General features: G+C 35.4%; 9 protein-coding genes and 2 pseudogenes across 14 annotated transcripts; 5 read left to right on the forward strand and 6 right to left on the reverse strand.

Annotated features, from left to right (window-relative positions):
• The first annotated feature begins 15654 nt into the window (after nucleotides 1–15654).
• LOC141823592 (IQ domain-containing protein IQM2-like) lies at nucleotides 15655–17952 on the forward strand (annotated as a pseudogene).
• A 6163-nt stretch (nucleotides 17953–24115) lies between these two features.
• On the forward strand, nucleotides 24116–27281 carry LOC141822375 (vacuolar cation/proton exchanger 1a-like). The gene is given in 13 exon segments (XM_074709824.1): nucleotides 24116–24255; nucleotides 24257–24476; nucleotides 24664–24731; nucleotides 24843–24871; nucleotides 24972–25168; nucleotides 25249–25476; nucleotides 25622–25759; nucleotides 25974–26090; nucleotides 26167–26220; nucleotides 26313–26429; nucleotides 26551–26642; nucleotides 26756–26827; nucleotides 26908–27281. Coding segments are annotated over 12 exon segments (1383 nt in total). The 5' UTR covers nucleotides 24116–24184; the 3' UTR covers nucleotides 26808–26827; nucleotides 26908–27281.
• Nucleotides 27282–28850: 1569 nt separating this feature from the next.
• Nucleotides 28851–37312, reverse strand: LOC141840108 (BEL1-like homeodomain protein 7). 2 transcript variants are annotated; one of them, XM_074728010.1, is made up of 5 exons: nucleotides 36690–37312; nucleotides 34701–35627; nucleotides 30552–30928; nucleotides 30407–30467; nucleotides 28851–29779 (listed from the first exon to the last, which is right to left on the reverse strand). In XM_074728010.1, the coding sequence occupies exons 1-5, from the start codon at nucleotides 36702–36704 to the stop codon at nucleotides 29150–29152; spliced, it is 2010 nt and encodes a 669-aa protein (XP_074584111.1). In that variant the 5' UTR covers nucleotides 36705–37312; the 3' UTR covers nucleotides 28851–29149. The 2 variants fall into 2 exon arrangements, with proteins under 2 accessions (XP_074584111.1, XP_074584117.1); XM_074728016.1 differs by lacking the exon at nucleotides 36690–37312 and adding an exon at nucleotides 36102–36242.
• A 9832-nt stretch (nucleotides 37313–47144) lies between these two features.
• On the reverse strand, nucleotides 47145–51713 carry LOC141823600 (pentatricopeptide repeat-containing protein At5g08510-like). The gene is made up of 2 exons (XM_074710892.1): nucleotides 51635–51713; nucleotides 47145–49198 (listed from the first exon to the last, which is right to left on the reverse strand). Exons 1-2 carry the CDS (start codon nucleotides 51711–51713, stop codon nucleotides 47541–47543), a joined length of 1737 nt encoding a protein of 578 aa, XP_074566993.1. The 3' UTR covers nucleotides 47145–47540.
• A 1637-nt stretch (nucleotides 51714–53350) lies between these two features.
• LOC141841663 (uncharacterized) lies at nucleotides 53351–60488 on the forward strand. Its single transcript, XM_074729844.1, has 9 exons — nucleotides 53351–53696; nucleotides 54202–54248; nucleotides 54318–54420; nucleotides 55067–55153; nucleotides 55419–55502; nucleotides 55966–56019; nucleotides 59899–59979; nucleotides 60126–60171; nucleotides 60263–60488. Exons 1-9 carry the CDS (start codon nucleotides 53430–53432, stop codon nucleotides 60337–60339), a joined length of 846 nt encoding a protein of 281 aa, XP_074585945.1. The 5' UTR covers nucleotides 53351–53429; the 3' UTR covers nucleotides 60340–60488.
• Nucleotides 60489–61219: 731 nt separating this feature from the next.
• Nucleotides 61220–77125, forward strand: LOC141832141 (uncharacterized). 2 transcript variants are annotated; one of them, XM_074719631.1, is made up of 12 exons: nucleotides 61220–61350; nucleotides 61493–61591; nucleotides 63109–63193; nucleotides 64253–64322; nucleotides 65092–65152; nucleotides 65231–65284; nucleotides 68029–68185; nucleotides 68270–68366; nucleotides 72694–72803; nucleotides 74640–74746; nucleotides 76195–76305; nucleotides 76822–77125. In XM_074719631.1, the coding sequence occupies exons 1-12, from the start codon at nucleotides 61261–61263 to the stop codon at nucleotides 76936–76938; spliced, it is 1158 nt and encodes a 385-aa protein (XP_074575732.1). In that variant the 5' UTR covers nucleotides 61220–61260; the 3' UTR covers nucleotides 76939–77125. The 2 variants fall into 2 exon arrangements, with proteins under 2 accessions (XP_074575732.1, XP_074575739.1); XM_074719638.1 differs by having other exon boundaries at nucleotides 68029–68182.
• Nucleotides 77126–78521: 1396 nt separating this feature from the next.
• Nucleotides 78522–83222, reverse strand: LOC141822412 (AP-3 complex subunit delta). Its single transcript, XM_074709892.1, has 2 exons — nucleotides 80232–83222; nucleotides 78522–78698 (listed from the first exon to the last, which is right to left on the reverse strand). The coding sequence occupies exon 1, from the start codon at nucleotides 83148–83150 to the stop codon at nucleotides 80277–80279; it is 2874 nt and encodes a 957-aa protein (XP_074565993.1). The 5' UTR covers nucleotides 83151–83222; the 3' UTR covers nucleotides 78522–78698; nucleotides 80232–80276.
• A 4105-nt stretch (nucleotides 83223–87327) lies between these two features.
• Nucleotides 87328–88547, reverse strand: LOC141811631 (adenylate isopentenyltransferase-like; annotated as a pseudogene).
• Nucleotides 88548–101440: 12893 nt separating this feature from the next.
• LOC141840996 (E3 ubiquitin-protein ligase BIG BROTHER-like) lies at nucleotides 101441–110406 on the reverse strand. Of its 2 annotated transcripts, XM_074729115.1 has the most exons (9): nucleotides 110168–110406; nucleotides 109843–109923; nucleotides 109254–109416; nucleotides 108444–108675; nucleotides 107965–107999; nucleotides 104292–104336; nucleotides 103906–104033; nucleotides 101777–101885; nucleotides 101441–101690 (listed from the first exon to the last, which is right to left on the reverse strand). In XM_074729115.1, the coding sequence occupies exons 3-9, from the start codon at nucleotides 109395–109397 to the stop codon at nucleotides 101658–101660; spliced, it is 726 nt and encodes a 241-aa protein (XP_074585216.1). In that variant the 5' UTR covers nucleotides 109398–109416; nucleotides 109843–109923; nucleotides 110168–110406; the 3' UTR covers nucleotides 101441–101657. The 2 variants fall into 2 exon arrangements, with proteins under 2 accessions (XP_074585216.1, XP_074585222.1); XM_074729121.1 differs by lacking the exon at nucleotides 109843–109923 and having other exon boundaries at nucleotides 109254–109414.
• A 4580-nt stretch (nucleotides 110407–114986) lies between these two features.
• Nucleotides 114987–131799, forward strand: LOC141847596 (WRKY transcription factor SUSIBA2-like). The gene is made up of 6 exons (XM_074735655.1): nucleotides 114987–115369; nucleotides 117067–117261; nucleotides 120542–121016; nucleotides 121095–121260; nucleotides 121330–121488; nucleotides 131080–131799. Exons 1-6 carry the CDS (start codon nucleotides 115052–115054, stop codon nucleotides 131624–131626), a joined length of 1860 nt encoding a protein of 619 aa, XP_074591756.1. The 5' UTR covers nucleotides 114987–115051; the 3' UTR covers nucleotides 131627–131799.
• A 1501-nt stretch (nucleotides 131800–133300) lies between these two features.
• On the reverse strand, nucleotides 133301–136567 carry LOC141834775 (scarecrow-like protein 21). 3 transcript variants are annotated; one of them, XM_074722155.1, is made up of 3 exons: nucleotides 136463–136567; nucleotides 135178–135245; nucleotides 133301–135111 (listed from the first exon to the last, which is right to left on the reverse strand). In XM_074722155.1, the coding sequence occupies exons 2-3, from the start codon at nucleotides 135187–135189 to the stop codon at nucleotides 133531–133533; spliced, it is 1593 nt and encodes a 530-aa protein (XP_074578256.1). In that variant the 5' UTR covers nucleotides 135190–135245; nucleotides 136463–136567; the 3' UTR covers nucleotides 133301–133530. The 3 variants fall into 3 exon arrangements, with proteins under 3 accessions (XP_074578256.1, XP_074578248.1, XP_074578241.1); XM_074722147.1 differs by lacking the exon at nucleotides 135178–135245 and having other exon boundaries at nucleotides 133301–135177; nucleotides 136463–136566; XM_074722140.1 differs by having other exon boundaries at nucleotides 133301–135245; nucleotides 136463–136566.
• Nucleotides 136568–144179: the final 7612 nt, after the last annotated feature.

The following is a 144179-nucleotide window of genomic DNA, read 5'->3' on the forward strand; positions in this document are numbered from 1 at the left end:
AGATACACTTTACACTTAACACGCATGTGTCATCATGAGAAACTTAGGGAGCCTTTCTTATTGCATAAATTGGTTTGGTGTGGATGGCGACATGGCACGATCTGAAAATCAAGCGGGCTTGGTCTGAATCAATTACATGACTTAATCTAAATTGTCAGATTAAGATGGATAAATCAAGATCATTCAAATGGAAAGGCATAAATACCTCTTTGGATGGTTCAATTTTAGTCATTGAATTCAAAATGATAAACTCAGATGCATCCAAGTAAAAAGACAAAGTGCTCTTTTAGATGAAACTCTATCTAAGTCATTAATTTCAAATGAATGAATCCAAATGAAGGGATATTGCATTTCTTAGGAAGGGTTGCGATTTGGATTGTCCAATTCAGATTGGATGGATCAGATCTGATTGAATCAAGAGGTTCTTCTAACCTTTCATGTAGTATAAATAAAACTCATACTTTATCATTTCATTCATTCAAATCGGAATACAAGCATTACATTCTATACTTGCATTTTGAAGAGTTCGAGAAACTTCTTCGGTTCGAAACCTTGTGATTTACAATGCCACTATTGCAAGATAAAATCATATCTTGTATGAGGTAAATTCATCTTAAAGAAATAGAGTCCAATTTTAATCTCAACCTCACCTAAACGATGCTATACTATTATTCTATCCCCGTTTAGATTGCACCATCTTCGTCAACTCCAACTTCATCAACCTTCATCCTTGTCAACTTGTTTAATATGGATGAGGATGATAAAAGCTAATTAGCGAAAGGATTCAACGAGAGCAGCAATTAGAGCTCCTCCCAATTTTGTTATGGAGCAGCAATTAGAGCTCCTCCCAACCTTCTATCCCACGATTCACCTTAAAGCATCTTGATACCTCATTTTAACAAAAGATAGAATCTGTCACCCCAGCAGTTTCACATGATCAACATCTGAAATATAGTTAAGTTGGTTATGACAATATAGAATTATTAAAGTGGACAAGAATTGAATTTTAACGAAATTGAAATAATATTTTTTTGATCATGATCAACTATAATTTACTGTTGAGTTCTCCTAACGGCACATGCATACGCTTGACAACTAGGCAAATACGACAGTAGAGGAAGACATTGATAATTTTTTATTTTTCTATTATTTCTATCTGTTTTCTTTCTTCTCTTTCTCTCCTCTATTTCTTGCTCTGGGTAATCAAAAATTTTCCTTTCGAGGATTTCATTTCTTTCAACCCCGGCCCCTCCCCAAATTCCATGTGGAGTCAGTCAATAGAGTGTTACCCTTTTGTATTTTTTTAATAATTTTAAAAAATGCGCTTTAAATTGCTGTCCCTTAATTTACATTCTCATCCGTTTTAGCCGGATTCAATTATAACGCATTAGCTTAAAAACCCAAACCGGAAGACTGGACCGGTCGCTGCCGACCGCTTCCGAGTCGGCAGGGGTCCTGCGAGTCAGCGACGCGTATCCAACGCTAGATCCCTCTTCCCTCGACGGCCGCTGGATTTCCGTGAGGATCTTCCGTCAAAATAAATAAATAAATAAATCCAAATAAAATCTATGTCACTGTAGCAAAGCAGGAAATAAGGGTACAGATGAACAGTATATTAAATGCCTGCTTTTGTTTATCTATTTCCCTGTCACAGAGCTGTCTCCATCACTTGTCTTTTACTTTCATTTTTCTCTTTCTTCGTCCCACTGCACGGTGCGCCCAGCCACTCATGGCACCCCCACCCATGTCTCTGCTGCACACTTCCGGCCCAATTTCCAATATATTCTGCTTCCATTAATATACGGATTTATGCTCCTATCAATTGATCTAAGCACCGGCTTAATCAATTCCCACCATCAAATCATTCCAGAACTTACCATAATTGTCAAAACACGCCTAAGATATTGAAAAGAAAAAAACATACTTTTCTCTCTCATTGATTTGCTTTGTATTTTATTCTTTCAATCGTTTTCTCTAGTATTGAAATTTATATGTGATTAGGTAAACCTTGTTTGTTAGGTTCCCACTCTCTCGGCTTTTGTTTGTTTATTTGGAGGGATAGACATTGGGCGTGGTAACTGGTAAACATAGAGGTAAAAAACAAGCACAGCTACAGGAGAAAGTTTGGCAGCATGTGAAGGTGAAGGGTCGACTGTTCATCTCGTTTCCCAAGGCTCTCCCCCATCTCTCCAAATGAGCCTGCTGCTAGTATTATTAAAGAGCCTGGCAGGGCCACACAAACTCCTCCCTCATTTATTACTCCCCTCCTCTCCTCCTTCTTCTTCTGTTTTTAACCTTCTCATCAGCTCCTTCACTTTGGTTTATGTTCTTGTGGCTGTTTATCAGTTGTTGAATTTTGGTTGTAGGTGGAGCTCCTTTAGGTTCAAAGGAGGGCTTCTGGATGGATAGATTGAGCTGCTGGTTTATGGATCCCACTCCCCTATTCCATGTTGGTTTTCTTGGTTTTGTTGGGATAGGGTTGTGGCTTGCATAACTCAGGAGCTGCATCTTCCCACCACGGCCCTTGTTTGGATTGAAGGGAGCTCTACGTCTTCTTAGATTTAACTGCTTTCTGCTGTTTAATTATCTCACGGAAAATCTTTTCCAAGTATTTTGTCTTGCATATTTCTTTATCTTTCAATTTTCCCATGCGGCTTTTTTACATATTTGTTGGTCATGAAGTTGGATCTTCTTTATCGTCGTTTTTCCTCAGTTCAGAACTATATATGACATGCTTCTTTGTTTTGCTGAAGCTTGAACGGAATCTCTTTCTAAAGAAACCCTAGAATCATAAACACCTGAAGAATAACCGAGTAATATTGCTAATTAATCCAGCCTTTTTATCATTGATGATCGCGAAATTCTAAATAACATATTTTCCATTATATTCTACGTTTTTCTTGCAGCAGAGATCCTCTTCTCATTAACAAGTCATTGAAGGTAAGAATAAGCCTTAAGGCAGGTGTTTACAACTGCAGAAAAGAAATACATATCTGATTGCTTGCTGCTGTCTGCTTGTTGGTTTGTATTTTTTCCACTGTGGATGAATGGTATCGTTCCATTCACAATGAGGTCTGACATATATTGTTTATTTTCTCGGGTTTTAAAATATATACATACAGGTGGAATCCTTGTGAGAACTAGTTTTTATTCTGTTTATCTTGAAGAAGACGATGATGTAGAGTTGGTGGGTCATTGCTTTCATTATTGCTTAGCTTGCTCGTAGCCGTGAATAATTGAATCTGAAATTAGGTTTAATTATTGGCAGATATGTGGTAAAGTAAAAAATATATATACTTGCATATCGTACGAAGATTGGATTGTGGAGCCAAAAAAGTGATTATTCTCTCTAAACTTTGTTCATCTTTATCATTGCTTTTGTTTTTGTTTCTATGTATCACAACTATCTATGCTTTATGGTGATAATGGAGCCATCGGAAATCCATGGTCGTGGTAATTATAATTGTTTTGGTATGTAATTTTTAGAAAATAAAGTAAAATTATTAAAAATAAATGTATTATATCATTCATCTAAAAATTATATATTGTGAGAATTGACATGTGGGGATGCACATCCAACGAGGGGAGCATTTCATGGTCGTCGTCTCGCTCGATATAAAAACTAAAAGATTGTGTACGAACGTAGGTTTATGCACGATATCTCGCTCTTCACAAGGAAATAAAAGAAGTGATGTATGTTCAATTTCGTATAGTGTGCATTACTGCGTTAGGATTCTTTAAGGGGTTTAAGAAACTCTTTCTAATTTTTGTGTTTTTAACTTTCACTAAAGTAAAACAGGATCATTATACCGTGGGAAGAGGAAGATATTTTAATTTATATTTTCGATGGATTACTAGGTGATAATAATTAATTGCTTATAAATAGTAATTTTGAGGTTCATAAGCACACAGGTGATCATAACGAGGTCTTGATCGAAAGAAATAGTTAAAAAAATGGCTGGAAAAATCCCAATTTTTGCTACGTGATTTTTGTCGATTTGGGACAATTTCTAGCCATTCAAGAACAATGGTTAGAATTGAATGTGTATGTGGTCGCGTCTATATGAGTGTGACTTGCATTATTAAAAAGAAAATGCCAATTTTTTATTGTTCGTGGCTTCAAAATTGTGGTGGCCAACCATTGTCAACTACCCTTGGGCGGTGGTCGTATGACGATTGGTTTATAAAATTAGGGTTAGTGTTTTGATTGAGTTAAATTTGAAAAACATTTAGATAAGGGCTTGTTTGGTTGGTGTTACTTGTGGAAATCTTGAACGTTCTTAATTCTAATTTTTAGAAAGATTGACTCTTCAAAATTATGAATATGTACTTGTTTAGAATTTATTTTGCATGTAATATATTGTGTCAAACATTATGTATATAAATTATTAATTTTTATACATGCAATTTTGATATTATATTTGCATTTATTTGTATAATCTTAGATGCAATTTCAATATTTTGTCATTATCTTTTTCTATATGAATAAATTAATACTTAAGTTGCTTAAGGAAAATTATGAGGTGTCATAAAAAAAATATATGAACAAAGAGATTTTTAATATTTGATTAATATGCTAAGTTAGAAGTCAAGTAAGTTAATATTGATCGAATATTTAATGGTGAAGAAGAATCCAAGTAGGTCATAGTTGATTGAACATTTAGCATGAGATGAAAAGTCCAAGTGGATCATGGAGGAACAGACACTGTTGGTGCAATCGACTCTTGGTCAAGGTTAAGCACGTTGACCAAACTCGAGTTAACCCGGTTTAGAGTTTCGATATTTGATTAATATGTTAGTTAGATGTTAAGTAGATTAAAATTGACCGAATACTCGAGTTAACTCGGTTTGGAGTTTCGACTCTTGGTCCAAGTGCCTCACGGTTGACTGGACGCTTAGTAATGCAAGACGAAATCCAAGTGGATCACATGTGATTGGATGTTTGACATGTAGAGGAAGTTCAAATGGGTCACGATTGATCAAACATCTGACATGAAAGAGGAAGTCTAAGTGAGTAATGGAGGATCGGACACTTAATATGCAATAGAAAATCCAAGTGGATAACGGAGGACCGAACACTTGGCACGAGATGAAAAGTCCAAGCAAGTCGTGGTTGATCGGACACTTGACATGTGATAGAAAGTCCAAGTGGATAATAGAGGACCAGATTCTTGACACGAGACAGGAAGTCCATGTATCATGGTTGATTGGACACTTGATTATAAGAGTCTTAATAGGTCAATGTTGATCGGATGTCAAGCAACGAGGAAGTCCCGGTAGGTCAAGGTTGACCGAGGAAGTCTTGATAAGTCAAAGTTCACTGGATGCAACAAGAAATCTCGACAAAGCAAACTTTCGAAGGTCGTAACTTTTGACTCAGATATTAAAACAACGTAATTTTTTATACAAAACGGAGCTCGTTCAGAGATATATCATGTTATTCGATATCAATTACTGATCATGGCTATTAGTCAACTAATTTCAATCAGGATTGAACAGAAGCAAATTGATCCGACTAATCAAGGCCATCATTCAATTGATTTTGTTTCAGAAGCGAACAGAAGATAATTGATTCGACTGATTATGACCATCAGTTGATTGATGTCATTTTAGAAGTAAATAGAAGATAATCGATTTGATTGATCGTTCGATTAGCTTAATCAGTCAACTGATTCATAAATCAATACTCATAGTACAATTCATAAGTACTCATGTTTGAGTCTCAACTGCGACACATTGTAGGAGAGAAGTGGGTCTAAGTATGGTAGCGATGTGGATGGGCCCCCCGATCACAATTTATCACAATCACTTTTTGATTGAGACAGCTCTAAGATATTCAACTCCTTTCAACCCTTGCACGACACACGTTGAAGAATCACTTTTCAAACCGAGTAATTTCACTCCAATTTAATGAATTTTGTTCTCTATCTCCAACTGATTATCAACCACACAATTATAATATCGATTTTGCCTTTCATTAACCTAAATTTTATTAATCTTTAAGGGATGTTTGATTTCTTACTCAAAATCAGATCAACATCAATTGCTCCCCAACCAAATCAGAATTGGCCGATTCTAGCAACCATGACTCTTAACATAAAACATTAAATAATTGCTTTATAATCCAAATTTAATTATATAAAATTATGAATGCTAGCATTGTAAGCCATATGATAAAACTAACCCCAATTCTCTACAAATCTTTCAATTCTCGTAGTTTAACTAGCTTTGCTTCCACATCTAATCCATGAATTAATCTCATCTAGAAAAAAACTGTGTTATCTTCTTAAAAAATGGGACTGGTTCAAGCTGAACTCGACCGGTTTAAGAATTCAGGTTTTCAGATTGTTGTTTAAAAAACCAAAGAAGAAGAAGAATCTAAGTGTAGGTTTAGAGGCTCTATGTTGAATCTAGGGTATTCAGTAACTCCTAGAATATCTAGGTCCACCACAACTTTGCTATCAATGAGGAAACAGTAGGCCTAATCTTCAGTTCTAGAATTTTAGAATTTTGTTGCCACGCACACACACAATTTCATGGCCTAAGGCTTCATGATAAGAACTGGGAGTCGGTTCCTTGAGTATTCACGCTATGTTGCCAGAAAGCAAGACAAGACGTGGATAAGCAACTAAAGAGGAAAAAGAGAGAGCAAAATAGAGATCAATTACCTGGCTTTGTGCCCTTGTGCCCTGCTCTGCCAACTAATGGTGTTGTGATCAAGGTCCAGTTTTCTTCAGGAATTTCAAGTACTGGAGGTCGAGTCCTGCTCCCTTCAGCCGTTTTTGCACGGTCGAGGCCAAATTTTGATGCAGAACTAGTCCAATAAAGGTAGGAAGAGCTCTTGTGTAAGTAGTGGCTTCTCCGCCAGGTATGGTACAGTACAAGAAAAGGAGAGCAGGGACAAAGTTGGTAGTGAGTATCCACCTTCAAGACATTCTGCCAACAATGGAGTGAATGCTTAAGATGATGATGATGTTGTGTCATGGATCAGTTATCCGATCGAGGAAATTTTGCCAAGTGAGACTCTCCAGAATGATTATTGCGCTGAGTTCTTGGATGAGTTCTCGGCATTTGATGTGAATCCTCTTTCAACGCACAGGAGTAATTTTGCTGGAACCAGTTGATCTGCCGGGTTAAGGCAAGAAGCTTGAAGGTCCAACAATGTGGAACAGAATCAGGGCCTGCCATCTGCAGCAATGTCAAGCTTCAGCTCTTAATTCAAAGCTGACAATAGTTGACATCAGAAGCAGCTCAAGAACCACAATGCCAGGATGTGATGGACAGAGTTTCAGAATGAAGAACTAGCAAGTTCCAAGCAGATGCAGCAACAAGGTAGTATGGGAACTCTGAAAGCTTATATATCATCTGAAAATCAGATCGAAGACATTCACCAAAACCATCCTAAAATATTCTGAAAGTAATAAAGAGCAAATCAATTGGTTAACCGTAGAAATGTATAAAATGCTTTAAAAGTAATTTTAATATTGTCCTATTGACTAAGTTTTCATGGAACTATGTGACTTCATTTACACCAAGTGCGTGACCATTTTAGAGCTCATGCAATTCTAAATGTCCTAATAATACTATCCCATAGTATTCTAAAAAACTTAATGATTTGAGTTGCTTAGAATGTGATGAATGTTATCTCATTGAACATTTTGTATGCAAAAAAAAAAAAAAAAATCATACAAAGGATTTTAACTCATAACACTGTAGGTCAGCAGGGTATGCATATGTAGTCTTGCTCTGGGTTAGATCGAACTCCTGAGTTCTTCCTACAACTCGACATCCTGAATTCCACACACAACTTGGCACCTCAAGTCCTGAGTTGTTCTCCAATTTCCCATAAAGCTGGGTTTCTAAGATTCCTCATATGACTTGTCTCCCTGATTTTTCTATACAGTTCAACCTTTAAAAAACCTCAGGTGATTCGGTACTCGACACATCTAGTCTACTCTCCCATCTAAACACTCTAAACTCTTCTGGATTTCATCTTTCTGATCGATCATGTGCTGATCTATAGATATTAATACAGTAAAAAAATAAAAAATAAATAAATATAAAATAAAATAAGCACAGAGACATCTCGATTTTACATAGTTCCAAACTTTCCAATTCCTATTTTACCATTCAGTATCCTAGCGACAATATCATTATTTTTTCTCTTTCTTGGATACCTTTCAAAGATATTTCAGAGGCAGCAAAGTTCTAAAAATCATAAGCAACATAAAATAAAGATAAAGATACAAGTGAAAATGAATAAATGGAAACAAATAAGTTTATACTAATGGAATTTTTCATTAAATGCTTTGGATTGCTTTTGTAGGTCTAAAATGCAACAGCACTTCCTCTTAAAACCTTCAAAAATCGGCATTCAAAATCCTCCACAAAATTCTCTTTTATAAGTTTCAAATCATGATGAAAATCGCCTAACAATTGACTACTAACTTTCATTAGTCGATAACTCTGTTCAAAATCAAACATTACTCTACCAATGGCTTCATCCAACTCAATATCAACAACAACAGTCGACTGATCATTTTCATCAATTGATTGATGATGATTAGTTGAGTTGATCAGTCAAGTTTTAGATATTCTATTTGCTCAATAATGTCATCAGTCGACTGAATGTAGAGATCAATTGATTACATGTGGAGATCAATTGACTGATGATGATTAATCGAATTAACCAGCAAAGTTCCATACATTTTGTTTACTCTAGCAATACCATTAGTTGACTATTGAATCAAAGCAGTTGATTTATCACACTGTAAATCCTTAAATTCTAAATTCATGATTTATGGGTTCATCAATCGATTGATTTTTTTATATCAGTCGACTAATATTTTTGTTTCAGCTTTACCAATATTGAATTCTCATTTTACTTAATATCCGATTGATCTCAACCTATCAAGATTTTTGTTGACTAATATCCGATTAACTTTAACCTATTTGAACTTCCTTTGCCTAGCATTTAGTCAATCTTAACATATAGAGACTTCACCATTGCGTCAACCTTGACTTGCCGGATACTTCACCAATGCCTATGATTCGATCAACTTTGATCTGTCGGGACTTCATTATTACTTACCATCTGGTCACTTTTGATCTGCTAGGACTTCTCATCTCATGCCTAACATCTGATCAACCTTGAGCTGCTAGGACTTTACCATTGCCAATTGTTTGATCAACTTTGATCCACTTGGATTTCAAGTCTTATATAAAGTGTTTGATCTTTCGTGATTCACTTGGACTTTACCTTTGTTAACTCTATTGGATTTTCAACCGCTTAGTGTCCGATCAACCGTGACTCACTTGAACTTCTCCACTATCAAGTATCCAGTCAAATTTGACCTACTTGGACTTCACGTCTTATGCCAAGTATTTGGTTCTTTCACGATCCACTTGGATTTTGCTTCTCATATCAAGTGTCTGGTTCTTCATAACTCACTTGGACTTCGTTCTTGCCAACTATCTGTTGTATTTTCAATTACTAAATATACAGTCAACTGTAATCCATTTGGACTTCATCCGATTAATTTTGACTTACTTGACTTTTTGCTCAACTAACAAACATCAACATACAAAACAATCTTGATCAACTTTGATTCAATATCAATTGCACTAATAATTTTTCTCTCTAATAATCTCTCTTTTGTTTAATATCAAAGTCTCACGTCAAATATATTAATCAAATATTAAAATCTAACTCAAATCAAATTGACCTTAGTCAGTTTTAACTTAAAAGTCAATTGCATCAATACTAATCAGGTATGAATTAAAGTTTTGGATACATGATTTTTTATAATTAAATATTAAATCTGACAATGATGCAAACATCTAAACTCTAAGACCTAAGTCTAAATGTTTAACTCTAATCTCTCTCGTTAGTGCATGATTCTTTCTCCATTATCATTTTATTATGTTTATGACATCATGATTTATTATGTTTATGACATCATGATGACTCCATCCAAAGGCATCTATATACTAAAAACAATGAGCGTGATCCAATAAACGCCACATATAATTATTTACTGATACAATAATAAATCAGTTGTCGTACGTACGTGGTCCTCAATTCAATCGCTTTTCCACGTTGCCTCGTATTGTAAATGTCAACAGATCCACAGACATGACCCATCTAACAGATCTAGGAAGACGCGACTCCACTTTTTAAAATCTGTCACAATGGGATTATTATATATAATGGATATGATTAACCAAGAAGCCAATTATAAGGAAGCAGTACGCGACGCTACAAGGCCCATCTCATCAGCGTGTACTCTACCAGACAAAAAAACTAAGCAGTTAATCAGATATTAGAACAGCTAGATAGATATGTAGCTAGCTGCTGCAGTACCACTGTCGACGACTTGCGTGCTGTGGTTGCCAGCAGGCAACAGCTCGAGCAATGCATGGTACCTGCATGGAAGACCGTACGTACTTACGGATCATCCTCTCCATCTAACCCTTAGAGCATCTCCAATGGATGCCCTATTCCACCATTTTGGTGTAAAAAAAGCACCAAATAAGCTCCAATGCATACCCTAAATTTGGCACCATTTTGGTGCAAGTGAACAGTGCAGCACCATCCTAGTGTTGTACTGTTCACTTGCACCAAAATGGTGCAAGTGATTATTTATTTTAAATAAATATATTATAATATTTAATCTATATTTCAAATATTCTTAAATATTATAAATTAATATTATTTAATTAAATTAAATTTCTTTTGTAAATTTTATATATTAGTTATTAACGAGTAATATTTAAAATATTTATTATATTATTAAGATTATAAATATTTTAAAATTTATAATATTGATAATTTCATAACAAACACACAATTAAATATTTAACAAGTTAATATATATGTTGAAATTAATATATATGTTAAATAATAAATTATAAGATGGAAAAATAGAATATTCTAAGGAATATTCCTTTTAGTGTAGGAAATGGTGTGTATTGGTTGGAGATGAAAAAAAATTTGGTGTTGCAATGACACCAAATTGGTGTTGAAAATGCACCAAAATGGGTTTTGTGGTTGGAGATGGTCTTAAGCCTTCTGTCTTCTGCTCGATCGGTGTTAATTTTTGTAATGAGAACTGGAGTTTTGGTTCATCCGGACACAATTAACTAGCGGTCACCGGTGATATATTTATTAGAATGCCCTTTGGTGTGTCCCACACTTCCTCTGCCCCCACAGTACTTGTTTTGTTAATATAAATGACTAGAGAGACAAGGTGCAGGTTATAATTGAGGATGATCCCACTAAATCAATGAAATCGCATATAATATGAATTAACTGTCAGAAATTAAACGGAGGAACGTACCGAGTGCACTTATTGGCGTCGGTGAATTGACAGAGAGATTCTGGAGAATCAATAATATGCGACAATATAATTTTTTTTAAAAAAGGCAGCAGCTCCTTCTTTTTGTTTATTTATATTATCATTAAAATAAAAGTATTCTATTTTTAATTAAAATCATTATAATCTTAGTTTAAAATGCTTTAATTTTGATTAAAACTGTTATATATTTTTTTATAATTTTGAGAAGACTAGTATACCTTCTAGAACAAAATATTTTTAAGATGAACAATAAAAAAATAAGGTGCATTTTAATGTTTTTTGAAGTCCAGTATTGTTTTATGATAATGAAAAATACGAGAAGCGGTTTTAATTTTTTACTTACTATTTGGATTTGATTTGAAGTGAATTTAATAGATTTGATAGTGAGCCCTTAGTTTTTAGCTGAGCACATATATCCGTATTTTGCAAGATTTTTTACTTTGAAATCTCCTATTTGAAATATTCATTTGAGGGTCCCCTCTAGATTTCATTGTATTAGAATAGTCTTCATGTGAGCGCCTCCTTTAGTTTTCATTGTATTAGAATGCTCTTGATGTACCTCTCGTAGTCCCCGCTTTGATAGAAATTGTAGGCTTGCCCGTGTGGGTACTAGCAAGATCACTAGAGATTGCGTATATCCCTGAAAAGATTCAAGTCTCCGTGACTTGAGAAATATCGCAGTTTGGGAACAACCTCTTTGGATACATTCTTGGAAAGACTCAAGTCTTCATGACTTGGGAAATACCACAGTTTAGGAACAACCTTTTGGGTACATTCTCGGAAAAACTCAAGTCTTTGTGACTTGGAAAGTGTCACAGCTTGGGAATAACCCCTTTGGGTACATCCCAAAAAGACTCAAGTCTCCGTGATTTGTAAAATATCGCAGCTTGGGAACAACCCTTTGGTACATCCCCGAAAAGACTCAAGTCTTGACGAAATGACTTGGGAAATGTGAAAATACATAGCCTCAAAAGTTCATTGCCTTGAAAGTTTATGGCCTTAGAAGTCCATGGTCCATGACCCCAGAAGTCCATGGCCTCAAAAGTGCTTGGCTCGGGTACCTTATCGGATAAACCCCCTAAGTTTCTTCTTTTTCATAGCCAACTAACTATGCAAGAGTATCCCCACCACATGATCACCCTCAACATCTTGTCCAAGCCGCGAGAATACTCCCCCTTGTGGATACCTCCCTTGAACTCTGATCCCTTCGACTACTTTACTAATCATGAAGGAGCATTCCTGCCATGAGAACGTCCTCAACGTGTTGTCTAGGCCGCGAGAATACTCCCCCTCGTGGTTATCTCCCGTGAACTTCGATCTCTGTTGCTACTTTATTTAATACTTGCTGCTAATCTCAAAATATCCCATAAACTTCTTTGGGCCTAAACCCTCATGGCTTTGTTCTTTGGCTCTCCCCAAAAGATCTCATACCTCTCCATCTTTTTAATCCCATGATCTTTTCCATGTACTTTAGATGTGGGACTATGTTTGCACCCTTGCAACCCAACACTAACTTCTCTGAGTGCAAGAGTCTGATAGCAAGCGGTAGTCAAGGCATGGGCAAAATAAGGGTTGACCAAGGGAGGTGGTGGTAATAGTGTTAGTAGTGGACTATGTAAACAGAAAGCCTTGACTTATGGGGGGGGGGGGGGGGGGGGGGGTCACTCATGGACCCTCACTAGTACTTGTAGGAAATGTTCGAGAGTGTCTCAGACACAGGGCCCATGCATAGGGTTGAAATTATAGTGTAGCAATCGATTGTCAGAGGTTGACAATCGATTGTTAGGGGAAAATCAGCCTGACAACAATCTTATAAAAGAGAGTTTCATGAAGATTTGAAGGTGTCGATGTTTGAGAGTTGAGGATGAAGTGTTGTTGCATTTTCAAACTAACAAGAGGCAATTCCATACAATAAGAAAGCGTCCAAAGTGAGATTTGTGTAAAGTTGTTTGCTTTTTTTTTATTTATATTTTGTATTCTTGTTGTATTATTATCAAAATAGATCGTAAGAGATTTCTCTATCTCTGAAAGGTGTATGAGAAAGAAAAGAATAATGGTGATATATAATTTGCTGGAATTAGACTTTAGATGTAGTTACTTTGGGAGACAATGAATCAAGTAAAATTGATGAGTTATGCTTTTGGCTTGCTCAAGTCCTAACAATTTGGGTTAGCAAAAAATTTATAAGATAGCATAAAAATAAGTATATATAAAGGATAGGATAAACTATTGATACAAAGATTATTAATTTCTAAAATAAAATATTTTTTATAAATGGGTTAACTCGTATCAACTCATCTAGACATTTACGTACGTTATCATTTTTAAAATTTTATGTGGATGTGGTTTCTCCATTATTCTGCTGATTGTTCTAATTAATTATCACATCCGGAGTGCTTCACTTCACCAGCACCTTTAGTTTTCAATCATGTTGCTAGCTGTCAGTTTTTATCTTCATTTCTAGAAGCCTGGCAGACAACGCGCTGGCTAATTTTATATGAGTTGATCTTAATTATAATTTGTAGTCTCACTTAGCTTGCAATCTAATTATATATATATATATATATAAGTGATTGCTGCGTTCTCACGTGGCAGCGTTGACAGCTGACTGCCACGTGGGTGTGCTCCCTCAAGCGCGAACTGGCTCTTCCAGAAGGTCAGATGCACACCTAGACGATCGAATCGACTTTAATTGGGTTGGCTTTTATCGGATTCGGCATATATCAGGTTAGCAACACTCGGATCGGCTTCAATCAGGCAGAGCGACATAAGGACTTTGATGAAGACCTCCAGCACCCATGACTAAAAAGACGGAGAATAGGTTAGAAAGAGGTCAAGACATAATAATAGGTAACATGAAAATTGTAGTATGAATGTAGTATGACACATTCAATACATGGATGTTCAAGAGATATATTAATGTTCAAGTTAAATTAGAAAAGAAAGAATATTGAAGACTAAAGAGAAATAGGAAAATGAAAATCAGTAATATGTGGCCTCCCCTCTCTTGCTCTTTGTTATTGCCGTTACCTTATATCGGGGTGAAAGTGTAGGCAGGACTCCAAAGAACATGTCTATGTAATTGGCGCACACCTTCCTTTAACGGGTGTCATAAGCTCTAAATAAATTCAATGTTTGTTCAATTTGATAAAATTTTCTATATTCATTCAAATATAATAAATAAATATATAAAATAAATCAATATTAATAAATTTAGTTCGTTAATATATATATATATATATAATAATTTATAAATTTTCTAATATCAGATTACTCATATTAATATAGTAAAAATAATACAAATTTTATATATTAGATTTTTGATAAATAAATTTGAACAATGCTCAAATAAACAAATAAAAAAACAGTTAACTTCGATTCGTCTTAGCTCGTTTACATTTAAATATAGCTTAAAACAATCACAGTGTCAATGGGCAAATGGCTTGGAGCTCAAGGAAAGAAAAGGAAAGGTGGTCAGGTCATGTGTGTGAAAATGGTTACTAACTCATAAAGGATTCATGAAAAATTTAGTATTTCTTGGACGACGTACTGCATGACACAATGCATGTAGTTGTTGAGGTCTGAGGGATATTTACACGGGAGCTATTAGATCAGATCAACCTGCTGAATGGAAAACATACCATGTAGATGATATGAAATGGTTCTTTCAAATCAAGCTGAGAGAACTGGAGAGACGCCGTATACCCTCCTGTTAAGTCGTCGAGAATCGATGCAGATATCTTAACTACCTACTGTTTATATATAGTCTTATAGGCCAGAACTACGCACAGGACATTGAACTCCGACGATCGACATGTGTTGAACCTGCTGGATTCACGCGCTTACTCTGTCAGTATTTGGATTAGATTTGGTGAAACTTGTAGTACTTGAAGCACGTGGTTAGACGATGTTGAACGTTGGCCACCGTGCGTCAGGTCGTCTCCCACGGGTTCTCCGATCAGCGCTTCCTTAATTAGTTCTTCACACCGTCGTCCTTTGTGGCTTACCAGCCTATTAGGTGTTCTTCAGAGCTTCATATATAGGACAAGGTGTGATTATGTGATTTTGCTGCCTTGATCCTTTTTTTCTGTTCTGTTTTGTCTTTCTTTTAGGTTCCTGATCTTGTTTTTATTTTAAAGATGAAAAAAAGTGTTCTTATTGCGGCTGAAACATAAAATTCAGATTTTTTTTTTGTTAAACAAAAACTAACTGAATCAAGACTGTTCTTGATCTGTGGAATTTTAAATGGACCAAGTAACTCCCTTTTTCTTCATTTTTGCAGTAGTTTGATAACTAAATGGGAATGGCATTCTCTTTCCCTGTTGTTGGCTATGACGCCGGGATTGGTGGCTTGGAAGCTCTGCACGGTTTAGGCGACAGCGTGAGATCATTTCTGCGCGTCATCAGCTGCAATGGCGGAGACTCCGAGCCTGCGGCTTCTGCTCATGGCAAGTTACTATTCCAAGGATCCATGAGCCTTAGTGGAGGGGAAATTAATTCTTCCCTTGAGCCAGACAAATCCAAAGAGCCTGATCATGATTCCAAAAGTAGGAGGTTTAGTCATTTGAAGAAGAGGTCCCTGGACTCCATCTTGATTCAGCCTGACTGTCCTGAGAATGAGGCTGCTGTGAAGTTACAGAAGGTCTATAAAAGCTTCCGGACAAGGAGACAACTTGCAGACAGCGCCGTTCTTGTGGAGCAACGCTGGTATGACCTTTGCTAATTGCTAGCTACGTCTCATCAACTTATTTCAGATATCTGACATGGGAGATCTTGTACATTTAATTAGGTGGAAGTTGTTAGATTTCGCGCTGCTCAGACGGAGCTCAGTGTCGTTTTTCGACATCGAGAAGCAAGAATCAGTTGTTTCGCGATGGTCTAGGGCGAAATCCAGAGCTGCTAAGGTATTTGTTTCCGACATTACTGATTCTGATCGTCGTATGATAGTGATACTGTAAGCAGTAGACGTTAAGGTTTCAGCTCTTGGTTTCCAGGTAGGAAAGGGTTTGTCGAAGGATGATAAAGCTCAGAAACTTGCTTTGCAGCACTGGCTTGAGGCAGTAGGTGTCAACCATCGCAAGATGCATGTTTTCCTGCATGTTTTCTTCATTCGAAACTTTTCGATCGCTTATGCATTGTAGCAACGAATGGGCAGATCGATCCTCGACACCGTTACGGTCACAATCTCCAATTCTACTACGATCGCTGGCTTCAGTGCGAGAGCATGCAACCCTTCTTCTACTGGTCAGTTTGTCAGATCCTAATCGTTCCAATGGATAATCTCAGAGAATATTTTCCTTACACATCATTCGGACTGTTAGGCTTGATGTTGGAGAAGGAAAGGAAGTCAACCTCGAACAGCAATGCGCTCGATCAAAGCTTCAACAACAGTGCATCAAGTATCTTGGCCCTGTAAGCAACGTTTTCTACAAACATATATACATATAACGTACGTGAGCATCATTGCTGAGATTTGGCGTATCCATTTCTGCAATTATCTCTTCGATTCTGCAGCAAGAAAGGAAAGCATATGAAGTAATAATCGAAGAAGGAAAATTCATGTACAGGCAGAGCAGGGAAGTCTTAGATACACGTGATGGTCCAAAAGGTTCCAAGTGGATTTTTGTCTTGAGCACATTAAAGAAATTGTATGTTGGTCAGGTGAGTGATCTCTTTAACCTAGAAAAGTTTGCAACTTGTGAAAGTGTTTTTGTCTGTGGAGTGACTGAAATCATGTAGCAAACACTGCAGAAGAAAAAAGGAACATTTCAGCACTCTAGTTTTTTGGCTGGAGGAGCAACCTCTGCTGCTGGCCAATTGGTAGTAGAAAATGGTGTTCTGACGGTAATGATTTTTGTAGGTTAATTTTGGTTTCTCAGCAACTATTTAGAGTTTTATTTATTGTAGGAATATTGATTTGGCAGGCTGTGTGGCCTCACAGCGGGCATTACCGCCCGACCCAAAAGAACTTCGAGGAGTTCATGAGCTTTCTTCAGGATAACAATGTGGATACCAGGGATGTCAAGGTGAGCAAGTCAACGAACCTTATTCATGCTATGAACAACAATCATAACTTTTTTGTTTTACTTTTTGGTTCATACAGAAGAATCCAACTGAGGATATATGGCGCAGACTGCAGAACTAAACTTGTCCGAATTAAATGCCTTTGTCAATCTGGAAACCAGAACTGATTCTTCTCATGCAAATAAAAACCTGATACATTTGGGCTGTTGAACACCAGTCCTTAGCTTCTCGAGCTGATCCTGACTTGGGGACTGCGGAAAAACTAGAAGAATCACTGAATGAAGAGAGCGAGCAAGTGGTGGTTGAGAGCAAAGGTAGCGCCACAGAACCAAATAGAATCAGTTCAGACGAGGAGAACGAAATGCTGAGCAACTCTTCTCGTACAAACAAACTTTACATAAGAGGTGGTGAAGAAAAGGCCATACCGTCAGAAATGATTCTAAGAAGGATAAATTCGAAAAGGAAAATCCAATCTATCGCCTACAAGTCTGTTGGATGTCTTAGATTTGATTCACCAAGGCTTGCAAAGTGCCATTGTCGGATAACAGATGCAGCATCTACTGAGAGATAGATCTCAAAAGAAATAGGTAGTTCAGCTGTTTTGTATGCATACATAAACTAGAGTAGTACTGTTTATTTTATTCTTTTTTCCGCGCTCTTACAGGAATCATCTCACTGCAATTGCATTAAATATATGCCAGCCGACAGAAATTAATGCCATTTTTTCCCTTCATGTTGATGTGTTCAATATTATTTTGATATGCTAGCCGAGTTTTCTTTGCAAATCTATCTTATTCTTGCGTACATTCATCTCATCAAACGAGGTATATATGCCCACTCGTACACTTCATTGCCTCATTCTTACAAACTATTGGATCGTCTACTGCCAGTGCTTCTGAATTTATCATGAAAAACTTCTGTAGAGTCAGATTGATTATCTACAAGATTAGTCGATTCTACGAACTGGATGTCTAGTGTTAAATAAAAATATAATAGAAAATATAAAGATATTAATGTTAATTTTCTTTTCTTCCGTGAGACTAAATGTGCCATTTCGAAGGACAAGGAGGTGAATAGTGAAGTTGCAAACAAAGATTTCTTTTCGCTTGCTAATTACTTACCAAGGATACATACATAATTAATTAAGATAAATAAAAATATAATAAAGGGGATATAATCATTTATTTGGTTCATAACCTCCAAGTTGTTACGTTCAAGACCTATGCAGAGAAGCGTCTGTCCACTATCCTTCTCCTCTTCAGTATGTGCTAGAGGTGGAGAAATCTCTTACAGTATATAGAGCTTTTAAATACTGAAAAACAGAAGGTATTCAGTATGTGTATTCTGAACAAGAGTTCCTCGTCTTCCTTTTATAAAATTTGATCATGGCACTTCTGGTGATCGGAAAGCCTTGTTTAGTCGATCAAGAATCGTTGACGTGGCAGGTTGATTTGATCCATGAGATAATCTTTGCTCATCCTGCTATTGGTGTCACATCCTTTGGTGGCCCGAATATCATACCAGTCGACTAGAACTCGACCAACTTTGGACAACTACTCTATATCTTTTATCACGTATCATCAGGTCGCCTGATCCCACACTCCAGTTGCCTGATCCGGCTTACATTCAATTCACGTTGTTGGATCAGCTTCTACATGGCATCCAGTCACGCAAACTCCATATCCGGTCACTTGATCTGACTCCAGCAATAACCTACCAATCTGATTAGGATTATCCTGTGCATAGGTCTCTCAAACTTGATATCTGATCAACCAAAACTTGTGTTTTGATCTCTCGAACCTTCTAATTCAGCCAACTAGGTCTAAGTCCGTCTATGGTTGAATCTACCCTTGTACTAAATATAAGTCACTCGATTCATTTCACCAGCTCACCTTACACAGGTTTCCTTGCGCCTGCTCGTTTCTCGAATACTCACTCCTCGTGCCATCCTTATCACTCCATGCACCAAAGTACTATTCAGTAGCTTCTCGTACCTCGGATGCACTAAGCTCATCAGCTTCCTTCCCGTACCATCCTTCTTGCTTGTGTCTTCTGCCTCACTGTCTTCGATACTTCTCATCCTTTCTAGTCCCTCGGGTGTCTCATACCATCTTTCATTGTATTCTACTAGATCTTGAGTCATATGGTCCTATGTATTTTATAAATTCCTGCACACTTAGACACTACCAGTAATAACAGCAAGGTTTAATTTAAACTAATTTGATAACACATAAAAACAACAATGGTTCAAACCACTTGGGGTTACAGAGATCCCCTTTAACCACTCCGGAGTACTATAACAAAAACCTTATCCCAACCACAATTGATGAATTCAAAATGTGTGACACAATTGATGAGGTAAACAAGAGTCGAGATTAGTGGAGTCAAAGACTTTAGACATGAAACTTTAGGGAATAAAATTCTCTGGCATGAGGTAAATAAGAGTCGAGGTTAGTGGAGTCTAGACGATCTCAACCATTAAAATGGATGAGGATGGTGCAACAATCAACTGATCAAGATGATCTAAATCAGCTTGTGATTATTTGTATCAATTTTTTAGGTGCAACTTGACTTATTAATGAATTTGTACCTTCACTATCTGTTATAAAATTTTGGACAACTTAAATAGAAAATAAGTAAAAAGGCTTATTTTGATAAAAAAAAATTGATAAGAGTTTTTTATATAAAAAAATTAATAAGAAAATATGATAAAAAATTATGTAAAAGTATTTTATATGATACTTTTAAAAAATAAAAAGTATTTTTAAAATAAAAAAACTAAGTGTTGTTGTAAAGGATGTCCTTTTTATCTGTAGCCTTTTATATATTTTATTAAAAAAACTGTAATAGACAGCTTAAAATCGTTGGAAAAGAACAAATCGAGTAGTGCCGTGCCGTGCCGTGCCGTGCCGTGCCGTGCCGTAGCACTACTATACCATTCCCACGATTAACATAACAAAATTTTAAAAATAATAATAATGCAAAATATCTCAATTATAATAAATAATTAATATTAACTTGTGTGCACCACGATAATCTGTACATCTCAATCACGTTGGACGGTCAGACCACCTTCGAAATCAATTGCTTCTGTGTTTCTATCTGATAAAGACGAAGTGCCTTCACATGTGTGAGTGTGTGTATATACACGTGTGCATGCCAGGGACCTCACACTCCATCCTTATCGCCGGGAAATTTCCTCCGACCTTCCAACGTCTCCATCGTCTACTCCACCATGTTTCTTCTCTAGCTAGGGCGTTTAATGGGTGCGTTTATGTGTTTAACTTATAAATGAATGACGTCACAAGAGTTAGTGATAAATGTGCATACTGATAAAAAAAAATGATAATCCCAGTAGTCACATCTCTGGGGAGTCCCACGGAAATTTCCCACCGACCACCAGGGTAAATCGGGAAGCGCATGATAAATGTGCACACTGATAAATATGGTGGAGAGTCTGAATCACTATGATAATTTTTAAAAGATATTCTTGATGATCAAAATTTATATTGATAATTTACTTATATTATAATAGTCAATAAGTAATTGATAGAGTCATCTGTGTAATAGTAAATCTAAGATATCATTAAACAATTACTCTCAAAATAGGAGATATCACTGTTGTCTATGTAAAATCAAAGAATAATCTAATGGACTCATTAATCAAAGGGTTAAATAGAGAATTAATTGCAAGCTTAGATTGTTGCCATCCCAAGAACTAAGTCTAAGTTAAGTGGAATTAAGGGTAATTTATAATCACAATTGTGAAAGTTGTGAACGTACACACACTTATAGAAGAGGTGCAAATCCAGAGCCTGAATTGCACTATACCCAGATGGCTCTTGTATGAGTGCTACTTGCACCTATCAAATGAAGGATCGATCGGGGCAAAATAATTGTCCAAAGCGGATCAGGTAATATTTTATCATATTGATCAATTTTTTACCGCTTGCTCATATATGTAACGGATGTATTAATATGTTGATCTGAAACAGTCAAACGATTAATCGTTAATCCATAACCACTCAAGTGAAATAGATGACCATTAATGGTCAACAGTTGGTGTTTCAATCCAGGCCAGTAAAGGTGATAAATGTCTTTTATTTGGCGATTTAATATTGCTAAGGGTCTGAGCTCGTATATAGGTTGCGACTAAAAGTATAAGATAGAGATGAACAAATATGCTGAGCAGAACTCCATCCAACTTTATTCCCTCTCATTTTTCTCTGTTGCGCATTTTGCTCGATAGATTTCCCACTCAAGTACCTATTCAGTTCTCCACGAACAACCTGCGCTAGGTTGCAATCATGGTATCATCGTTGTATCATAGGAAATAAATATCCAGTGTGATTCGAAGCACCGCCAAAGGAGATGAATATATTTTAAGAAAACTACATTCAACGCAAGCGACATCTCAATTTCCCACTCGAATTCAGCAGCCAAGCACACGCCTTCCCGACTTGGCATTCGACTTCCCTCGAAAAGCTCTCAGGACTCAATCTCTCAGACTCAGGGTTACTTTCCAAGTACGCATCCTCACTTCCTGACCAACCGGACTTCGATACCAAGTACTCAGCGCTCAAGCAACAACAACTCACTTAGACTTGACTGATTCAACAGTCAGCATTCCAGCAATGCAACTCACTTGAGAAGCACTCAGGTTTCTCAGACCACACAGTACTTGCTCCGGAGCACTCGACATTTAGCCAACGATGTCCCACTTGAACTCGGTGAAGGCCACTTGGTAGTCTGGCGTATGGATACATGATCAACTTGAGCGCTCAGTAGCTCAGACCACCCAACAATTCATCCTTTCCTTTCATGTTCGATAATTTGAGATTATCAATTTAAGTCATCTTGACAGATAAATTAAATTTATTATTTCAATTAATAATTGAAATTCAGACTATTTCTTATTATCATCCGCAAATATCTCCAACACTAACTAAGGAGGTTTAGTGAAATTTCTATCTTTTGTTTAGCAATATTTATCGTTTTAGTGTCAATGTTTTATTTGTCATCTTTGGCTTTATGAATGATGTTCATGCGACCACCAACATTGGACGAGAGCTTGTGATTCATAATTAACAAAGTAGTGCTATACTTTACAAATTATTAGTATATATATATATATATATATATAGCTTTCTAATTTGTTCACGTTTTCAAACTACTTTTGTGTTCGCTCAAACTTTGTTAAAAACTTTTTTTTAAAAAATAAATGATATTGTAATGGTCAATTTAAAAATTTAGGAATAAATGTTTTTTTAATAAAATCACTATAATTACAATGGCGATCTTATAATATTGTCTTTTCAACCACTGAAATGTTATCAAAGTATTTATAGAAAATACAAAATAAAAAAAATATGAATATATATGAATGAATTTATGGGAGCATCGTGCGTGATTGTGATAGAGTTTTGTATTGTCATTTTTAACCATTAATATATCATCAAAATATTTTTAAAAAAATTAAATATATATTACTATCTTTTCAATGATCAAATAAAAGTAAGGACATTAATGAATTTTAACAAAACCTGTGAGTTCAACAAGTCTTTTTTGACAAGACACTTAAAATATATATTTAATAAAAAACTATTATCAAATTATTATCAAATTTGGACTCTTAGGTCATCAAGACGACATTGCTTATGAATTACCTACCTAGTAGTGTAAAACTTATACGTGCTCTTGGAGTATAATTAAGTTAGTTATGACGAACAAATTTATTAAACTGGACAAAGGTCGAATTTCGATGAAGTTGAAGTAATGTCTTCTCCGTAGTGGTCAACTGTAACTTTCTGATTTATCTCCTCACAGATAATCGTGAAGCCGATCGTGTGAAACTGCTGAGGTGACAAATTTCACTTTTTACTTAAATAGAACTTATACGCTCTAAGAAATAACAACTAGTAAAATTCTATAGGTGACTAAGATTACTTTGCATTCAACAACTGTACTGTTCAAATTCAAATGTCTTTCCTAAGGTGGCTGGAGAGTTCAAATCAAATCATGATTTGATTTGATTTACATGATATGTAAATCATGCTACAATGATTTACAAATAAATTATTTTAAAAAATAATTAAAAGTATTAAATGACATATATAATATACTATGAGTAAAGCATGAGTCTATTGGAAGAGTTAGATATTTAAATTATCAATATATATAAGCCATTAAACACTCTAAATTATTAAAATAGGTAACCTAAAGAATATTTTTTTGGAGGCTCATAATTTTCTAAGCCCTATAAATTCATATACCATGTTAGTTGGCATTTTATAAAATATATAATCAGCCAAGCCCCCTAAAGTAGCTCATTCAAAATAAAAATATATTTCAATATCACACTTCAACAATATATTTATTTGTCTCAAATGATAAAAATTTTAGCTTAAAAAAAAGTTAAGGAAGCTGCTCTTTAAAAACGAGGGTCATATGAAAATTTTTAAGACTAAGAGGTGTTTTCAGGTATTTCTCACTAAAGTTAAGGAGAGCCAGCTGCCGCAACGGACAACCCTGCGAAGCTTCCTGGAAACTGCAGAGTTTGTTGTCCTCCGCACAGATTCGCCAACGTCCGTATATAAACAAGTAATAAATAAAGCGCCGTAAAAGCAGGTTTTTTTTTAAAAAAAAAACAATTTGAAAAAATGGACAGCCGTTCGTCTACCGAGTAAAAGTCTTATTTGCCCTTTGCCACGGCACCATATCCGTGGCGGCAGATAGCTTTTGATAGTGTTAAGAATGGGATCGACGACGGGGCACGAGCAGAAAGGCTTTTGATAGAATTAAGAATGGGATCGACGACGGTGCACGAGGTCGCGGCGCTTGAAGCTGGGAATCGCGTTAAATTGGGGGACGGCGGCCGGGGAGAAGGAGGCGCAGCATGCGTGGCGAACGGCGCACAACATGTCGTCGTCGTCGCTGCGGAAGAAGTCAGACTTGTCTCTGGTGTCGAAGGTGCGCTGTGGACTGGTCAGGGAGCTGCTCGCCAATCTGCAGGAGATCTTCCTTGGCACCAAGCTCTGCATCCTCTTTCCTGCCATCCCTCTCGCCGTCGCCGCCAACTACTTCCATTTCGGACGTGTATGTTTCTTTAATTAATCGGTAACTCCTTTTTAGCCGTCGTGCCTGGCATGTGTTTGTAGAAATGCCCTACTGGGATTTTCAATTGTTTTGCTGTTGGAGTTTGAGTAACAAATGGTTGGTGGCTGTTAAGACGTTTGGCAGTGATAAATTATGTGATTTTGACTGTTTGAGAATTGAGAGACAGGAATGGCTATTCGCTTTGAGTTTGATTGGCCTCACTCCACTTGCTGAGCGAGTCAGCTTTCTCACAGAGTAAATTCTCAATTCGTTTCTGATCTTGATCTTTCCCTATGGTGTTATAACCTTTTCTTTAATGTTTACTCGATCACAAATAACTTTTTATTTCTTGATTTGCGTTGGCAGACAGATTGCCTTTTATACTGGTCCAACTGGTGAGCACACACAAAGTTCTTTTTGCTTGATTATTTCTTACTCCTATTTTTTTTTATGCTTGTCACTGAATTTATATAAACTGCGGTTCTTGTGCTACAGTGGGTGGATTATTCAATGCTACATGTGGGAATGTCACAGAGCTTATTATTGCTTTTTTTGCCTTGCAAAAAGGGAAGATTGAGGTGGTCAAGTGTTCCTTGGTTGGATCCATCTTGTCCAATCTTTTATTTGTCCTCGGGACCTCTCTTTTCTTTGGTGGCCTGGCCAACCTAGGCGTGGATCAACTCTTCGAACGAGTAAGCTGTCACAGATTGATTAGCTGCTATTATAGTTGGACATGATTATAACGAATTAATCTTTTCCATTAATTCTGCAGAAGCAAATTGACGTGAACACTGGTCTTCTACTCTTCGGTGCACTTTGCCACACCCTGTTGTTGTTGTTCAGATATGCTATCCACTCAGGTGACAAAACGGTGGACAGCACAGCTCCATCCATGATCTTGGCCTTATCGAGAACTTGCAGCATCATCATGCTCCTTGGCTATGTTGCTTACCTCTTCTTCCAGCTAAAGACCCATCGCCAACTTTTTGAACCACCAAAGGTGAAAGAATAAAGAGTGAATTAGTAGAGTTAGTGTGAATGGAAATGCAATAATTAAATTAGAAACACAATCTTTACAAGTGTAGAATTTCGTCCAAAGTAAAAGTGATGAACTTTTTTCTCTTAATTTGGGCGAATAAATGCAGGAGAAAAAAGACGACGACAATGATGATGTGGTAACTGAGGATAAGCCAGTGATTGGATTTGCAAGCGCAATGGTTTGGTTGGTGGCTATGGCCATTGTGATTTCCTTGTTATCTGAGTATGTTGTAGAAACCATTGAGGTATATTTTTGATCTCTCATGATCTTTATCGCTTAATTTAAAAAATATAGAAATCTTATCCTACTTAACTTGGCCAACCGGTAGTCTTAATCATTGTGTATTTTCTTTGTTGAAAATTTCAATTCAAACATCTTTGAGTAATATGTTTACATTTAGCTTTAATCATTCAAGAAATCCATTAATGATGCATTTTGGCTTGCAACTATGCATTTAGGCTGTTTCACATTCATGGGGACTATCTGTGAGCTTTATTAGCATCATCTTGCTTCCAATAGTTGGAAATGCAGCAGAACATGCTGGCGCCATCATTTTCGCTTTCAAGAACAAGCTGGTAGAGTCTTTATCATTGTATAGTTTAACTATGTAATTGTATGAATAATTGTGGTTTAATTGTTGAACTCTCACAGGATATTACTCTTGGTGTTTCCCTTGGTTCAGCAACCCAGATCTCCATGTTTGTTGTAAGGATTTAGTTTGATGTAGCTTTGAAATGAAATGTTATGTATATGTGAAAGAATAGCAAGCTTACAATGTGCTAATTTGCCCTTTTAAGGTTCCATTATGTGTTATTGTGGCTTGGATAACGGGAATCAAGATGGATCTTGATCTTAATCTGTTAGAAACTGGCTCATTGATTATGGCAATACTAGTAATAGCGTTCACTTTACAGGTAACTTGTAGGGGTATGCTTGCTAGTGACACTAACTTCTGTTGTTTTTTTTCAGTGATTTTGAAATGCTAGGATTCAACCAAAATTCTTCTTTAAGACTCAACCAATGGTACCTTTACAGGATGGAACTTCACATTACTTGAAGGGACTTGTTCCCTTGCTATGCTACTTGGCAATTGGTGCATGCTTCTTTGTTTTCAAATCCCCATTTCAGTAAGTCTAAAAAAAAAAAAAAATTAAGTCTTCTCCGTAAGTGCATCGATTTGGTCATTTTGGTTCAAAATTTATGATCTCTGATGTAAATTTAACTGCACTAATACATGAAGGCATCAGCCAACGAGTTCCATAACCAGAACAGCTGCAGTGACTGAGGCCTAGCTAATAGCTAGTAAAAAAAGGTAAACTATTCTTCATAATTACCCATTAATTTCCTACTTGTTGGTTTTACTCTTGAATTCAGCACGAACTTTGCTTGCAGAGCATGCGCAGGAGCGGGTGAATTGCTGCTTCAAATCATTTTCCCCTGAGCAAAAGGTGGCATTAGCAAGGGATTTTTGAAATTAATTTCTTTCAAGAAAAGGTCGTCAACCATATGTTAGACGACGTCCAAGTAAAAAGCATGGAAACATGCTACGCTTAGCTTGAAGAAGCATATATAATTATAATATATATCCATGCGATTTTCTTCAGCAAGAAGGTAGAATTCGCCACCTCAATAAACCCACACGGTCGGGGTCACCATGTGATCCTCAGAAATATTGGTTGTTACTTTATTATTTTTATTACTTCATAAGTTGCATTCGTTCTTCCAATACCATGTATTTTATTTTACTTATACCTTTTTTGGATAAATCTTGCCGTGCAATATTTTTTTATATTGATAATGATGACTAGTTTGTTTGAAGCCTATCTCAAATAGTTAAGATGAACATGATTTTGGTGATGATGATTACTAGTTTGCTTGTCTGATTAAACTATTTTGATGAGTGTTTGTTTGTTGGAGATCAAATAATGCTCAACAAGACTCCACGATTGAAGTTCCTGCTATCCTTTCTTTTTCTTTCAGAGAAACATATCGAAACCCGAGGTGTAATTTATTGAGAATAATGATTGTAGTAACCTAATAATGATATTAGGAATCTAATTGTATGCCTCCGGGGCATAGCGAATTTACAGAAGATAACAAAGGTTTAAATTCGTTGAGATAATACTTTCCTTCGTCGTAGTCAATTGTAATTTCTCGATTTATCTTCTCATAGATATCATGATCGATGAGGCCGATTGTGTGGAGCTGTTGGGTGGCGGATTTCATCTTTGCAGAAGAGGAATTTAATTGTAAATATCATGGATTATAAAGTTCAAAGTATAATTTTATAGCTACGAGGGAAGTGCAATATACAACTAAATACTAGAATAGTTTACTCCTAGTAGGAGTGTTTTCGATCAACAATCTCTACTACAATAAACCTCCAACAATACACTAGTCAGGCCTCCACTACAATCATACTTGTTCCATACAAATACGCCTCTTTGCACTGTTGATCCAAGGCTTTGCTTGCCTCGTCTTATGCAAGAGCAAATTGAGGCATTCTAGCACATTTGTTGATCAGTCGCCGCAATCGACTCCACTATAGCCCTTTCGTTGTTACAATCTTAATCTTTATCTCACGTGACCAACAATAATCACCTTTTTTTTTGTTGATAATTCAGGTATCTAGGCCTTTGGTCCAGTTAGTCACGAAGGTGAGCGCTTTCCCCTTGTTCGTCCACTGAGTAAATCCAAAAGCGCAATGGTTCTTCACCCATTAGTCAATTTTGTCTAGGTTTTTTAGTATTGCAGATGTAATTGCCCTGCATGGAAATTGAACCGTAGCTATCGGAGAGACTGTTGGACATCTTCCTGTTGCACCGTGTCAGGCACAACCAACAAATTGATACGAACCTATCTCACATGACCACCAATCTTAGTCATCCTTGTGCATCTAGAAACCCAACTACCCCTTCTCAATTTCTCTTCCATAGTTACAAGTGTTAATGATCAATCACCTTACTGCAGCAAAAGGTAGAATTTTCTGGCTAACATGATTTGGGAGCTTTTTGCTCATAAAAGCTCAAAATATTAGCTTATGCAATGTTCTTTGTCACATGTTTGAGGAATCGAATCATCACCTGTTCTTTAACAGTGTAGACTCGGCAACCAATATTCATTCCTTGGCGCCAAGTTCTCAGAACTCCAGCACTCGTATGGAAAAGTTGTTTCAGCGCTGGAGTTCTTCGGTATTATGGTCCTTGTGATCTGCTTCGTTGATCGCTGATCTCGGCCGAACCATGGTGAGTTCCAATTTCAGTTTCGTTTCTGAAAAATAAATAAATAAATAAGCCCATGAAAAAGGTATTCGACATTACAAAATGCATTTGGCCTGATTAAATTGTGTAAAGTTATACAGCAAAAAAATTAATGTCATTTACAATACACGAGAACAGTTTCAAGCCCTCCAAGACATCCATGAGTCAAGAAGTATTATACAACACAATTGGTAATTCTTTACATGAATGCTTCTTTCTTTACAACAAACTGCCCTATAATTTTACCAAGTAGCCACTTCTTTATGTTACATTGTATACTATGATCAACTTAGTTTCTCCTGTAAAATTGCATCTTAGAACAAATTATTCTGGTTTAGAGCTTCAAATAGTAGTCATACCATATGTAAATGAATCTAAGAGACAAAATCATGCAGCAAATGCGTCGATCCAAATCTTTGCTGCCGATCCCCTACATTCGCATAGTCATAGTCAGCAGTTTCTGGCCCAGCTGGAGTGGCATCATAAACATCGTTTCCTGTCACTGCAAGAAAGGTTTGATGGTTGTCTGCCATAGGAAGGCCTAAATCGCACTGCTGAAGCCCCAGTGTGAGAGACACCCCACTGTTTCCGTACTGACTTAACTCAGCCATCTGATACGCGAAAAACCTCTCACTTCGGTCTGCGCTGTTAAGAGCATCTTGTAAAAAGTTGGTATCTTCTCCAACTGGCCTTTGATTACTGATCTTTAAATTCATATTCGAGACTTGGATAGTTGATTCATTTTGAAAAGCAGCAGCTGACCCTGCCATCTCAATGGCTGGAATAATACAAGGTTCACTTATCTGGCTTGTCTGGCATCTTGCAGCAGCTGCATTTTGTAGTTCTTCATGGTCCTCGGAGGATTGAACATCTTCTTTTCGTTTTGCGGGATTTTCTGAAGAAGAGTTCGAGTCAATCTCGATGTCACCAAACTCTTCTTTGTACATGTCTTCAATCATGGGCTTCCAAAGGCGAACTCGTGCATTGATGAACCAGTTTGAAACCTGGAGAAAGTAAAAAGAAAAAGAAAAAATTTATAATTCAAAGAATTCTAGTAGTCTAAGATGTTTAATCTGAAGATTCAGCTGAAACCAATAGCACATTAGTGCCTGCAAATTCACAAATAAAAGAAATAATGCATAGTATAGAATCACCAAAGTGATCGGCAACAGGAAGCATAAACAAGACTGATCCTACAAAGCTATTGCTTTATGATAAATAGAGAATTAAGTGGAATAGTGTTTAAATGAGTTGAGAAAGAAACTAAGGGTGGACAAAAATGGGAATCAGAGGATGAAAATAATTAGATGTTTTTGCCATTGGTAGGCATTCAATGAATATGTTGGCTCACCGGTAATCATTATCATTTTCATCGAGCCAAGTTGCATTTCTCCTAATTATTTGGAGTCAACTTCACGGATTTTACCCTTCCAATGAACTTAAAGGAGTGCTATATCATTAGTAAAATTCAAATCAATTGATTCTTTTTTACTAATTTCGCTAAAAATAATTTTGGCCTTGTTATATTTCTTGGTTCTTGGGCCTTCTACTCTAATCGGTTGAACTATTTAACTCTTAAATATATTGGCCATCATGACTCACCAGCAATACTCTTAAAAAAAACTCAATACCTGACTTCTTGACAAGCCTGTCTGTCTTGCAAGCATTAGCTTCTCAGAATCCTTTGGGTAACTGCCAAACAGATTATAACTTAACTATTAGAATATCATTGTATCTACAAATGAACCAGGAAAAAGATAAAATCTTTTAGCTCACGGGTGAAGGAAGTGCTCAAATAACCAAGCACGAAGAATTGAGACAGACGACTCAGGCAAACCCCTTTGTGGTCTCCAGGCATGTGGTTGCATCATGCCAAATTGCTGCATCGCTCTCTGTTGCCTTAACTGCTGATCTATGTGGCGAAGCCGAGATAACCCACCACTCATACTACTTGAGTTATCTGCTTCTCCAAGGCTTTTCCTTACAAGTTGAACTTGGCCACTGATGGCATCTCTCAAGCAGCGAAAACGACGAGAAATTGTTAAAAGGGCAAGTGACGTGTATGGCTTGGCAGCTCCACAACCAGCTATAGTGTCAAAGTAAGATACTATTATCTGCATCTGATGGTAATACTGTTTATATCTTCTGTCAACCTACAATGGAAGGAATAAAACATGGGTAAAATAAAGAGAATGGGAATGTTGTCAAATCATAATAGAAACACATAAATTCATCTTCTGGCAAGCATCCAATCAGGGAAGCAAGTCTTAAAATCTCACAGATGCAATGAAATCACAGCGTGATAATGTCTATCAATATAAGCACCTCAATTTTTTGCTACTTAGACTATCTATCAGGAGAAATCTTAACATTTTTTTATTTGTTTCTACCGAGATGAAGTTTAGCCTTTGTCAGTTATACAATCACACTGTTTAATTATGAGTACATGGTCCTGTTCCTTTATTAACCTGACAAGAAAGAAGCAAGATATTAATTCTTCTATAATTCGAACACCTCCAACTGAGAACTTTAGTGCTATGTAAGCAACTAATATACAGACTAACGAACACAAATAAAGCTTAAAACCTTGAATCCTTCCATTGGTAGTATGATTTTTCTAGCTAGCCAAATGGCCAATGATTTAAGTACTTTGGTTTGCATCAATTCAATCTAAAATAGTAGATTCATTGCACCATAAACATTTGATAATGCAACCCAATTTAGAGGTCTCTACAAGCTATTGGATTCATAAATTTGATTCTTCTTCACGCTGAGTCATCCTTATGGGTTATTTATCCAAAAATAAACCAAGGAATAAGATCATTACATCTGGTCAAACTAGTTTATTCCTGACTTTTGTTCACTTTTATTCTTACACAGATTAGGATTTCACAATCTTTCACTGGCTCTTTTACCAAAGACATAACACCTTGTGAATTGAATTATGAGCTTTCTCTCCCATTTTGTGCTAATCCTCACAGGAAAGCTTTGCATTATGATGGTTTCCTCAGCAAAGTTGAGCTACAAGCAATGTTGAGATCATTCTTCTAAATCTTTTGCTAAGATATATTTTTTGCATCATTTTTAAGTTTTTCAAGTTTACAGTTGGAACCACAAGAAAGGCCTTCTGGAAATTTTCTTCTGTGAAAATTTTCTTCACTCATATAGTCTGGTGAAGCTGTTAATTACATTCAAACAAAGTTGGTTAAAAAGAAGAATTTTTATGAAAGATCAATCAGATAGCCCACTTCACTACTAAAAGGACAGTTAGCAATTAGCATCACATCCTTTGGGTCCAAATAAATCGAGCATAGACTTGCTAAATTTTGGGATTTGATTACACTTAATATCTATTGATATAGAGAGTAGAGACAAGACAGGTTGATTAGGTCAAATGGATATTTTCCATCAACAGTTCGGCATTGACCCACAGTTAGAAACTAGGTATTCAGCATAATTGTACAGCAAGACTAAGTTCCCAGTGGAAGAAAAACTGTTGATCAACTCCTACTAACAAAATCTCCGACAGTGATGAATTAGACAAGCATAGGGACAAAGCAGTTATTTCACGTTTAAATTACTTCCAGAAGTATGATTGTAGCTTTGTACCTTTCAGACTTCTATGACCAGGTGCCTGTGAATTCAGACTTCTATGACCAGGTGCCTGTGAATTGGGCCTAATCCAACCAAAAATGAGTAGCCGCTTCAAAGAAGGTCGCATACTTCATATGCGTACATCAAGGGCCTCCACACTTGTCAATTTGGAAGTAAAGTGGGGCCTAGTGGCCCATGGAAGTGTGGCAAATACCAATTAATCCAAAATGAATAAATTGTTGGGGTGGAGCCATCTTCTTCATATATGGATAGCAATGGCCTCCATTCCATGTGTGATTAATGCAGACATGGTGTGTTACTTACCAACAATCCCCTCTCCACGCCTAACATGATATAAAAGTGCAAATGGAATTTCACTTATCATATAAATGTTGTTGGGATTGTCACCCCACTAGTCATGCAGGTGCCGCTTAACATGACATCAATTTTGTATGGCCAAAATCCCCAAAGGCCACCACATGAGGGGAACACTTTCTTTATATATATGTTGGAAAAGTGAATGAAAAATAGATGAAATTGACTCCAATATGAAAGGGGGAATAGTCTCATATTAGAAGTTTCATGGAAATAAGGCTGGTTTATATTGAATCACAACTTGAAGATGTTGTGAATATGAATGGACTAGAGGCTCTCTTTGTGTGAGCACCCACAAGATGTGTGTGCAAATCTAAGGCCTAGATTGTACTAAACCTAGTTAACTCATGTGCGAGTACAACTTGCACATGTCGAATGTCAAACCAATCGAGACCAAAATTACCAATGTAGCACAACTTGTGTTTTGCCACTCGGTTTAATTTTCTACTGCCTCAAATTTGAAACAGGCACAATGATAACCACTGCTTGAAATGACATGTCATTAATCGAGCGTCAACTATTGCTTGGATATGCCAGCCAACAGAGGTTTAATGGCGATTAATGGTCATTCCTCAAATTAATTGTAGAGGATTAATGGTGATAGATTTCGAGCCTATAATTGAGGCTCTTCCTTGGCAGATGAGATAATTTGAAATATATAATCCATCAGCGAGCAACTTTTCCACATGTTCTTTTTTGGCCATCCCGATCCACCTCTGTTTCTCTATTTTTTCTCCACATTCCTAGTGATAGCGTTCGGGTATAGTATTTAGTTTGCCATGAACCGGTGCTTGGTTGCTAACATGATCGAGCTATTGTATGCTAGAAAACAAACATCCATTGAACCTCTAAACCTCGTCGTAGAGGGGATAAATTTTTTGTGTTCATCAAAAGCCTCGACTGTGCTCAACAAAGCTTGGACTCGGGCTCCAAGTCGGCCTTACAACCTCGGCCTCTCAAGGCATTCAGTAGGTTAGCTACTGATACCTTGACTTAGCCTCTCGAGTTATCGTGTAGCTTGACCATCCGAGTCACACTGTAACTTGGTCATTCGAGTCACACTTCAACTCAGTTTCTTGAGTTCCCTAACTCAGTATTCTCTCAAGCTCCCCATGCCTCAGCTGTCTCTTGAGCTCCTGACTCAGTTGTCTCCCAAGTTCCCTGAAATTAGCAGTCTCCTAAGCTCCCTGACTTAGCTGTCTCCTGAGCTCCCTGACTCAAGCACCCCGACTCAACCTAAGTGCCTATGCGACTCAACTTCTTGAGCTTTCTAGTTGGAGCCCGTGTTGTCAAGATCCCTACTCTATTGGTAGACAAGATAAGTTTGTTATTTGAATTATGTATTTTATTTGTAATTTTATATTTGCTCAGTCCAACAGTATATGTATACGAACGACCCCTGCACATGTTCATTTAAGCACTAATATGGGTATGGGACCTAACCAACCAAAATGAGCAAACATAACAAGAAACATTTTAATTGGTGTAAATAAAATCTCAATAAAAATGGAGAACTAAAATGTTCCAAGTCCAACTGTATCTATTGATGTAGACAAATAACTTTAGTTAATGGAATAAAATTGATTTGAATGCTTCTGGTGGCATAGCCTTATCAAGACCTCAATAGAAGGATAAGACGTCAATAACCGATCCCAAATCCTTGAGAAAAAAAATAGTTACGGTGATGATAATTATAGTGTACTCTTTGTACCAAATAAATTTTATGGGTTGGAATTCAGTTGTATACTATTTCTCATAGGCTTCAAATTATACTCCCTCAAAATCTAAAGCACCACCTCACTCGAAAAGGTAGTGATGACAAGAAACAGATCAAACTCATTCCTGCCAATCAATATCTAGTTAAAAATGGTTCTACAGTAAGTACAACATAATTTCAGTAATGAAAAATGATAAAACAATAATGAAAGAATAAGAAAAGGAAAGTAAGTGGTGTACCTCATCCAGCATCCCTAATAACATTGTGACCTTGTTCTGAAGGTCCTGTTTTTCAGAAGGTGAGAGCTCGCAAGAGGAAGTAGTGGCAGCCTCTTGAGGGTTTGATGTCTTCCCTTCAGTCTTCAATCCCCCACCAGCATCCTTAGCTGCAGTGGGATTAGAAGTATGACCACCTTGGCTTTTGTCTGTTTTCTTTAAAGCCTTCCCAACGTTAACAACTTCATCAAGTAATTCTTGTGCTGCTTTGAGATATTTGGAATTTGGGATCATTGTTGTAAGAACTGGGTGCTCATAGGACAAGGAACTACCATGCATATGTTTGTTTTGAAACGTTTCCTGGCTTAAAGAGACATTTCCAGAAGCTGACTGATGAGAACCTATATGAGAGAGATCTGAGCTAGCAAGCTGGTACTGAATTGAAGGAACTGGCATTTGTGTGCTAAGGCTAAGTGATAAGCCCTGATTTTGCACCAATGCTACATTCGACTGTTGCAAAGACAAGCTCTGTCCGTGTAGAATGCCCAACTGTGTCCGCATACGAGGATCCTCAGCATTAAGTAGATCATCTGAGCCATTTATAGAGCCATCGACTGTCTGCATAAATAACATCTCATTTCTCCCATCCTTCCAAGTATTATAAGTATGGTTGCCAAGACGAGAGTTGAGCATATCAGTATTTGCCCCAGTAATCCCTTGTGAAAAGATGGTAGTGGCAACAGGAAGCTCATGATGGCTCTGCTGCGTTTGAGTATTGCCAGCTAATGCATCTGTAAATGAGGAATGTGAGAAGCTAAGATATGTCATGGTGCCAGGAACCAATGATTCAGAATATGGAGCATTCCCTGGTACACTGGGGATATGATTTGAAGCAGTTCCACTCTGATCATCAGATATTGAATAGAAAGTAGGCATCTCTTCCTCCCTTGACTACAAACAACACAGTCAGGTCATTGCAGTACTTTGACTAGAAAATAGCAACTGGCTTTATTCATAAGAATCTCGACAAACAGTTATACTGACACAACAAATAGTAGAAGACTAACAATAAGGAAAAGAAAAATTGATGAACCAGGATAGGGGATCCACATGCTACTATGCTAGTCTGTAGGAAAAATAAATCGAGTAGTTACAGACTGAAACCAGATTTGTCTTAGCACCAGTCCCAGATTATGAAGGCCAATTAAGATGCTTCGCATAATGTCCAAAACCTAGGCAATGACAGAATCATATCATATAATTCAAACTAACAAGTAAGGGCATAGATTTCTTCCGAACGGCACAATAAGTAGTACAAAGGATTGGAAATAATCCAAATATTTGTCCTCTATCAACTGCTTAGTTTCTGGGAGAACAGGACTTGAGTACAACTATCACTAGGGGGAGAAAAGAGTAAAGTTGCACCTATTAAAGCCAAAGCCCACAATCAAACCTCCATGGCACCAAAAACTCCATTAGAACTTGATCACCATCATCAACCGTGTTTGTAAGGCATACCATATTACTCACCTATTTTTATCCGGCTTACGACCGGACAGGTTTCCACCAAAACTTAAGAGTTAACAAAACAAACGAAAGGGTCGAAGAGTAGAGGTAAAAGGATCTTTAGCCAAAAAATCATATTTGGATGAGGGAGTCAGGGAGAAAAGGGCATAGAAAAAAAAAACTCAATCTTGCAAAGAAGGAATGAAGGTTTCTCAGAGTGGAACTTTCTTTTGGAAGCTAAAGAAAAGGAAGGAAACATGTAAAAGACCCTGGTGAAACAACCTTCCAAGGTTCTTTTAAAATTAGCCAGAAAGGCAAATTAGATAGAGACGGATACAGAAAGGGAGACAAAAGAAGAAGAACTGAGATGGTCTTGATGTTGATCCGAAGAACCATGAAAAGCGTCAATACAAAAAATTAAATACGTCCTTGTTGAAGAAGAAAGATATGAATAGAAATGATAGAGAAAGCAGCGGCAGCGGCACGAGGGAAAGCAGTGTACAGTACCTGAGAAGAGGGCATGGCATGAGGGGAAAAGAAATAGGGGATGGCCGGCGGTTGCTGCTGCGGTCCGCGCGCCTCGTGGAAAGCACAAATTCACAGCCGTCGGCCGAGAATGATCCTCGCAATCCGGAGACAAACCGATCCCAAGACCTCAATCCGAAGGACACAAAACTCCCCCGTCCCTGCCCACCCTTTACAAACAATATTATACCTCTCTAATACACTCCGCCCACCCTCATCAGCATCCCCAATTGCCAATATTAAAATCTCCAAGTCTTCAAATCCCCCCTTTTTTTTTTCCTTCTCTCTCTCTGTCCTCAGAATACCACAGCCATGCCTAAAAATTCTATCTTGCACGTGAGTATGCTTCTCTCTCCCTCAGCCCGATGGTAAATGACAAACCTTTTCCCCTATTCCTCTTCCTACCGTGTGCTCTATCTCTTTATCTGCAAGTCTCAGAGCAGCCGAGGAGGTTCCTTGCTATTGCTTCTTAGGAGTTGGTGCTGAGGATTGTTAAGGTGTTCTATCTCCTAACCACCAGTTGGTAGACCTAAAACCTGCTCTTTAAAACTCTCAAGCATCAATTGTCCATCTCTCTGATCTTAATCCTAATCTCTCTCTTTCATTCATTTCTAAGCATGGGGACGATGCTGACATCTCACAGCCCAAACCACACAAATCCTGAAGCTACTTTACCACTATCCCGTGCAGTAGATGGTGTGCCACTGCCTGATTGAGAATAATGACAGCATTAACGCCATTTCTTACAATCTTGTGGTACTTTCTCCCCACCACTATAATCTTCCTTTGTGCTGGTCCCCTCTTTTGATTGCATGGGCTATGACAAGCGTTGATTACATTTCACCCGCTGCCCCAAATCCACATTTTTTTAATCAGCCATGTTCTTGTTTGTTTATGATATTATACAGTAGCCGCCTGTCGCGTTCGTATTTTAATGCGGCTGTTGAGTGTTAGATCCCGGCAGCTGATCATTGCTTTTAGGTGATTTGTTGAATTTCTGTTTGTCGTCTCAAACGACCTCAAATAGACACAACACAGGGATTTTGAGTACTCCAAATGGGTGTAATAATAAAATTGATTCCAAATATGAGATTTACTAGTTAATAAGCTCGAATTTTAGTGAATACTATTTTGATATTTATAACAATTTTGAATTAAGTAATTTTACAAATAGGATACTTTTTTTTACGATAAAAAAAATGAGTTATGATCATCTCAAAATTATGTATTGGGCCAATAATATTGATATTTCAAGTAAAATAAAATGAAGTGGTGATAATTATTATTGATGTGGAAGAAAAGTAGTGGTCCACGTAGTAGATCCTTGACTCAGTCAGTAAAGGATTCGAGTGATATGATCCGAACTCGATCAACACAGACCCCTTATGAGGTGTCGATTTCGACTGGTCAAACTAAGTCAATCCGATCATATCAGTCACCTCAGCTCGACCATATACCTCTCCCGAAAAGTCTTTCCAATAAGACCCACCTCTCTCAAGGAGTCTTTCCAATAAAGCATACCGGTTGAGGAATCTTTTTGATAAAGACATCTCTTTGAAGACCTATCTCGCGAGGAATCTCCCCTATAAAGGCATCTCTTCTGAGGTTTACTTCTCTCGATAAGTCTTCCCAACAAGGTCAATCTCTCAAGGTGTCTTTCCGATAAAGGCACCTTTCTCGAGGCCTACCTGAGTCTTCCAGATAAAAGCATCTCTTGCAAAGCCTATCTCTCGAGAAGTCTTCCCGATAAAGATACCTATCTCGAGGAGTCTTCCCAATAAAGTTTATCTCTCCTGAGGAGTCTGTCTAATAGGGTCTATCTATCCTAAAGAGTCTTCCCATCAAAGTCTATCTCTCAAGGAGTCTTCTAAACAAAGGCACCTCTCACGAGGAGTCTTTTCAATTGGGATATAATAAAAGTTTCACATTAAAAATACATGGAAAAGATCATGAATTTATAAGATGAAAGATAGGTTGAGCCCAATAACAAAATCATAAGGGTTTAGACTCAAAGTGGACAATATCATACCACTGTAGAAATATTTTGATTCCATCGGTAACCATGAGGGCTTAGATCTAAAGTGGACAATATCATCATGAGGGCTTAGACCCAAAGTGGACAATATCATACCATTGTGGAGATATTTTGATTCCATCAGTATTAACATTCTCAATAAAAACTCTCTCTCAAAGAGTCTTTCCAACAAGGCCTACCTGTCGAGGAGTCTTCCCGATAAAGACACCTCTCCCAAGCAGTCTTTCCAACAAGGTGCACCTCTACTAAGGAGTGTTCCCAACAAGGCTTATCTCTCGAACCTATGGAGGAGTCTTTTCAATAAAAGCACCTCTCCCGAGATCTACCTCTCAAGGAGTCTTCCTGATAAAAGCACCTCTCTCGAGGAGTCTTCCAACGAGGCCTATCACTCCCAAGAAGTCTTCCAACAAAACCTACCCCTCTCAAGGAGTCTTCCCAATAAAGGTTGACCTCTCGATTTCCCGAACAGTTTGACCTACCAACCTCTTCAGTCAACCACTTCATCTCAACCCTGTCGATCTCCTCAACTCGACCCTACCAACCTCCTTAGCTCAGCCATGCCTGAACCCTTCAGTTGATGCCTAAGCCCTTCAACCAACCTTGCCTAAGCCTTTTAACTCAGCTCTATCGACCTCTTCAGCTTAGGCACCGAACGTGAGAAAAGTAAAGTGATGAGACCTCACTTTTTACCTGAACATGGGACAACATGGTCAATGGAATAGGATGATAGAACCTACAGAGTATGACGATATGACATCCCTCATGGCAAATGTGAGATGATAAAGTCAAAGAGATGTGGGATGATGTGGCCCTCGAGACATGGTGATGTGACATCCCACACCCCGGACATGGATTGGCAGGGTCAACAATACATGAGATGACATGACCCTTAGAGTATGGTGATAGGTCACCCTATACCTATACGGAACTTCTTATTAATTTAATGAATTATATTAAAATATAATTGAATGAAGGGTAATATAGTAAATATAAAACATCTGTCAAAACATGGAACACATGGGCATCATCTGCTCACTCCAGGGAGAATGTGTAAAAGCAAGCCCACTCTTGTGGGCGGAAGTATGCACGCATTTTATCTCCCAATATTTCCCTTTCATCTACTATTCTTCTTCTCCTCTAAAAATCTTACTTAAACGTCAAAGTGATCGAACCTAGGTCCGCTTAAGCCTTCATTCTAACCCTCTTCAAATCTTGCAGGGATCAAGCCAACCCCCTTTTCCTCCATATCCTTAGAGACCAGTTAACTTGTAAGACAACTCGCCAATGGCTCACCCTACCAAGTCTCAGGCAGGAATAATTTGTTGGAATTACAATCAAAATTATACATTGAAAATACATAGAGAAGATCATGAGTTTATAAGATGATAAATATATCCATTAGTATAAGGTCTTTTGGATAAAGTCTAAAAATAAAATCATAAAAGCTGAAGTTTAAAGTGGACAATATTATATTATTGTGGAGATGTATTGATTTCATCAGGCAGTCTTGACGGATCAAGAGGATCGGGCATCGAGACAAAGAGAGTCTGGTGGGTTAAGAGATTGGACGTCAAGCTGAACTTAATTAGAGTATGGTGATCCTTCATTTGTACGTTGATTTCATCGGTTCTAACATAATTACCTATGAGTTTTTTTATTATTTTCGATGAAAGATAAAACATTTAAGACATTGACTATTGGGCGAGGAGACTCTTACACTTTCAAATTTATCTGATAAGCGAACAAGGGGAAAGATTACCCCATTGTAAAATATTTTCCTCTATTAAGATAAAAATTTGAGATGTATGAGCGAACAGGGGGAAGGTCGTTCACTTTGCAGGATGTTTTCCTCCATTTGGATAAAAAATCTATGAGGTTAACTGTTGGACGAGGAGTCGCTCGCACTTTCGAATTTATTCGATGGGCGAATAAGGGAAAGGTCACCCTCCTTCAAGACTAATTGAACCCAAGACTAAAATATCTTAATTATTAAAAAAATACATGAATCTCATATATTACTCGAGAGGGAGTAGAATAGGATCTAGGTAAGTAACTACAAAATGATTGAATTTTATGATTAATTTACTGAGATTAAAGATATAAAGGGGAGAAAGAAAGTGACACACTTGATGAAGTAATTTTATAACCACTTTTCTCATCTCCTTCTTTCTGTCGAGTAATGTGATCACGCTGTACTAATACGTTTGACATAATTTTTTTTATTAATCTAAATATTTAATTAGTTAAAGCAATTAATCTTGAAGGTAATTTATTAGATTTCACGAGAATTTTTCATCGATCATCAAAATAAATCTAAGAAATACAAATGGATCATAACGGATAGACCAACATCACAAGTGATTCAAACATCATAGACATATAAAGTATCTTGCGTGAAAATCAAACTCTCATTATTAATCCAAGTCGAGATAGGTCAATTTGTTAAAAATTCATCATATGGTAGGGTGGGGCGGGTCAACCTGCTATCGTGGCAAATTAAAAAATCTCTAATCCAACTGAACTCAAGGTGAGTTGTTTGGGGTTAAGTGGGTCAACCCCGTGCGCGATCGATCCACGCCGTCCACGCCCGATCGCGATCAACAGCAGCCGTCCAAAAATCACGATTGCACAGTGTTTCTCCTCGGACCTTCGCCGCTTCCCGGCGTTCGTTCATCGCCGTCCGACCACCGATTGCCGCCGGACCGGACCCGTTGGAACCGCAACTCACCGGCGGTCCGGTGGGTGCCGGAGTCCGGCCCCGATTCGGCCGAAATCCGGCGAAATCGGCCACCAGTGCGTCTGCTCTGTTTCGGCCGGAACGTTGGTGGATGTGTGCGCCGTCGAGTTTCGCTTCCAACGAGCCCGGGATGGTGGCCGGCGATGACCGGACGGTGACGAACGACGGCGATGAACGCGGAGAGGTCCGACGATCGCGCAGCGGAGTCGCACGGGGGCGTCGGGCAGGATATCAGAGCTATATATATATATATATATATATATATATATATATATATATATATATATATATATATATATAATATTGAAAATTTTAAATTTAGTTGCTGATTGAGTACGTTAAGCTCACGAACTCATTAAATTTTTTACTTTTATTATAAATTTTAAAAGAAAAAAATTCTCAATCTGCATATCAATCCACGTGGGTTGAGGTTCCAAACGGGTTAACTCACCTAGATCCATCTTAAAATGATTGATAAAATATCAATCATATCCAATTAAATTATTTGATGAAATAGATCAATCTAAAAGACCAAATCTAAATTGACGATTCTATTAATTATTCATTGTATAAGAGTTTCATTCTATCTCTTACAATCACATCAAATCCCGAGGGACATGCTTGACACAACATTAAAACATTGTAATGTGTAACAAGTATGTAACTTTTTTTATCATTGATAGTCTTTTCATCTTCTTTTGGGATCTAAGGAGTATAACTTTTATGCGACCTTTTATGGTGAGAGATGTCGAGATATGATCATGTGGGGCCTCCTATGATAGTGTTAATTATTTTTTAAAGATATATGCATATATATTTTTTAAAGGTTTCAAAATATGAAAAAGGAAGAACATGGAGAAACTATAGTTCCATATCTAATAGTATTTAAAGGGCAATTTAAAATTTAAATATTTGTTCTTGTGTAAAATTATTGTTGATAAAGAAAAAAAGTAGCAAAGCCACTATGTTTTGCACATCATAGAGTTATTTATCCAACGGGCTTCTTTCTAGAGCTAAACATTGAGCACACTCTCGAAGGCAAATTCTAGTGATCATATTTTTAATTCGAGTGGATCATAATTCTCCCCTTGGTATTGCAAGTGGTATGAGACCAAACAATCACCTCATATTTTAGAAGAAATTTACTAGATCCTAATTGCACATGATTGGTGGCCAAAAAGGGTGCACTCGAGACAATGAAAGTGGTTTACACACACAATCCCCTCGAGCCAAAAGAGGAAGATACTCGAGAGTTGGCCGGACCACAAAGCTAAGGTAGAATGAGGATTTAGTGTGTTCAATGTACATCCTCAACTCCATATTGGATGACATGCTTAACACTTGCTTTTCAATATGTTAGAGAAAACAATTGAATTTACATTAAGGAATATTTTAACATCAAATGATGTTTTATATGTTAACAATATAAGAAGGAATTTAGTAGTGTTTGGTAAGTTTCTCTCAAAGGGATGATGCATATTGGCATTGGCAAAGACTATTTGTGCAAGGAATTACTCATGCTTAACACTAAAGTCAATCGTTCTAGTTGCGTGATTGATGTGTTTAATTGATGCATTGGTAGATTATGACATATTGATTAATTTTAAGAAAATGCATGACATGATGTAGGAGCTAATTCTTAGTTTTAATAAAAATATTAATTTTAATTCAAGTACTTTATGAACCACATGTGAAAAATAAAAATTACTAGAAAATCAGTAAAAAGAAATAATAATTTATAAGACTTAATGCAATAGATATGCGATTTGCATGTTGGGAAGGTGTTCTAGATATCATTATCAAACTATCCCCAAAGTCTAGCATCTTTCGAGAAATACTTCCAAATTTTCAACGTAAAAATTGCATTTTGATATCAAAAGGCACCTCATTTTTTTTTCTTTATATTTTTTGGTAGAAGGATCATGTGAAAAATATATTTCATAAATTTAATTTCAGTTGCTATAATTAGTAAATCATTCGATGCAATTCTTTGAAAGGAAACTATTTGCTAATGAATGAGATTGGTTCATTCATAACCATAAAAGACAGACCCCACAATACATTTAACTAGTGAGCAAATCAATTGTTGTAAGGAAATATTTAACTAGGATAAGTTGGTCACTAAGTGCTACACAAAAAGGAAGGCATCCACTTGATTGGCAATTATGATTTCTTAGCTAGAATTATTTTTATTAGAATTGTGTTGGCATAGTGTCGAAACCACTAAAATGATTCTATAGGTTAGTTTGATAGAGTACTACGATAAAGTCTAAAGACGGAGCAAATTAAGACGCTCGAGTAGGTGAGTTAGAATAATTGGAATAATGAACTAGTGAATCAAATTGTCTAAGTTGTTGCATGATTCTTGCTAGTACTCCCGACATGATAAAAAATGAAATTATAGAGATTGCAACCAATCATGGATGTCAATGAAGAGAAGAATGTTCAATATATTATTGTTGGGGGAATGCCATTTGATCTGAAAAGTACAGATGATTGAAGTAAACTAGTTGCAATTGAAGGCAATTGATGAATATATTATTGTTGGGGGAAGGCCATTTGATCTGAAAAGTACAGATGATTGAAGTAAACTAGTTGCAATTGAAGGCAATTGATGTGCAGATATAGTCCTTTTCAATGTTTTTCGGAATCCAACCTTATTAATTATATATATATATATATATATATATATATATATATATATATATATATATATATATATATACCTGTTCCCGCCGCCGTATCACTGTCCAGCCACCGTCGGCCACCGGACTGGGCCCGATCGACGGCCAACTCGTCGGCGCACCGACCGGCACCGGATTCAGGCCGGATTGTTTCCGGCCACAATCCGGCTGAAATCCAGTGCCGATCGGTGCGCCGGCGAGTGGCGCGTTGATCGAGTCCGGTCCGGCGGTGGCCGGACGGCGAGGCGACAGCGGCGACAATGGCTGGGGGTCGAGGGCGTGTTTACTGTGCATTCCCAGTTTTGGACGGTCCGATGGGCTCGTGATCGCGTGATGGACGGTGATCCCGCTGTCGGGCACGGGCGCGTAGGAAACCAGCGCGCAGCAGAGCATTTCTGTATATATATATATATATAAAAGAAAGCATGTGGTCAATTGAAGAAAGCTCATAAGACAAAAGCCAAACGCCACTGTTCAACTTGCATGATATTGAATTGATAAAATTATTTGTGATCAACTGTAATTTTTTGATTTATTTCATGAATAGATAGTCATGGAGTTAATCATATGTGAGACCGCTGCAGATTTTACCGAAGAGTTGATAAAATTATTAGTTGGATGGTTTAATGAACTGGTCAAATTGATTGATCCACACACGTACCTTTATGCTTTTTATAAATATCAAAGTAAATTAATTGTAGCAAAATAAATATCAAAGACAGACATCTAAACACGTACCTGACATGAACAATTAATTAATATTTTAGAGGAGACAGGCAAAAACTGCTTAGAATTAAAGCCTGCAGTAGAAAGAACTTTGGAAAATTTGAAAATAAAATTTTGGTTTTGATGGAAGAAAAAATAAGATAGAATTTAATATTATATTGGAGAATTATTAGATTGTATTTTATAAATAAATAAATAAATAGAGTGTAAAAGGTATATATATATATATAAATATATGTAACTCAATAGAAAAACAACTCTAGATTTTAAATTAGTTATATCTTAATAACCATTTAGTGGCATTTGATGTCACCTACTGGCTATGAACACAAGTGTAAATTTCTGCATTTGTTGTTGATACCTTAACAACTATTTAGTAGCATTTATAGAGTGATTTGATGGTGTCTACAATATCTAATGACTTCTAGATAACCATTTAGTAGCACTTGGACTACAAACACAAATTTTATTTATTTATTTTTAATTCTGAATTAGTTACACGTTAAAAACTACTTAATGCAACTTAATAATTATTTGATCATTTTAGACAATCATTTAATAATACCAAAAAATTAGGGAAAAAAGAAAAAAAATTTAATTTGAGATTTACCACAAATTTACCGAAAAAGTGTCCACAAATAAAGCAAAAGGGTGATTGCATGTTAGTCCTGTCTTTTTAAATTGGTTTGCTCTCAATCAGAGGCTTGAAAGCCTTTTTCAATGCTCTTCAACTTCAAAAGTTTGTTCTAAGTTATTAATGAAAATCTGTTCGCCTTCTAGTATTTTTTTTATTGATATTATATTGACTATAACACTGATTCATTTATTACTCAATTAAATTCATAGCTAAGTTAGAACTTTTTTGTTCATAATTCAAAATGTTAAGTATTGTCATTAATGCTTGATAGATATATAGGATAACCACGCAATATATTTAATTATATCAATTAAATTGAATTATTTGTTAACACATGAAATTGTTTATTTTGTCGGTTACTTGTCTTGTCTTTTTTAATTGGTTTGCTCTCAATCAGAGGCTTGAAAGCCTTTTTCAATGCTCTTCAACTTCAAAAGTTTGTTCTAAGTTATTAATGAAAATCTGTTCGCCTTCTAGTATTTTTTTATTGATATTATATTGACTATAACACTGATTCATTTATTACTCAATTAAATTCATAGCTAAGTTAGAACTTTTTTGTTCATAATTCAAAATGTTAAGTATTGTCATTAATGCTTGATAGATATATAGGATAACCATGCAATATATTTAATTATATCAATTAAATTGAATTATTTGTTAACACATGAAATTGTTTAATTTGTCAGTTACTTGTCCCTGTATATATCCCTTTTGTCAGTTATTTGTTAACATTGTATATATGGTCTCTGTATTTAGTCTTAAATTTCTCAATATTTGAAAGGTTCTGAAACAACTCTGTAGGGTCATTTGTATGCTCCTAATTATTTGCTCATGTTATATTTGTGTGATCATAAGTAAATTATAATTTTAACATGCTTGGTTGGGAGTTAGAATCAACGAATCAAAACAATATTAGTTATTATCGCTTAAACTTTACTCCCTAATTGCCATATTGATGATCCCAGTAGGAAATAAGGGAAATTATAGTTGGTGCTAATTCCTCCTAACTCAATTAGTTTGCATGTGCTCTTTTGTCATATAAAAAAAAATTACATTCTACTCCAAATTTCATAATAAAGATGGATAATTAGCTTTCTTTTTGCAAAAATATAAAATGTTGCATATTTGTTATGCTGACAAACAAGAGGTATTGCTTTCCAACTTATATATTTCTAGAGGAGACAAATCAATTACATGAATGACAAACAAGAAATGATCTAAAAATAAAGCATCAATCACCAATCTCAAACAATATATTTGTTATGATGCAAGAAATTTGATAAGTAAACTAAATAAGTATTGGTCAGCACAACTACAAGATCAAATAGGCAATACCAAGCCAGCATCCACTTCTTACTTATGCTTAATCCTAATTGATTGTGTTCTAAAGGATTACAAATGAACCAAAACTTTGATGAACAAACTGATACAATTTGGTATGGGATCACGGAATTTCTAACATATTGAATATTCATTTTCCATTATCATGATCTCAACCTATATTCTTTTGTCAGCTTATTCCAATCTTTAGTATATAGTATAAATACTTGAGGATTCATATCAGAATTTAATTTTTCTTAGATGCACAAATAGTATATTTTCTTCATAATCACGGTACAAGAGAAAATTTGCACTCTTCTTCATTTGAACTTTTTGAAATCTTAAAATCAAGCGAGATTTTTGACAATAAGTGATCTTTTACAGCTTTTATTATAGGAAAATGCGGTGCCCCTACCTTGATCCAGGCTTTCATGAAGGAATTTGAAGTACCTTTGTGCCTTAGTAGAGTAATGCGGCAAGTTAGCTTTAGTAGCTTGACAAGAGACCTTTTTCAATTTTCTCTGAGCTAGCTAGCTTCCCATGATTTCATTGGATGTTTGCTATGTTCCATCAAAAGCTCAAGGACAGCTTCTGAACTTGTTCTTAGAAAGTTCTTCCAAGTAAGATGGTTATTGAACAAGGTCATATGTGTATATTAATATAAGAGAACTGGCACGATCAGCTTTGTGCATCAATGAACTTGCATGTGAGCTTCAATGATTTCCAATATTTCAAGAATCTCCTCAATCTGAGGATGTAAACTATCACCAACAAGAAACTCATAAATCTCACCACTAATTTCAATAGAGCTACAACCTGGTGTTTTCTTCAGTCCCACAGAGTGCATCTCCTTCCTTAGTCTCATAACACCACCCCAATCACCAATTTCTGCATATATGTTTGATAGCATCACTCGAGCCCATGGATCATATGGATCCAATTCAATCAAATTCATTGCAGCAATCTCAGCTAGCTCCACATTGTTGTGAACCTTGCAGACACTTAACAGAATCCCCCATAGAACTGTATTAGGCTTCATGGGCATCTTCAAAATAGTATCATAAGCTTCTCTTAATCTGCCCGCACGGCCTAAAAGATCAATGACACACCCATAATGTTCGATTTTGGGTGCTAAGCCATACATTCCCTCCATACAAGAAAATAACTTAAATCCTAGTTCTACTAATCCTCCGTGAGCACAAGCATTGAGAACACCAACCAGGGTCACATCATCAGGTTTGATCCCCATTTGCATCATCTGTGAAAACAAGCGAAGGGCATGGCCAGCTCTCCCATGCATTGCAAGTCCACATATTGCTGAAGTCCAGGAGTACAAATCTCTTCTAACTGGTTTGCTCTCAAAGACTTGCATAGCCTTTTCAATGCTACCACACTTGGCATACATATCAATTAGGCAATGATCCAAAGATCCATCTGAGTTTAAAATGCTACTTCCTAAATAGGCATGAAGCCAGATACCGGTATTAAGAGCACCTATGCTAGCGCAGGCAGAGAGAATAATTGAAAAGGTGAGCTTGTTGGCCTTCTCACTAGAAAATGTCATCTGACGGAAGAATGCCAATGCCTCTCTACTCCTGCCCAGTTGAGAAAATCCTGATATCAACGTGTTCCATGAAACGACGTCCCTCTCAGTCATCTCAGCAAACAATCTGCATGCAGAATCAACATCACCATGCTTCACATATTGATGCAATAAGGTGTTCGATGATACGATAGTTCTAACAGGCATTTCATCGAACAAACGCTGGCAGATACCTAACTTACCATGGTAACCATAAACCTTGATCAACTCGGTGGTGACAAATGAGTCGACTACAATTCCACTACTGATAATATACCCGTGAATCGTCTCTGCTATAGATAAGCTTCCGGATTGGTGGCACGCGGATATTGCAGTTGAAAGAGCGATAGGGTCTGGGGATAGGCCAGACACGAGCAAAGCTCGGAATATAAGCAGTGTTTTTTCAGGTTGTCCGTCGGTACTGTAGGCCCTGGCCATAGCTGTCCGAGGGACGAGGCCTGGTTGGGGAATTTCATCGTACAGTTGGCGAGAGAGGTGGACGAAGCCGAAAGCAGCGAGCGAGGAGATGAGGGCACTGGAAACGAAGTCATTCGAGAGAAGGCCGAGCTTCCGAACGTGAGAGTGGAGCTTCTGCAGCGTGCGAGGGAAAGGGGAGGCGGCGGCGACGATGACTGATTTGATGAGGCGTACGAGCGAGCGGGGGTCGCGCGGCAAGGGCGCGTCGATCATGCGGCTTGTACTCGGAGGGAAGTCAGAGTAGGCTATTTTTCCTTCCGTGTAAATCTCAATCACAAATCCTGATATATCTAATATTAAAATCAGTATGTAAATATATTAAACGTATGTTTCTGTAAAAAGTGGAAGTGGAATCCATTGTTTAACGATTTCACACAGTTGATTATATGATCATATGTGATGAGATAAATTGAGAAGTTGCAATTAATCATGATGACGGAGAACATTATCTCGACTTCGAGATTTAAATTCTTATCTATTTCTATAATTCTGCTTCATCATAACCAACTCAGTTATGTCCCGGATAAATGTATATTATATCATGCAATTGTGATTCAATATATTATAATTTTAAAATTTATTAAAGTTTTGGAATCTTATGTTAATAGAACTTTGAGATTGATGTTGGTGTCAAGGGGCTCTATAAAATTTCTATTCGATTTTGTAACTTACTCACCAAAATGATATTATAAACCAACAAAGTATCGATAGGTTAGACAAGCCTATTTTATTAGTAGCTCGATTGAGTCAAATAGATTGAATCGGATGATGGAGCCCAACAGATAAAGTTGCATGGGTTTATAAAGGTAGCTAGGGTCCATGAAGTAAGTTTTACTTATTAATCTAATTAAACTAGTTTAATTGAGTCAGTGCCTATTAGGTGGTTGGATGGATCGACGACCTATTAGCTTGGATGACCGATGCATCTTAAACTTTATGAAAAGCCACTTTGCTTTCTCACAATTTTATGCATTTTATTTATTTTTATTTAAATTGGGTCATAATGAACAGAATATTATTCAAAATATTTAGAAAAAAATAAAAAAGAACATCCTAAATTATACAAATCATAAAAGGTGTTTCTTCCGATGTGTTATCCCCATAATACTCTTTATCCAATATTCGTGTAGTAATTACCAATAACTGCTATATATATAACATGACTTAGTAGCTACTATAATATATAATAGCTATTGAATGTTTGCTATAATATTATTTCTTATTTTCAGTGCTATTTAGAGTTGTCAAACGGGTCAACCTATGGCGGGGCGGGCCAACCCATGATGGGTCCATCATATGGCGGGGCGGGGTGGGCCAACCCACCAACTTGACGGGTTAGAAAATCTCCAATCCAACCCAATTCAAGGCGGGCCGCGGGTTAGGAGGGCCAACCCACGAGCCTGTTAAAAAATAAAAAATATTAAAAATTTTAAGTTAAAATTATAATTTAAATTGATTAAGTTGAAAGTTTTAAGTTTGAATTATAAATTTTAAACTTGAATTATAATTTAAATGGATCAAATCCACTAATTCATTAAGTTTTCTACTTTAATTTTAAATTTTAAAATAAATAAATAAACTTTCTCAATCCGCGGGCCAACCCACACGGGTCGCAGGCCTAGGCGGGCTAACTCATCTCAACCCATCTTAAAATGGGTTGATAAATACCCAACTAAATCCGCCTAAATTACTTGGCGGGGCGGGCAAACCCGGCGGGCCTAACCCAACTTGACGGCTATAGTGTTATTGTAGTAGTTATGACTAACTGCTACAATATATAGAAAATATTTTATAATTACTATAATATGTAGAAGTTATTAAGTAGCTGCTATAATTATTTTAAAATAATTTTGATTAATTTAAAATAATTTTAATGAAGCTTGAATAATTTTGACTGAGTTGGTAATGAATATTTTGATATAATAGTATTCAGAATTTGAGATTTAGGATCCAAGATTTAAGATTTAACTATAACATATAGAAATTACTCAATAGTTATCATAATATGTAGAATTGTTATTGGTGCAGTAGAAGCTTTTCGTAGATTACTAAAGGGGAGGTGTGAATAGTGACCTGCAAATAGAATTAACCTTTTTCTCTTACTAACATTTTAGCAAGGATACATTAATTAAAATCAAAATAAAATTATAAAAACTATGAGGCACAAAATGTACTTGGTTACAATCCTCAAGTTGTTACTCCAAGACTATAAAGTTTCAATCACAAGTCTCCTTGTTGGAATTGATCTGGAAAAATCTCGTACAATAGTTGAGCGTAGACTAAAATAAATTGAACTAAAATAAGTAATTTGAATCTATATATTGTTCTTCGAGACTTCAGTCTATTTATAGTTTTTCTTTGATCTGATCATTGTACTAGCGTGACACTTTCGGACGCTAGAAGTTTTTCGACCGGCGCTTAGATTCGTCGAACCCAATCCACTCTAGCAACGGTCTTCCAACGGGTATGAATGACTCCTCGCGATCCAAGCGCCTGGATTCCACTGACGTGGACTCCATCCTCATCCGTTTCGGCAACGGCTCATGCTGACCTGAAATGAGTATCCGAGCACCTAGAATGGTCAACTTCATGTTGACCATTTTTCTCCTATGTTCTTCATTCTGTCTTGGTTGTCTTGCACAGTCTTCCTTCCAGTTTTCGTCCCTCCGATGCACCAAATCCTTTTGGCTTGCTCCCGTGCATTCTTTCTCACTCTGTCGAAGTACTCTTCCGCAGCTCCTGATATCTCAGATGCATCGAGCCCGTCGGCTCTTTTCCCGTGTCATCCTTCTCGCTTGTTTGCATCTTCTACCAAGGTTCACATCTTACGTGTGATCTCCTAAATCTTTGTACACTTAGACACATATATCAAATAAAATCAAGACATAATTTCAAACTCATTTGACCACACATCAAAACTCCACTGGGGTATTACACAGAAGCTACTCGATAGCTACTAAAATATAAAAAATTAATTATTTCATTCAAATCTTAAAACATAATTAGAAACTCTAAACATTATTATATCAAAATATCTTTATCAATTTAATCAAAATTATTTAAACTTTATTAAAATCATTTTAAATCGATTAAAATCACTCAAAAATAATTGTAGCAGCAACTAGATAGCTATTATAACATATAAAAATTACTAAATAGTTACTAGAATATTACAACAGTATTATATTAAGTATTATACATGGTAGCTTATACACATTATAGTAGTTAGTCATAGTTGTTCCAATAATATCAAATCTGGATCAACAGTTAATCCATAATCCATCAACCAATTGCACATAATTCGATTTAATAGGTTTAATTAAATACTAAATTTTATAATCGAGATCAAATCTAATAAATCAAAATAATCAAGATTTTTTTTTTCAAAAATAACTTGTATGTCAAGATATAACTGACAACAGCGCATATTAATATGCTAAAATGATTCTCCTAGCCATAAAAACTAACCCATCCTATAATTTGTTCTTTCTCCACCATTTCAGTTTGTTTTGTTCTTAAGAATCTTTCTCTGCGAAGGCATATATTTAGGCACTTCATTAGTTCCTTGACCTCCTTAAACCTTGAGAGTCCATGAATGCATTGCCTTGTTTCTGCTTTACATTTCTTGAAAAGATCTAGATTTTCTTCAAATGCTATTAAAAACTCCATGTCCATTATTGCCATTTGTTTCTCAACAAAATTGTCAAAAAAAAAAAAGCAAAAAAAAATTGTCAAGAAAGAATAAATGTGTGATTGTTAATTCCAATCTACTAAATGTTAACTTCTTTTAGCCAGAGCCATTAAGTTTTTTACAATATATGCACATATATACATATAAATAAAATAAGATATTCATAGTTATAATTGTTTATTTATTTATTCTTGAAAATTAATTTTTAGTTAATTTATATCCATTTTTCATTTCACTTGTGATTTCAAACCAAACAAAATGAAAAGAATTGGATAAGTTTTGATTTAGATTTCTAAACTGAAGTATTTTAGTTATTTTTAAAAAAATCAAATCGATAAACTATATCGTACATATTTTATCGAATCGATAAATTGTATCATATCCACCCCTAACGAACATATAATTAATTACTCAATTTAAATGGACGATATAAATTTAGTAAAAAAAAGTTCAACTGGCTTCTACATCCTCATAATCTCTTAGATTGTTTGATTTGATTTTCTTCACTTTTATATCTTTTAGAAAATGAAATTTATAAGTTGGAAGTGCAAATAAAATTAATATTTAAAATTAAATTCTAAAATATATTAAAATTTGTTAGAAAGTGAATAATGCAATAATTTTTGTAATTATTAATAATTTTGTTTTATTTTCTACAAATAATAATAATAATAATAATAATAATAAAAATCAGCTCTCACATTACCCTCCACCGCTTCCCACAGCTTGCTACATCCGCTCGTTTCCTTGGATTACTTTGCCAACGGATACATATCCCCGGGAAGGGGGGCGAGGACTGAGCGGAAGCCACGTCGCATCCACACCGCACCATGTTCATCGCGCGCGCGGCGGCCTCACCGGCGGCGGCTTGCTCGCTCCCTCGCTTTGGCTCTCAACCCGCCGAGGTTGCCATATCCCACCCCAGACTACTCTCCTCCAACTGGCGGCCGCCCGTGGGACGGCCCCTCCTTCCCACACACGGACGATTCTGCTACAGGAGGCTCGTGCTCGTTGCGAGTGCCGCTGATTCCACTCAACCGTCCTCCGCCGCCGCTGCCAAAACAATCGTTCCCGACAGTGGTTTCTCCCTCTCCAAGGTTCAGTATTCGATCTACTTCTTGGCTTTCTGATAAGAACAGTTTACTTCGTGGATAGGGTTGCGAGATTTTTAGTTTCTTCGAGACACCGCTGAGGCTGGAGACTGCTGGAGGTTATGTGATGAATTGGTGACATTGATACGTGACGACGCGCTTTCTGTTTTTTAATGCGCTAGCACTTAGCTTTGCATATAGTAGATTTGGAGTTCTTTTGTTTTCCATGTCATTACCAGATTTTTTTTTAAATTAAAATCAAGTAAGAGTTTTTTTTCTTCAATAACATTGCTTAGTCTTGCTGTTCAGTTTGCATGCATTCGATACTTTGGTGATGATTTGCATTGTTTTCCCCCCTATTTCTGCAATATTTATTTGTTCTCTTCGGTTAACTTAGGATATACTTAGATAGTTCAGTTGGTTATACTTTTGGATGGTAATCTTTGAATTCACTTTCCTTTCCATGTACTTCATTTTTTTCTTTATTGAAACTTTTATTCTTTTCCAATAGGTCTCTTTCGGTGTTATTGGTTTGGCTGTAGGTGGTAGTCTTCTCTCGTAAGTTATTTTATTGATAGCTAAGCACGCATTTTGATGTTCATAACTTATGGCTTTTCTTTTCTCTAGATACGGATTTGGTGCATATTTCACTATTTTCCCTGGCTCAGAGTGGTCTGCTATAATACTTACATATGGATTTCCTTTGACAATCATTGGTATGGCATTGAAGGTAACTTCTTTCAGTCAGTTTGCTGTTTTCTGGATCCCAATAGTAACTGGTTAAGACATATGATGAAATTACTATTATCTGGACATTCATATATGGGTGTATGTATTTAGAACAGACATCAGGTTGGATCATTCTCCAAATAGGTTATGACACCTGAAATTGGAAGAGAAAAAAAACCTTTTTTAGAAAAAGAATACCAATATTAACCAGATCTGGTTTACTTAGATTGAGTTACTCCAGGGAGATTCAAGCAGTATTTCATATTCAGCATTGGAAAAATCTACATTAGTAGATTTCATGCTTGTGATAAAAAATATTCATACATAAAACCGTTGAATTATTTGCAGTCCTTTCAAGAATAACTAATATTGCTTCATGATTCTTTAAAGTGAGCTATGGAGATGCAAATTCCTTATTTTGTTGGTTAAAGAATATTCTACTTTGCAAGATTATGCCTGATCACTTCACTCTATTGAGACCCATGAAGCCTATTTTGAGAAATTATAATTATAGCTCATAATTCAATCTGTTACTATAAAGGAAGAATGGTTTTAGTGTTGGTTTTGTGGCTATTACAAAGCTCATGTCATGATGATTGAACATGCTCAACGTATTTAACTTTTCTTAATTGTTATCGCATGAGCAGTATGCAGAGCTCAAACCAGTGCCATGTATTACTTACAGTGATGCAGAGGCCTTGAGGGAAAAATGTGCTACTCCTATTCTTAAGCAGGTAATGTTCTGAAGCTAGTATATTTTTTTAATCTATTACTCATTTCTGATTGAACTCTATCTATTAAATGCAATTAAAACATAAAAGTGATCACCATATATATATATATATATATATATATATATTGCATGAGTTAAATGAAGGGAAAGATCTAGTGGCCAACCTCAAATAGTTAGGAGTTTGGACTAAACTGTTCAATGATGATTTTTGAAGAATATCCATTTATCCAATAAGAAGGTTGTTTGTATCTCCTCTTTTATTATAGGTAAGGAGTGATGTTACACGATTTCGTTATGGTGATGAGCAACACTTGGATGAGGCATTGAAAAGGATTTTCCAATATGGCCTGGTATTTTTCTGGCTTATTATCAGTTTTGCACATGCTGTTGGTTTACATGAAGATATTGGTTTTGTATCCAAATATTGACATATTTGATTGTATTGGATTCTTTTTCTATTTTCTAAGGAGATATATGATTATGTTTGGTTCAATGTTACATTGAAATGCTGAAAACGCTAGAAGGAAATTCTGCATATATCTTATAGTATGAATATTGTCTTCTTTACTAATATGTGTTGCATTTTCTAAATTTTTATTCTTCACTCGGCTTGGAGATTTCTTGTTCTACATTTTGTTATTTTTCTTATTGTGGAACAGAAAATCATTATTGATAAGTTACTTGTATGCGAATTTTGCAATTCCAAGTATGGGAGCAGCCATTGAAATCAATAAATCATACTGGTCTCTGGCCTTTCTTTTTTATTTGCTTAAGTTAGCTAATATATATTATTTTTTCATTGATACTCTCCAGGGTGGTGGGATCTCACGACGAAGTGCACCAATCTTGCAGATGATACGTGAAGAAGTATGTGATTACCATATCATTGCAAGTTATTTTACGAATTTAATACGATATATCATCCTTTTAATCTATAATGGTTACCTCATGACATCAGTATCTTGAGTATCTTAAAGAGTTCATCAGTATGATTAGCGAGTTGTTTTGATTTAGTGCAACATTGTAATGTTGTAAACTTGGAACTCGATATTATTCTGAATTATACTATTTAATCAACCCCTTGTTTCAAACTACATAAATACTTGAGAACGGGGATTGAAATTTCTAGCCGTTTTGCTTGAAACCTGCGAAATTTTTCGTTCCACCAGTGAACCGGCACCGAGCATAGTGTTCTGGCCGGGATGAGGCGTCGGTCGAGTCCGGCGACACCTCCGGAGGCGTCGTGGGCTGCGCGTGCCCTAGTCGAGTGGCCTGCGTGTGCCCCGTTGCGGTCGCACAAAATTTTTTAAAACTAGGTTTTAAATAGTAGTTTTAATAATCAACTCCTAGTTATAGTTGGGATAATTTAAATAGGCTTAATTAAAACCTCTTAAAATTATCCTATTATTTTAAAAAAAAATATTTTATTTTTATTTTTAAATATTTAGATAAAATTTTTATTTTTAGTTAATATATTTTATATTTTAAAAATATCGAAATTATACCAGCACAACACGATATGGTACTGAAACTATATCGTTCCGGTTCGGGACCGAAACCGTGTCACGGCTCGATATTTGAAATCTTGCTCGAGAATGTGACAATAGAAGGCCAATCTTTTACTATCGAGCAATATATATAAGCAATTATACATTTTCCACATTTGGAAATTGTCGAATTCTTTTGCTAGTCAACCTTGGTGTGAGCAAATGTAGTCCCAAATGGTCCATATATAATTGTCATTACTTAAATGATTCTCTTCTTGCATTAAAGATGAATGCAATAGGGTACTAGTGGATGATGAGGAAATAAAAAAGCGATGGAAGAGATATTTTCATCAACTTTTTAATGAAGGTTTAAGCGATCAACTTAACTTAGGTAATTTAAGTAGGTTAGAGGAGTATAGAAAATTAAAATTTTATCGTAAAATTTAAACTTTAGAAGTAAAACAGGTTTTAAATGGGATGCAAAATAAAAAAAGTAGTTGGACTAGATGATATTTCAACAGAGGTATAGAAGTGTCTAGGGAAATAAGGTATTGAATGACTTACGAAGTTATCCAATTTGATATTGAAAGAAAAAAATATTTGATCAGTGGAGGTTAAGTACTCTAGTCCCCTTATATAAAAACAGAATATATGAATTTTAAAGTTAGCAATATTAGACATAATAAGGTAATTATTAAAATAGAAGATGTAGAGTTATTTATAATTGAGAGCTTTATGTATTTAGAATCATTTTTGCAAAAGGATAGAGGGGTTAAGAGATGTCTTACATAGAATATAAATAAAATGATTGAAAAAGAAGGAGAGTATTAAACATTCTTTGTGATCGTAAAATACCTCAAATTTAAAAGGAAATTTCACAAAATAACGGTTAGAATTGCTATATTATATGAAGCTGAATGTTGGGCTATGACTCGAGCACACAAGCAGAAGATGAGAGTCATAGAGATGAAGATGTTAAGGTGGATGTACTGACATATGAGGATGAACATGATAAGAAATAAGAACATTAAGAGAAAGTAGGGTTGCACCTATTGAGGGAAAACTCTAAAAGACATTTAAGATGGTACAGACATGTATTTAGACAACCATTAAATGCTCTAGTTAGGTGATGTATAACTATGACAAATATACATATTAAACGAGGAAGAGGAAAATCAAAGAATCAAAAGAAATTGATGTTCAAACAACTACCTAGTGATGGAGGAAACTTTAACATTTAACAGATTGGTCTAGATTGATCAAATGAGAGTGTGAGCACGCACATGAGCATGGTCGGTGCGAATACATGAACACTAAGTTGAGCATGTATGGATGTTACTCCCCATGGGATAAACAAATATGCACAAAGAATATATGTGAAGATGAGTTTGTCACAATCCAATTGGGCTAACAAAATTGAGACTTTCAACACTAATTTTGGTTGTAAATTAGGACTGAATTGAGGGGCTGATTTAATTAGGCTCTAATGGGAGCTTGATTGAGCCCAATCAATTAATCAACATTATTCAAACAGGAGAAAAACTGCAGCCGAGGAGTGAGGAATGACATTCCTCTACCACTAGTTCAATATTTTCATAGTGTCATTTGACATGTTTAAACATCCATTTGGTGGTTTAAATGAAGGGGCATTTCACTCTTTGACCATGCCCTTACAACCCTTGGTATATGCCTTCCACCCCTTAAAGACACCCTTTAACCACTATATAACAACTTCATTCCTCCATTCCAAGTTAGTCAACTCTCAAGTGATCATCTTCCTCTTGAGTTCTTCTCCTCCATTTTTGAAAGTTTGTCAAAATTCAAAATTTGGAATGCTCCTATCTTCGAGTTCGAGTTGAAGGTCACTATATCTTTGGAGACAATTGTTGATAAACCGTAAATACCTAGGTGGAGCAATATCATCTTAAAGAGAAAGATTTCGACACTTACCTTGATCTTACAAGTGCCCAAAAGCATGTGTCAGTCATCCAAAAGGGATGCCTTGATGATTAACAAATATAGATTAGTCACGACTAACTAGAAGGGGTATGTCGACCAACTTGAAAGGGTGTGTCTACTAATTACTTGTCCTGACCCATATGACCATTCTAATGATCTTGTTGTATTGAGCTGCCGACAAGATGATGACCTCACTGTTCAACCATTGAAAAGCTACATCGACAAGCATTTTCAGCAACATGATTTGGTTGACATGTCGATAAGAATGAAGTAAGGGAAGAGGATTAGGTCGTGGAGGGGATGAACAAGATGAGTTGCCTCCTTTCTGCTGAAGAAGTCATAGGGCACAAGGTTGGCATGGGACAAAGTCACACGATGATGGGGAGTGTTGTCCATGATTTTGAGGGAAAAGGGGGTGGAGTAGTCGGTGAAGTAAGCAGAGGAACAGGACAATAGGAAGAAACATTTTTTGGGAAATATGTCTATCATTAGGAAATTTTAGTTTAGCCCCTATTTAGAAAAATGCATCACATGTAACAACATTCTGAATACCATAGTTTGATCTTAGAAACAAATATCCCTCATAGACTCCAATAAAAATAGTTAAGCTAAGAACAAAGCTTTTGTAAAAGTTGGATTAATTAGAACAATTTATTTGTTGATCCACTTTCTAGATAATGACTTACGATTGGAAGGTTATTAAAACATGTCTGTTTACAATCTTGGAGGTTGACAGAATACAAAATACAGGGAAGCTTATGTTCCTATAATGGATGATAATTGAATGCCATCAAAGTCATTTTTTTTCTTTCTAAAGAAATATTTACCTCAATTGCTGATGCAATACATGTTTAATGCAGCACCACTCTTGACCATCTCATGATGTAATTTGTCTATGGTTTAATTTTTTTGTAATAAAATATTCTCAGATGCTTGCTGGTAGATGCCAATGTCTGGTTGAGACAAGTTTTAGTACGGTCAGATGGATATTCTTGGAAATAGATTTTCATTTCCGTTTTCAAAGTAAAACAGTCACACTGTACTCTTGAACAAGTTTCAAACCGGCCTTTGGTATTTATCTTGTCCATGTAGTTCTTAGAAAAAACAAAGCCTAATGGTCTAGATGTTCATATTGCACCAGATATTCCAAATCGATATTGTTAATTCTGTGATATACTCTTAAGATTTCTTCTTTATCCAAACTTCAGCTAACAATGAAGCTGTGTTATTTCTTTGGTCACATTTCTTGCTTGTTTAATTGTTGCACTGCTTTGGTTTATTACTATTGCATCCCCTTTAGGTAACAGAAGATGGAAAATATTGCTTAGTTCTAGTGTTTGAAGCAAAAGCTTTGAAATTGTCTGATTTTGAACAAAGACAGGTATGCCACTCCTCTTTTTTTTTTTTTTTCATTTCCGTCTGTAATAAAGAGTAGCAAATTTAGGATTGACACAAGGAATTTTTCTATTATCATGGAGTGAAAGCTTTGTGAATTGCAACTCTCACTAAGTATTTACATTGCTTCAGGCAAAATTCACATCGTTCTTTGGACCAGGAATTGCTGCAGAAATTGGTGATTTTCTTCTGCTCTTTTGCACATTGTAAATTATTTTGGAATAAAAATTCAATTTCTCATCTCCCAATAACATAATGTACGACTTCAGGGAAAGGAGGAGAAGCTGATTTTTACGAAGTTCGCCTTATCTCACAAACGACTTCAGAACCAAGTTCGCAATCATAACTTTCCCTTAAAGCTACAGCAATAATACTGATGTAAATTTCTCATTTCACTCCGTTTCTTTCAAAATGCTTGTTTTTAGTGTGAATGTAAATGATGTGTAACAGATATAGTGCTGAAAAATTTGAAGTCATCAGTGAATTTATCTGATATTTTCTTCTTACCTTGTCAGTTTTATTTACCATAGCTATGAAAAGAACGAATGTATAATGATCTCGCTGCACTATGAAAAGATTGTCCCCTTGTACTCGAATCACCAAGTGTTTGTTCTCCCGGTTGTGATTGTTGTTGTTATAGCTGTAGTACATTTATTATTTATATCATTTGTTTTTGACCATCTTTGGAGTCATTGGTCAGCTTACAGTTCAATAGTGTTTTAAGCCCATATTTTTAACTTGCTTTTGATTTTCTCATTTATACTGGGATTCTTGAGAGATTAACCTGCTCCCCATTTTTTTAAACTATAATTACTATCATTTGTTATAGTAATTATAGTCGTAATTATTATAACTTATAATAATTATGATTATAATTACTAGAATATTAAATAAATTAGTACAGTAATATTAAAATAATTTCAATTAAATTGGAATGATTTTAATTAAATTTAGATAATTTGATCATCAAAATAAATTAAAAATATAAATAGATTTTGATGAATGATTTGATATTTTAAAATTTTAAAATTTCTTAAATATAACCTGTCGATAATTACAAACAAAAGTAGATTTATGAAAAAAGATAAAGTGATTTAAAAAAAATTAAACTTGGATGTACCTTTCAGTAATTTGATTTATTTTTTTACAACGATAAATCAAAAAGATCCACAGACTACAGAAGTCGACTAATGGCTCGATTTGTTAACGAAGCGTCCTGCGCTCGTCTCATTTGTGTCCGACCTAAAAAGCATCCTGTGCGGTTGCGATGACGGAGGGGTGGATTCGAGCAGCGGTCGAGGCCATCCACTCCTCCCCCACCCAGTCTGTCATCTACCTCTCCGGCGGCGCTTCCCAGGTCTCTCCTCTTTCGCCTCTTGTATTGTTCGCCTTGCTTTCTCTCTACATATGTCGACTTCTCGCTTTCCGTTGTTGCATTTGATTGGAGAATCATTGGATGTTTGAGTGTGGACTTTGATTGGATACCGCTGACGCAACAGGCGCTTGGATGGCTGATGTCCATGCCAGGGGCGTCCGCCACGGTTCTTGAAGTTGTTGTCCCCTACTCCAGGAAATCCATGATTCAACTGCTCGGAAAGGTGCGTCTGTTATCCTCACTTATGGGATTTCGATCTGTAATCACGGAAAAATTGGGAGATCATAGTGAAGTGTAGCTAACGAGACAAAACAACCATAACAATGTTCAAGATTTCTTAATATAAACTTACGGTTTTCAAGTTCAACTAAGATAAAAAAAGTTCATGTGTCAAAAATCTTAGCGAACTTGAGATGGACTCTAGCTTTTACTGAGTTCAACTAAAATCAACCTTATGCACATAATTTAGTTAAACTCAGATTAATAAATGAAAATGATTTTATTTAAAATGTCACTATTAATTTTTCTATCATTTTCTTTTTAAGTATGAGTAATGCATAATTTAAATGAAAAACATTTTCACTCATCTATGGAACTTTGATTATATATTAGATTTATACAATACTTTTAAATATTTAAGCAAACTTATGTTGTCATGATCATCAAGCCATGTTAGTCCAACTATTTGGACATGGATATTATTCCACCGATGAATTTTGTGGAAGAGAATATCATAAGTTATATTAGGATACTTTGAAGTACTTTTATTCGTATTATGACACTTTCAACTCTATTGGTTCAACATGTCTATGGATCTATTGATCATATCTGAACATGTTCATGCCATCTTAGCTTTTTTTTTTTTTTTTTTTTTATCATTTTTTAAAGTTACATCCAATAACTCTAGTTATTAGTACTTTACTGTTATCGTTTGTAATAATCCCTCACATGCATGTAAGGATTCTTACCTTTGCTATATTCTAATTTTGTTTGCATTCTTTCCTAATTGCCTTGAGTGGTCAATACTCAATAATATATAGTAATACTTCAATCTATTAATAATGTAACATTGGATAGTTAATTTACACATATAACTTAAATGGTCATATATTCTTGTTCATCAAGATTCCTCCGTATTATGTTCTTTTTTTTTTATTCTGAACAAAATTTTCATGCAAAACTCACTAGCTTTGCTCATGAATATTAACTATTTGCTGCAAGTTGTTTTCATGCATAACTTATTTGTTAATCTAGCTGCTAGGCTTATCCATTTAGGGTTCCAGACCATGTAATGGGTTCTTAACAAGACAAGTGTCAATGCTTGTTGATCTTTGAATGTTAATTTGTTCATTCTAATTTTGTGTTTACATCTTTGCAAGTGTAATGTTAATTAATGTTCATTCTAATTTTAAGCTAACATGATGAAGCCTATAAGCGTGAGTGGACCACACACACCATCTTCCTATAGGATTGGACCTCTGTTTTTTATAGATGACAATGTAATATTCCTTTTTCTTTCGAGAGCTGTCACAATGCTGAAAAATGAGAACTGCTATTAACATGGCATGATAATTTTTGTTTGTTGAAGTTAGGAACCGTGTCCTTATTCCCAAATTGAGTGGGCTTTTTGTGCATTCATTTATTTTGGAAAAAGATACTCACTTTCCATTCTTTTCCTCGATACAAATGCAGAACATGATAGGCATTTTTATAGAGGCCACCTTTGTATCTTTTTTGTAGACTCCTACACAATTTGCTAGCCTCCAGACAGCAGAGGAAATGGCCTTGTCAGCATACAATCGTGCTTTAAAGCTTTCAAGACCAGGTTCATACAAAGAATAGACTAAATACACCTATATGTTGCTATGTGATTCTTAATCTTGTGGTGCATATTTTTATTCTTCAAGTTTTCAGTTTTTACTTTTACTGGTGCCAAGTTGCAATCAGAACCAGTTGAGCTACTAGAATTAGGCAGAATTAAATACCCAGGTATATTGATTTGTATGTCACTTGGCTTCACAAAAATAAATGAAACTTTATTTAACTGATGTGCACATAAATTGAGCAACATATGGGAACATGGTTGCCAACCTACAGGAGGAGAAGGTGGCCTCTGGTGAAGCATCTTTAGGTTGTGTTTCCTTTGAGGAAAATAAAGAAGAGGGAAGGGTAGGATGGAAAAATAAATATTTAGTTGTTTCCTTTGATTGGTGGAAAAATGAGGGAGAGAAAAATGTTAGAAAAACCTTGGCTGTTTTTCTTCCAAATGATTCTGTGTTAATTGAACTAAAAACTACTTTTGCCTCGTGTATGCTAATAGTGTCCTTGGAGCCCTCACCAATGCCTATTCTAGTTTGCTTCTTCTCCCAACTGTCGCTAGCTTTCATCTCTTCTCGCTCCGAGGAATCACAATCATGGTGTGGAAGAAGTCTGGATCATGCATCATAGACATAGAACCTGGATGTCATTAAGTTTAGATAATAGTCTTGATGTAATATTGAATATTGATACTACTCGAATAGGGATTCTTCAATGATATTAATTTGTTCTGCATAGGAACCTTTGAAGAGAGTTTAATGCTATCTTTTCGTTTGTTTAGAACTTTGTCGTAGACATTTCTTTTTGTGTTCCTAGATCTCTCTCTCTCTCTCTCTCTCTCTCTCTCTCTCTCTCGTCAATCTACATCGAAAGATCGACGGCGGTTCCTTGGAAATGTTACCACAATGGAAATGATGTGAACTTTCTTTAAATAAATGCAATGAGCTTCTGCATGAGGTGTATTGGACAGCATAGTGACTACTTCACTGTTATAACCATGCTTATTGATGGCCATGTGAATGTTCTCTTGTTACTAACATAATTTGATCCAAATCTGAAATTACAGGTTTGCCAGTTTTGGGTGTTGGGTTTTCTGGGTCTTTGGCTACTACATACTCAAAGCAGGGTGACCACAGGTATCCTTTGAAATTTCACACACACTATAATAAAATAGAATGAATTTTATTAAACTCAATTGTGATCTCATCAATTACACTTAGTATCTATTTGATTTAAATAGTATTTTATTCATCCTTATTACATATTCGATAAAAAAAGTATTGACAAATAAAATATATCAAATCTGTGTCATTGATTACATGCAATCAGGTTAGAATGATGTGATGTCAATGTTTATACATAATTTCCTAGCAAATTTAATGAATGGATAGATTGCTAGAGATTTAAATAGTTCGGATAAATTTGTTAAAATTGAATGGTGGGATAGATCATAGATTGGTTAAAGGTGGTAAAGGTTAGCATATGAAAATTGATTATAAATTAAATTGTATAATTTTGTGGTTGAGTTCTATCCAGGTTAACAGATATTATGTCATTGTGATTTGGTCTATGAGTATGTTCCTTCTCCCTAACCTAGTATAAGTAAACATATTTCTTAATATTAGCTGAATAAGTTAAATTGCACATGTTAACTCTTTGAAGATCTTGCATCTTACAATGTTTTTCATATGCTAGGAAGCGGTATGATTGTTATCTGTTTGATTTTCTGTTGTTACAATAGGCAGTTATGAAGTTCATCCATGATGTTATACCCAATTAGATGCACAAACATGATTTTGTACCTCGGCAGAAAATAAAAATGTTAATTTTGGAATACTAGGTTAGAGATTAAACATATTGCCTTTCTATAGTTTTTGCATACCTGATCTATCAAAGTTCTTGTAGGTTTTATATGTCAACACGAACATTCGATTGTCTTTGGACATCAAGTGTGACTTTAAATAAAGTATTCTCTTAAAACTTATGCCCATATATTTAATAGATTATTCTTTGTTCTAGGCCGCTAATGTTATATATTTATTAGGGTTTGCGGACTCGAGAAGAAGAGGATAGAGTTTCTAGTCATTTATTGTTGAAGGTACTTTAACTTTGTCATGCATATAAAGTTTTTGATTACATAAAGTATAACAGAGTTACTTTGCCTACTTCCATTTATTATACTTTTAAGATGCTTTTCTGAAGGTGATTTGTTTTTTTTTTTTAAATTGTAGATTATTTTGACTGCAGAATGGTACAAGTTTAACGTAGGACAAGTCTTATGACTCAATTTTTGTTGGCAGAAATGGAAAAAATGCAAAAGACAAAAGTAACAGGGAACTGAGGAAAGGAGTAAGAAAATCAGATTATTAAGGAATTAATTAGCAATGAAAACACAAGAAAGAGCAACGCCAGCATCCGCTATATTTAGGAGCATGAATGATGTTTTAGTCTGTCTTAACACTGAGTTGTTTCCATTTGGTTCAAAATGTCATTTCTCTTTAATTTTCTTGGGAATTGGGTTGCTGAGGTTGAACAAATTATGTAGAGAAGATTAATATAGGAAGTAGGCTTGTGTTCTCATAAATGGAGTTGTGAATTTAACAATTATGACAATTCTTTTATTCTTTCTTCTTTTATCTAATCTAAATCTCTTACTGATCCAAAGTACTTTGTTCTCTTTTTTCTACCCTTTATGTAATGCAAACTAGAAAGCCATCTCCATTTCTGTCAGTGTCTGCCTATGATTAAGTGCATTATTGTTGGTTGACACACTCACAAATCACAATGTATTGGATCTCCAATACTTGATAGGCTTATTACTAATGTGAATAAGTTCATGTGCAACTGTTCTTTTTTTTCTGATCGATTTCTTTCGTTTTCTTCTCAAGTTAAAAGGATAGGCTTACTATGATTTTTGATTCATGAGAATGTGTTACATTCTGTGCAAGCATTTTTTTTTTTTTGGATTTTTTTCTTGATGTGAAGACATAAGGTTTCCTTGATGGTATCTTATGGATGCAATTTGGTACATTTCTACTTCACTTTGATCAATGTGGTGCCATGTATGTGATCATGTCAGTTAGCTTTTGGCATATATTAGATTGTGGTACTGTGACAGAACCATGTTAGCATCGTGGACAATCATTCCATCCCTGTAATATGAGATATTATGTGGCATGCAATTTATTACACTTGAACATCCTGAGATTTAAATTGAGCACCACTATTGGTTTTATTTACCCATGAATCCATATGAAAAAATAAATTTTGTTAATTCATATAATATTTACTACTAGATTATGTTAACTAAGTTGCTCTGGTGATGCTATACATGCTACCTCCAATAGTTATGGGGTTTAACTTGGCATCAGACCTAAACCTTAGTTGTCTGGCCCTTTTTATTTGTAGCACTACACTCACCTGCTAGTCCCACTAGCCTTATCGCTACCATGTACTAGTCCATTTGAGTTAGTTCAGTCGGACATTATAGGACACAGTTTGTTTTTCCCAGGTTGGGTTTTTGTTATTTTGTTACTTGTATTCATGTTTTTTTTATTTGTCAGTTCAGGATCCTCAAAACATTTAAATTTCTTTCTCAAAAATATAAGTTCGTTGCCTCTCTCTATCAATAACCCTTTTGAACTGATGATGCTTTGCACACATGCATTGTATTTTCTCTTCATTTATACATCTCAGGGTATTGCCTTCCAAACAAGCAAACTTGTGTATATACTTTCTGACAAAATTAGGTGGCTAAATGCAAGAATCATCATCTGTTGGATGTTATCAACTCCTTGATGTTTCAGATACATATCTCTCTGTTTCAACATATGCTATCACCTCATATGTTCACTCTAAGACAAGTGCTAGTATGACCTTGATACAGTCTCAGCTAGTTTCACCTTCCTTGAGATGCCCCTTTCTTTATGTCCACTTCCATACCATTGCCTCTCTAGTAAAGATGTTCCATTGTGTCAATCACCCCAACTCTACTTACTCCACCTCCACAGCAGGTACATTGATGACATATCAGGTTTCTCCACTGGTAAAGATGCCTCTGCCATTGTTTCCTTGTCTGATGGTTCTAGACATCTTTCCACGCTTGTGCACTGTCTGACCTATGTCTTCCTTTTACACTTTGCAAGTGTCAGTTACCTGCCCATCATATTTTCTTCCACTTACTTTCACTCCCGCTGCAGTATCTTGCCATGTCTAAGTGTCTAAACTCTAAACCAGTTAGGAAGTTATCTTAATGGTGATAGAAAAACAGCAATGGTTTTTGAGATTGCTCCACCTTGATGGACATACTATGAATATATTTAGTCCTCCATCAGGTCCTTGCCTAGTGGCTTGTAGATGAGCTTAAACAATCAAGTTTAATCTGATGACTCAATTGATCACTATGCAAAGTTGGTGGCTAAAGGTTATATCCAAGTATTTGGTGTTGATTATTTTGCAACCTTTTCACCAGTAACAAGACTCTGCTCAATACAAATCCTTTTTATGAATTATCATTCAAGAGATTTATTTTTTTTATTTTCATCTTTTATGCATCTTGTACTTTTTTCCTACGTTTAACAATCCCATTAATATCTCTTGCCATGCTTCATTTCTAGAATTGCATAAAACGTATCATATACATTAACTTGTTATGCCTTCAAACTTTTTTTTGCCTTAATTTCGTTGCTTTATATCAAATTCAAGTTTTGTCATTTCTATAATTTTGCCAATCTTTAAACATGCTTTTTTGGAACATAATATAGCTTCAAAATTATTGATAGTCTTTCCTATAGTATACTTAATTTGCATCAATCCTGATTAAACAATACCTGATTTGGGAAGGCAATTTCAAATGCATGCAAAGTTCCTGCCACCTTTAAATCAGAATTGTATGAATCTGAAATACCCAGTGAATATGAAATGCGAATTAATGAGGATGAGGAGCTGCAACAAGTTATCGATGGGATTCTTTGTATGAAGAGATATGAATTTTCATGTGGTACCGTGAACTCAGATTAATCCTACATTATCAAACATAATGTATTTATACAATTTGAGATCTAACTGGCGTCTGTGTTTATAGACCGGAATGCTTCAACTTCAGATAGAATGATAATATTGTCAGGCTCCTTTAATCCATTGCATGATGGTCATTTGAGGCTTTTGGAGATTGCATCAAGGTATATGAAGTTGCTCAAGATTCCTGCTAGATTTGGATGCTCTATTCTTTATCATTCCTTAATCTCTCTATATTATGTAAATATTAGAATCTGTGCAACTCAAAGGAACCCACCTTTTTTTAGTCTCGTTAGAATATCTCATTTTCTGGAATTCCTCAATGGATTAAAAAATCAAAGGAAGGTTACAACAGAAAAACCAATTTGAATTTCATATTTTATATATCAGGATAATCTCTGAATCCCATCTTAACCTACCTTATGTTATTCGATAATGGATCCCTTTTTAATGGATTAGATAGAAGAAGTTAATCACATAAATTTAAAAATTTTATTTTCTAATCAATAAAAAGCTTTATTGTTTCTTCAATCTGCAAAAGGAATGAAGCATGGATCGAACTATGTTCAATATTATATATAATAGTGTTAGAGTTCTTGAAAAGGTAACTATGTTGGTTTCATATATGCAATTTATATAGATAGAATCTTTGAAAAGGACTTTCTTCCTAAGTATAAGAAAAAAGAGTCTGTGATTTGGTTCCACACTACTACTCATGGATATTTATTTTTGGGACATTTTTAATTATCAAGATGGCATTAAAGATGAATACAATATGGTACTAGTGAATGATGAGGAAATAAAAGAACGATGGAAGAGGTATTTTCATCAACTTTTTAATGAAGGTTTAGGTGACTAACTTAACTTAGGTAATTTAAATAGGATAGAGGAGTATAGAAATTTAAATTTTTATTTGAGAATTTAAACTTTAGAAGTAGAACAAACTTCAGAAGTAGAATGAAATTGGACCAGATGATATGTCTATAAAGGTACTGAAGTGCTTAAGGAATTAGGGTATTGAATGACTTATGAAGTTATTTAGTTTGATATTGAAAACGAAAAAAATATCGCATCAGTGAAGGGTAAGTACTCTAATTTCTTATATAAAATCAAAGGTGACGTATAAATTGTGTGACTTATAAGGGCATTAAGCTAATGAGTCATACCAATAAAACTTTGGGAAAGAGTTATAGAAAAAAGGCTAAGCAAGAAGACCTTGGCAATCGGAAATCAATTTGGATTCATGCTTGGAAGCAAGGTTTGAAATCTCGAGCCATTGTGTTCGATACTGGTGAAAATTTTTGTTTCACTAGCGGACCGACACAGGCACAGTGTTCCGGCCGGGATGGAGGCGTCACGCGGGTCCAGTGATGCCTCCGGAGTCGTCGTGCCTTGGTCGCAGGACCCGCGCGTGCACTGACTGCGATCATGCGGATTTTTTTTTAAACTTAGGTTTGAAAACTTAAGTTTTAATAATCAAATCCTAGCTATAGTTGGGGTAATTTAAATAGGCTTAATTAAAATCTCTTAAAATTATCCTATTATTTTTTTAAAAAATATTTTATTTTTTATTTATAATATTTAGATTAATTTTTTATTTAGTTAATATATTTTATATTTTAAAAATACTGAAACTATATCGGCATGGCACGATACGATACCAAAACTGTATCGTTACAGTCTGGGACCGAAACCGTAACACGGCTCGATATTTTAAACCTTGCCTGGATGGTTAATAGTAGAAGCTATACATCTTCTCGAACAACTAATTGAAAAATATCGAGAAAAAAAACAACTTACACATGATATTTGTTGACCTAGAAAAAGCTTATAACAAAGTTTCGAGAAAATTATATGGGGAATTCTAGAAAAAAAGGTATTAGTCTAGTGTAGATTGAAACAATTAAGGATATGTATGAGGATGTAATAACAAGAGTGAAGACTCTAGGCAAACAAATAAAAGCATTTTGTATAAAGATAGAGTTACATTAAGGATTAATTTTAATTCTCTATCTTTTTACACTAATCATGGATGAACTCACTTGGTACATCCAAGACACTTTACCATAGTGCATGTTGTGTGTAGATGATTTTGTTTTGATAGATGAGACACATAAGGGAATGCTAAGCTCGAATTTTGACGGGAAACATTATAAGTGAAAGGTTTTAAATTTAGTAGAGTAAAGACGAAATATTTGAAATTTAAGTTTAGCAATATTAAATGTAGTGAGACAATTGTTAAAACTCACCTGTAATTGAGATTATTAAGTATTTAGGATCTTTTTTGCAAAAGGATGGGAAGGTTGAGAGATGTCTTACATAAGATGGTTGAAATGAAAGAGAGTATTAGGTGTTTTTTGTTATTGTAAGGTCCCTCAAAATTTAAAAAGTTCTACAAAATGACTGTTTGACTTACTATGTTATATGAAGTGTGAATATAAGGTTGACTCGAGCACAAGAACAGAAGATGAGAGTTGTAGACATGAGGATGTTAAAGTGAATGTGTGGATAATCAAGGATGGAGGGGATAAGAAATGAGAATATTAGAGAGAAAGTTAGACAACCAATAAATGCTCCAGTTAGACTATGAAACTATAACAAATACACACATTAAACAAGAAAGAAGAATACTAAAAAAGACTTGGTTAGCAACGATAATATAGAATCAAATTTATTTAAATACAGATAATGGTATAGTAGTGGATAAAACCCAATGGTGCAGGAGGATCCATAGACCCCACATAGTGGGATAAGACTTGATTGTTGTTATTGTATTATTACTATCCTGGCTTTGTAGTTCTAGAGAAATGTGCTTTCACATTTTATTAACTCAAAATAGTTGATGAGAGTACAGGTAGGGGCAACAATTTGTGTCATATTATATTAATCGTGCCCATAAATAGGTTGTGTCGTTCAAGTCAATAAAAAAAACTATATGGGATAATATAAAATTAATTTTATTATGGGATAATATAAAATTAATTTTATTAGGTGTAAGGTTAACTGGACATATAAGTTATTTGACAAAAGTTATTAATGTCTTAAAAGTGAATTATCTTGGTAAATTGGTCAGTTCGTGTCACCCATTTTTATATTTGGGTCATGACGTCTCACTTTTGAGGTGTCTTTGTTAATTATGTTTTTGGGTTGTGTCGGGTTAGCTTGTGTTTTCAAGTTATGTTTAATATTGTCAGTTCTAGGTAAAGGTTCTTTTTTGAGGGTATCTCTGGGTACATATCTAGGGGTGTGGCCTACTAGGATGAGTTATTTGTATCATTCTAAATTTATTAGAATTTGTTTATTTTTTCCTTATGGAACATAAATATTGATATAAATGGGTAATAACTTCTATTCCACTTCCAGTTTCAATGACAAATAGGATTTGAGTCTCTATTTATTCTGGCAAAAGCAACAAAATATTCATTGTATATGGGCTTTTCCTAGTATTTTTTTTAAAAAAATAAAACTATGAGATTTTCAGTCAATTCATCTATTTCAACAAGTAAATGGAAGTTCTACCTTTCAAAAGCTGGTCTTGGACCCAAATGTCTTATGTATTAAGAAGACCTTCCCTTTATAAAGCTTATCTAGGAGGTGTCAGGCAAAAGTAGGGATTGTTCTGTTGTTTCTTTGAATAGTCATATTATTCTGTGATTTTTTATTAAATGAACTGAATTTTTTACAGGGTAAGTGATAAGCCAATGAAGCAATTCAATCTAAAATTTTTACCTTAAAAATCCTATCTACAATATGAACAACAAGAAGTTAAATTCAAATCATTTGGGGGCGGCTCTACTGATGACAATCCAATCATTGATTGAGCAATATATATCACGAGTAAGAGATGCAAGTTAGATATATTGATTAAGCTAGTTTGCTTAAGTAATTTTGAAGTAAAACAATATACTTAACTAGCAGATATTACTATTCGTTTGCTTGTCTGGGTCTGATTAGTATTATGGAAATTAAATTGGCATTTGTAATAATATTTAAGATGATTCAGACGTGCCTTATCCCATAGCCATGTAGCAATAAATACTTAAATAATTAAGTGGTTATTGAAAAAAAATTATTATGAATTGGAGCACCTTTAGGTCAAATGTTTGCATGATCCATTTTATATGCAGATGTTCAAACATGGTTGGTCTGTGATGACTAGTGTACATAAAAGAATACTACAGTTACATCCAAATCTTTTTAGTAGAAATACTACTAATATTGTGAAGAATATACTATCACTTGAGCAGTAGTACAACAACAACAATAAGCCTTTATCCTACTAAGTGTGGCTCACATTGTCCAACTGAGACATTTATTAGTCTCACATCACTTACGGAAACTAAAATTAAAAATTTAGAGATTTATATTTTATTTCTCATTGCCTGAAAAAGAACTAAACATCAAGTTATTTCAGGGTAACACCTTAGAAGTTGAAACTATTCAGCATTACTTTTTCATGATTAATCTATACTCTCTTGATTTCTGTTGCAGTATTTGTGGAAATGGATTTCCATGCTTTGAGATATCAGCAGTCAATGCTGACAAACCACCACTGTCTGTTGTTGAAATTAAAAGGCGGGTAGAACAATTTAGAAAAGCAGGTTTGTACTTGTTTTCTTTAGTTATTTTTGTACTACTATAGTTTTCTTGTGGAACATTTTTTCTAGCATTGCTTATCTACAATCAATGATATCTAAATTTTTTATGGTGCCTACTAGGTTAATGGGTAAGGGTTTTTATAGTTGTCAACAAGATCTTGAATTATTTCACATTTTCACCTATAGGTTTTGACTCCAGTATACACTAAAAAAGTGATATCTAGTTTTTTACTTTATAAAATCATAGCAGCATTATGTTAATTGTTATGATTCCAGTTTCAATTTCGTGTCTTTTGTCTCTAAATACTAAGTGATTCTAAGCATCCTGAAAAGCATTGGAAAATTATGCAGCTCCATAAATCTATTATCCAGATGTTTCATAAGTTGCATCTTATGATTTTACACAACAACAAGCAAATAAACAATGCACAAACAAACCCAACTATTTTTGGTTGACTACACGCTATCCGTCAGTTAGTTTTGATTTCAACTCAAAGGACTTTGCATTTTATCATGTGCAATCATGTGCAATGATTGTTTAATTATAAAAGCTGAATACTTAACTAATCAACAATAGTCAACTAATGAGATTAGATGCAGTTTTAGAGTACTGAATAAAATTGGAACCAGATAATCCAATTTTATTATTAACAATGCGATACTTTTCACAATTAGGATATAATAGATGGAAAATAATTATTTCTTACATTTATAAATAGCTGCTTAAGATAAAATGAGCCTAAATTCTGGCAAGGTCTGTTAAGCAGCCTTCCAAGTGGAATACAACATCACTAGTAGCTGTGATACTTGAATCTGCATTTCTTCTATGTTAAATTTTTTAGGCACATAATCTGATAGTAATGCAGTTTCCAACTGCTCCTGTGATACAAGATTTTGGGAACGTTGATGAGATTATATCTCTATGTTCTATAAGGTTGAAATATATCATTCTACTAAATTATCAAAACTTGATACTAAACTGACATGAAAAATCTTATTACATTTGAAATATAATGCCATGCCGGGATCAATATTGAATGCCTAGTGAATCTAACATGAGTGATCTCTACTGTGTCATTTGTGTCGATTGTGCCGATGTATATGATACTATGATGATACTCTATGCTTTCACACATGTCAAAATGAATTCAAGTGATATTTATTATTTTTTGCAATTTATTTCTCTAATATTCTAATTCAATTGTTATCTAATTGTTGTGTTCTTACTTTTAAAAGGAAACAAGACGTGTGAAAGTGAAAAAAAATTATAGGAGTATGACTTATATAAAGTTTTTGCAAGTGAAAGGATTGGAAACAACTTTTACATTATGACCTGAAGTAGCACTGTGCAACTCCACCAGTGAAGGAGCTTATTTGAGCTCTTCAATGACTTGGTACATCTCCGTAGAATCGTGACAATTCGTGAAACAACTTCTTGAGGGTTTTTGTCATAATGTGAACAACTTCTTGAGAACTGCACAAGGTTTGTGAGTGTTTTCTTCAACTTGTGAACAAGTTTGAAAGGGTTGAAGTCTTAAACAACTCCCATCGATTGGGGAAGCTGTATAATAACTTCTCCTATGCAGCTGCCTCTTCTTTTTTCCTCTTCTTCAACTCCTTCCTTCCACCACTTCTAGTAGTCTAATCCACCAATACCATGTAACCGTCTCATTCTGGCTGGCCACTGAAACTCTGGTTCAGAACAAAATTTTAAACCTTGGAATATCCCAAAGTCTAATGACTTAATATAATTCACATTCTTTTTTTAGATACTGGCATTCCTGCATCTTTCTTGCTGTAATCAACTAATTATTTATTTCTCTTGTTACCCTTACCCAGGCAAGAATGTGATTATCTCAAACCAACCATACTTCTACAAGAAAGCACAACTGTTTCCCGGGAGCACCTTTGTAATTGGTGCAGACACTGCAGTGAGGCTTATTAATGTAAGCATTTATAGTTGAACAAATTATATTTATGAAGTTTTTTTTGGCTTATTCTTGTAGTAATACTTGATGACCAAATATCATATAAGTAGCAGAATATCAAACAACACTTAGGCTGGACTTCATACAGGTGTAAACAGTGCCCCTTGTGCAACTTATATCAAGAGCCATGTAGATTGTTCCTAGTGTTGTTGTGCCCTAAGTGAGTCTCCCTGACCATGTTCAACTATGTATATCAAGAGCCATGATACAGGTGTAACCGCTTTTTTTTGGCTTGACATGACTCTCACAATGATAACATGATCTGTAATGCCTGTTCAGTGGGGATTAACTGTGTTGAAAGAAATCAACTTACTTAAGATACACAGTAGTTCCACAAATACCATTTTCAAAAGCTAAACATACTACATAGAAAATTCAAAGTGAAAACCCCAAACTGCATATAAGTAACTATGACTTGAATGCTTACATTATTGACAGTGTAAATAGAGAAGCATGAGATACAAAGTATATATGACTCCATCTGCATAATCAAAAGGACAAAAAGAGCTAAAGGACCCAAAATTCTCAAGAGCTGCGACGAATCTAAGTGCAGTCTCCTAGCAATGGTCAGGCCTCAAGCATCAAAATCATGAACACCTTTTTCTTATGGCCTTCTATCTGCTATCAAATGAGAGTCGAGGAGCAAAACTATATAGGCAAGCAACATGAGTGCAATGAATGGAACAATAATATGCAACTACACAATAATAATTAGGCAAACACATGCATGACCATTAAGAACACTATTATCATGAATGACTACAATGCAACCTTAATTTTAGGCCTAAATTTCCTAGGTCTGCTATTACATAAGAGCTTAATTTACTATTTGGTCCACCCAAAAGTCCAAGGACCTCATTAGCAATTAGATCATTCAATGTTACACTGTTTCATATGTCATCTTAAATGTGTATGAAGATTCACAGCAATAAGGCCATACATCCTACAACAGATTGAATGTAATCAACTAACGGACTATAAGAAGTTTTGACCCTGACCCATGTGCTGTTTCATTACACATATCTTAGTGAAAATGAAATTGTTCAGGAAGCTACAACTGTAGTAGTAGTATGCAAGGTTCCAAGACTTTCAGCATTAATATGCCCAAGGTGCTTTCTTCACTTTAACTTGAGGTCATTAGCAATGGCTTGTTGTTTTGATATACTTCAATGTAGAACATGGCAAAGTACACTAAGTGATAACTAGGAGAATGTCATCCTTAACTTTTTCTACAGTTTAGCAAAACAGAAGTTCCAATTTCAAATTAACCTTCTAACATCTGGGTTTTTTAAAGAGTAATTCTTTTTTTTTAAAAAAACATTCTTAAATGGTGCTGAGGTCCAGGATGATTTCCTTTTACAACAAGGCTAATTTGAGCACATAGTAAGCATGTGTTTTTTTTCTAGCCCAAATATTATAGTGGAGACTATAATAGAATGCTGGAGGTCCTTCTTGACTGCAAAAGTTTAGGGTGCACATTTCTAGTTGGTGGCCGCATGGTTGATGGAGTTTTCAAGGTATAAATCTCTTCCCTCTTTACTTAGCTATCATCAAGTAAATTTGTTCCTAACACTAGATTATATAATGTTCTAGAGAATTTTGATTTCATTTATTTATTTACAATAATTCTCACTGTCACACTTTCAGATATAAAAATGTTTCCACGTCTTGTAACTCATTGTCATGTAGGATGACTAATAAGCACACAATTGTTTGAAAGTTTTGTATTTTTTTTCTACAGAAGTATTAGTTTAATTTCCAGGAAAATGATTTTTAAAATCATTAGTTATTTAGTTTTTCAATGCTTTTTTTGTCGGTCAATCATAAATAATACTTTTGGTTAAAAATTAATATTATTGACAAAATATATTTCAACCCAAGAAAATGGTGATATTAGTATTTTACTTGATAATTTGGGATATTTTTGAAAACATTTTAACTTTTTATTAGTATGGCAATAGGAACTTGTGCATCTCAATGGGAATCAATTTAGTTTCTCGTAAAATGCAATCCTAACAATTACCATCATTCAGGTACTTGAAGATTTTGCTATCCCTGAAGAGTTGAAGAACATGTTTATCTCCATACCGCAGGATAAGTTTCGTGCAGATATTTCATCGACCGAGATAAGACAGAGTGGGAAAATCTGACCCACAGTTGTTGAGTTTGAGATCCAGCCATAAGTAGATTTGTGCTGAACATGAACAATGCACAGAACAGTGTGTAGAACATGAACAATGTGAGATGCAACCACATCTTTATACAAACATACAAATGAAAAACGTCAAAAAGTGGAGCGGGATTTCTATACAAGGATAGTTGGTTTATTATTATGAATTCTGTTTGAGGCAACCTTTCCATTACCACAGGCATTCATGAAAAGAACTGATTTATCTTACAGATGTTGCTGGACCGGGAGATGATCTTCAGAGGATTTCCATGTTTTGGAGGCATTAGCAAATCCCTGATGCTTCCTACATGTCAACAACCATGTTACTTTGAGGTCTATTTATGTATTTTTTTTTTTAAGGCTGGGTTAACTGATGATTTAGATCTTCCAGCAGAATGCCGAGCAACTCTTCTATTGGGCCGATGTCATTTTAACCAAATAACCCATTTAGATCTTCCGGTCCATCACTATTATGATATGTTCTGAGGGCATGTATTCTAAATTTAGCCATATAATTTTAAATTTAATTGCAGTCAATATCATTAGTCCAAACATCTCATTCTCTTTCAATTTTACCTAAAATTTGACCAAATTTAATAAAGTCATTTATAGCCAAGTCAAAATTAGTAAAATGCTCTTTCAAATTAAGACATTTTTTAAATTCATCCAAATATGACTAATTCTAATAAAATTTTTTGACTTATAACTAATTTTAGTCCCCTTCGGACTCTAAATTTATGTGTGTGTGAAAACCAAAATTGACCAAATCAAGTGTGACCTTGTTAATTTACCAAAATGTCCTTATTCTTGAGCTCTCTCATTTTATATTGGACGCCAATGCCATTTTGTCAAATCAAATCTACTTTAACATAAATAAAATCAAATCTGAAAGTCTTTCATTGCCCACAAACTTTAAGTCAAATACACCGCTTTGAACTTTTTTCATATCAAATTAAAATAACTTTAAAATACTTTAAACCTTCAAGCACATCTTAATGATTTTATTTGGCTTATTGTTGAGTATATGAGTAAGTCATTAAGGCGTTTGCTGCCTATATACTGAGGGTTAGTTATCTTAATATGTCTTGATGATTTCTATTTATGTTTATTTGAATTTTAACTCTACGATGGTCTATCGGCCTTCACTAGCACTCAATCAAATCTTAATTCTCTAAGCATATTTTTATAATATTTATGTGTTCATCTAAATCGTCATAATCCTCAAAGAAAGTAGTTCACTTTTACATATGCTCATTCAAACTGTAAATATCCAAACGTGTCTTGAAGCCTTTGTTTTGAAGATTTGGAGAGATGACACATATATCGTATTTTTCAACTTATGCTTCCCAGTTATGTCATGTCATTATCACGTAGAATATGATACAGAAGGAAGCCTAAAAAGGATCGACTTGTTTTCTCCTCAAATAAACTGAATTGTAATTGTTGTATACTATCACAGTTTGTCCTACGGAAATTTTTACTTAAGACATTAACAGATAATGCGAAATGTTTACCGAAGACGTTAACAGATAACGCTATAAGAACAAAGGATGATACAGTCGATTCCTTTTAAGAGATTAGACAGAGAAAACCATGTCCAATATGTCCGCAGATAGATACACATGTGACTTCAGCTGTGCAGTATGATGAACCAAGGTACTTAAATTTAAACACGATCAGAGACAAGAAAAAATAAAAAACAACTCTGCACGCCTGCTGATATGGCGAAAAATGCTGAGCCTAGGATAGAAATACAAAACAGTCAGTTGATTAATGTGAAGTTTAATGACAGCAGCACACAAAGTTAAATAGAGCTATCTTAGTTTTAACGCAGCAGTAGCAAGTTGCATTTTCTTTCACTTCAGTTGAAAAATAGATAGCTAATGGAGTATGAAGTGAAAAATACTGAAGGCTGACAAAAATGATTACTCAACAAAGGTAAAGATGAAAAATTCTGTATTTCTGGGTGTTAAATTCTGACAATGGAAGAGAGGTTCCACAAGCAAGACAATAGAACAAGTATCTTAGCTGACAATATGTAAAGACGAAAAAGGAAAGAAACAGTTATTATGAAATCTTCACGTTGTGTTCATTGAGTCTATTGCTAGAAACTTACTCAGAATTTAGCTTGAAATCAACACTTGTTTCACTAATGAAGAGAATACACAATGGAGGTTTCTTGACTGAAAGCTGATTCTTAATCATTGTGGGGCTGAGAGTACAGCAGAATTAATGACACCATTTTCCAGAAATTTCCACTGATTAGATTTTTGTTTAATACTTCTATGATGAAATAACTCAGAAAAATCTGCCTCTTAGAGTACACGACAATACTATTGCACAAACTAATGATGGAAATTTTATGCAAAATAAAACAGAGAACCAAGCAATGTTGGATAGAATAAATATAGCTTTGACAACTTCCAGCGAATGTAGATGGGAGAAACATTTCTTTGGAAGGAAGTTGTCAAAACAATGACTTGTTATAATTTTTTAACCAATGGCTTGTTACATGCCTTCTAATTAAGTCAGCCATACAAACTTGTGTAGAGTGAGAAGACCATTGATTATGCATCATCTCTGAATATTGAAAGTGCTTCTAAATTTATCAACCACCAACCTGAAGTCAGAGACAGCTGGCATACCAGGATAATATTTGGATGCCAAAACATAGTAGTCTTTATCAACAAAACAAAATATTATAATTTTATTTTGTTAACAATACACATGAACATAACATGCTTACCCAAGATTCATGAATGAAAATAGATGCAATATCGTTATATGTAGAAGGAAGAAGAGAAAAAGTAAGAAACCACTCCTTGAGATAGCATATTTGATAATTTGGAATGGTGCCATGCAAATATACATTACTGACTACGAATCTAAAGATTATTGCACCTGAAAACCACAAATATGTATAAAGACACTAGATAATAAAGAAGCATTATTCTCATTTAAATTCCTGAAAACAAATTATATAAGTTGCACTGACATTAAAAAAAAACAGACGACTCAACTTTGTTGAAACAGCAGAGATTGTATCTAATTTGAAGATAAAAAAAATAAACTTGTTTTGTTAATCCTTGTAGACAATCTGTCTTTTTTTAGAAAAACTTACATATAACATTCAATAATATGATTAAAGAGATTAAACATGCAAATAAAATTAGAAAAAATAATCAAAAGAAGACTACATAGTAGCAATAGAAGGAAAAAAGCCTAACAATGAAGGCAAGTAAATGCAAATCGACCATAGGTGAAGGCACAAACCTTTAGGAGAAACCAGACAGCCAAATTAGAGTAGGCAAACAACAATCACAAAAGAAAATCTTGGATTACTGATGTTTGTGGAACAATGTCTGCCGAAACATCCCCTCTCTGTCTATGTTTATGTCTTCCATGTCGGTGGCTGCTCTTAATGGAGTGTCTAGAACTCTTCTCAATATCCTCATTCTTGCCATGGCTCTCATTTCTTTCCTTATGGATTCTGCGTTGTCTACTCTTCCTTGAACTTGAGTTTCCATGTTCTAAAGTCACACTTTCAGTTTGCTGAGAAATTAACTCACTATTATCAGATGCATCATTCTGTCTTCTTTTAGAAGATGTATCTAGTTTTCCAGATAACGATGGCTGACTTTCATTTTCTAAAAGAACCCCTCTGATTGCTTCAGATAACAAGTCGTCAGATTTCTTCACTGTAGTCAAATGAGAAGTTGAGGTGCCATCTCCTTCATCCAACCTTATCACCACAGGTCGTGGTTTTGTGGGCTTTGATTTTCTTGGAACAAGTGATGGTGTGGTAAGCTTCACAAGATCTTCAATGGCATCCCCATGATCGACGGGCAAAAGAGGTTCATTAGCACGTGGATAATCATTCAATTCATCATCATCTTTCTGAGTGGAAATATAGTATAACCCATGGCGTTTACGATGTTCAGCAAGCAAGGAACTAGGCTCAACTGCAAGTACAGAATCCTCCTTAGTCTCCTGCAGATTATAACTCTGAAGAGAAAATGATATTGATGCACTTGGAGTGAGATCATAATCAGTCAAAATTTTTGAAAGATCAGAAAGATTTGCATTAAGATTCAGACCCTCTGGCACGGATACTCTCTTCTGAGCATTTGCAGATACTGGACCTAACTCTTCAGAAAATGCTGCTTCCAGAAGTTCTATAATTTCACTGAGCTCTTTATCACTTTTTAGTTCATGCGCAGCTTCAATATTCCAAAACTGAGTTTCTCTTAGAGTGAATATCAGTCCAAGAACATTCCTAGCTCGTTCTTGAACCTCCACTTCCTCACACTCTGACAATGGTGCCACTGCAGTCTCTATCAAATTCATCAAATGGGAAATAGATTCACGTGTGAAATTTGTCTTCTTATCAATTGAATCTAAGAGGACAGCAGTATCAGCGGTTGTATCACCATGATCACCCTCAGAAACATTACTTTCAGTTGGGCTTTTAACGGGAACAGTATCAGATAGTTCGTCATTCTTCTCTGATCTTTGAGTTGAGCCTCCGACAGATAACAATTCAACAGCTTGTATTTGCTCAATGAAAGAAATAAAACAGAACGACATAACCTTAAATACAGATTGGATATAAACAGCTCTTATCAGCGATGGCAGGAGACTAGTCCTTGGCTGCAGCAGTGCCTCCACTAGCTCCACAGGGTTCCTAGAAAACTCAACATATTCACCGGAAACCCAAGCCGAAGCAGACAGCACCCTGAAGAGAAAAGGATTTCCAAGAAGCGCAGGATCAATCAAAAGGTCACGAGCCACACGGACAAGCTCTGGCCTTGCATCTCTTACCCTCAATCCAATATCCACTAGCTGCCTCTCAATCTCTTCCCCTTTGGCACAATGTGGGTTCCTCACCATCTCCCCAAGGAGAGCAACATACCAATCGAAATCCAAAATCATCTCATACAAATTTTTCCCACAGGTCACAAGCATCGCACCTATAATCTCATTTGCAAACTCTGGGTCGGACTTCATAGCATATTTGTTCAACAGATTGCAGATCTCCACAACATTGCTCTCGCACAGCATTCCCACGATGAGGTGCAATGACTCAACCCGAATGTTAGTATCAGGATCACTCAGCGATTTTATCACTGCTTCCCTACTTTCCTCCACCGCCCACAGATGAGCTGATCCGAGCATAGACAGGGCTCGAAGGCCGAGGTACCGAAGATTAGGATCATCGTCAGATGCCAAGAACTCTTTCACTTTATCCACGGCCATCCGCACGGCTTCTTCATGGTCTGCGAGGCTGGAGAGGATGGTACCTATGCACTCAAAAACGAGTGATTTGGCATGTGAGCGGCGAAGAAGCTGGCAAATTGGATCCAGAATGCGGGAGGCTAGACGGGGTTCGAGGGGTGCAAGACGAGCAAAGATCTTGAGTACCTTGATGAGGACCCAGTTGTTGCGGGAGTCGACAAGGAGGCGGTAGAACTCGGGGGCAAGGGGAAGGTAAGGAAACGGGTCAGGAGCCGCTAGGGCGAGTTCGCAGAAGGCACCAACAGCAGCAGAGACAGTCCGGGGATCTGAGGACGAGAGGCAATCTACAAGGGGCTTGAAAAGAACGGGGGCGACGTCGGGGCAGACGGCCAGGGTGCGGAGGGCAGTGGCCACGGCCTTGGCCCGAAGGGAACTGGAGGCGGACTGGGAGGAGAGTAGCGGAAGGAGGTCGGATGCAAGGTGGCGACCGAGATCAGGAGATGAAGCAAGGGCGAGGAGGTGGAGGGCGGGGGCGGCTAGGGCTGGGGGGTTGGAGGGGGACGGGGCGAAGTGTTTGCGGAGCTGGTGGGTGGCAAGGGGAAGGAGGTCGGTGGAGGATGGATGGAAGGAGAGGGAGGCGGCGAGGTAACCGATGCGAGCGTGAGGGAGGGAAGGAGAGGGGAGGAGCTCGAGGGCATGGAAGGCGGCCCAGGAGAGGTCAAGGTGGTGCAGGGAGGCCAGGTAGGTGAGCTTCTGGAGGGATACCGATTTGGTGTCAAGGTCCGGCGAGCGTATCTCTCGGCGGATCTCGTCGAGGGCGCGGGAGACAACCGCCTCCTCGGAGGCAGAAGAGGGGGAAGAGCGGAGGGCTCGTATGACGTCGTCGAGGGATCGCTGGAACAGGGTATCGACCAAGGAAGGAGAGGAGGTGGTGGTGACGGCGGCCGTTGCGGCCATGGAGGCGGCGGAGAAAGCAAGGGGTTTGGAATTTGGGGCCTCAGTGCGGCGTTCCTGCTGCCCGGCCGGCCGATAGATCTGATCGATCTTGTGGGAAAATTTCACAGTTTTCTTTTTCTTTTTTTTTTCTTTTCTTTTATGAAAAATAGTCCATGAAAATTTTCAACTGCATTTTACTATGGAACATCCAAATACTTTTAACAAATAATTAAAGGGTAATATTTATTAAAAGACACATTTATTTTTTAAAATCTCTCTATCCAACCCATTTGGGATGCAATGATATTAATTTGATATACTCCGGAGTACAACTGAGTTGATTACGACGGAATAGAATTATAAAAGAGGATAAAAGTTTAAATTTTGACGAAATCGAGACAATATTTTCTTTCATCATGATCAATTGTAATTTCTCGATATACCTCCTCGTAGATAGTTGTGGGGCCATTAGATAGCGAATTTTATTTTTTTTATAGAAGATATTAATTTGACATAAAACTACTAAAATTTTAAATATTTTTAACCAAAAGTATTGGTAATCTTATGAACCTCAAAATTAAGAAAAAAAGGTATTATATATAAACTCACGAGAACCACTTAGGTGCAATACCATTCATTTGATTTGAATCTTAAATATTTAGAATTATTAAGTATTTTTAACTAAAAACTTTTAATCAAAGGTAATCATATCAAAGAACCATTAAATATGTAATGACACTCATTCAAATATTTGAAGCGTTGTGCTCGTGGGAAATTTTTTAAAGTCATCAAACACTTATTATCAAAGTATTTGATAGCCTTGTAGTGCTCGAATAAGGGATAAAAGAAATGCATCGACTTAAGAGACTATCAACATTGTCAAACATTGTTAGATACAAGTGTTTAGCAGCTAGCTAGCCAAAAGCATTTATGAACTAACAATAAATTAAAATCTCATCAAGTCGATTATTAATGAGATTAAACAACAAATTAGTAAAAGCGGATTGGATAGAGGATTATTTTAAATATTTATTAAAAAAAGATAGGTGCGCCTTTTAATAAATATCAAAGTATGATATAGCTTTTAGGTATTTTAAAAAATTGAAACCAAAAGAAGGGATTAAAAGAATGAGCATAAGTGGTAGTATTAGAGGATTAGGTAATTTGATCATCCCTTTTATATGGTCCGAGATTAGGGGATGGAATGGCTCTGCGATGTGTTCATGACCAAGTTGTTTGGGAAGTCGAATGCGTGCCAAGTCGTCTTTTGCTAGGTTGGCTCCTGTTGGGTTGGCTCCTTGGCGTGACCCCTCCTAAGTTGACTCTTATTGGATCAACTCTTGTTAGGTCGACTCCTATCAGGTTGATTCCTATTGGGTCAGCTCATGTTAGGTCAGTTGTTGCTTTCTAATAAATATCAGGTTGACCACGAATAACATTAACTATTGAATAAATATGACAACCACATCAATAACCTTCCAAGTGATCAGAGATGGTTCAATTGACTAGGGAATGCCACATCAGCATCCGAAGAATGTCTATAAAAGGAGCCTCAAGACAGAGCTTTCACATCAATTCTTTTGACTTGCTACCATTTTACTCATGCTCATATTCACGATTCTCCTTGGATGCTACTTTGACAACGTGCTGCAACATCGTCCTCATCTTCTAAAAATAGCAACACTAGCATAACTTCATTATTACTTTATTGTAGTAAATTCTTGTATTTTGTATGCATAATTTTTAAATTCTTTTTAAAGTTTCTCCACCTCTAAAATTTTTCTAGATAGAAGTTAATCGAATGATTTGCATCCTTATAATTTGTGTTTCTTGATAAAATCCTTGCATGCTTAATTTGTTCATTTAGGATAAGAGATTGAGAATGCTTAATTTGTGTTTCTTGAATTGTTGTTTTAGAATAAGTGCAAGAGTTTTATTTTTGATAAATTATTTATCTTTATTCCATTGTATTACTCTGTTAATATTAATTTTTATTTACTTATTGTTCTTTTCAAGTTTAAGCTTGTAAAATTTATAATGCTATTGATCCTCCTCTAGCTTCGAGTTTGATCTTACAAATTGGTATTATAGTTGGTTAAGATAATAGTATGCTAAGAAAACTCGATTGGATGCAAGTTTAGAAAGGATAAAGAGTACCCTACCTAGTGCATCTAATCAAGTAGAACTAGCTAAAACTAACTTACCTTATTCTAAATTAGTTAGACCAAAGAATTGTACTAAAGCTAGTCAAATTTAAAGTTCTTATTGTAGTTTTGTCTTAGAAAATGATCGTTGCTTCGATATTCAAGAAGGCTTCTATGTCTCGCCATGACCTAAAAACTAAGTTAGAAACTTTTTATTTAACTAGTTCAAAATAAAACCTGAATCTAACTTAGATGAATTTTACATTTTGAGTCAGATCAAATCAATTTAAAAGAAATCTAAGTCTAGCTCGAACCAAATCCAAACCAACTCCAATCCCACAAAAGCCGTATCTTTTGATTAATTTTATATGTTCACAATTATAATCATAAAAGAGCACTCTCAATAATCATACAAGTCAACAACTATATATGTTGACTGAGAGCAGAGGAAAACACTCAGTAATAACCACTTTTAACTTTTACGTAGTGTTAATCCAAGAGTCAATTAGTCTATTCGATAATCAACTTTCTTATTCACCCTTATCCATCATATTTCATTAACTAGAGTTAATTCTTTCTAGATATACTTTTAAACCATAACTTCAAATCATTAAATGAAGTGGAATGAACACTTTTTAGTCTTATATGGAGAATTATAATTTACCTATACATGCATATGAAATTTGTTAGATTGATATCAAACCATATAACTCAAGGCTTTCAAGTTAATGTATTAGTTTTCTCTTTCAATTAAGTCTTTTTTCTTACAAACTCCATAATTTTAACTCATATTATTTGGCAAACAAGCTAAGGAGCGAAGGCTATAGGTAAAATTAAGATCATTTAATTTTTTTTTATTAACTGACAACTTCTTTAATTTTGGTGTCAAAGGAGCATTATCAAGACACATGCATTTATATTATATTTGTTCTCTGTGAAACTTTATATGGAACTCTGCCGAAAGGGTGTCCATGCGTACTTGAATATTATACTTTTCAATGTACTCGCTCTTCTTCTACAAAAATAAACATACACCTTTTTTTTTCTAACATTAAATAGATTAATATTTCTTTAATATTAGATGCATTACCATCTAATCTAGCTAGTCACACCTCATTCTACTTATTTCTACATTATCTCAGAATGATTCAGCAAATATAATTTGTTGTTAAGAAGTCACACTCGTTTGTAAGTTATCTATGCAAATACAATTAACGACCCCAATGATTCTCTGTCCAACTAATTCAAATTACTTAATATTAAACATTTGTTAAGAAGTCACACTTGTGAGTTATTTAAACAAATGAATTTCGAACATGCCAAACTAATCTAGTTTCCAGGCTATGCATCAGAAATTGTTCTTATTTGTAATCAGGACCTGAAAAGGAAGAACTAGAACAAACTCATGGAACACCTCTAAAACATTTCTATGAAGTAAATGATAGTTTGGAACCAAATGAGAACATTACAGCAAATGATGTTCTAGTGATTCATTGTAGCAAGACTGTACAGTTGGTTTGAATAGAAACAGTTTGTCAAAAATCGAACGCAAATAATGCAGGGAGAAAGCAAAGATTGAAGAATGTCGATTGCATTCCCTTCTCTTGTTTCAATTTGTTTCTGCCCTGCTCTGCTCAATCATCAGTTGTCAGAAGCGCCCGCAACCTGTTCACCTTTCTCTGCCTTCTTCATACGCATCACCACCACTTTCCTCTTTTCTTTTATCTCTCTAAATTCCCCACTAAAAGATAAAAGATAAAAGAAAATCTTGAGGTTACAAAAAAAACAAACAAAATTATAAGTATTTTATGTTCTTTTGTTCTTTTCCCGTGCTCTGGAAACAAAAACAGAGGAAGAGAGAAATAAAGGAAGAGAAAGAGACGAGGAGAATGGAGTCTGTGGAAGAAGTAGGACGCGGCCGAAAGTCGAATTAAGTATAAAGCAGAGGAGAACGTACGATGAGGCGATGGTGGTGATGTTGTTGGACCTCTGGCGCCTCGTTTAGGAACTGCTCCAATGGAGTCTGTGGAAGAAGGACGCGCCTAAAAGTCGAACTAAGTATAAAGCAGAGGAGAAGGGACGCTGTGCCGATGGTGGTGGTGCTCTTGGACCGCTGCCGTCTCGTTTAAGAACTGCTCCACGGCTGCGGCGCCAGGCCCTGCTACGTCTCTCTCCCACGCTGCCTCTGCCTCCGCCATGGATCCCGCCAGTCGAGCCGACACCGCTGCGGTAGCGTCGAGCTTCCGCAGCGGCCACCCCATCTCCCCCAGTCGCTCGATCTTCCGCACCTGCTCCTCCGCGAGCCGCCGCGTGTTGGCCTTGATGGCTGCCACGGCCGCCTCGTACGCCGCTTCTGTTCCCCGACTCTTTCCCCGGAAGTATTCCCGGAACTCTGCCACCCCGATCGCCTTGCCTAACCCTGGATGCCTCGACTCGCCCGCCTCCGACGCCGATTCTTCTTCGAAGTACCGACCCAGCTCCTCCACCATCCCCGCCTCCAGCATCTCGTCCACACGCCGGTCGAGCTGCTCCGCCAGCGCGGCCGCGTCCACGTCTACCCACAGGAAGCAGCAGCAGTACCGGAGGGCTGCCCCTTTCCTCGTTCTCCGCCCCCAGCCCGCCTCGAAAGGACTCCACAGGGGATCAAAGCTCCCGGCCAAGGCCGCGTATATGAAGGAGTTCGATCCGCCCGCCACCACCGGCAGCCGGTCTCGGCAGGCGATACCGACGATGGCGCGCGCCGCCAACTCCCTGTACGCTGCGGGCGGGAGCTCGCCCCCCTCTGGACGAAGCTCCCCCAGCAAATGGTGTGCCACGCCGCAGCGCTCCTCCATGGGCATCTTGTTGGTGGCGATGTCGAGCCCCCTATAGACCTGAATCTTATCCGAGTTCACCACCTCGCCGGCGAACTTGGTGGCCAACTCCACGGACAGCTTTGACTTCCCCGTGCCGGTAGCGCCCATGACCACCACCACTCTCTCCTTCGTCCCATCGCCATTGTCCTGAACACAGAGGCGTGCAGGGCGATAAGAGCTCCGCCGCGTGTCCAGGCGATGCAAGCAGCTGCGGCGGCACCGCAGCGGTGGCGGTAGCAAGAGCACGGCTGGCCGGAAATGGCCAATGAAGGTAAGCGGAAAGAGCTGCGTTGCCCGCTGTGTTAAGTAGAATTCTCATATAGCCAAGGACAAGGACAAAGGAAGCAGCTTGAGCTGTGAAGAAGGTAAGGACTGGACCGAAGGCAATGCTCGCTTGTTTTTCTGCTCAACCTCCTCATCTCCACGCGTTACTATCGACTCAGGGCCGGCTTAAGGCACAGACATAGCTCGATTTTTAATATTATTTTTATTTATTTTTTAAAAAAATGTCCACTTTTAATCATTTTTAATTATATTTATTATAGATTGTTTTTAATTATTTTTTAAAAAAATCATATATATATATATATATATATATATATTAATCCTCTCTCTTTTCTATCTTAATTTTTTAAATTATGTATTCTACCGTCGTCGATGATTTCATATTTTTTTCCTCTCTGATTGGTATTCTTCTATCAATGATCTTGTATTTTTCCTTTTTCATATTAAAAATACTCTTAAAGGAATCTTCCTTCCTCATTCGTTTTTCCTCTTTCTAAATAGGAATAAGAAATACAGATTCTTCATCCAACCGATAGAAAATAATATACAAATTTTTTTATTACATAAATTAAAAAAATGATCACCTTCATATTCTCTTCATATTTTTAATGGAAATTTTAGATTTTGCACTTGATATGTCAATTTTTATAGATTTTTATGAATTGTAGTATTTAACTTGGCATGTTTCATAATAAAATTTGATATTTAGATATTGTTCTTTTAACACTTGTGCGTAATCTCTTATATAATTTTTTTAAATTTAGATTGATTATTCAAGTATTCACTCTAATTAGTCAAAATAAAAGTTAATATTTATTTTTTTATTATATTTGTGTAGATGATAATGTCAAGTTTTAAAATATCATCAAATTAAATGTACACAGTGTAAATTAAATTTTATTGTTCCTTTAATTTTAAGCATTTTATTTAAAAATATATATATATTATAGACTTATATATTTTTTTATTTGAATATAAATATGGAAAATAGGATTTTGAATAGACATGTATGAAAAAATAGAAGAATTATTCAATTTGATAGATTTGTTACTAATATTAAAAATCAAAATTCAAATAAATCAATTAAAATTTTAAATAAAAAATAATTAAAATTTTGGTAGAAGATAATAAAGGACAAAAGGAATTTTGTCCAGGAATTCCCATATAAGAGATTGCAAATTAAATAAATATAGAATTAAAATTTTATGAAAATTATGTAATTAGAAGAAGTAAATAATTTGATAAGAATAAAATTAATAAGGTGAAACTTTTATATGATTTTTTAAAAATTAATTATTTTAATTATATTCTTAATCATATCATTTCTATCCTTCAAAATAAGTCTTTTAATTGTTTATAAAATATTAAAAAAGTTAAAATTGTTTTCTAAATGAAAAATATTTGAATCTTAAAGATTTTTTAAAATATGACATATTGTCTTATACAGTTGGTTTAGACTTATTTTCAAATTAAAGGTCTAAATATTTTTTTTATCTAGGGCCTGAATAATACTTGAGACAGCCTAGTCTATTGTTTGTTGTTCATTGGCTTATTTATTTGGCAGGCCAAATAATATAATATACAGAAAGTTTGGCTTAATTTGTCCCCTACACAATTTTCACCGCTATTCTCATAGTTTAGCAAATATCAATTTACTCCTTGTGTCAATGCATAGGATGAAAAGAATAACTCAGATGAAATTGGATAATTTTTATGATTCTATTGTAATATCTAATGAATAATTTAAAGAAAAATAAGTTGTTTTATTTTGCTTATTTTATAATTTAACAGTTAGAATGTTTCATTCCATCATTATTTTAAATATCTAAATTTTGAAAACTGAGATCTAAAAGATTTATTAAATTTTACAAAACAAGCATGTTAGGAGTCAGCTGTGAGCCACGAGCATTATGTTGACGTCATTATTCGGATTGTCTTCCTCTTTTTCTTAAATTTTTTTAATGTTTTTCGCCGTAAATCTAAATTTTTTTTTTCAACGCCGTCGAACCCCTGAACTATAGCCTGAGTAGACATTAACATAACTCCATCCTTTATCACTTTAGTAAAAAGTAGAATTCACCACCCCAGCAGCTCTACATGATCGATCTCACGATCATCTATAAGAAGGTAAATCGAAAAGTTATAGTTAGCCACGACCAAGACCGGAGCCAGCCTTTGAACTACTTGGGCTATAGCTCGGGGTCCGACAACGTTGGAGAAGGAAAATTTACAGACAAAAGTAAAAAAAAATTTAAAGAAAAAAAAAGGTAGCCTGGGTATTGTATCGACATAGTTCACAATCCGAAATGAGCTCGGGTAAATCGTCCCGATTGGCTCTGCCACTAGCCACGACGGAGAAGAGCATTACCTCGATTTTATCGAAATTCAATTTTTGCCCACTTCAACAACTCTGTTCCACTATAATCAAATAACCAACTCAACTATGTTCCAAAATAGCTCCACTCTTTCAAGGGCGGAGCCACCCTTTGTTCTACCCGGGCTGTAGCCCGGGTGTCCGACGGCGACGAGAAGAAAAAAAACTTAGATTTAGAGAGGAAAGAAAAAAAATTTAAGAGTTAGCCCGGGTATCTCGTCAACGTAGTCTAAAGAGTTCGAATCAGCCCGGGTAGATTACCCGGGCATGGCTCCGCCATTGCACTCTTTATTTCACCTCTTACCATCGTATCATATCTCGGGTAAAAGCACGAGCTATGTTGTAGCCGCCTGAAGGTGTCGAGAATGCCCTCTATTTACTTTTCTCCTTTTTTGTAGGTAGAATTCGTCACCTTAGCGATCCCACACAGTCGGCTTCATGATCATTTGTGAGAAGATAAATCAAGTACAGGTTCATTAAAGGGGGGACGTTGACCCGGTATTAAGGTCCATGTCGCTCGCGATGACACTGAATTATATACCATTGACCTCAGCGTGAACGCGCGCCCTATGTATGTTTTTCTTTGTCGACGTCCTGAGGTGCATGTGATTACTTTTTTAAAACCCCGCCTTTTTTGTTAAATCCAAGGCTAATATATATGTTGTATTTGTTTAGATGGATACATTTTAAATCAACAAAAGAGTATGATTTTTAAAGACCAAACATTAAAACTTCATTTTCATGAAAAGACTGCTCCATTTTGAAGAAAATATATATCCACGATTTATATCTCAAACTACACTTATTCTAATAATTTTAATTAAAACTGCTCCAATTAGAATAACTTTAGTCAAAACATAGAATAATTTTAAATTTTAATCAAAGACTACTTCAAACAATTTCAGTCAACTTTGTATTTATATTATAGTAGCTTTGATTGAAATTGCTTTACATTATAAATTTTATAGTCAAAATTAGTTCAATAATTGTAGCACTTTTATCATAATATTTGATTAATTTTTATAAAGTTGGATAAGTTAATTTATATTTAAATAATTTTTATTTAGTAGTTTTGATAAAATATTAAAATAATTTTGACTATGATTATTTAGTAATTTTGAATATGTTAGAATAGTTTTTGACTTAAACTACTTTAATGATATTAAAATAAGAGAATTTTAATATTGTTATAGTTGTTTGGTCAAAATTATTACAATTAGAATAACTTTGATCAAAATATAGACAACTTTCAATTTGGGTCAAAGATATTTAATTCCAAATAATTTTGGTAATATTATAGCCGTTTTAATCAAAGTTGTAACAGTTTGAGTCAAAATGATGATCAAAACTACTTTAATAATGTTTTATTAATTTTCACTAAGATAGATTAGTTTTATCAAATTAAAGTAGTTTTTACAAATATTTGAATAATTTTCACTAATATTTTGAATACTTTTGATCAATATTAAAATAATTCTGATTATGATTACTTAGTAATTTTGAATACGTTAGAGCGCTTTTACTTAAAACGACCATAATAGAATATTTTGAGATACAGAGTACTCTTTTATTTTTAAAAAAATATAGCACGCTTTTAATGATAATGAAAATAAAGATGTTTTTTTTCATTAAAAAATATTATTTTTGCCTATTTAAACATATCTTACTCTCTAATTCCCAATTTACAAGACTAATGAACGAAATCCATGTAAAGCCTGCGAAAGAAATTAATTCCCTTCTTTTCCATTTCATCCCCTTAATTTCTTTTTCCAGAACAAAAAGGCAAACACAACTAAAGGTCTTGACTTTGTTTGGAAGGTTCATTAATGGAAATGGTAGAAAAAGAAAGCAAAGAAAAAAATATTCATTAGTGTTATTCTATTTTAGAAGAATAGAAATAAAATAAAAATTAAATATATAAAATTATAAATACATCTTTTTTTAAAGTAGGCAATAATTTTATTTTTTATAATATTAATATTTATTTTATAAATATAAATTAATTACTTTTTAAATAAAAAATAATTCTTTTATAGAATAGTTCATCGTATTATTCATTACTAAACTAATAAATTATATTCATAAATTTAATTTACATATTTTAAGTGAACTACGTGTTCAGTGTGCGGACTTACGTATCATTTTAAGAAGATATTACTGATCTACTGATTTTTTTATTTTATAAGTTTTTTAATGAAACATCATAAATATTATATTATTGCAACATGTGATAATGATTTGAAGCGACGGATATATTCACAACTGGATAATGATTAATCTATGAATTTATTGAATAAAGAAAAAAAATTATAGTTACGTAACAACGAACTGAGATTTTCGATAAAGAAGAAAAGAACAAAAAGATCATACTGAGAAAAATTTTAAAATTTTAAATTAAATAAGTTATTTAGAAATTAATATTTTAAATATAAAATAAAATTAGAATAAATAATATTTAAAATTATCTTTCTTATTTTACACTCTAAATTATAAAAAAATTTCTCTTTTCATAAATAATAAAGATTAAAACTTATCCTTTACTATTCCTTCCCTCACTCCTTTTCAAATAAAATTCAAAATTTTTTCTCCTGCTCCTTATCTTCCTTCCTCTTCCTTCGTGTGCTCTAAACAAACCTTAAGGGGGCACTGTGAAACTTCCTCCCCCAGAACCCCCTTATTAAATGTTTCATCTTAATGATTGCAGTTTCCACGCCGGACCAAAGGTCAGTTTTGGAAGGGGGTCAGTATTCATTTCATTTCATTTCATTTCAGTGCCCTCTGATCCCTCGTTGCATGTTTACCAGTAGCATTTATATACCGCGTCGCCTCGCCCTCCCCCTCATAGCTAGCTCAAGTTCCAAGGCGGCGTGCAGTTAAAGAATTTGGACAAGGAATGGTGGGGGATGGGAGAAGGAATAAGAAGGTATATGTTGGCGGTGCGAACACTGCAATGCAGGAGTACAGCGTCAATAGTTGTTTAATGATGCGCAGAGGAAGAAAGAATTAAGGCTCTTGTGTGCTGTGTCTTCGGGAACGGAGGAGAGGTCACACCATGTCTTCTGCTGCAGCAGTGCTCATTATGCTGTTCGAGCCTAGCTAATCGTATGAATGCATGCCTAATGAGCCTTAGAAGCGCAGTAGATTATGATGGTTTCGACGACACGACAGACCATTATGATGCCTTTAAAGGCTTGGTGGCTGGCTCTAATTACTAGAAAAGGCTGAAGCAGCCCCGAAAGAGGTAGGGGCGGAGAGACAATCTTAACGAGCCGATCGAGTTCCTGATTTTTTTTTTTTGTGTTTTTGTATTTTGTTTTCCCGTTGTTTCTCATGATTTTTCAGCATTCAGTTGTCCAGTCTTTGTAGCTTTCAGAGAGCAGTGCAGGAGGAGGATGCATCTCTCTCTCTCTCTCTCTCTCTCTCTCCTCTGTGGAGTAAGCTGAAACGAAATATGGCCTTTTGTCACTGAATTGAATGGGGAGGAAGATGGTGACCTTTGTTAAGTTTTTCAGGACCCTCTCAAATCTGTGCAACACTCATTGCATGGTACAACTTTCTTTATGCATCAAAATCGGCGTTTACCATATCTAGAATGAGTTCCCCCTTTAATTTCTTCATCCTAGTTAGTTTAGAACCAACTAAGACAAGGCTGATAATTTCTCGTGCTTTCAGCTTCCACACCATCAAAATTCTTTAAGCTTCGGACGATGTTTGAAGGGGGGAAAAAAACAATACAAATCTCATTAAAAGAATCGATAGATATATTTCCACCAACATTCATTTGCTAAATATAATGGAATTGAAGAGTTGTAAGAACGCCGGTCAAGATTCATATTGACATGACGAGGACAATCTGCACGGATAAATATCGACTCTCATTTATTTCTATTGAACTTCACGCTGACAAACAGTACGAAGTGGAGAATTTAATTGAAGACGTTAAATGTGGTAGGTAATCGATTAGTTTCTTCTCTGAGTAAAATCAGACCGCTGTTTTAGTTAAGTCAAATCTGTTGATGCAGTCCAGGTCAAAGTTGACCGTTGATCATGTTTTAATTGATTTCCATATTTTATTAATATGTTAATTGATATTTAATGAGAAATTTAAATGAGATTGATTGGACATTTGATAATAAAAAATTTAATATAACAAATTGACATGAGATAAAAAGTTCAAATGAGTCATGATTGATTGACATTTGGTAGTTGGAAGCAAGAGGTGAAGTCCAAGTAAGTTATAAAGGACCAAACACTTGATATGAAAAAAAATATTTAAGTTAGTTAAAGTTGACCATATACACTTGGAGTGAGATATGGATATAATCCAAGTAAATCATGGAGGATTGACCATTTGATATGTACATATAAATAGAGGAGGACTGAATGTTAGACAAATATAAAAAATCCTAATAAGTAATGAAGGATCGAATGTTAGAGAAATAAAAAATTCAAACAGGTCAAATAAGGCTGAATGTTTGACATGAGAGGTCAAGGGTGATAAAATACTAAGCACGCGAAGTCCTAATAAATCAAGATTGATCGGATATTGGACAACGAAAAGTCCTGACATATCAAAATTGATCAGACACTGGAGGAATTCCTGATAGCTTGAGGTCAATCAGATATTAGACAGAATGAGAATTCAACTTTGGGAGGATTGAAACACAGATATCAGTCAATTGATAGATAGCAGCAATCGACTAGTGAATCCTAAACCTCGAATTTGGGGTTTGAGGAGTTAAATGAGGTTTGTTGCACGATCAATTAATTGATAGTTTTGATCAATCGACTGGTAGACACATTAATCGACTGCTAGGTTTGAGCAATTGATTGATGATATTGTAACAACGAATAGAAGTTTTGAGCTTGATTGTTCAACTCGTCTGGTTGTGATTAATGGATTGATGTCACAGTTCATGCGAACACGAGATTTTGAAATTGATTGAGCAGTCGAGCCAATAGGTCAGTAAGCATTTTAGGATTTAGTGAACGATTGCTCTACACAATCAATTAACTATTTGACACATCAGTCTATTAATAGATTTGAGCAATTGATTGATGGATGTCAAATTAAAATGGAAAAAATCATTCTATAGGTGCAATAGTTGGATTCGATGGAACAGTCGATTGATAAGAGCTAGCAATTAATCGACTGCTATGTGAAAATCAATCCAACAACAATCCTATAAAAGAGAGTTTTGAGAAAGTTTAAAGGACCTAATTTTTTAGAGTTTGAGAAAGTGTTATTATATTTTCATATTCACAAGAGACATTCTAAAATAACCAACAACGTCCAAAGTAAAATTTTCATTTGTAAAGTTGTTTTACTTTCATTTGTATTTATATTTTTGTTTCATTTTGTGTTGCTTTATAAAAATAGAATTATAAGAGACTTCCCCGTTTCCGAAAAAATATTCAAGAATGAGAAGGGTTATTGGCGGTAATTCGATTCGCTAGACTAAGCCTTAGATGTAACAATCTTGGGAGATTGTGAATCAAATAAATCAGTCGTGTTTGTGTTGTATTGTCAATTTACTTTAAATTTCCGCTATGCAAATCTATCTATGTGAAAGGAGCTAATCATCCCTTAACTCACATGGGTCGGTCCCAACAAAATCCACATTTGTGGCCTTAATTAAACAAAACGACAAAGGTTTAGTAAACCAGATGCAAGATTAGGTGAAGATGAGACACGCAGATGCATTACTAAACTAAGATTCAATTCCTACTTCATTGTCACTCGGTTTAAGTTTTAGTTTAGCAACCTAATTCTGATAATTAAATATATATAGTTTCTGAATATTTATATATGCATGAAAAATACGAACACTTGTATGTAGTTTATTTGGCTACACAATGGTTTTTTTATATATGCATAATAATTATATATAATTATGTTCAGGACATTCACGGATATATGATTTTAATTAGTTATCTTTAACATGAATTAAGAACTAATAATGATATAAATGACAAATCTATAGATTTAAAAGAACATGTGTAGTTTTAAATTTTGTAAGAAAAATATGATATTTCCTATTTAAAAATATATATGCTCCTTTTTATGGTTAATACTCTAGAGAAAACTTGCACCGATCCAATTGCTTGGGATTTCTGCAGGCCAAAAGGCAGAAAATTATTATATGCTCTTACACCACATGCTAATACAATGAACTAATCCAATCATTAATTTCATTTTTATAAACTTAATGATGAACCCTATAGTATTTATGTAATGTGATTAGCTTAAACCATGGTCTAAGAGCATCATTATATTGATTGAATCACGCTCTTCATCGACACTTGCATATAGTACACAATTTAAAATATAATAAGATTGAAATGCATATTTAAACGACTCGTGTTTATGTTAGTTTCATGGTTTTTTTTTTCATTAGGTTTGCATTTCATAATATATTCGCTTTTATTATAACAACTCAATAAAAATAATACGTTAATAGAAAACTTTGTGATTGACCTTTGAATTTTGATCACAACATACTTTTTTTTTCAAACTAAAGGGGGAAAAAATCTTAATTAACTCTTGAACCTTGTGCGTATACAAATTTGTGTTGGAGATATTATCAGAGATATAAGAAATTTACTAAATTTAAATTATACATAAATTAAATTCAAACTTATTTATTAAGATTGCTTGAGCTGATAATTTCAAACTACCAAACAGAGAAATATTAACTACTAGGATGGCTGAAACTGCTTAGAAGGCTGAACTGTTTTGTATGACTGAGCTGAACTGGTTGTGTGTTGATCAATCTGACTTGGCTGAGTGTCAAGTTAGGCCGAGTGCTGAGTTGAGTTATGCTGAATTGCCAAGATAACCGAGTGCTGAGCTGCTAAGTGCCCGAATTGGTCGAGTTGCCAATCTGTCGAGCTCGTTAAGTGAGTATATATTGAGCTCACCATGTGCAGAGCTGTGTGCACATAATGTGTTATTAAATCTTAATTGACAATAAAATGAGAAATCATGCATGTAGCTGTGTGGACTTGAATATCTTCTTCCCTGCGCGTGTGGCTGTGTGCACGCGTGCCTTCAAAAGGATAAATGCCATACTGAACAAGACCAAAAACATCATTAATTGTATCCATGATCCATGCCATTATATTACCCTGAAAAGTTAAACGTGTGCATGAGATAAACAAGGCGTGTAAAAGCTTAAACAATTAATCACTTTCTTAATCATCATTATAAATGCACATACAACAAAGCAAATTCAATCATAACCCTAGCTAGTCTACATCCAAAACAACGAGCAGCAAACATGGTTGCTGCAAAAGCATTAATTAAATAAGGTTTGAAAGGTTTAACCCACAGTACGACCAAAAGATAAATAAGGTTTAACCCACAGTCCCCGTGAGCACGCGTAGATAACAGATTATTAGTTTATCTGAATAAGAACATAGATTATACGTCCATGCCAACAACAGTGTATATATCTTTCTCCTTTCCACTTCCTTAGCAGCCCTCAACCTTTAACAAGCTTTATTTATAATGTCGTTTTAAGTGTCATCACAGAGTTCGGTATATTTTGGCAAGTAATCAATTGCAATTTAAAGGTGGCACCAACATAGTGCCGGAGGAATTAATAACGCTAGTGAGGAGATAGCTTATTAATTGTACATATAGCTGGTAGACGATCGAGGGCCCTCCCCTCAGTTCAGAAGCTACCATCATGGCTGTCTTGGTCACTCTTTGTTTTTTAATATATATAAAATCCAAATATTTAGATTTTTATGGATTCAATTAATCTTGTAAGTGGATGACTAGAATAAATTTAGAAGCGCAAATGATCATTTAAATGTCCTAGATTCTTTATCTCATAAAAAGAAAATATAGATTCGAATTAATACTTGATTAATTTATTAAATATCTTATAGCTGTACTATATATCCGGGGTCTTGGGTTATTCTTTTTTTTTCAGTAAAATGTGAAATTTATCATTTCAACAGTTCTACAGTACTATCAGTTCTACGGCCATCTATAAAGAAAGTAAATTAAAAATTATAATTGACTACGATGAAGAAAAGCATTGTCTCGACTTCTCTTTGTTTTTGCGTTTGGTTGCCTTATTTTATCCTGTACTTTAGAGCTCTCTTTGCTGGCTATTAAAATCTGACAGTTGCATGTACTGATCGAGATTATAAAAAGGCACGAGTATGAATCATAATGCAAGAGTCAACAGGATGCAGTTCAAATAATTAATTATCTGAAAATTTTAAATAATTAACCATGGCTTCCAGTTTTCAGCTCACCTCCTTCAGCATTAATTAATCGAGAATGCTAGCTGCTCCGATAATCAATGGGAGCAGAGAAAAGGAGGACAAAGCAGCCGGAAACACGAACCTGAATCACTTGTTTCGGTGCCCCAAAAAGGCGAAACAAAGACTGGATTCTAGGGCCTGGATCATGTGAATGCATGAACAAGAGAGGTTCCAGTTCGCCGACTGACGGCACATTGTGGCATGAAGAATATCCACGCGCTGTAGTGGTTGTCCAATCGACTTAATGCATGCTCCCGTCAGTCTCTGTTGGTTTCAGATTTAACTATTTGATCTGTACATGCATCTGATGTGTGCACCCAAGCACATAATGTTGAAACATATATGGTCAGGGTCAGGGCAGGAACAAGTGACAGCTAGCTGATGGGTGCACATAATATCTAAACCAGACAAGAAGCATCTCCATGCCCTTGTGTTGCGGCCTCTGATACTAATTTCTGTTCCTGCAATTTACAGTTTAGATTAATCGCAAGTAGAGAAGACGGCATTGATGTATGGCGTGGCAGTATAGCCTTCTATGTGTATGTTTTGTCAGATACGGGTTCTAACTGATTATTATAAATACGGTAGCAGTTAGCTTAATCTAATGTGAGAAGTAGGTAGTTTGGCACCGATCGAGTTCCCTTCGTCAATTGTTCTAAAAGTTCTGTTATAAGTCAATTCTTGGGCCTTCAGTTTAGGATCGAATCGATCCAAGGTCCAAGCTTGTCTTGACAAGTTGGTGCCTGAAATCCATTTCACGCTGCTTTATATGTGTTTGTTAAGGAGATGCAGGAGATGCCATCCAACCGTGTTTTATCCTTTCCAGTTATATGCAGTTATATGTGTTGTTTCATTTTTTCATATTAAATAGCTTAGTTGATGATCCGGCAGAAATCTATCCCGCACAACGGAGCGATGATACAATGGTAAAAATCTATCTCGCACCATGGAACGATGATGTCTAACTTTCTTCTCGCTTTCTTCTAGTGATGTGGTTGACTCTGCAAAGAATAATACGCATCAACAAACTCGTTGAGAGGTACTTTGATGAGATCCCTCTGATACCTAAGTCATCATAGAATCCCAAATAATATAATATAAAAAAAGAAAATGACAAATAATAGAGTAAAAATATATTAGATAACAGAGAGTCCCCTCCCTTACCTTATATTGGGAAAGAAAGTCAAAGAATGCACCTCATAAAAAGGGCTTCATTGTAATTGTGTCTCTTTACGTCATGATAATTGGCATGTCCTTTCACGTTATGGTAATTGTCGTGTCCCTTCGGCGACCAATCAGGAGGTCAAGCCAGTAGTAGGTTGGGCGATTGGGAAGTCAACATAAATTGGTTCGGCAGGTCGATAGGTCAGACCAGCTTGACAAGTTGGATACTGATGATATCTGCGTTGACCCAACCCAAAACCCATCACATGACCCTTGCATATCTCTATTGCTGAGTCTTAAACCTGCCACATGACCCTTGTCATTTCCACCATATCACAAACTTCTCCCAAATCTAGTCGAAGGAGAGTGTAATCTGACTGACTAGATAATTATCCTGCCAATGACTTTGAGGTTCTTGACGTTAGGATCCATGTGGCTAGCTAAGATGTTGGGAGTGGAGGAGAAGAGCAAGAGATCAGAGTAGCTAGTGGCCGTAATGGAACACCTCAAGGTAGGTTGGAAGAAAAAGCTACAATGCATATTCAAAAATGAAAATCAATATGATCAAATCTGGTATGAAGAGGCCAACTCTAGAGCTTAATGAGGCTAGGGTGAAAATATGATCCGTGACTAAGTCCTAGCCGAAGAGAGTATGATAAGTCGAAAGGTTCAAATAAAATATGTGGTTAATTTTGCAAAATGACCACTCTAAAGATTGCACAATGTCATTCGTTGAGCGTGATTATTATTATTATTATTATTATTATTTGATTTAATAATTGAGCTTTTATACGTATCCCAATTAAATTCAACCTTAATAAATCTCTGTAAACCAATTTAGACCGCATTTTCTCAGCCGTATTGTATTATAAAAATTCTCTACATATTTTTTTTATTGGTCTCACAATAATTAACATTTACCCTAAACCATACTAATGTATGAACTTGTGCCATCATCTAATCAAGTTAAACTAAATTATATATATGATTAATTACTTATTTATTTGAGAAATTAATTTACATCAATCTACTTATGAAATAGTTTGTCCATGTCCTTGTTTGATTAATTGATTATGAAAACTATTTTTCAACAAGTAATCCATGGTAAGCCATCTCGACTTACATGCAAAATAAACCCATATACATAAAAAGATTGTTGAGGGAATATATATGTCAACCTATTTCATCGTTCATACTTCAAACAACAAATTAAATCATGAAGAAATAATAGTATCAATGCTTCTTGTTTGAAATCTACAATCATATTTGTACTCGGTGCAATGGATACAAAGATGAACACAACAATAAGACCAATCACTGTGAGAACACAGAATCAATAGGAAGAAAAAGAAGGCAACTGTGGTGATATTGCTACACAAATCTTCTAGGCAACCTGCTAAATAGGAATCATTAACTTTTGGGTTCCTTACCTTACCTCAACAGAGCATATTGGACATGCCTGTAATATAAAAAAAATTAATCAGCAATAAATGCACAGGGCTTGCCAGCATAACCAAGACTGTAAGATCCGGTATGCATACAAACCTTGTTTATGCTAAGCCATCTAGACACACACAGGGGATGGTATACATGCTTGCATGGAAGAATCATTTGTCGATCTCCTCTCTTGTATTCCATCTGGCAAACCACGCATCTGAAAGAAGAAATGTTAGTAACTCGCACCAAGCAAGACTCTTCAGCTTGTGTCGCTGTTATGCATGTATATATATTGCTTGTATCAAGGAAGATGCTTATTGTTTCTGTTGGTGGTTATGACGTTTGCAAGTGGTGCCATCTGACTAGAGAGGAAAAAAATGTTGTAATTTCGGACATGGGCATAAATATGGGCAGTCATAGTCCTAGAACATTAGGCTCTTACTAGTGTTATCCTTACAAGCACAAAATTGAACAAAAGTCTAGCTTATTATCGTAGAATATCAACCCGACTAGTGTTTGCCATTCCCTCTCTTCTACACATGATAATCTTATCATTGCCTGTGTAGTTTGTGTCCTGTATTTATTTGAGGCAATAATGTATAATTCAGTTAATAATACCACAGATGAACTAATAAGTTTATAAAGACAGAAAACAACAATTTAACATTCTATCATTTGATGGAAAAGAAGGTTAACAGTTCCTACAATCTATCTCTGAAAATTAAATACCTTTAAGTTACAAGCGTATTACAAAAAACAACGGTTTAACATTCTATCATTTGATGGAAAAGAAGGTTAAGTTACAAGCGTATTATAGGCATTGTTATTGATTTCTATAAAGTTGATCATCAATAACCTTCAGCAAAAAAAATTTCTTCCATCGTTCATTTGAGCTCGGCATACAAAATATAATAAACTCAACCTAAAAATCTCAATCTCTAAGGCTCCTTTTATTTTTTAGAAAATAGCTTATTTGAGTAAAACACTTTTTGAGAATTTATTTTCAGCAAAATAGATTATGTTATACAGTGTCATCTTTAGATGTGGTACTAAAATGCATTAAAATTATTTTTATTTTGTGCACACAAGCAAAAAAAAAAAAAAAAGAAAAGAAAATTTCTCTTCTCTAGGATAGGTCAAGTGGGCAGACTAGGCAGGCCAAGCGCCTAGCCTATTCTGCTAATCTACTTGAATCAACTGGTCAACCAAACTACTTAATCATTCGAAGTGACCACTTAATCCACTCAAGTTAATCATATAGTCCTATCTGCTTCGACTGTTGACCCATTTGGTCACTTAAACCACCTAGCTTGTCTGGCTCAATGAGTCAATTCAGACTCTTTGACCCTCTTAGACCGAGCAAACTAGCTAGCCCACCCAAGTTCAACCAACCCACTAATTCGACCATCTTGACTAGACCATCCAACCCATTGTCTCGACCAAACCACTTTGATGCTCAACCCAACTAGACCATCCACCCTATATGTCCAACCTAATTTGATTGCTCGGCCTGTTTGATTGGACCAATTGTCCTGCTGTAACTTGACTAACTTGCCTAGGTTGACCAACTCCTAGTAGAGATCAATTGACCTACTAGGACCGTTAGCTTGATTGGACCATTCAGCTTATTAAACTCCAACTCCACTAGATCGCCCAACTCAACTGATCAAACTAGACTATCAAACTTGATTGGCTCAATTGGCTAAGTAGGTCAATTAAACCTACTAGCTTATTTGGCCTTCCCAACCTACTCAATGCGCCTAACTCATCAAATCCCCTTGACTCACTTGGCCAAAAGCAATCGAATAGCTCGATGTGATTAAACCACCAACTTGGCCTATCCTAAAAAAAAATCTAATCAGTAGCCACATGAGGCAAAGGGTGGAAGGCATACAGCGGCCAATCCAGCGTTTACCATTTGGCCTATATAGTGAGGCAAAGAGGGGCTTGTGAAGAGCTTGTAGATAAATACAAAATGGCTTCTGCACTTTTTAAAAGAAGTCATTTTTTCAAAAAAAAGTTCATATTTTTCATTAACCAAAAGAAAATGTTCTGTTGACTATTTGATTTCTATTGCATCAAATAGTGAACGGTAAAACAAATTAAGCCTAAATTTAGATTGAAAAATTATCATAGAAGCTACCACTGAACCAACAACAATTATGAATGGCAATTATTGTTTCAAGTTAGGCAGGGTTCGTGTTTGATAACAAAAAAACTTAAGGATGAGTTTTTACCTCTCACGTTGAGTTTTCTTCCTAGAAAAGAAACTACATTTGTACTTTGTGATAGGAAGTGAAGCAATATGTTCTTTTGTAAGACCTCGGCTTTGTGTTCCAACTGCCTCACCCAACTCCAGTAATTCCTATATACGAAAACACAAGCAAATTAATTCCAAAATTGTAGTTGAGCATACTAATAAACTAAAATATAATAATCATTGGCCAAAAGAACATGCAAGATTAGGTGGTAAAAATTTAAATTTGTACTTTGGTTCCAAGTTCTTTGGCGACAACTTTAGGTGGTTATCAGATTAAGCATAAGGTGTTGAATACCTAGAATGAGCTATGCACCACAATCACCCAATATGTATACTGAAATTTATATAGGCCAGAAAACAAACCTCGTAAGTCATACTATCAGGATCAACATGGTCTTCCCATATGACCTGCAACCATGTAAAACAAAAAAGTTAGAAGTGAATCAAATAAATGAAGGATATAGTCTATTTTAATTTCCAAAGAAAACATCCGATAATAATTATGTGAACACTAGATTTAAAGCAGGAAACAAAAAAATGAACTAACAGAGAGAGATCTTAGTTAGTGAAACTCTACAAACACAGTGCATGTATTTCGAACATTAGCAAGGCTAACAGATTATAAAGAGTTCATGACCACCTTCACTTACAAGCTAACTTGCATGTTTGTTTAAGAACTAAATTGGCGGTATACATTGAGTTGAGGAAAGGGGATATTATATTGCATATTTATATTTATTAGAGGTAAAAGGGCGCATGGCGGGAACTTCGTGCACCGGGCTGCCCTTATTTATTGTAAAAGGGCTAATTGCATGTATATATGTGACCCAATATATAAAATTCTAAATACAAAGTATCAATGTGGAACTAAATTCACTACACCAATAACTCTATTAACCTAATAACACTCATTGTCAAGTGAAAGTATAAATATTATTCATATCTAGATTGTTATGTAAATTAGAAAAGGTAGTAAACATAAAAAAAGATAGCACCCCAATCCAGACCATGACTATGAATTTGAGAAAACATAACCAACTCCAAGCAAAGCTTTGGAACTTGTCTATGAAGCATGCAATTAAGGATCCCTTCGAACTTAGATAACACAACCAATAACATCTTTAACTCAAATAAGCACACCGACAACAAGAAGATAGAGAGAACAGATGGAGTGAAATGAAAATAATGAGAGATCTCAAGTTCTAATCTCTCAAGTAGGCTTCTCCTAAAAGAGGCGCATACAACCACATGCAATAGATTAAGAGAAAAGAAAATCACATGAGGATCTTGGATGAAAAATGAATAGCACAATTCAACCCTTTGTTGGAAATAGCAAACTGGTTTAAGTTTTTTTCTCTCTTCAAAGCTTCACTGGAGATGGATCATGATGTGCTAAAAGAAGAAAGGGAGCAAGGTCTCCCCTTCATGACTTGACAAAAAGAAGAGTATTAAGGATGATAACGAATTCATCTTTTTGCATGCAGTATGAAACTAAAAGAGGGTTCTGTAGGGAGAATGAGAAAGACAACCTCAAAAATCTAGAAAATATTTCTAACTTTGTTGGCATGTTACTTGACATCGCTGCAATTGCTTTTTCAGGGTTCTTCTCTCTTCCATATCTCTAGTAAGATGGAGTCTCAAGAACTTCATCCATTTTTTTCACCAAACTTATCCTCCATTAAAAGACCACAAAAGTCATATTCTAATGGGTTACATGACTCTAATATATATAAATTGGGATAAAGATGGTGAACTCAACCAAGAGCAGGCAAGGAAAAATGTTAATAAAACTCTTGAATTTGGTTGACGAGTTGCCTCAGCACTGCAGTCACATCCATATGCCACTTCCTCATCCACTGCCACCATGGCCATCACTGTTCTTCTCTTGGGATCTGCCCTTCGAGAGCATAAAGATGTCACTGCAACAATCGACACACTGCAGATTAGGCGAAGAAGAAAACCTTTGCTGTATCAGCAGTTCATGATTAGGAATAAGGAGGTGAAACAATGAGATGCACTGATTTGACCTTAGCATGCTACTCACGCTCGCTCGAGACTGCCACAGCTTCTATGTGCAATTGGCTGTTGTTGCCTCCTTTGTGAGCATGTGACCTGCAATGCTCTCCCTCCACAACTTGTGGAACACTTGTGCCTCCCCCCAATGTAGAAGCTATCATGAGCTCTCGTACTCCCATTTCTTCATCTGATAAATCCGACTTCCTTATCCAATCCCTCCTGTCTACTCTCCTGATCCAGCACCTCTTCCACCTGCCAACAAACTGCTTCTTTTTTCTCAATCTGGCATGTCTTTCACCTACTGACAACCAGTAGCTACTTCTGAAATGTTGGCATGCTGCCAATCAACATCACTCTTCCTGGTCCTGTTAATTGCAGGTCATCAAGAAAGAGCAGGGGATGCAAAGGCCATGGGTATCGATCTCATCGTTGGTGGATCAGATTTCAGAGCAAGAAAGAGCCAAACTGCTTTTGTTTCTGATGGCAAAACCAACACCCCCATCCTCCTCAGGAACTCTCCTCTACACAAGAACATGCCACAATTCCAACATCCCACACTTCAAACACCAGCTCTGACAAGCATCTGATGTTACTTCCCTCAGCAAACGTGAGCCTTCCAACCAACTTCTCTACTGTCAGATTTTAGGATCTGTTATGTGGTTCATATTTACAAACAATATCCATATTCCAACAGATTTCTTTCCATAGATTTCTCTAATGTCTTCTTACAAAATCCATTAATATCATGGGAGTATCAGAGTTGTGGCGGCAGATGCCAGCAATGTCACAGCAATCTCCTGCAAGCATAGAACAACCTTTATGTGACTTTGATGCACTCAACTCCCATGGTAAACTCCAGATCTCATAGCAATCTCTAATGGGCAAAGAACAACTTCTATTGACTTCAATGCACTTGGCTCCCACTGTAAATTTCAGATCCCATTGCTCCTCATATATTAGCCTCTGATATCGTATCCTCTATTGAACCTTTGTTTGTCCTTCCTTCTTTCATCATATATCATATGCTACTCTTATGTTCATATGTTGCAGATGAATCATCTCAACCTCATCAAGTGATTTCCTTCTCTCTTTTTTTCAGTCTATCACATGCTAATGTACTGCAGGGAGAAGCTCACTTGAGAGATTTCTCACCTAGGATCTGATCCTATTTGATTGCAGCCGTATATATATCACCTAAAATCTAATGGAGACTTGAATAGAAAATTTATCTTGTTTTCATATTGCTAAAGGCTAATAAAGGGTTGACTTGGCTGTCTATCTGTCTACCTACCAATGTTTATATATCTTTCACCCAAGACCCTTGAGTGTTTTCCTTTTCCTTAGTTATTATGTGCTAATATAATTGTCATTTAGAGAGAAGTCCATGCAAGATCAATTCCAGATATCTCTCTTCATCTTTTTTTCTCAATATGTTGATTTGCAATAGAGGAGATAGTTGTTTGCTGGTCTGAGGATGAACGGGTCATCACTTGCATGCTCCATCAACTATCTTCAGAGCATTGCTGAACAAATTCAAAGGGATCATTGCTTGTGTGCTTTATAACTCCTTAAGTAATATGTTTCAGTTTTGTTATGTCTAGTCTATAATTTTTTTGCGTCTTTTCTAGTTTATATAACAAGCTCAACATAGTTAGTATCTACTCCAGCATTGCTGAGGGAGGTGTCAAATAAAATAAAAGATATAACCTAGTAAGGAACACAGTCTTGTATGTCTATTGTTTTAGTAAAATTAGTTATTAGATAGACTAGTCATATTTAAGGACTAAATGCATGACATGTAATTCTATTTCAACACAATAGTATACAATACACATTTCTTCTTTTTCCTAAATTCTACATCCAGGAATCTTAGAATCTGCTTAAAAGTTGTGCAATGAAATGAAACAAACATAGGTTATATTGTGCTGACAAGAAGAGTAACTAGACTGCTAATTATGTTTTCAATGGTCATTTTTAACTAGGTTCAAGTTTGCATAGCGTGGTCAGTAAATTTCCATACCTGAGAATTATTAGCATTTTGCTGCACTTGAATGCCTGCAAATGAACAAATACATCTGACTTCAATAACCCATAAAACCAAAGTGAGGAGAGAACTAATGTAATCAGTCAAATCATAAAAAACAAGCTTCCTAGAAGCTCTCATTTAAACATAACCTACTTTTCATAACCTTAATAGTTTGATTATCCCAGAAGCTTAAGATTCTAAGAAATTAACAAAATAATATTTCTTGTCTAGTAACCATTCTGAAGATGCAGTAAGTTATATTCACACAAAAATAATTGCCACCGGTGTAACCATTAAGTAGAAATAAGTTATCTTCCAATAAGTTTGGAGACACAATAGAATGACAAAACTTTCAGAATAAATTAACTGTGGTGATAAACCAAAGGATCCCTGATAATTCAAAGCCAAATTGTTTATCACCCATTTTGACTATTTCAACAAATATTATACTTTGCATTTAGGAAATTACTTACACTCCTCAGCACCATGATTTTGACTTTCATGAGCATATTCATTGTGTTGTGTTTGCTGTGAGTCAAAATTGTTCACTACTAGAGGATTGTCCCATTCTCTCCTTCTTTCACCTGATCTTTGGGCATAATCAGAAACCTCAAAGTGCCCAAAATCATAATATGAATCAATGGAAGAGCCAGGAAATCCATATTTATATGGATTTGTGTACATCATTGACCAGTATGTGTTTCCCTGCAATGTTAAGACAAACAGAAGCTGTGTTAGTCCCAACTATTTGCAATCGTCCATATGGATCTTATCCTACCATTGCACTCAATGCTATATCATTAGTAAATTCGAGCCTTTTAAATCACTTTTAATTATGTTAATCATAGCTAAACTTCCTTAACAATCATGCATATTAGTGGTATTTCAATTTCTAGGAACTTTGACAAACAAAAAACATTGCAAAACACAATTGAAACAAATAAAACAGTAGTAGTATCATGCTCAATCTAACCAAATCTCATTGATGCTTTCTTCATCAAGGGCCAAAAGAGAGTGTCCACCTTGCTTGGAAATCAAGCAATCAAGGATAATGCACCAAAAGGTGTCCAAGGTAAAGAAAATGGAAGTTTCCCTTATACAGAAAAATAAAAGTCAAAGGAATAGTAATTAGTGAATAAAAAGATTCAACACGCTGGTCTGTGACATAGAATCAGTGAACTTCATCATTAGTCGGTCAAAGGATGTCTATATTTCACCAAACATGAGCAGACTTCAACTAAAACATTGAAGGAGATAGAAATATACAGCAATATTCAAGCTACCTGGTCATGCAAAGTTTCTGAAAGGGCAGCATCAGCCTGAGCATATGTAAGGCCTTCAAACAAATCCATAAAGCTTTCAGTGACAGTGTAAGGAAATCCAGTATTTATGTAATGAACTTCCATCTGTGTATCACTACTACTCATTTCTCTTACAGCAAATCCTAAAAAGGAAAAAAAATCATTAATATTAGCCACATACAAACCAAGGAGATTCACAACACAGAATATGACAAATAATTACAAAAGAAAAGGTATGAATAAAAGCAACAGGAAAATGAAGAATACTTAAAGAACGGGACCAACACAATCAAAATCAACTGCTCACTTACCACAATAGAAAACAACTAATTGTTAATAAAGTCAGAAAGCAGAAAAATGCTAAATTCCACCACGAATTGAACTAGATGCGAACCCCAATGAATTGCCGCAAAGGAAAAAAAAAAGACAAGTTGATAAAACTCCATATTCAAGCATCCATATTCTGATTTGTGATAATGAACGTAATATTTGTCTATATGGAACACTACTTAACCAAATCAATGAGATTATTTTTGCATTTTGAAGGTACTTTTGAATAACAAAACAAACCTTTTTTTCGGTATCTTGTATTAGTTTGTGGAAATATAACCCCTTCGAGGAAAGAAGCCAAATATCCAGCTAAGAATCTCACCTGTAAATTAGATAAGTGTTCAATAGTAGCGAAAGTAGATCACCTACGTTGGTCACCAGACAAAACACACCCCATCCTACAACTGGATGAGTTCATTTCCACTCCCTACGGTCATTGTTCTACAAATGGAAAGCAAAAAGGACACGCAAAGGATCGATTTCTAGAGCATTGAAAACTGCTTCATTCAAATCACATTCTTTGCGAAAGAAAAGAACGATACTGGCCGGAAGCCGAGCACTCCCACCTCATTCGAACGCCATCGCACAGACCGATTCCTCAAAGTCTCAGCGAAGGCTGAAGACCCGAACAAGGCTGATAAAAAGAGGATGGATCGAGAGAGAATGAGAGGGTGGATCGAGCAGGTGAAGCGGGAACGGCGGTAGATTTAGAGAATGGCTTGTGGAAATGGGGAAGATTTGGTAGTTGCGTGTTCGTTCGCCCACTTCATCCGCTGCGTCCTCCTCGTCATCGCTACTTTGTTGTCTGTTGCAGAGGGGCATTATGATTTCGTTTTTACGAGGCCTTTTCCATAATTTCGGGAATTTTTCGTTCTGGTCCTAAACTTGACCCATTTTTACAAATTGAGTCCTCGTTTACCGATCATTATCGAGCATAATAAAACAATTAATAAAAGAACAAAATGATTTACAAAGTTTTATTATGAAAAAGCTCGTGAAAGGATGCTTTAGCTTTAAGTGAGTTTCAGAAAAAAGGAAAAATATTGATAAAATTACTACAATCGTACATGACTTTTGTAATTGTAATCAACTAATCTTGGAATTAATTGTGTTGTGGTGCGATTTAGGATTTAATTTGATTAAACAGGTGGGATTAAATGAATCGGAACCAAATTAATTCAATTATAATGGGATAATATGTAGAATAAGCATTATTCTATCGTCCTAAAATTAATTTTTGAATTGTACTAATAGGATGAAATTTTTAAATATTGAGAAGTTGCGTGTGCTTTCGAATTTATCTTATATATATGTTTTTTTTATTTACTTGGATGATCGATAAAAAACTCTTATCATATCAAGATTATCAAAAGAAAAATACTAAATTCTTACCCACTTTATCCTTTTCCACGTGAAATCAACATGAAATTAGCATAGTTAAGTTAGTTACGACGGAATAGAATTGCTGAAGTGGACAAGGATCAAATCTCGACAAAGTCAAGGTACTTTCGTCGTGGTAAACTATAACTTCTCGATTTATCTCCTCATAGATAATTGTAGAGTCGACCATGTGAGACTGCTGGATGGCAGATTTTTTCTTTTTGTTGAAATATGAAAACGACGTGAAACTTATTATATACTGTGGTGAGATTTTTTTTATCACATCCTTCTTCTTTCAGACAAGGAACTAACTAAGCTTGTACTTTGTTAAAATTTTGTTTATAGGTTAAAATAATAGAGAAGGTAAGATTTATAGGAAACATAAATAATAAGATTATAGGTAAATTAAGCCTCTTTATAATTTTTGTTTTGTTTTTAAATAAATCTCTTTTTCTTATTGTGTGCCATATGTAGATGTTGGATTTATTATCATATCTAATATTTATGTCAATGTATTTAATTAAACTAATGCATGTTTACATATATTTTCATTATATTTCTGTTGCGATATACATGCTAGCTTAAGGTTTCTATTACATAATTATACTAGATTTAACATATCATATATACATACACAAAACATAACCTAATATATAAACAATTCCTTAGTAGACTTATTATATGTAGGATATGATTAGAGTTGTTGCATGCATCAATAGGGTTAGATGGACCCTATAGGCACGGACGGCAGGGCACATGACCAATAACATTTTTAATATCTAATTGAGATACCAGCAAGAGTTTGAATATTGACGAAGTCGAGTAATATTTTTTTTCATCGTGATCAATTACAATTTCTCGATTTACATCCTCATAATTACATCCATGGAAACGAAACAGAGGCCATTAAATATTAGAGTGGTAAAATTAAAAGCTCTTTCAATAATGCTGATATATTAATTAAACTCACACCCATCGTAAAAAATTATCCGAATGACTTATTTACTATATACTAAATGCTATTTTTCAATACACAAACTAATTACACTCGAATTTTCTCAAATAAAATACCAAAAAAAGAATGGTAGGATCGGAGCTCTTTTTTTTTAATTAAAATGGTATTTCAATTATATTATTATTTATATTCCATATCAAAATTATCCTCCATTAGAGAAGCGTCTCCCGCTTTCGATCGGTCACTTCGACGCCGGCAACGGCTCCGTCCTTCGACCTCCTGGCTCCTGCAACCGGCGGCTGTCCATCGAAGTTAATTAAGCTTGTTTCTTGGATTCTTTTTGCTCGTGTTCGCCGAAAGCAGAGTGGGTGGGGACACGGCCCCCCTCTCTTTGCCTAAGCGTGAAAGAGAGCACGCAGGTAACGTGACATGCTTCTCTTTTACTAGCACCTTTATTTACGCCTGATCGCTGGCTCCATTATAGCGTATTATTGAACATACACACAAATATACATTCCAATCGTTCAATATTGAAGGTTTAGTGAAGTCGATAATAACCGACCAAGGAGACCACGTATATATATATATTTAGATATGGAGCTAGATGGAAAATAAACGTGGTGGACGTTGACATGGGTAAACATTGGATGCTTGCACAGGAAGCGCGTGAAGAAGACAGATGCTTCGGGTCCGAATTAATTATGGATTTAACTCACGAGAGATAGAGAGACGGCGCGGGGATGTCGGGTGGGGCCACTTAGGTTCGTGCCCATGATTTTAGGATTTGGGTATCGTAGAGGAGAGGCCCGGAGGGAAAGGGAATTGAAAGAGAGAAAGAGAAAACTAATTATATTTTTTTGTCTGTGTACTTGGGTGAGTAAAGGGAGAGGGATGATTGATGTATCTCTAAATCCCCGTCTAAGTATATATATTTGGATGGATATAGGCATGCCAATCAAAGACACCTCCAAGCAGGAGGAAGGATAAATCAAAAGGCAGAATCTCTAGAAAGGCATTATAGTTCGGGAATATTCTCATATGAAAATATCATCGAAAAACATTCTTGGAAAGATATCGCAGCCAACTAACCTGCTCAAGTAAATAAGTTATGGTCGATCCACGTGAGTATTTTCTCATTTGGAAAAATACTCACTCGGATACATCTTTGGGAAGATCAATCGAGTCTATCACTCTATCTTTTCATGACTAATTGATTATATATGTAAGAGCATCTCCGTCCGAAAATGTTCTTAGTAAGTCAGTTCGGAATACGAGAACATCCTTACTCAATAATTATGTCTTTAATTCGGACTTGACCCTTCCACTTATTAAATCTAATCATTCTCTCTAATGAGTTTAATAAAAGTGACGTTGTCTTCAGTGGACGCAACAGAAGTTGTTCAAAAGGAAATTAATATCAGCCGATCGAGTGTACAAGGTCCCATGTGCAAGTAGAAAGGAGTTGATATCAGCGGATTAGGCACACACAATATCATATATGGTAAAAAGTCAACCTTAGACCCTTACCTAGACTCCTGACAGAAGATAGCGACATCCCTCCACCTTTGTCCACACTTGTGCAGAGAGTTGATCTAGTCAATTACTATTCTTCTTCTTGCTACAAGTCTTTCTTTAGAAGAAGACATCCTTTTTCTCAACTCTGTGCTTGAAGTGCTTCCTTTTTACTAAGTTGATCCGTTCAACTCTTCTTCTTTTAAGCTCTCTTCCTTTGAAGAGACAATAATTTTTCTTTCAATTAATGTACTATATATTGATCTTTTTTTTTTCAACAGGATGCTGACTTGACCGTTGGAGAAAGTCATGTAGGCTATGTCAATCTCTGCTAACCGTTGTTGATTTGCAAGTAGGAAAATCGAAAGATTTGTCAGATTCTTACAAGCAAGAGATTCATTCGGGTGTGCAGGATCAGAAGCTCTATCGAATTCAAATCTATAGGGAGAGTTACGGTTGTGTAGTTAGGGATACTTTTGGCGCTGATCCGTTCGGGTGAAGGACCTGCTGAGGTACAAGAGGACCAAAGTGGTTAGCTTGCATATTTCAGAGCAGATCATCAGAGTGCAGAGGAGCTCTATCAAATTTGAACCGGAAGCGGTGCGATTGAGCTGGGAGTGAGAAGGAGGTATCGACTTGCATGATTATATTGTTTTTGGATGACAACCTTTATCTTTAATTTCGTGTAGCTAGTTGCTGTCAATGAACGCATCTCTACATGCCAAATTCGAGCTGGACAGTGGAAGGTAGTTGCCACTTGCGAGCTCAATCATGATTCAAGACGTTGAGATCGAATTATTTGAAATTTAGAAGTGAGCACTTATTTTGTCTGCTAATAGAGATAAATTAACGTATTATTTGACAAGGCTCTCAATAGATATGGATGTTTAACAATGACTAATAGTTAATGGCTATGGATTGTTGTGGTACGATAAATAATAATGAAATCGCCATTTAAGAAAATGATAGTAGAAATAAATTATAACATTGCTTCACAGGAAGAAGCTTAACAAACTTTTGAAATAGCTAAAGTGAATTTACTCCAAATGACCAATTTACTGAACTATTTTTAGGGATAGAGAGATTTAATTATGTCATAGCCGACAAGCTCATGAACAAACCACGAGTTCACAGTCAGACAACAAATGAATCGAAATAGATCCAGCTGCTGCCCTCATCGAGTTTGTTGGGCTTGCAACAAGATGCTGGGCCGAATTAGATCCAGCTGCTGCCACGAACTGCAAACTCTGATACGTCCCATTGGTAAATATTCAAACTTTGTTGGGTACATTTACCTACATATCACGTGGGTCTCGTGATCATCTCTGCGGGCCAGAGCGGAGGCATTAACGTAATTTTATGGATCGAAGAACTGGTGGTTGTGAAGCGTGGCATGTCGAGATGGTGGCGTTATCGTCTTACGAGTCAACTGCGTCACTGTACTACATACAATCTCCAACAAGCAACGTAATACCAAAGTTGCCCTTTCGATTCACCAAAATTGACGACACGCCCCCTTTGTTTCGGGTTCTCTCGCTTGCTCGGCTGCTCAGAGTGTTCTCTACTTCCGCACTCGTCCTCGTCGCGCAAATCGGATCCGGAAATGGAGGGTAATCCTGAGCCCGTCGGGGTAGATCTCTGCCGCGGAGAGGCCAAGGGCGGTTCTCCGGCTGCCGAACTTCTTGCCGAGGGCTCTGGCGCCGGCAGCCATGACAACGATGACGGGACGCGGGAGGGGAGGGCTGGGAATATGGGGAAGCCGGATCGTGGAGTGTCTCAGCTTGCCGGAGCAATAGGAGCGAGGTACAAGTCGATGCCTCCGGCTCGGCTCCCGATCGCTCGTTCTCCGTGTCTTACGATCCCTCCCGGATTTAGTCCCTCCGCCCTGCTCGAATCCCCTGTTTTCCTTACCGACATGAAGGTGCGACGCTCTTAACAGTCTTTCACCCTCTTTTACTTTTCCATCTATTTTCCGCTTTATTGTCCGAATTTCGTGTCGTTTCGTTAGTGTAGATGATTGGAGGTTCCAATATCAGTATTTTGAGACTTTTGTTTGGCAAGAGGACGCATTTGCCTGTTAATGAGCTTGAAATAGTTTAAAACGAGGGCCTGAAAGACAAATTCACATTAATCATCGAAAAATTCTCCACTCATGAAACGACATAAGTGAAATGATAATATTTTGCCTTCTAAATTGGCTCCATCCAGTGACTCACTGTCAGCATTAACTGGTTCGGGTTGATTTATGAGATATAGGTGTTATTATCTTTTGTGACTTGCGAGACTGCTGTTTTTTTCCCCTCTCTGAAAGAATTTACGTAGAAGGCAACGTATTGTGGAATCGCCATTCTCAATTATTCTAAATTTATTCTTATTCTCACTTCATTCCATTCTGTCTTTTCACCTCTATGCCCGTGTATGACACATATAATCATGTCATAGTACTTGGTCTGCAGTTTAGCTTGATTACCATCTCTTACTGCTAATTACCTCCACATTGTGTCTTCCTGATAAAGTGGTTGCTTTAAAACCAAGGTTTTGTGGCTCCTTGTTTCTCCTTTGTTATATCATTTTCCCCTCTTTATGTAGAAAGCAATGTTTGGTGGAGCCACATTATCCATATTTCTAAATTGTTTCTTATTCTCACTCCATTACATGCTGTTTCTTCACCTTTATGATGGTGTATGACACACAATCATATCAAAGTACTTTGGTTCACAGTTGAGCTTGATTGGGAATATCTTACTGTCGAATACCTCCACATTGAACCTTCCTGATAGACTGGTGGCTTTAGAACCAATCTTTTGTGGCTTCTCGTTTCTACTTCCTAATATGATTTTTCCCCCTCTTTATGTTCGTGATACGGAACAAAAGCCAGAATGTGTGTACAATTCATGAAATTATAGTTGAGGTATCAATTGGAAAGCACTAATTGGGGCATTGTGTGTGCCTGTTAGAAATTATTTTACTCTTTAGGACGTGCTTTTCTGATGAATTCAAGAAGGAAGAAGATTTTTAAAAAGAAGAATTTGGCTGGAGAAGCCAGTAATACAGGTAAGCGCACCGAGAAGTTTCCAAATGGAATAAGATGAGTCTGTACTGTTATTGTTTCAGTACATTTTATTGGCTGGTTCTTTATGAATACAAATTTTTTGGTTGCTTTATATCGAATAGAAGAAAGTTTGTCCAGGCTAACATAAAAACAGATGTATGGGTGATCGTCACTTTCTTAATCTCAAAACTTCTTTTGGCCGGCTATAATTTTGAGGTGACCTTTCAATTTTATAAATATTGTTGAGATCTATTATATATGAGCTTTTAGATCGAGTGTGAAGAACTAGTTTGATAATAGCATGGCAACTTTTGTCTTCATGAATTGAATATAATTGCATGAATTTTAGTAGTTTCATTGGAAATCTTGAAATCCTGCAGAATTAAAGAGTTTATGGTTGCAATTACACAGGTTCTATCAAAAGAAACCACAGTTGGAAGTTGGAACGAACTACTTGTGGATTCATAAAACTTCTATCTTTTGCATTTCTCTATTAAATCATTTTTTTGGTTCAATAATATAAAATAGGTTAATTGGTTGTCTGTTTTTGGCATTCCTTTCTGCAGGCTGAACCTTCTCCAACTACTGGAACGCTCAATATGCCCTCTATTGTTGGTAAAACTGTTACTTCAGGCACGTCAGCTTCTCCTATAGGTATTTTGACTCTCAATACCGGCGATGAAGGGAATGCTGGAGATTCTGAGTTTAGACCCCATGCCAAAGCATCTTATAGCCCTGGCTTATCCTCTTTGCGGCCTTTGGTAATTTCCATTTGCTTTTGTGTGAGATAGATCTCTTAGATCTACATATGTACATTGAGATAGATGACTTTTGGTGATTATGTACACATCTATATTAATGTGTGATCTTAATGAAAAATTCTGACTATCAATGATATAATTCTCAATTTTTTTTCATAATTATCAAAGGCACTATGTTTGGGGATTAATATGTGCATGGTGTGTGTATAAACATATACGTTTATGTGTGTGAATACACATGCTATTTAAAATTGTAACAGTTGAAAAAGTAAGTCTGTGAAAATTTGAGGCATTAGTAAAAAGAAAAATACTAATGAGCTCTCCTTTTATTTAGTCAAATAATCATTTGCTAAAATTTTAATATAATTATCTCTTATTTAGAGATGTATGAACCAGAGCAATTGATCTTAATTGTTAAGGACTTTGTAAATGCTTCAACTTCTCATATTTATTAATTTCATGCTGACTATCAATGATATAATTCTCAATTTTTTTTCATAATTATCAAAGGTACTATGTTTGGGGATTAATATGTGCATGGTGTATATATAAACATATACATTTATGTGTGTGAATACACATGCTATTTAAAATTGTAATAGTTGAAAAAGTAAGTCTGTGAAAATTTGAGGCATTAGTAAAAAGAAAAAAATACTAATGAGCTCTCCTTTTCTTTAGTCAAATAATCATTTGCTAAAATTTTATTATAAATAATTAGCTCTTATTTAGAGATGTATGTGATAGAAATAGAGGAGTCATTAGTATGAACCAGAGCAATTGATCTTAATTGTTAAGGACTTTGTAAATGCTTCAACTTCTGATATTTATTAATTTCATGCTGATTGCTGGAATTTTGCCCTTTGTTTAGGGAATAAATCTTATTTCCTGCACCAACTAGTTTATTTTTATACAATTTTTTGGTCAGAGTACTGTGCAACTACTAGTCTCCCACAGGATGATCAGAACCTTACAAATTAGTTTGAAACTGTTTAATGTTCTTAAAATTAAGCTCCCATATCTGAATGGAAAATTTGTAGTTGAACTGGAAATACAAGCTTCAAAACTATAGGTTTTAAAACTAAGTAGAATGAAATTTGTATAAATACTATAAAAAAATCACCAAGATTTGTTTTGAGGACATAAATCTAAAAGAGTTTTAGATGTACAGGATCTATTATTCAGCAATAAAGAGAAATTACAAAGTTTTCATTCATATGTATGAGAAAGAGGTGATCGGCCTGGATTCACGGAAGTTTCCCACCGGCCACCAAGATAAATCGGGAAGCGCATATGGGTTCTGATGGACGGCTCAACTTCACAAGTTTTCCAAACTTCCCATGTCTAATGTGTCCTGGGTGAAATTTGAACCCTCGTTGCCTAGGAAGCCCGTCCCACCTCTTACCATTACACTATAGCCCCGGGGGCTACAAAGTTTTCATTCATGAGATTACTTTGAGTGGTTAAATTAAGAGGGAAATAAAGCCAATTGAAATGTGCTCCTTTACATAAATGAAAACTTATAATACTAAGAATGATTAACCATGTTTTTTAGGTTACCCTATGCAATGGTAAAAAAAAATAACACATACAAAATGTTAATATACTGATTGTGAGAATCTTGAGAACAATGCATGAGGTTACTAGAAGAAATAAACAAAATGTTGCTTTTAATGAGTAAGTAGAATCCATGAGGGCTTTTATTGGATGACAATATGGAAATCATTATCGTGTTGTCTCTTGTTTCCAAATTCATCCCCAATCCACGGACTCGGGATTCCCAATCATTTCAAAATGGAAGCTCTAGACCATAGTTGTGAATAAGGGTGCAAACGAACCGAATCGAGCCGAATAGTATGAAAATATTGATATTTGAGTTCGAGCTTGAAAAATATATGTGATATTTGAATTCGATTTGAAGCTCGAAAATACAAATAATTTTGGCCCGAGCTTGGTTTGAAATAAAATTTGAGCTCGAGTTCGGTTCATATTGTTCGAACCTTGATTCGAGCAGAATCAAGCTATAGTTTAAAATGATTTAAATTCAAGTTCGGTTTGAGTTATTCAGACCTTAATTTGACCATATTTAAATTAAAATTGTGTAAACATAATCAATGTTTGGTTCGAGTTCGATTTGAGTTCAACTCACGAGCGGCTCGTGAACAATCTAATAAAATATTATGGGTTTGAATTCAGCTCGAAAAAATTATCGAACATGTTCGAGTTTGGCTCGAATTTGATAATTTCGAATATGAATCAAATATTTTTCCAGCTGACTCGAAAAGCTCGCAAACAGCTCGATTCATTTGCACCCCTAGTCATGAAGTTTTGATACTAATTTGTCACTGGAAGATCTAGTTGAAAGAACCAGACTTCAAATGTTTTTGTATAGGCAGAATCAACAATGCTGAAAACTGAAAATGAAACATGGAAAAGGGATGAAAAACCCTTGTATAAACAAATATGGAATTGCTTGGATGGATACATGGCTGCAGGAATCTGCATGACACAAGAAGATGAACAACTCACAGCCCTATGCCTCCTAAAAAAGTATACTGGTAATTCTATCTACAACACAATGAGATAAAAAAGTTAAGATGGTTTACGAATGTTCATAGACTCCACTGTTAAGTGGTAAGAGTTGAAGTTATGAGTGAAAGAAGACGCAAAAACAAACTGAATGAGGTATTGTGAGTATTTCATACATATAGCTCAACGATGAGCTATATCCATTTGACTCTGAATAGTAGGGCTACACGGTTGTTGTAATTGTAAATTTGAAATTTCAATATGTGGTGGTTAAGGAAGCAATTAAAATTTTGGATTAGTAATGCAGATATAATGTGGAAGGAGAAATTATTTTAATTATTGAGAATTTCAGTGAAATGCTATTCATCATCATTACAGCTAATTTTAGTTTACCAGTAGTTTTGTTAAAAAAATAAAAGAAAAAAAATTAAAGTAGTTTGAAGAGGATGGGATTACCGAGCTTATACTGCCCTGCCCTCCCAATCACAACTTTAGTGAATTTATTAGTGAGAAAGTGAATATTACATCTACATTACTTAGCAGCCTTACATCTAAATTATATAATTTACCAATTTCTCTCATCCACAACTGGAATCATAATATGCTAGACATTTCCTTTGCTTCTGTTTCTTTGTTTAATTACTGTGAACCTAGACTTAATATGATAATTAATTAGTTTTACAATTTACTTGCAATGCCATTTATTCTGAAGGCCGTTAGCTTAATCCAATGAGTGCATGTGCCACCTATGCAGATTTCTAGTCAACCTCTAGGTGAGGCCAGAGTCCTCTCCAAAAAAGAATTGGTTTCAGCTCCAACTTCATCTGTTGAAGGATCCAAATTATCAGCTTTCCCTATAGCTGAAACAGATTTCAGTGAGGTAAAACGGACAAAATGTACAGAGCAAAGTGCAGAGATGTTACAGTCAGATAGCAATGAACCTATACTTGAAAAATCTGCAGAAGATGGTTATAACTGGAGAAAGTATGGGCAGAAACATGTTAAAGGTAGTGAATATCCTCGGAGCTATTACAAATGCACCCATCCTAATTGCCAGATGAAGAAACAGATAGAACGTTCCCATGATGGACAAATTACTGAAGTAATTTATAAAGGTAAACATGATCATCCTAGACCTCAAACTAATCGCCGTACATCAACTGCTACTATTATGTCCAACCAAGATGAAGGAAACTCCACTAACTTTTCTTCCTTGATGAGAGCTGAAGGTATTTTGTGAGTGAATCATATCTTATTTTGTCAAAACTCATAGTTTATTCCTTCACCTTGGAGCCTACAATTTGCAGACAAGTCAGAAAATGTGCCTTGCGACTTTGTGCAACCAATTGATCCTAACAATGATACTGAGATGTCTCCAGTCTTGATCAGTGAAATTGATGCTGCAAATGGCAGTGGGCAATCTAATAATTGCGATGAGATAGTTGGAGATGATGATCCTGAGTACAAGCGCAGGTTACCTCTTTAGTTGTTGATACCCAGTTGTATGAAATATTCATTTGACATTGCTATGACCATAAGCAGGAAAATGGAAATTGCTAATGCTGATGCTGCTTTAATTGGCAAAGTGAACCATGAACCACGTGTTGTAGTACAAACTATAAGTGAAGTTGATATCCTGGATGATGGATATCGATGGCGGAAGTATGGGCAGAAAGTAGTTAAAGGGAATCCTAATCCAAGGTAGTGTTGACTTTAGTAAACTTTGCTCCTTTCAAAGCTCAAACTATTGATTACTTCTATTTTGCCAGTGTCAGGATTTTTCTACCTGTTCATAATGAGATTCATTTATGATTTCCATGACTGTTATACTTTGCAAATTTTTTAAGAGAAAAGTTGCTTACCCAAGTATTATTATTCCTCAGAACGTTTTGTTATGTTATCTATTCTTTTAGCTTTTTTTTTTTTTTATAGGCTACTAATGATAAAGAAAGATATTTGAGGAAGACCATGGTTGTAATCAAAGTTTAGATGGCTCCACAGTTATATATGGACTTATTATTAGTTTGGTTGTCTTCATAGATGCATAGGAGACACTACATATATGTTTTATATGTTACCACTGGATGGTCACTAAACTGATGCACCGGTATATAATATGCCAGTATGACTGTTTGATAAGGTTAGTCCATCATGTCACTACCTTTTCCCTATAAGTTCTTATTTCTAATTCAGTTAATAGATATTAACTTGCTGCCTTGCAAGAAAAATTCATGAAGGCTTTTGTTTTGTTTATTCCTTTTGACTAAGTTACTCGTGTTGAATTCGATCGCCACTGTTCTCCTCCTTGGCAAGGTGATATTTTTTGTTTAAAAAATTGTGTAAATACTTTGTCTTGGGCACTGGAAGTTTGGGACTGTCTACCTTCTGCTTCCATGTGAAAAAAGTGCTCATATATGTCTTCTGAAAATTATCTTTGCTAAACTTCTGCATATAGGAGATGGACTTTATACACTAAATGCTAACAGAGAGAAAGAATGATTTGTTAGATAATCTGTAAATTATACACAACATCAATAGGAATATACCAGAGATAAATGACTAAATGTATATTTTACATATAAAAAAATAAAAACTGAATAAGAGTTTCAATAATACAACAATTGTACTTAAAATCAAATTACATTATAGAACCAACTCTTATTTGAACCACATGATCCTTAAAAACTTTTGCATGCATGCCTTTAGTTAAGAGATTAACTATCATGAATTGTTGTTCAATGACCATGTTTTTTCCTTAACACGTTCTCTTATGGCTAGCTATGTTGATATGTTTATTTTGACTACCACTGTTATTATTTTTAGCCATAAATACAATAACTTAATTATCGCAAAACATTCTTAATGGCATAGAAATAGAATCCACAATTCTAAACTTAAACATAAAATTCTTTAACTACACACCATGAGAAGTAGCTTCAAAATAAGAGATGAACTTGGCCTCCATAATGGAAGTATCAAATATTGTTTGCTTTCCACTCTTTCTAGATATGGCCCCATCAACAAACATAAATACGTAACTAGATGATGATTTCTGTGAATCAATACATCTGGCAAAGTCTAAATCTGAATATCCAATCATTTCCAATGTAGTAGTTCATTTATACATAAGCATGTAAGTTTTAGTTCATTGGAGGAATCTCATTACTTTCTTTACCTCCCTCTAATAGTCAATAATTACTTCGATATCTTCTCAACATTTCCATAGCAAATGCAGTTTTAGCTCTTGTTCAGATTTAAGCATACATAAAGCTTCCAATGGCTGAAGGATATTGAATGTTTTCCAGTTGTTCTCTTTTGAGTTCGTTCTTTGTGTATTGATCTAAATTGAATTTGTCACCCTTTACAATAGGTGTTATACTTAGTAAAATAATTATTCATCCGAAATCTCTCTAAAATTTTATTGATATAAGTCTTTTGTGACAAACGCAAAATAAATTTAGATTTATCCCTATGGATCTTTATGCCTATAACATAAAATGCCTCATTCATATCCTTTACATCAAAATTCTTAGAGAGAAATTATTTCACCTTTTATACCAATCTTTGATCATCGATTGCAAGTAAAATATCATCCGCATATAACACAAGGAAATATATGCTCCAACTAATCTTCTAATATATACATTAATCCATAATATTATCTAAAAAACTAAATGAAGAAATGACATCATGGAATTTTAGATACCGCTGTCGAGAAGCTTGTTTCAGTCCGCATATAGATTTATTTATTTCGCAAACTAAATGCTCACCATTACTAGAGGAGAATCCTTTTGGTTGTTGTTTCATATAAACCATCTCCTCTACATCACCGTTTACAAATTCTATTTTCACATCATTTTGATATAATTTCAAATTTGGACAAATGAATGCCATAATCACACGAATGAATTTTTTTCAATATAAGAGAAAAGATCTCTCTATAATCAATTCCCTCCTTTCAACTCAATCCTTTAGCAACAAATTTAGTTTTATCTCTCAATGTTGCTTGATGAGTCCTTCTTTGTCTTAAAGATCCACCTACATCCAATGGCTTTTACACTATTGAGCTACTCAACAAGATCCTACACTCCATTAGATTCTATAGAATTCATATTCTCTTTCATGACATAATACTGTAAGTCACACTCCTTGTAACTCATGGCTTGTAAAGATGTTTCAGTATCATTTTGAGCTTCAATATTATAATCAAACAATTATAGATACATATTAGTCATTAGGAATCACTGATCTATTCATTCTATAGTAGATTTTTCAATATTGAATCAATATTTTCTTGTAAAATAAGATCATGTTGTTCAACTAGTATTTGTTAAACCTCAAGAACTATTGCGTTATGATTCACTACTTGTGAAATTTCAATAGTTGGTTATTCAACATGCTTTTCAACTCTAGGCATCTTATGTATCACAATATTCATCAGTTGATATAGGAGATGAAGCATTTGAATGATCTCTCGGGACCATTTCCACTAATCAAAGCTATTTCAAGAAACTTTGCATTTTGAGTCCACAAACCTCATGATATGAGATGGATAATAAAATTTGTATCCTTTATCCCTACTTTTCGGCATATCCAATGAAATACCCACTAATAGTCCTTGTGTCTAAGTTCTTTTCTTGTGGATTATAAGCTTACTTCAAACAAATATCTCCAAAAGCATATATGCCACAAGCTAATTTTCAACCTTTCTATAACTCAAATGGTGTTATTGATGCAACTTTGATTGGAACTCGATTCAATATATATTGTTGTTTTAAGTGCTTTAGTCTACAATGACTTAAAAAGTTTGGAGCTACTAAGCATGCTTTGCATCATGTCTAATAATATTCGATTTCTTCTTTCTACTACACTATTCTGGTATGGAGAATCAGAAGAAGTGTTGCACAACAATTCATTACCCTTCAAGAAAACTAGCAAAAGGATTGCCCATCTTCAGTGCATTTATCATAACACTCAACACCTCTATATAACTTCACAATCTTAATTTGCTTACCACAGTGTTTCTTTACTTCAACCTTAAATACTTTAGAGGCATCTAATGCTTCACTCTTATTATGCAGCCAGTATGGATACATACATCGTGAATGATCAATTTTTTTTACAATGTAAATCTATTTTTCGACTACAAATATCTGTATGTATGTATCTATGTATGATTTCTAATATTTTGAGCTGTACTTGACAGTCGATACCTTTCTTTAATATGTTGGTCTGCTTTACTTTTATGCAGTCTACAAACATCAAAATTAATAAAATCCAAAATACCGAGTACTCTATCATTTACTAATCTTTTAATTTTTTGTATGGAGATATGTCCCAATCTCTGATGTCATGTCATAACATAGAAAGAAGCTTCATTCATAATATTATATCATTTAAGACCCATATTATTATGAATATACATTGCAGTATGTGAAGGGAAGTCTTGGTGTAATGGTAAAATTGCTGCCGTGTGACCTAGATGTCATGAGTTCGAGTCTTAGAAATAGCCTCTTGCAATCCTTCCTTGAGACCTTGCTTTGACGGGAGTTTAATGGACCGGGTTGTCCTTTTTTATATACATTGCAGTATGTGTGTCATCATTTTGTAACTGAATTCTAAAATGATTGTCTAAAAAGATTGTCTGACAATACATCATTACCAAGTTCAAATTTATAGAACAAACTAAAGCTACTATCTGGAAAATTTAAAAGAGTATCTAGCCAACAATACAATGCTTTATATACAAAAATCAAATTTAAATTTATAACATAAAAGGCATTTTCCAAATGCAATACAAAGTGACTAAAAGTTAATGTGTATGGTCTATTGCTTCCACACGTGAACACATCTTTCAGATTAGATATAATGCTTACTTCCCATTGCCTTCTTTAGGTTTACAAAATTTTGTCGAGAATTTGTAATATGGATTGTAAAACCAGAATCAATATAGAATGTATTATGACTAGTATCAACCATATTAGATTCATAACAAACAAACTAAGTGAGATTATCTTTCTCAAGCCAATTTTGAAATTTTTGACAATGCTTTTTGATCTTTCGTTTTTTTTAAAAAAAATTGATTCTTTCATAATTGAAGACTTTATAGGCACATGCACGGTGTCTTTTCCTTTATATTTAACTTAAATTTTATTCTTTCCTAGAGTTTCTGATGTAATTATCTCTTACTTCCATGGTCAATATTACCCTCCAAACACATATGGTCATAAGTTTATTAATTGACCATTTATCTCTATGTGTGTCATAGGAGATTTTAAAGGGTCCATACTGATATGAGAGCATTTTAAATGTAATGCACAAGGAAAAAGTTTGACATCTCAACCTTGATTTTTTTTTTTCTTTTAATTGAGCTTCAATATCCCTCATTTGTGTAATGTGCTAACTCACACCTTATACCATAATATGCTTATGCAGACCGTGGACACTAATAAGTTTAATGGATGAGAATTTCATGATTAGTGTATTGGTCAATACTTTGTCTGAAGACTCAAATTGTTCATCAATAGTTTGCAACAAAACTCCAACACTGTCATGCTAATTAACTAAACCACAAATACCAGTATAGATCTTAGTCTTTATGTGGCAAAAGGTCATATGCTAACCTTGGGCGTTTCACACGGCCGGTTCCACAACCATCTGTAGAGAGGTAAATCAGAGGTGGACTTTGTCATGATGCAGTGGCCCATACATGGGGGTGGTCAAGAACCCATCAAGTATTTCATCGTTGAGAATTGACCCTAAGACCTCATGCGGCAAACTCCCTAGATCTTAGTCTTTATAATCTTTATGAACGTCGCACTGAGGTAAATTGATCGCTCCCATTTTTCATAAAGATTAATCTTATAAAATATGTTGATATCAGTAATAGTAGGTGGTTTATATTTTTCCTTATAGCATAATCAATATCCAAATCACCCTAAATGAAGGGGAATCCTCTCCCTCCAAACTTGACAATAATGACCCTCCAACTCAGAAATGTCACATTTGAAATCAAAGTAATTAAGAGGTCATATAACTCTATAAAATAAATATACATGCTTACTATCCAAATTTGAGGCTATTATCCAAAAGACCAATGTAAAACATACAATATGAACCAAATGAAATAAAAAGTATTTAATTTTTAATTCAGGTAGATTTATTAAATTTAATGATAAAACTGTCAAATTATATTATATTTCTTAATTTTCTTTTGGTAAATTAAGAAAAATAATTTGATATTTCATTCTAATTAATCATATAAATGCTATAAAAATTCTTATGGGATAAATTTTATGGTATTACATATGATCAATTATAAATTAATGTGTTTATTCTATATGTGATCCCAATATTTTTTATATAATTTTACATAGTTAAAGATGTTGTGGCTACTCTTTAACCATGAAAATAATATGCATCACAAGACATTAAATTAGTTTACGAAAATTATGGAAATTATAAATTAACACAAAATCAATAGCAACATAATTTTACTGGACTAATTAATCAATTTCTTATTATTTAAGCCATCAAAAAATAACATCATTTTTTTAGAAAAAATTTGAAGTCTGCAAATCACAATTTTAGTCAACAGATATTTACTACAAATGATTGATATCTCCATTTTTATATTTCAAATTATATATATTCTTCAAATCTAAATGAGTTTCTTAAGTATCTTTATTCAAGATAAATTTTGAAGAAACGTTTAATCTAACTACTGTATGATTTCTTACAAAAATTTATAAATACAAATCCAACCAAAACATATCAAGGCAGGGGCTAAGAATAACTCTAATACCAAATGTTAGGCAATCTATAAATGATACACAATATTAATTGAAATATACCTCCAACCATTGATTTCTTTGCTTTTGCTCTAGAAAATCGAAGATATATTTGTGGATTTTCTACACCTTAACAAATCAAAATCTGATAGTGATAGTGTATTATTCTAGAAGAATTATTAGGCATAGGGACCTAAAAACACCACATCCCTTTATATACACCTTCCCATTTCCATTAACGGTGTAATTGATATGGGAGGATACAAGTGGTTTATTAGGGGATTAATTGACTTGGTGTAGTTAATTGGTCATATTCTGAGATGATTTTAGATTTAATTCTGAGAATTAATTTTCAGAGCCGTCTGTTAATTGGCCATATTCTAAAACAGTTTTAGGATTAATTTGCAAAATCCTTCATGATTTGCAAAAAGAGTTTAGAGGTATAACATCGTCATTAATCAATGTGTTTAACATCATATGTGACTTCTGTAGTAAATCCATTATTATAAATTAGCGGGTACTATTTTTATTCAAAAATGTGTCTGGAGGTTAGAGTTTCAATCATTAGTATGTTGTTTTTATGCATCATATTGTGACATCAAAAAATTGGTATGAGTAAATTCTAACAAATATTATAAAAATATCACGATCAGACATTATTGTAGTGGTGCTAACAAATTTTCTAGGAATTCATTGACTGGTTCCATTTTGTGTTTAGAAAAGAAGAATAAGATAGGGAGGCATATATTTCTTGTATATTAGGTCTGTAATGCAACCAATTATATAGAATTTACAATGATTCTAATGTAGGTATGATTCCTCTGCTCCTTAGAAGGTAAGAAATACTAACAAATTGTAATCAAATCCCCAATCAAGGGATTCTATAGCTGCCCATAGTCGTATACAATCTCACCTTCCCCTCAAATTGATGGTGCATCATCCTCAGTTTCTGCATGAAAAAATCATGTTGTGGCTTAGTGTGCCTACCTGGTGAAAAATTCTCCAAAGCTACCTCCTTAGAATGGTACATGATGAAGAGAATTTATTCTTTCAAATAGCTCTGAAACAAATTTATAGTTTACTTATATTATATGTACTTTGTTTTTCTTGAAAAACTAGATTACTGACATTTTTTTATTGCACTTTCACTATCACAAAATATAAATGCTGTATTTGAGAAAGAAACCCCAAATTCTGCCAATAACCATAGCAGTAAAACAATTTCACTGCATGTGGATAACATGGCACAATGATCTACTTAAGTTGAAGATTTGGAGATAATATATATGTTTATTCGATTTATAAGATAAGAATTAATCTCACAAGAAAATGCAATAATCCTTTCTAGAACAATGAATGTCTTTGCATCCAGTGGAATCAACATCACTGAGGCCTCTCAACTCAGGCATAGTCAAATTGATCTCAAGAAGATGCGATAATCCTTAGTAGAATGATGAATGTCTTTGCATCCAACACAATCAACATCATATAAACCTCTCAACTCTAGCATAGTCTTTTAAGTGTCCCATGGTTAAAGTGAAGACTGAAGATACCGAATAATGTGATACTGTGTCGCGTAATGCAAAAAAGTTGACAACTTGATATCCTTGAGCCATATCTAGATGAGTGACCTTGAGATATACTAAACTTCTCACTATATGACAATGTATATTGTGATCATAAATATAATAAGGTTCCTACAGTGTGATGTATTGATATTTAACATCAGAGTGTTAACAAACTTATCATTTAGGAGATCTGCTGGAGAAATGAGCTATTGTATATTCTGTTTATGAGAGCAAGTACCCATTAAAATTTCTGGATATGTGCCAAGAAAATATGCAACCTAAGATTTTCATTTGGAAGGACTGTTGGTGAGTTTGCGTAGATGAATTTCCTTCTACATTGCTTTTGAATCATTGCTTATATGAAAACTTGGATTTTTCAAATTTTTGTGTAAGACATAAATCCAAAAATATATTAGCCAATCATTAATAAATAGCACATAGTATAATTTACTAATCGAAGAGCCTAGAGAAGGTTGGCCCCACACATCAATATAGATAAGTTCAAATGCAGATATAGTACCTTTCTCACTTCTAGTGAAAGGCAAGGTATGAAATTTTGTAAATGCATAATTTTTCGTAGGTACTATCAATATGAGTTTTTGAATCAAGTTGCATAGTAATCAAAGAAAATAATGAGTTCAAAGTTCTAGCAGTTAGATGGCCAAGGCGATAAATCCCAAAACCTGCATAATCTATTTTAAGATTTTATTCAGTAGTTGTACAATAAATGAGAGAGTAGCATTTCTCCCAAGTCCAAGTTGTCCAACAAGGAGTTCCTCTATCTTATAGTCTCTCCAGTTGCCTTTTGGTCCATAGTTCTTTGTATAAGATAATCAAAAGAGAAAAACAAGATGATATAATTTTGTTTTAAAAGTTGATTGTTAGAAATCAAGTGAGCTGAAAATTCTGGAACACACATCATTTTTAAGAGGATTACTGGTGAGTTTGGAAGTGTTACTATGTAATAAATTAACTTGAGTTATAGGAAGAGTTTGTCCATTAACGAAGTAAATATTCACCTTTGTTATAGGGTATAAAAGACTCCAAGATTTTTAAGTTTTGTTACATGATGAGTAGAACCTGTATGTATTATTAAAACATTTGTGGGATTTGTCTTATTAAGAAACGAAGTAGGAAGAGCTTGGATGACTTGTTGGATTAGTTTTTGTGAGATAATAGTCAGTAAAGTAGAACTTGAATCATCAGGTGCATATTGAGTAGAGAAGTGCTCGACGTATGTGAAGGATTAAGTCTCCATTTGGTGGACTAATACGTGAATTAACACACACAACAATTGTCATTAAGATTGAACCCCATGAAGTGATCTATGAATTGCATGTGTAGATCCGTTAACCCGATTCATTAACATCAATGGGTTGTTAACGGGTTATGGACTTTAAGTGGATGGTCCCTGCGGGATGGGCCAAGGTATATAAGAAAGAAGTCAAAATCCATTTGGACATCTTGAGGATTTGGTTGACTCTTCTTCTTCCTCCTCTCTTCCTCATTGAGAAGGACTCTGGTTATTGCCCAAATCCTGCAGAAGATCATTCCGCTGCATTCGCAGGAGCATCTTGGCAACAAGTAAGAAACAATGGCTCTAGTGTTGGATTTAGGTCAACCCTTCGCTTGCCATTGCATTCGATTTTCAATTGTAGCCTAGTAGATGATGATAACTAGATCCTGTGATGCATCCTTTAGTTTGTTTTTGATGTGTCGCAAGTGCTTTCAATATATTGTTGGAACTTCTATAGGCAGGTGTCTTCTCTTCAATCAAATGTTGTTTTCTTCTTAATACTTGCATAATTTTGAAATTTTCTTGGATTACGTGAAATTTGTCTTTGAAAAATTTCTTAATCCATTATGTTCTTTGTAGTTTTTCTCTGCCATGCTGGTAGATGATCTACTATTTAAAACCCAATTTCCTTTTGCAGGAGCTACTACAAGTGCACAAATTCTGGTTGCCCTGTCAGGAAACATGTTGAGAGGGCATCACATGATCCAAAGGCAGTAATCACAACATACGAAGGAAAGCACAATCATGATGTACCTGCTGCAAGGACAACTGGTCATGAGTCATCCGTATCAACTGTCACAAATGATGAAACTTCTGCAGGTGCCCACAGCAGGCCAGCAGCTCTGCCCATGCCTGGCATGATAAGGAACTGCAGTACAAGAACCTTCTCCCACCCATTCAACCAACTTGACAGTTCTAGGATCAGCCTTGATCTTGGTGTGGGCATCATTCCATATGCAAACAACATCACAAATGAAAAGCATCCGAATCACGCACAATTTGTTGATTGTAATAGGTGGGTGGTGCAAGCTACCCCGTCATCTGCACCCGCTTTAAATGGAAATTCACAACCCAGAATCTATGAGTCTGGAGACGGGAGTGACGGTTTTACAATTAAGACGACTTCTATAAATCCTTCAAGTATGTATTATGCAACTGCTGGGAACTTGGTCATGGGTCCATGATGACTACATCAAATCATGTCAGCAACGGTCCAAGAAGAAAAAAAATGAAAATTAAATGTTTTGGTGAACCAGTTCCACTGTAATTTATTTTTCTTCTTGTCAACCAAAAACTTATCCTATATATGTAACTCTCTTTCATGCAGTAGTAGAATTTCTGCTGTTTCCACTTTTCAGGTCCTGTAAGCCATGTTCTGATGTATAATTCATTTTCCCCAAGACTGCTTGAGCGGAGTAGCCATGTGCTTCATAACTAGTAAGATGTGAAATAGGTAAGAGTTTCCTTTCTCCTTCGAGAACATACTATTGCCACTCAGCAAAGTAAATCTAAGTAGATGTTTTCAGCTCCCACTGCTGCTATGTATGGATTTGTGCTTCCTTGTATGTTTTGCTAATCTAAAAGATCTGTTTCTCTACTTTATAAAACTTAGCATCCGCTAGTTAACATTCTGTGTCTCCAGTGCACCTTGATACAGCAGCTTTGCAGAACTGTAGACCACAGTGAATATGATGTGTTTGTTTGTTTGCTTCTGAAATATGATTGCTGAAGGTTATTCTTCAAGCTGTTAGGGTAGATTTCTTTACCTTCAGGTCTTATTCTTAGAAAGAAAGTTTTAACTTTTTTTTGTTAAAAATAATATATAAAAATAAAAAATATATTTAAAGTGAATATATATATATGTTAAAAATAATCAGATTTAAGTTCTATTTTATTTGAAAAAGAGTTTTTTAAAAATAGAAACAATATAGAAAAAAATTAATGACTTTTTTCCTTTTAATTGTTTTATCAAAGAAAATCTATAATTAAAAAATATTCTATCACTTTATTTAATGTATTATATCTCTAAAAAAATATTATTTTCTCTTTTTCTTATCTGTCAATCCAACCTTTATTATGCGCGATGCTCTCGTGGCCATATATGAATTTAGATGTTTTCAATTTAAAACGTATAATTAAACCGAATCGAAATCAGAAATCAATTGCAAAACAAGTTAGAAGTTTCTTACTCTTCTGTAAAAAGGTGGATCCACCACCTTAGCGGCCCCACACGGTCAGTCTCACGATCATCTGTGAGGAGATAAATCGAGAAACTGCAGTTGGTCACGACGCAAGAGGGTATTGTCTGACTTCGTTAGAAGAATTCGAACCCTTGCCCTCTTCTCAAATTCTTCTAAATCGTAACCAACTCATGGCCTCGGGGCAGAAGTTTCTTACTCAAATTCTTCTAAATGGAAGTAGATCAACACTTTCTGGTAAATAATAAGGCAGGTTCATCAGGTTTCGAGTGCCTCTTGTCATGATCAAACGGACTTTGAATGCATTTTGTACATCAAGGTCTAAACTAATTCGAGACTTGGACTTCACTGCCGTCCAATTAGACCTTTCATCGTCAATGCATTTCAACATGGTGTAGATTTTTTGCACCAAAGAAACATCAAATCCTGACTTTTTTGCACCATATCCGACCAACTTGCTGACCAACACTCTGAAGAAAAGGAATTGATATTTTTCAGACTGTCCTATATTTTTGACCTCAGTCCGGAGGCCTCATGTTCAATAGGCTCCCACATATTTATTGCAGTGGGCGAATGATTTGGTTCTCTTTTTTGCCTTTTCAAAGACAAAAGGGCCCAAACTGATTTAGGAAATACACATCATCTCATACAATTCTATAATTCTTTTCAACCATTAAAACTAGTCCTAATTCTATTAAAATACAGTAAGCAAACATCAAGAGTAGAAAAATTCTACACTCTTATGACCAGACTACTGATACTACATCTTATGACCAGCTTACAAGCAGTTTCACAACTGAAGTAAAGGAAAATTCTACAATCTAGTAACAGCAAAGATGTTTACAGTCTATTGTGTCACAGGCAAAAACTAGCTTGACAGATCTTTAAGTTCATCTCCAGGCACATGAAACAATCAGAGTCCTATTCTTCCATCCAAGATAAAGTACACCATCTCGCTCTTCAAGCCAATAGTGTTCTGAGTAATTTTCTAACAGCGTCTTGATGGTTGCATTAACCGTAGGACTAAGGGGGCATGGTCTGAATCCTGCCATCATAAACCGAGATCTCCATTTCCCATAGAGCTCATGTCTCTCCACTCGTTCCTCCCCTTCACAAGCAATTATGTTAACTATGTCCCTTGCAATGCAATGCTGCTCTACATTGATTCTCTCCTTGCTGTCTCTTGCAATGGTAATGTCTACTGATTCAAACATGGCAGTATAATAGTCCAGGGCCTCGAGAAATCTAGGAAAAAAAGGAGCTGTGTTTGTGTTGAATTCTTGTTCGACAAGTGTGACAATCTTTGGAGAGAAGCTCTTGACCATCCTGATAAGCCTGTCCCGGTGATTACTTGTGCTCACACTCTCATCCGGCATGTGATGCAGCTGAAAAGGAAAGTTCACAGCCACTGACTCCCCAGGTCGTATGATGATAACGTCAGCTTCCACATCACAGCCTGAAATAGCAGCGCCATGGAATTCAAAAGGCACTTTGCAAGACTCAGCAAGGCGAGACAACCTCTGACCCACTAAATTTAAACCACCACCTCGTGCATAAGCAGAGTTGGAATCATCAACTCCAGTGATTCTAACATGTGGTGGACCACCAGGTCGTGCTGCAAGGGCTTGAATGAGTGTTACCCACTGGCTTCCCTGGGCAATCTGGAAATCAATAATATGAATCATGTGTTCATCCTTTACAGCCTCAGCAATCGCCCCATTTGCAGACAGGTAACCAAATTTGAAGTACGGACAGACCTCGTAAAGAAGGTGCATGTAAGAGAGGAGATCTGAACCAGTGGGTTCTTTACACTTCAAAGATTTATAAATGGAACTCCCTGAGGAAGCCAATCTAGCAATTAGGCCTTCAAGCAAGTATGCTCCCAATCGTTGCTGTGGTTCCCCTGAAACTGAAACCATCTGTTTTAACTCTGAAATTAGCCATTCAACAGCAATCAGATCATTCTCTGCAACAGCTCTAGCACAGGCTATCAGAAGTTGTTTCAGGTCTCCTCTAGGAATTCCCATCGCTTGTTTCCATTTCTCTGGTTCCAGGGACAGATGGCCTGGGTACATGTTCTCAAAGGTCTCAACCATATCTGAATTAGGCCCCAGCATAGCATCCTCTATCTCCTTCAACCTGCTTCTGAGATCATTTGGGTCTTCAGTAATACATGAAGCACTAATTGGAGATCCATAGATATTATCAAATTGGGAATCTTGCAGGGATAAAGGGCTCCCACTGCTTGGTGTGCAATTGAAGGAAGATGGAGAGTGGTGAATAATGTAATTAGTGTTTGCTAAGGAGGACTCCAGAGTACAGAACTGAACATGATTGATCTGAGATTGAATGTTTTTTGACTGGTGCTTATCTTCAGAAGAGAAAGAATGCACAGATTGGTGATCTTCATCAAATCTGGAAGGCATGGTGTTCTGATACAGAGACTTCTGGTGTTTTTCAAAGTCTGCATACTTCACAGATGCTTGCATCTTGGAAACCACTATATAGGTTGATCTAACAAATCAAACTAAGACTACCTGAAAGATCATCCAAGTGAAGACCCCTTTGAATTTGCTTTACTAGTTAGGTTATGAGGATAATTTATCTGAAAAAAGATATATTGATAGCGATGAGCACCAACATGTTCTTCTTTGTTCTTTAGCAACTGAAGCGGCCATAAAACTAAAAGATATTTAATTGTGATTATTTCTATGATTACATGAAATGTAGCATCAAAGACACAGCAGAAATTAAGAGTTCAAGCAAACATCATTTAACTAAAAAGAATTAGCACCACTTACACAGGAAGAAACAGGAGAGATCCATAAAATGATCGACTAGCATCACAAAAACATCCAACAACTTCTAAAGGCAATGTTTTGTTTTTTTTCCTAGTTCGATAAATTAGTTCTATTTTTTTTTCCTCTTTTGCTGTCCCAACATTTTTTTTACAAATGAAAAACAATTATAACATGCAAATCATGGTAGCATCTAAATTTTTTACAATTAGAACTAGTCTAAATCTATCACAATCAGAACTAGTAAGATAAAGTGAAGCTTTACAATTATAATAAAATTTGTTTACCAATAAGTAAATTTTCCCTTTGTTCCAAAAACAAAGGATTGAACTTGTTATAGAAAATGTCTATAGTATACTACAGTTCTCTTAGTCCAGTAACCATAGCAAGTTTTAACTAACTAATACAGAAGTTAGTTACCATTTCTCTCAGATGATTAATTCTACCTGAGGATAAGATACAAAGAAGCTAAAAGAAAGATCTGTATATTCAAGATCAAAACCAACAACTCCCTTGTATTGTTAACCAAGACAGACAACTAGAAAATGTAACAAAATAAAGTAGTAAAAAACGAACTTCGGAACAGACATCTAACCATGATAAGAAAGAAAGAAACTCAAAACCTCAATATATATATTTTTTTCAAAAATGAAAACTTCCCATCATCAAAAGAGACCGCGACACAAAGGGTAGAAAAAAAACCCTGCGTTATTTAGAGGCAACGCAACTCCACCCATTAGGGATTTCAAAATCAACACCATATAACGTAGAAATCCCATGTAAACCTCAACTCACCCCTTCCTACGGATTCCCAGACACAAGAACCCAAAAATCGTCTTTTTATGAAAGAAAAAAGAAAACAAAAAGACGATAAATCACATAAATTAAAAAAAAAAAAAAAAAAAAGAGCCAACAACAACATCCCAGATCCCGCAGAGACGGATGACTCAAATACTCAACGAATCATGAATGTAAACTTAAAATCAACCCCCAAGAGGAAGTGGTAGATTAGGCGTCAGCATACCTCGGTAGGATTTGAGATTCCAATTGAATATATCCAAGAAAGGATTCAAAGAAGCAGAGGGAGGAGAGAGAGAGAGAGAGAGAGAGAGGAGAAGATTGCGCCAATCTCCAATTCGCTGTGGTCTCAGAGAACAAGCAGAAGAAATGCTGGGAATTAATTATAAATAAATAATAAGAGAATGCAGTTGCCACCGTGGAAGCATACAATTACGATTTTGCCACTGCAATACCTTGACTTGTTTGGAGTTTCAGGTAAGGCAGCGCGGATGCTACAATAAATAAACACATGCACGTGTTGAATGGTCGAGGATTTGTGTCTTATTTTTAAAAAATATCAAATGTATTTCAACAAAGAATCAATTAATTATAATCATTTTTCTAGATATCATAAAAATATTTGGGGTGGATGTTCAATCGATCGGCGCCATGTCCAATTTGGTCCGACCAAATTTCTTAATATAATTATTGTAAAATTTTAATAAAAGGGTAGAATATAATAATACATCAGAAATGAAGTGACCCACCACCCGATTCCGCGTATATCATCATCATCATCATCTCCTCTTTTGTGAAAAGGAAGTTCCCAGCTCTTTCCCTCCCTCTTCAACTCCATTTATGATTTGTGCTTTTTATTCTTCTTAAAATATTGGATTTTAATTTATTCGTGATGCATAAATGGTTCTAGTTTAGTTGTAACTTGATAAGGTTGGGATTGTGCTAATTATTATCTTGGAAAAAATTTTGTTGAATCAAATTTGACTAGCTGAAAATGAATAAATAATGACATTTATTTGTCCAAATTGTGTGTGATGTGACCAGAAAGAAAATATAATTAGGGAATACTCATCGACACGTTACAATTTTAAATTGAATGCTTGTTATAGAATATCTAAATTGCAATCTAACTAATCTATCCAACGCAGAGGCATCATCTCGAAGATCCATTGTTTCTCAATCGAACCCAGCCCACCTCTTGTTTGTTAAAAACTTTGGCATCCTTCCACACCCATCACAAATTCAATTCTCCTATTGATGAACGCGTATATATACTGTGTGTCTTCGCAACGTCCGCAACTAAGTAGGCATCGCGAAGAATTTGTGTGCTGAAAGTGATATGGGCGGCCCACCCCTCAGTTGTGGACCGATGTCAAGCACAAAGTGTTGCGTAGGATATCAAATCCCTCTCTCTATATATAGAATCTTGATATGTTGCCGCGTAGCATCCACGATAGAAGATTTTGAACACTCGAAAATATTACGAGCGTTCGGAATAGGAACAGTATTATTTTTTAATTAGTTTTTTATTTACGGTTAAATTATTTAAGATTTTACTTTTAAAATTTAGAAGTTGAGTTATAGTATTAAATATAAAAATAATTCAAAATGAAAAAAACTAATTGTTCACGGGACGTGCAAGATAACAATCTGACAAACTCCGTAAGCACTTAAATTATTTTTGTTTTGAACTTTTTTTTGTGCTTAATACTATAATCTAACCCCTAAACCCTAAATAGAAATAAAAATAAATAAATAACAAAAAAATACTATTACAATTTTTGAACGCTTGAAAGTGATCCGGATGTTCGGGCTTTTCTATCGCACACCACGCGCGCACAAATAGACGCGTAGGATATCAGATTCGTGTGTATATATATATAGGAGTGATATCCTACGCGCCTTAAAATACGCGACCGTGCGCGACATCAAAATCAAAGTACCCAGAAGAATTTTAGACGCCTAAAATAGTAAATCGTATCATTATATATATATATTTTATTTTTTAGTTATTTTTTGGCATATGATTATAAGCTATTTAAGATTTTTTTTCTTTAGAATTTAAGGATTGAATTATAATATTAAACACAAAAAAATTTAAAATGAAAAAAAATTAATTACTGATGGGGTGTGTCGGATTGGTATCACACATTTCATATTCGACACACCCTGTGAACAATTAAATTTTTTTATTTAAAATTTTTTTATATGTAATACTACAATCCAATTCCTAAACACTAAAGCGGAAATCTTAAATAGCTTAACTGTAAGTCAAAAAAATAAAAAATAAAAAATATATACAATGATACTATTTATTATTTTAGACGTCCAGAATTCTTTGCGGGTGTTCCGATTTTAATATCGCATATGATCACGTATTTTATATATATAGAGTTATATATATATATGACCTACCTTTGCCGCGTCACAATCACAATGTGACTTTTTAATTATCAAATAACATCAAAGTCTATTTTGCACTATTTTTACATAATAATTTTATAGGCGAAGCCATTTAACAAGCCAATTAGATTTACTAATGCATGGCGGTCAACTTTTAAGTTCTTACACAATATTGTAATAAAGGCTTTTGTTTCTCCGTGTTTGCTTGTGTTTTGACCATTAAAACCCTGACACTTAGTCAGCAACAAAGCAACAGCGAAAGGGTTAGAGATTAGAGAGTGAGAGTTGACGCTCAGAGGTCACTGAAGGCGTTGCAAACGAGAGGACTTGAGTTTCAGTCGAAAGGATTTGTGTCCTTTGACCTGTGGAAGTGTAGGGTTCCGATCTAGAAATTCCAGAACATAAAGGTTCGATGAAAGCATTTGTGTCCTTTGACCTATGTTTGATTCGGTTGGAGATCAAGAGATTGAGTGAATTTTTATCAGGTCTAACTTTGGCTGGTGGTCTCTCGTCGAGTCAACTTTTGCCAAGTTGAACTCGGGCGTATTTTATGCTACTGGGTGGGCTTATGTTGGGTCAGCCTTTGGTAGATCGTAAGTTGTCGGATCGACCTCTAGCTGGTCATATACTGTCAACTTTGACTTTTGTCCGTAGACCTCTGACGAATCATATATTGCTAGGGCGACTTTGCCTAACCATACTTGTGTTGGCAATATTATCTTTATATAGGGTCTCTAACAGGCATACCTACCTTTATAACTAATATGCATGTCTCACTCTTTAATTGATGTCATTATTATGTGCCCTTGGTAATTGTCGCCTTTCCTATATCCGACGAGCTCAACCATCTTGTTAAATTAGCTCAGCAAGAATAATCCGACCGGTCCAAACCCTTCACTCGGTAGACCGATATGAACTGAACTCTTTTTGGAAATGAACTCGAGAGAACCGATCAGACCTAATTTGAGCTTGTCTTGAGTTAGACCAAATTAACCTAAGTTTCGTCCTAATCCAGACTAATCAGGAATCACATTGACCATATTTTGGACATGTCATGTGACCCTCGCAATTCCCTCCACATCAATGTTAATATTATTTCCATATTGAAAAGTGAAGAAAAGTAACGTGACCCTTTTCCATTTTAATACCTTTAACTTTTTATGTGCCACTTGATAATTAAAGGCATTCTTAATTGTAACAAAGTATATATTTTTTTTCAATTCTTCAAATGTCATAAAACAACCTGTAGTTTCATATATCTAGCAAATGCATTCTTATTATTCTTGGCACAGTTAAAATTACAAATACTAATGGCAAAGGTCAATTTTTTATCACGTTAATTATAATTTGCTATATATAGATATATATTTTGATGTGGCGGATATAGACAACCTATACGTGGCACTGTTTGATCAGTGCAAAGTTAAGCTGAACTGTAAGTTAAAATTGACCTGCCTCAAACAGAGTCAACCTGATCTAGAGTTAACCAAAGTTAAATCAAACTCATTCAGCTGTTTTTCAAGCCCCGGAGAGCTTAGACTTGCAGCTCAGCTGACAACACTCAGTTCGACCAAGAACCCTCATCTCGGCTAGCCCCAACATCCTCACCTCGATCAAGCTCGATGCCTCTCAACTCAGCCGACAACCTTCAGCTTCGTAGAGTTTGACAACCTCACCTCGTGGCCAACGTTTCTCAACTTGATTGACAACTTTCAGCTCAGTCAGGCCGGACATCCTCATCTTGGTCAAGCCCAACACTTCTCAGCTTGGCCGATAAGCCTCAGCTCGGCCAGGCTTGCCATCCACACCTCGGTCAAGCTCGATGCTTATCAGCTTGGCCGACAACCCTCAATTCGACTAAGCCCAACTTCCTCACCTTGGGCCCGACTCCCTCACTTGGTCACGTCCGACGCCTCTTAGCTCGATCGACAATTGTCAGTTCAACCCTTTGACTCCTGACTTGGTCATTCCCCGTCACAAACACATAAAATGTGAGAGACTATTATACTGACTTCACGATGAAAGCGGAGAACATGGGCAACATGGCCTCTCAACAACTAGAACTTGGTTAATTGATAACGACACAAATAAGGGAAATATAGAGATTAATGATAATATAAAAAAAAATCCCACTTCCGTGGGCGCACACAAGTACAATCACTTCTCCTTCAACATTCTCGCCCCTAAGATCCTAGAGTAACTTGGGCATCTGAGTAGCTCCGGATCCACCTTGACCCATTCTAATCCTTGTTTTTGAATCCTTCAGGTTTGGAGATTCTTTTCTTAGCTAGTCTTCAAAGTCATCACATCCATTTTCGCCCGTTCTCCCGATAGTTTATTCATCCATGGTCTTTGGTCAGAATATATATATATATATATATATTAATCAAATTGATATCCAATAACATATAGTTTATCATCATCATATCAATTTATTATACATCATTATGTAATATAAACAATATTTTATACACTTGCGTTTTATTTTTGATGGGTAAATATATACCATCAAAAGAACACACAAATAATACAATAATCAAGGTTCTTATTCATATCATATCATGTTTCATGTTTGACGAAATATCAGATCTGAATAAGTATCAAAGGTATGAGGTATAAATGCTCTCATGCATGTATATCATCACTCTCTCTGTGTATCCATCATCAAAAGTGTTAAGGTTGATTTCCCATTTTCTGAATGGATCACGGGGGATCAAGTATCAATCGGACTTTGTTGTCAGTGTCAAGCATCCACTCACTACAGGCATATCCATATCGTATATTCCAAAAATCATCTTTGACTATCCTCAGTCCCTTTGAGTCCGCCTCCGATGCATGCCAAAATGGTAGCTAAAGGATGTAAAAATATATATTGGTGTCCCCTCTCCCCTAGCTAGCTCAAGTTGTGGCCTAGTGTCCTCCACCTCTATCCGCATGTATCGTCTCAAAGCTGCATCTAGGTCACCCGATCCTATATACTTGCATTTTAATCAATATAGAAAGGAGATATATACATGCTTTCAATTATTATTATTTTATAATGGATGTATAATTGGTGCATTGTGCAAGTATTTTTTTGTTGTGAACTCGTTTATTTTGGTTTTTATTATTCAAGAATACTGCACTTAATTTTTTAAATCTAGAGTCATAAGCAAAATATATAAAAAATCCAATTTAATTTATAATTGAAAAGAAATGCAAGTTCATATTTGCTTAAACGGTATTCGGTATATATACTTCATCAATCGTAGGAAATATCCTATAACTTTGTTTTATTATTGTAAATGTTAGTGAAAAAAAATCGTATCTTTGCACGCGGATTGAGTCATCTCTACGTGTAAAAGAACATCTAAAGCAAAAACATGATAGTGACATCAAAGATATTAATTAACGAAGTATTCGATTGGATCCCATTAACTAAAAGATAAAGAACAAAAAACAACTCCACGAGATAAAAAGAAGGCATATATATATATTTCATGAGTCGAATCATATGATTTAAAAAAAAAAAAAGAATAGAATTCAAAAGAAAAAGTGGAGCACCTAAAAATATATCCTCTCTCGTCACCTCCCATTCTCACTCATTCCACACAACTTTGCAAATGTATATCAAGGAAAAGTTTTTTTTTGCCTTTTAAAAAAAAATTATTTGGTCCTTATTTTGATGAACACGAATTTGCTCAAAGATCACATGCAGTCGCCTATTATCACCTATATATCCAGATGATACATCAAATGCTTCTTTCTTGGCTCTTGTCTGAAGAATTCTTTTGCTAACTAGTCATATATCTTCCCGATGAAGACACTATATATATATAAGTTAGCTTTATCATCAATGAATGCAGACTTACATGTATTTGTGCCAAGTGGATTTATGTCATTAAGAATCAAACTCTAATGCGATCGTATTAATATGAAAAGTTTGACTTATTGAATGTGAAGTTTATATGAACTCTTGAAATAATCAAGGACAACACCATGATTCTGAAATAACTGTTGTTATTGGAATGACTAATACAACAACAACCAAGCTTGGTAGGGTCAGCTATATTAATCTTTCTATATCATTAGACTCTATCTCCTACTATATCACATCATCTATATTTAAATAATTTTTATTTTATTTTATTGTTGTTAACTAAATTTTTTTTGATCTTCTTCTTCCTCCTCATTTGATGTGTGTATAATTGTCATCATAATAGTATGATATTATCCACTTTGGGCCTAAGCCCTCATGTCTTAATTTGTTCTTGGGCTCTCCCCAAAAGGTCTCATATCAATGGAGATACTTTCCATCATTTTAATCCTATAATCTTTTCCATGTACTTTAGATGTGAGACTATGTTTGCACTCTTACAACCCAACACACATCGCCTAACTAGAGTATTTATTGGTCTTCTAAGTATATGTCTGTATGATCTTAAATGTGTTTCTCAGAATTTTTCTTTAATAGATACAATTCTGATTTTCTTTCTAATGCTATGTCCATACATCCACTTGCTCTCATCTTCTGTTCACGTGCTTGAGTCATAATTTAACATTCAACATCATATAATATAGGAGGTCTAATCATCGTTATATATATATTTTTTTGTAAGACATCTCTCTCAATTCCTTTATCGTCTTATAAAAATGATCTTAAATACTTAAAATTTATATCTCCTATTTGAATAAATATCTCATTATATCTAATATTATAAAATATAAAATTTATATATTCTATCGTAAAGAGACCGTTTAAAGACAAAAGATGAGCGAATTGAGATAGATGAAAGTGCCATAAGAGTGTTGATAGACTTTGTTTATTTGAGATTTCTTTTTCTTACCAAACCTTAAGTCCAGTGCCAAGTTTCAAAATAAAGCCCAATACAATAAACGTTTATAATTTATATTAAGGCCCTAATAATTTTTTAAATAAAAAAATTCAATCAAACTTAACCGATTTTTAAAATTCATAACTTTTAACTAAATTAATTAATATTTATTTAAAAGAAAATTAATTTGAGCTTTCACATTAATCAAATCCAATTAATTCACCTGGATTGATTATTTTGATTAAACCAAAATTTCACTCACCCTTGTTTTTCCACTCATACTATAATTTCGCCTTATGATATAACATTTGATACATACTAATTTTTTTTTTCAATTTTCAATAAAAAAAATTAACAGATTTATCAGCTAACCAATTCATAAAAATCAAACACAAAAATAAAAATGTTCATAGTGTATATTCAACCATAATTTATCATTTATTTTCGCAGCAAATTCTTATAGCTTTTCTTTTTTTTTGATAAAATTTCAATTAAATAATTTCATCCATTTTAATCACAGTCAAATAGTATGGGAAAACGCCTGTTCTAACGTCGTAGAACAGCATGGCTTTGCTCCACCTCGTCCAATCGCGTCTCCATAGCCCGTGGAAGCGGTCATCCATCGGTTGGGACTATTCTGCCCTCGAACAAATCATTCTGGCAAAGATTTGGTGTCTTTTTAATGGAATTCTTGCTGTTTGTTTTTCTACACAGACGGAGAGATTG

The sequence above is a fragment of the Curcuma longa genome, chromosome 1 (genome assembly GCF_044706935.1).
Source record: "Curcuma longa cultivar G26 ecotype Majalengka, Jawa Barat chromosome 1, ITB_CL_G26_1.1, whole genome shotgun sequence".
Classification (NCBI taxonomy): domain Eukaryota; kingdom Viridiplantae; phylum Streptophyta; class Magnoliopsida; order Zingiberales; family Zingiberaceae; genus Curcuma; species Curcuma longa.

Coding starts and splice junctions, on each gene's coding strand:
- LOC141840108 (XM_074728010.1), bottom strand. Junction 30,929..34,700: donor TATTAGGGATGCTGGATGAG/GTACACCACTTA, acceptor CTTCCATTGTAG/GTTGACAGAAGATATAAACA. Junction 30,468..30,551: donor TTTGAGCACTTCCTTCACCC/GTGAGCTAAAAG, acceptor TCTGTTTGGCAG/TTACCCAAAGGATTCTGAGA.
- LOC141823600 (XM_074710892.1), bottom strand. CDS start 51,713: ATGCAAACAAGCGAGAAGGATGACACGGGAAAAGAGCCGACGGGCTCG. Junction 49,199..51,634: donor ATATCAGGAGCTGCGGAAGA/GTACTTCGACAG, acceptor TTTTAATATTAG/ATATATCAGGATTTGTGATT.
- LOC141841663 (XM_074729844.1), top strand. CDS start 53,430: ATGTTCATCGCGCGCGCGGCGGCCTCACCGGCGGCGGCTTGCTCGCTC. Junction 54,249..54,317: donor GTAGGTGGTAGTCTTCTCTC/GTAAGTTATTTT, acceptor TCTTTTCTCTAG/ATACGGATTTGGTGCATATT. Junction 55,503..55,965: donor GGATTTTCCAATATGGCCTG/GTATTTTTCTGG, acceptor GATACTCTCCAG/GGTGGTGGGATCTCACGACG.
- LOC141832141 (XM_074719631.1), top strand. CDS start 61,261: ATGACGGAGGGGTGGATTCGAGCAGCGGTCGAGGCCATCCACTCCTCC. Junction 74,747..76,194: donor CTGCAGTGAGGCTTATTAAT/GTAAGCATTTAT, acceptor TTTTTTTTCTAG/CCCAAATATTATAGTGGAGA. Junction 76,306..76,821: donor TGGTTGATGGAGTTTTCAAG/GTATAAATCTCT, acceptor ACCATCATTCAG/GTACTTGAAGATTTTGCTAT.
- LOC141822412 (XM_074709892.1), bottom strand. CDS start 83,150: ATGGCCGCAACGGCCGCCGTCACCACCACCTCCTCTCCTTCCTTGGTC.
- LOC141840996 (XM_074729121.1), bottom strand. CDS start 109,397: ATGAGTAGTAGTGATACACAGATGGAAGTTCATTACATAAATACTGGA. Junction 108,000..108,443: donor AAATCATGGTGCTGAGGAGT/GTAAGTAATTTC, acceptor GTTCATTTGCAG/GCATTCAAGTGCAGCAAAAT. Junction 101,886..103,905: donor AAGAAAACTCAACGTGAGAG/GTAAAAACTCAT, acceptor TTCTTCTTTCAG/ATGCGTGGTTTGCCAGATGG.
- LOC141847596 (XM_074735655.1), top strand. CDS start 115,052: ATGGAGGGTAATCCTGAGCCCGTCGGGGTAGATCTCTGCCGCGGAGAG. Junction 121,261..121,329: donor GATCCTGAGTACAAGCGCAG/GTTACCTCTTTA, acceptor GACCATAAGCAG/GAAAATGGAAATTGCTAATG. Junction 121,489..131,079: donor AAAGGGAATCCTAATCCAAG/GTAGTGTTGACT, acceptor TTCCTTTTGCAG/GAGCTACTACAAGTGCACAA.
- LOC141834775 (XM_074722147.1), bottom strand. CDS start 135,129: ATGCAAGCATCTGTGAAGTATGCAGACTTTGAAAAACACCAGAAGTCT.